We start from the raw sequence: 126,235 nt of genomic DNA, 5'->3' as shown, positions 1-126,235 counted from the left end.
AGATAGGTATGAATATTTCCATAATTACATATTAATACAATCAATATCTGAATAGAGATTTGTATCAAAATACATTTATCTAACAATATATTGACAAAAAATACATTTCTCTACAACGTAAATATTCGCGCATCAATGCACATGTGTCAATACTTTTCATATTACATATTAATACAATCAAGTGCCAAACAGAGTCATTTGTAAAAAAAAATGTTAAAATAATATACTTTACAACGTAACAATTCATACTTTAGTTATAAGTATGAATATTTTCCTCAATACCTCAATATGTTAAAGCACCAAATAAATTAATTGATTTAAGTTATTTTACAACATAACAATTCATATTTCAATGCGTAAGTATGAATATTTAAAATTTTGAGATATTAATATTTTTACTAAACCTATAGTGTGTTGGCGATTGTGTGGTGGTTACACATCTGCTTTTGCGCTTGTGGTCCCCGTAGCTATCGCTTTGAAAATTTGAAGTGACTTTTGCGATCCCTGCAAGTAGGTAGTGGTTCCCCAGGAAGTTAATGCCTAAGACACGTCTATGGATCTCTCATAAATATTACACAACATAAATATACACTTTATTGCGAAAGTATGAATACTTTATATTTTAGAGACAAATACTTCATCATAGATCTCGTCCAAAAGAAAAAATATACGTAGAAGACGTTCATGATTTTAGATTTGCAAAATTCCTCACAGATCGTTAGAATTATGGGCAAGATTAAACGAAGAAAAAAATTCACCTCTAAAACGTATAAAAAATTAGTGTGTGATAAAACAGAAAGTTGATATGTTCAAAAAAATTTAGAAATACTTGATATCTTAGGCATGAATATTTACTCTACGAGATATGAATACTTGTGCGACAGAGAACACGAAAGTATTTCATCATGATCTTATTTGAAAGAGAAAATTACATAGAAGACGTTAGTGGTTTTAGATTCATAAAATTTCTCACAGGTCGTCAAAAATATTAGCGAGATTAAATGGAGAAAAAGAACTCATCTCTAAAAATGTGTAAAAGATGTGTGATGAGAGAGATAAATAAAAAAATGATATGTTCATTTTTTGGCAATACTTGATATCTTAGGTATGAATACTTAATATATTATATATTCATACTTGTATGCATAAGTATCTATATTTTCGCATGTCTGTTCGCTTACAAAGGTATGCTACAAAGTCTCAGGTACAACAAGTTGTACCAGTTTAAACCTTGAATCTACTCTCGTCTAAGGTTGCAAGTGCACAACCCTATCCGTATAGCATAATAAGGTATCGATCCTCAGGGACGGTTTAATTCGATTCTAAATTTCTACAAATCCGAGTTAAGTACTAGAAGTGTGAAAGGTTTGGTTTGAATTCGTTTCAATTTCTCAATTTAATAACAAAAGATTGCAAAAGAAAGTAAATGTTTGTTTCAGTCAAGTTTAAAATGATGTTTCCAGGGTTTCAGATTTCATCCTCAGCTTTGCCTCTCTGGACCTTCACTCGACTCGCATCATCTCTGATGCGACCCGCATGGTCTCCCATGCGACTCGCATGGCCATCGAGTGAATGCAGCATTTCACCTGTTTCTGAGTTATTCGATTGTGCAAGGTTCTACTGACCCTACCCACGATTCCTGAGCCTCAACTCTCGTTTATTAGCACCAGTAACCTAGTAGGGAATTGCAATTTCACCTTCTTAGATCTACAACTTTCAACTCTCGTTTATTTGTATTCAATCTAAGTCAATTGATCGGTTTGCTAAAGGTATCCACTATCTCTCAATAAATGGAAATCTCACCTTTCGGTTCAATTGATCTATCTTTTCAGATTTCTAATCTACCTCAAGTGCTTGATTAAATTGCAAGAAAGATCTAGATCAAGATATTAGAAGAGATGAAAGATTCATTCAACAATAGTCAACAAAATGCAATCACACAATCTCAATCAAGCTTTAAAAGAAATATACACAATCAATTGATCACAAGAACAACTCAAATTCAAGTGAAATACACACAATCAAAGCTTTAGACTACATCAACCCTAGAAACAAAGAAGGATCTACTCAAACAACATCATAAAAGAAGAGAGAAGAGATAGGATCATGATAGAACCAATTGAAGCAATCTTGCAAGGATCTTCCCTCCTTTCTCTCTTTCTTGATCAACACTCCAATTCTTGAGGCTTTGAATCTTCAAATTTCGGAACTCCCCCTCTGGTGACCGAGGCGGGCTATTTATAGACTTTTCAAAACATTTGCTTCAATTCTGGGCCCTTATTGGGCCTTTGCTGTCTGCTCTGGAAGCTCGCGATGCGACCCGCATCACCACTGAAGCGACCCGCATCAGAGTGTGATGAATACGCCTCGCATGCAGTGGTGTTGCGACCTGCTGGTGCGGCTCTGAGTGGTTGATGCGCCTCGCGTCAATCCTGATGAGGGTCACATCAAGGTCTCTTAACTTCAGTAATTTGCTTGATTTCACCAATTTTCCTGCAAGATAAGAATGAAAGCACAGCAGTACCAATTCTACGCATAATCATTATAATAGATGTTATTTAATGGCTCAAGATTCATGTTTTGGTACCGAAATTGGTCAAAACAATAGGTCGGATATAGCAATATCAAATTCCCCCAAGCTGACCTTTTGCTTGTCCTCAAGCAAGGAGCATTCTTTGGTACCAGATTGGTTCTAAATGCAAGAATCGACATAAGTTGTTATTATCAGGAATTTCGTGAGTCATTTTGATAACAAGTTAGGCTTTCCTCGAACTACTTTGATTCACTCCACAAATCGTCCACTTAACTTCTTTTTCCAAGATGTTTTGTTAATTAGAAAGACTTAGAACTCAGATTTATCAATATTCATTCTTAAACTGAAGTTATACCCTAGTTTGTGGTGTACGGATCAAGTTCCCCCAAGCTTGGAGCAAGCTAGAGTCAGAAAGTTGCGGACGAAGTGTGTTGATATATGCAAAAGTATATTATTTCTATCGAGCTCAAAGGCATCCGAATGGATTGTGCCAGTACTCTTTTTTTTTAATGTTTAAATTGGGAGACGAGCTCAAAGGCGCCCCGAAGGACTTATTGCCAGTACTCTTATATTCTCCATCTTTCTTTTTTTTTATTTTTTATATTGCATATACCATGAATACACACAAACACTGGTATTCATTCATACCAATGAGTATCCCAATCTTTCTTTATTATTTTTAAATCCCGTTTTCTTGTTTTAAAAGGCATAATTCAGATTTCAAACGTTTCTCGATAAAATTTAAGATCTCATCTTTTCAATTTCACAAAACTATCTCATTCAAGTCGGTTAAGTGGTCAACCATGGGGTTAGACATAAGCAATTCAAGATCAGACTAGTTATTACCACAATAGTTCACAAAATTCCCGAATCAAACAAGTCATGCAAGAAAAGTAAACATGATCTAAAAGGGTAAACATGGTCTAAAAACGAAAAAGATAAAGGTGTAGTGTACCCCCCCCAAGCTTAGTCTGAGCATTGTCCTCAATGCTTCAAGACTGAAAGATAAAGTAAAAAGGGGAGTAAAGAAAGCGAACCTGATCAGTGGTGAGGAGGAGGATGATCTGGCCAATATCCATGGTCCTCATAAAAACGCCAGTCCTCCATGTGAATCTCAAGCCTCTCGAGTCGTGTATCATGAGCTGATAAATCCATCTGGATGCTGCTAAGAGTGTCACCCTGGTCAATCAGAGTGGACTGGATCTCCTGCTGAGTGGTACGGATAGAGATCTGAGTAGCCTGCATGTCCATGATAATGCGATACAGGTCTCCGATGGTAGGGTCAGATGGGTGAGATGGAACAGCTGTAGAAGTAGAGGCGTGAGCCTGGTGAGAGGGGACAGCTGTAGGAGTAGAGGTGAGGGGCTGGTGAGACGAGCTGGGGACATCAGTCATGACAACATCCTCGGAGGGATAAGAAGAAGGAAATGAAGCTATAGGGGATGAAGAAGGATGAAATGGAGCAATAGGAGAAGAAGGATGAAATGGAGCAATAGGAGAAGAAGCTCGCTCGAGTGGAGATGATGTATGGAATGAGGTATGAGGAGGTGGAGATGGGACTCTCTCAGGATGAGGTCCAGTGAAAAGCCAGGTACTCTCATCCTCAAAAGAGATCGGTGCTCGAAGAGGCAGCTGAAACTGAGCACCATGCTGCAGGCGCCAAAAGTAATGGTCACTGTGACCGGCTGGCCCGCGCACGATCTTGATAAAGGTCGCTGACTGGTAGGCTACGGCATCCATGTCAATCCGACATCTAGACTGGGTAAAACCCGCGGTCGAGACACCTAACCTGTCAGCGATGAGAGTGACGTAGGCTCCAATGTGGATGGAACCTCCTACCTTCTTGTTCTGCTGGATATCGACCCAGTGTCGAACCATGAAGAGCATCAGATCGGGCCGCTCTAACTCCACATCGCGTCGTAGCATGTGGTCCAGCAACTGGAGATCCTCCTCATTGGCCCTAGCCACCGTCTCGCCTCGTGCGAAGATGGTGTTGGCTAGGGCACGCTGAATACAGCGAAGAACAGGGTGTGGGATGGCGAGTCCTCTGTACTGGTTGCTCGTGGCTGTCTGCATACCAGTAATCAGGCGCTAGAAGTGATCTTTGTCAAAGCCCACGCGAAAGTCGAGAGAGTCAGTGGTGGGGTTCGGGGCAAACCCGAACCACTCGCGGAGCCTGGAGACACGCACGCGCCGAACCTCACTGCGCATCTGAAATTTGATGTAGGGCTGGTCAGAGTTATCATACCTGAGCTTGAGCGAGGAGAGGAACTCAAGTGTAAGCTCGTCGAAGCATGGTCGCTCAATCTCCCAGAATGCCGGCAGGAACCCTACTCGCTCAGTAAGGCGGTGGAAATCGTCAGAAACTCCGAAAGCGCGGAGTGCGTCAAAATCGGGACGGCGCGTGTTCGCGAACTTGCGCTGCTGCAAGAGCTCGAACCGCTCAAACATACCCCGACCCGTGAAAGAGAAGGGAGGGTCAGGGTAGTGCTCAGCACGAGGAGTGGTCTGAGCAGAGATGGCATCAGAATCCTCGGAGACATAGTCAACAGGTGTCCCTGCTGCATAATGAGAAGAGGGAGAAGGGTGATAGGAAGAATGAGGAGAAGAAGAGTGAGAAGGGTTACCCGTATTACCAGACGAACCCGAGCCTTGCTGAGACCAGTCAACCGACTCCGAAGACTCAGAAGGAGAAGGAGTGGGGTCTGGTATCCCCTGCTGGAGTCGAAGGTCCCTCTGACGGCGGAGCTCTGCTTGATGCCGCTCGTGGTTTCGCTTGGATCGGAGCTCTCTGCACATAGCTTGTTCTGGATCATCCATGATGCGGGTCGCTTAAGGGTTGAAGCGGGTCGCGTTGGGTGGAAGCGGGTCGCGTTGGGTGGAAGCGGGTCGCTTCGACCTGGATGCGGGTCGCACTGGGGGAGCTCGGGGCGCAGCAATGGCGGAAGGGCGAGCACCTCTTCTCTCTCTCTCGTTCTCTCTTTCTCTCCCGACCTCTCTCTCTGTCCCAATCTCTCTCTCGATCTCTTTCTCTCCCTCTCGCTGCTCTTTCTCTCGTTCTCTCTCTCAATCTCTCTCTCTCTCTCTCTGCTCGGTCTCTCTCTCTTTCGCTCGGTCTCTTGCTCTCTCTCGGTACAGTGAAGGAAGAAAGAAGAGGGGGAAAGGTAAGAAGGAGAAGTCGCGACGGTTGGGGTACGACCCTCATTAATTCTGTCGGTGGTTCGATGCGAGTCGCATCATGAGTCATGCGGGTCGCAGCATGGTGGATGCGGGTCGCACTGACACCTATGCGGGTCGCAGGACTCATGAAAACTAAACAACATAAACAGCCTAAATGCAGAATAACTAAAAACAAACATGCAAAAGAAATAAAAGTTATGAAAACAGTAAAAAGAATGTTTGGGCTGCCTCCCAAGAGCGCTTGTTTTAGGTCTCGAGCCTGACCGTCGTCCGCTAGGTTTCGGTTGAGATAGGATCGGAGAGATCATGAACAAATCGTCCCGGACGAGGGTGACTAGCAACGTAGTGCTTGAGACGTTGTCCATTGACTTTGAAGGTTCCACACGCGTCATTTCCGATCTCAACTGCACCAAATTGGTACACTTTTTTAACCTCAAACGGACCAGACCATCTAGACTTCAATTTCCCTGGAAAGAGTCGCAAACGAGAGTTAAAAAGAAGAACAAGATCGCCTTCCTGGAATTTGCGAGGAGTGATATGCTTGTCATGGAGAAGCTTCGTCTTTTCCTTATAGATCCTCGCATTCTCGTAAGAGTGTAAGCGTATCTCATCTAACTCGTGTAAGTCAAGAATGCGCTTCTCTCCAGCCTCCAGCATGTCCATGTTGATGGCCCTTGTAGCCCAGAACGCTTTGTGTTCAATTTCCACAGGAAGATGACATGGCTTGCCGTACACCAATTTGAAAGGGCTCATCCCAATCGGTGTTTTGAAAGCAGTTCGGTATGCCCACAATGCATCGCTCAGCTTCAGAGACCAATCTTTCCGTGTCCTTGCTACGGTCTTCTCCAGAATAGACTTGATTTCCCTGTTGGAGATTTCAGCTTGACCGTTGGACTGGGGGTGATATGAGGTGGTGACCTTGTGTGTCACCCCGTGTCGACTCAGGAGTTTGTCGAATTGGCGGTTGACGAAATGCTTGCCACCATCACTGATCACAGCGCGTGGAACTCCAAAGCGTGGAAAAATGATGTCAGTGAACATGCGTTTCACTGCATTTGAGTCAGCGTGTCGACATGGAATTGCTTCGACCCACTTGGACACGTAATCCACTGCAACCAAAATGTACTCATAACCGTGAGATGGTGGAAACGGTCCCATGAAATCAATCCCCCATACGTCGAAGAGCTCTACCTCTAGGATGGAATTGAGAGGCATCTCGTTGCGTTTGGAAATGTTCCCTGTCCTTTGGCACTTGTCACAAGCTGCAACTAAAGTCCGCGCGTCTCTGAAAAGAGTAGGCCAATAGAAACCAGATTGCAGGACCTTGGCAGCTGTCTTGGAGAATGAAGCATGACCTCCGTATGCTGACGAGTGGCAGTGCTCAAGGATAGAACGCGTCTCTTCATTTGGTACGCAACGCCTGAGTATACCATCAATTCCTACCTTAAAAAGAAAAGGCTCATCCCAAAAGTAGTGCCTTGAATCTGATTTGAGCTTCTTTCGTTGCTGGTACGTCATGGTGGCAGGGGTGATCTCAGAAGCTAAGAAGTTGGCAATGTCTGCATACCAAGGGTCTGATTGAAGGCTTGTGCGGGTCGAATGACCCTGGATGCTGGTCGCATTGATGGTGTTCAGTGCAGAGATGGACAAAAGTTGTTCGTCAGGGAAAGAATCGCTGATTGGTAGATGAGCAGAGCTTCCTCCATCCAAACGAAGTCTAGAGAGATGGTCTGCCACCGTGTTTTCGATGCCCTTCTTATCCCTGATTTCAAGATCAAATTCCTGCAGAAGAAGAATCCACCTGATCAATCGCGGTTTAGCATCCTGTTTGCTCAACAAATACCTGAGTGCGGCATGATCTGTGTAGACGATGATTTTGGATCCCACCAAATACGACCGAAACTTGTCGAGAGCGAAGACAATCGCCAGGAGTTCTTTCTCGGTGGTCGTGTAATTCATCTGAGCTGGGTCTAGCACTTTGCTGGCATAGTAAATCGCACATGGCTTCTTGTCTTTCCTCTGCCCTAGAACTGCTCCGACAGCGTAATCACTAGCATCACACATGATCTCGAAGGGGAGAGACCAGTCAGGTGGTTGCAAAATGGGCGCAGAGATAAGGGCTTCTTTCAATCTGCTGAAAGACTTGACACAATCGTCCGTGAAAACAAAGTCAGAATCCTTAACGAGTAGATTGGTCAAAGGTTTCGCGATTTTGGAAAAGTCCTTGATGAAGCGACGGTAGAATCCTGCGTGCCCGAGAAAGCTCCGTATGCCCTTGACATTTGTTGGAATCTCCAGTTTCTCGATCACCTCTATCTTCGCCTTATCCACCTCGATTCCCCTGGAGGTCACTACATGTCCCAGAACAATTCCAGTTTGGACCATGAAGTGGCATTTCTCCCAGTTTAAAATCAAATGGACCTCCTCGCATCTCTGGAGAATCTTGCAAAGATTCGTCAAACAAGACTCAAAACTTGAACCGTACACGGAGAAGTCGTCCATGAAAATCTCCACCTCGTGCTCAATGAAATCAGAAAAGATGGCCATCATTGCTCTCTGGAAGGTTGCAGGCGCATTGCACAGACCGAAAGGCATCCTACGGTACGCGTACGTACCATAGGGACAAGTGAAAGTGGTCTTTTCTTGGTCCTGTGGGTGAATGGGTATCTGGAAGAACCCGGAGTATCCGTCCAGATAACAAAAATATGAATGATTTGCAAGCCTTTCCAAGAGTTGATCAACAAATGGCAAAGAAAAGTGATCCTTGCGGGTGGCAGCATTGAGTTTTCTGTAATCAATACACATGCGATAACCGTTCACCACACGTGTTTGGATTAACTCGTTCTTCTCGTTCCTCACCACTGTTGTACCACCTTTCTTCGGCACCACATGGACAGGACTCACCCATTGGCTGTCGGAAATTGGGTAAATGATACCTGCGTCGAGAAGCTTGAAAATCTCTTTCTTCACCACCTCTCGAAGGTTTGGGTTGAGCCGTCTCTGGTGTTCAATTGAGGGTTTGTGATCGTCTTCGAGGAAAATTCTGTGCGAGCAAATGGATGGACTGATTCCCTTCAGATCATTGATGGAATACCCGATTGCCCCTTTGTGAAGCTTCAGTTTCTCCAAGAGTTTGGAGGTCTGATCAGGGTTCAACTCTGCGTTCACAATGACTGGAAAGGATCGATCTGAGCCTAAGAATTCATATCTGAGATTGGCTGGAAGAGGCTTAAGCTCAGGGACCTTTTCTTCTGTCTGCGTGTTGATGCGGGTCGCATCATCTCCCTGCGGCTCGCGTTGAGGTCCTTGCGGGTCGCATCCTGCTTCTTTTAGTTCAGCTGTTTTCACATCTGCTTCAAACATCTCTCCCAATCGAGCAGTTTCAACTTGTATCTCAGACAAGAAATCAGCGTGTGCTTGCATTCCCTCCTGAATTTGTTCAATGAAGTATCCTTCTGCCAAGTCCGTTAGACATTCTTCGGTCGCATCGATGCGGAAACAGGACTCGGCGGTGGACGGGTACTTCATTGCTCGGTCAATCTGGAATCGCACCTTCTCTCCTCCAAAGTTCAAGGTCAGCGTTCCTTGGAACACGTCAATGATTGCACCTGCGGTTCGAAGGAAAGGTCGTCCAAGAATGATCGGGACTTCCTTATCCTCTTCCATTTCCATGACTACAAAGTCAACAGGCACGTAGTACTTGCCGACCTGAACTGGCACATCTTCAATTATGCCAAGTGGAAGTCTTACTGAGGAGTCAGCCAGCTGAAGTGACATCCGAGTTGGTTTAAGCTCCCCCACTCCCAATTTCTCAAAGATCGTGCGAGGCATGAGGCTCACACTCGCTCCCAAATCACAAAGAGCTCTCTTGATTGTCGCTTTCCCTATAATGCAAGGAATAGAGAACTTACCCGGGTCATCCAGTTTGGGAGGAAGCTCGCTGTTCAAAATGGCACTGCACTGCTCCGTCAGTTTCACCGTTTCGGCCCCCCCCAAGCTTCGTTTGTTGGATAGAATATCCTTCAAAAACTTGGCGTAAGTGGGCATCTGGGTTAGGGCTTCGGTGAATGGAATTGTGATGTGCAATCCTTTGATAACCTCAACGAAGTTAGCGAACTGTGCATTCAATTTGGTCTCAGCCAATCTTCGAGGGAAGGGTACAGGTGGTCTGTACGGAGGTGGCTTCTCGGCTTTTCCTTTGTTCTGAGCCTCAGGCTTGTCTGATGCGGGTCGCGCGTCTGGGATGCGGGTCGCATCCAAAGTCTCTTCACTTGGCATTGCGGGTCGACTAGCTCCTTCATGAACAGGAGGGTCTTCAGAGCTGGATGCGGGTCGCATCAGATGAAGTTTGCTCTGTTGGGTTGACTGGTTCCTTGTACTGGGTTCCACTTCGCAAAGTAATTGCCTTCGCCTCTCCTCTGGGGTTTGGTTCTGGTTGTGCAGGTAGCTTCCCAGGTTGGGGTTGGCTCGAGGCGACTATGTGACTCAACTGCTCAAGCAATTTGTTCTGAGTGGCTATTTGAGTCGACATGGACTGCATTTGTTCCCACATAATTTGGTTCATTTTTCCTTGCTCGTGTGTGAAGTTGGTCGCATAGGGAGGCACATAAGGTTTGGAAGGACCAGCTTGAGATGCTCGGCTGTTCTGATTGGGGAATGAAGCGTTTTGGTAGAAGTTTCTGTTGTTGCTCCCTCCAGAAGAATTGTTCCAGTTGTTGCTAGATGAAGGGTTGTTGAAGGGTGGTCTGGGAGGATTGTGGAATGGTGCAGGATTGTTTTGATTCCTATTCCAATTTTGTTGTTCCATTGGATCCTTGGAATAGGATCGGTTGAAGGGAGGTTTTGAGAAGAAGGAAGGTTCGTTGTTGATGGAGTTGACCTGCTCGATCTCCTCATCAGCCTGCACCAATGGACATTGCTCGTAAGCGTGTCTCTCATCACCGCACATGACACATGCTTGCGGCTGCTGTTCGACTGCCTTCACGCTCAGCTTGTCCATCGCTCTCTGCATGGCGTCCATCTTGGCGGTGAGAGCCGTGATGTGATCCACCTCGTACTTGCCACCTCCTTGGCTACCACCTTGGCCTCCTCTTCGTCGTGAGTTGTCACGGCCGGACCACTGCTGGTTCTGCGCCATGCTGTCTATCAAGTTCATAGCCTCTAAAGGCTCCCTTGACATCAGCGCGCCTCCCGCAACAGCGTCGACGTAAGCACGAGTGCTCTCGTTCAAGCCGTCATAAAACGTTTGGATCAAGAGCCAGTTCGGTATACCATGGTGTGGACAAGAGTACTGCAGTTCTCTAAACCTTTCCCATGCCTCATTCAGGGGTTCATCAAAAATTTGACTAAAGCTGGTCAGGTCATGTCTTACCTTGGCAGTTCGTTTATGAGGGAAAAATCTGGTCAGAAACAGTTTGGATAATTCCCTCCAAGTCAGAACTGAGTCCCTAGGTAAAGATCCTAACCATTTCTTTGCCTTGTCCCTGAGAGTGAAAGGAAATAGAGCAAGCTTGGTGTAATCAGCATTCTCACCGTTAGTTTTGATGGTCGTGATGCACTCGAGGAATGTTTGGAGATGGGAGTGCGGGTCTTCGTGGTCGAGTCCATGGAAGGTGTTCTGTTGCACCATGTTGACTACCCCCGGATTGAAGTTCGGTTGTTGACCGGGAATCCTTGGTAGTCTGATCGCGCCTCGGACATCTCCGGCTCTTGGTACGTTGAACTCACGCAAGGTCCTTGGCATGAAGACATCCATGTCGTCGTCAGACTGATCGGTCAGATCTTCTCTTTCTCTGTTTCTGGCTTCTGCATCCCTGTCCTCCCTGCTCGGATGTTCTGACATTGTTTCTGTGACGCGAGTCGCTTTAGAAGTGATGCGGGTCGCGTCGAATGTGACTCGGGTCGCGTCAACTTCGATGCTGGTCGCGTCAGCTGATAACTGAGCAGGAACAGTGTCGTCAGGAGGAGTGTCGTCAAAAAGCGGTCCTCTGCTCCTCAGTTGGTAAGTCAACTTGTATTTACCTGCAGGAGGGGGAATGAAAGCCAGTTTTTAGTGATAAGGAAGTAAAGAAAAAGAAAAGATACAAATTAAAATCTAGATTAACTAAGAAAAGCAAAAATCTAGAAAGGAATTGATAGCCGTCCCCGGCAACGGCGCCAAAAACTTGTTCGCTTACAAAGGTATGCTACAAAGTCTCAGGTACAACAAGTTGTACCAGTTTAAACCTTGAATCTACTCTCGTCTAAGGTTGCAAGTGCACAACCCTATCCGTATAGCATAATAAGGTATCGATCCTCAGGGACGGTTTAATTCGATTCTAAATTTCTACAAATCCGAGTTAAGTACTAGAAGTGTGAAAGGTTTGGTTTGAATTCGTTTCAATTTCTCAATTCAATAACAAAAGATTGCAAAAGAAAGTAAATGTTTGTTTCAGTCAAGTTTAAAGGATGTTTCCAGGGTTTCATATTTCATCCTCAGCTTTGCCTCTCTGGACCTTCACTCGACTCGCATCATCTCTGATGCGACCCTAGTGATGCGACCCGCATGGTCTCCCATGCGACTCGCATGGCCATCGAGTGAATGCAGCATTTCACCTGTTTCTGAGTTATTCGATTGTGCAAGGTTCTACTGACCCTACCCACGATTCCTGAGCCTCAACTCTCGTTTATTAGCACCAGTAACCTAGTAGGGAATTGCAATTTCACCTTCGTAGATCTACAACTTTCAACTCTCGTTTATTTGTATTCAATCTAAGTCAATTGATCGGTTTGCTAAAGGTATCCACTATCTCTCAATAAATGAAAATCTCACCTTTCGGTTCAATTGATCTATCTTTTCAGATTTCTAATCTACCTCAAGTGCTTGATTAAATTGCAAGAAAGATCTAGATCAAGATATTAGAAGAGATGAAAGATTCATTCAACAATAGTCAACAAAATGCAATCACACAATCTCAATCAAGCTTTAAAAGAAAGATACACAATCAATTGATCACAAGAACAACTCAAATTCAAGTGAAATACACACAATCAAAGCTTTAGACTACATCAACCCTAGAAACAAAGAAGGATCTACTCAAACAACATCATAAAAGAAGAGAGAAGAGATAGGATCATGATAGAACCAATTGAAGCAATCTTGCAAGGATCTTCCCTCCTTTCTCTCTTTCTTGATCAACACTCCAATTCTTGAGGCTTTGAATCTTCAAATTTCGGAACTCCCCCTCTGGTGACCGAGGCGGGCTATTTATAGACTTTTCAAAACATTTGCTTCAATTCTGGGCCCTTATTGGGCCTTTGCTGTCTGCTCTGGAAGCTCGCGATGCGACCCGCATCACCACTGAAGCGACCCGCATCAGAGTGTGATGAATGCGCCTCGCATGCAGTGGTGCTGCGACCTGCTGGTGCGGCTCTGAGTGGTTGATGCGCCTCGCGTCAATCCTGATGAGGGTCGCATCAAGGTCTCTTAACTTCAGTAATTTGCTTGATTTCACCAATTTTCCTGCAAGATAAGAATGAAAGCACAGCAGTACCAATTCTACGCATAATCATTATAATAGATGTTATTTAATGGCTCAAGATTCATGTTTTGGTACCGAAATTGGTCAAAACAATAGGTCGGATATAGCAATATCAATGTCAGTTGTAAAAAATTTCAAATATTAGACGATCTCCCAAGAATTAGTGGTCCTCCCAGGTAATTAGCAATTAATTGCTTGAGGGAACATAATATGATATTGTTACAGAGGTACAACTAAGCTAAGCGCTTTTAAAATAATTTTATATGATTTGAACTATCTCTTATCTAATCACCTCCAATTAATTTTTCATAATGCTAAAATTCAAGATCCAAAACAAGAAATCTCACAGCCTGCTCATTAGACTAAGAGGCACGTTGTCCGTTTTTAGCACTCCCGTTTGATTAATCCCACACGAGCGCATTAAAATGATTAATAAGGAGATAGCCCTCTAAAAAAAGCAAAGGATGCAACATAGAAGGTACTTACCTGGACGGGCTCAATGAGCGATCAAGAAGACTCATGACCTGAATCTGGGGCTCACATTGCACTTTATGGGAGCTCTGGTCTACCATTTGCCCAAGTGGTACAGTGGACGTCGTAATTTGTTTTTGAGCATTCTTGCGGCCCCTGCCACTTCTTTAATTTAATAAAATATTATCATCGTATCATATAATAAGTGTTAACTTATACTGCGTTAAATGCCTTTCTGTGTAGGGTAGCGCTATTCTAAGGGTTTTTCAAATATTGAGAGCACAGTTATTTTTAATCATTATACCACATTTGCCTCTAATTAATGCTTTCTTTATTTTTTTCTTTGTTTTGAACTTATCATTCTTGTAAACTGTTTAATAAGATGAATATAGTAGCTAACTGATTTAGACCTCTTTTTAGGAAATAAAATAAATTGGTATTGACAAATTTTATCTTCTATGGCTTCCATTTTTATATATGGTGTAGAAATTAGAAAACCAATTTTGTGGATTAATTTTTTATTTCTTAAATATCACATGTATTACATTATGACCAATTTGAAAGATATTTCATAAAAAAATAACAATGTAATTATGTTTTATGACAATAATTAATTGAATTTCAAATTGACTCAAATATCAAAATGATTTTTCTTTTTCAAATTATCAAATGGATGTAGGCCTTAATTACTCTAATATATAAAAAAAAATCATTTTGGTTGTATCTTAACCTACAGAGGATTATGATTTATTTGATAATGGTATTTTATCTTTTAAAAAAAATGAAAGTTTAAAAATTGATTAATTATGTTACGTCATGAATGAATTATGCTGATAAAAAAAAATTATATGCATGAGATCGCAAATTGTTACATGTAGTTCTCTTGATAAGTATTTTATAATGTTGGAGTATAATAGAAGGAAAATGACACACGAAATATTTATTCATTGATTTTTTTTTATCCATGAGTGGATTTGTAGTCTACATATTATTGCAAAATTGTATTTCTAAATTCGAATATCATAAAAGAAAATAACTATGTGATATTTAAGAAATTAAAATTACATCTACAAATTTAGCATTCTAATTTGAATAATATTTGATATTTTTGAAAATATTTTATAATGCTAGTTAAGTATGTTCTTTATTTAATATAGATTCAGTTATTGATTTGATTCAACTTAATTTTCAATTTGTTAACATGATGCATTACAATTTGTTTGTTATGAAAAGTTTTGATCTACATTCAACACTATATGAATGTAAGCTTTAGAAGATAAAGTTTGTCCATACCAATTTATTTATTTCCCTTAAAAAAGACCTAAATCGAACAACTATTTCATTACTCTTATTAAATAATTTACAATAATGATTAAGTTTAGAACAAAGAAAAATAATAAAAATATTAATTAAGGGCAAATGTGGTACAATGGTAAAAAGTTTCATTGTGCTCTCAATATTTTAAAGAACAATTATATTACTCCCCTCCATTCCATCCCGCACCATCCGCCCACTCTCTCTCTCTCCAAATTAGTTTTTATCGCATTTCAATCTCATCCATATTTCTAATGATCTATGATGAATTTTGCGAATCTAAAACCACGAACGTCTTCTATATAATTTTCTCTTTCAAATGAGATTCATGATGACATACTTTCGGGCACGTTGTTACACATGTATTTATTCCTCATTGTGCAAGTATTTATAACTATACTTGCAAATATTTTTTATATATGACAGTTACTGACATATGAAAGTATTAATATCAAGTATTATAAGTATTTATACTGACATATGAAAGTATTAATATCATGTATTATAAGTATTTATACTGACATATGAAAGTATTACTATCAAGTATTATAAGTATTTATCCCTCATTGTGCAAGTATTTATAACTATACTTGCAAATATTTTTTACATATGACAGTTACTGACATATAAAAGTATTAATATCAAGTATTATAAGTATTTATACTTGTTGATAAGCCAAAATTATATATGTTGAAACCTAGGGTTGGGTATGAAAAATAAGCCGAGTTTTGATTAGATTAGGTTTAATTAGGTTAGAAATGTCCAAAAGTTCAAGTTACTGCCCTAGTTATGTTTGTTCTACAGGTAATCAAGTTTTTGGAGCTTAACGAAGCAAAACGGGCGAGTTAGCACGAAGAATGGAGCTTCTGCCACAGCCATTGCGGCACGGAAGAGACCCATTGCGGACCGCAACCAAGAAGCCAGAACCAAGAACTCCACAGACAATTTCAGCACATGCATTGCAGCCCGTAATGGGGTGGTTGCGTCCCGCAATGACCTTCAGAATTCTTCGCTGCAGATTGTTAACTTCCACCATGCATTGCGACCCGCAATTAGGTCGGTTCAGAGCCCGAATTTGTTATTTTTGGTTGGTTATTTCTGGGTTTTTGAGTGGGGTATAAATAGGAACCTGTAGAACATATGGAGTACGTTTTTAGAGAGTTAATTTCTGATTTTGAATAAGGAAGAGCAAGGAAAAGCTAGAAGAGAGAAGAAGGAAGAAGAGATCATCATTGATCAACCGGTTTTATTATTTTCTTTCCTTTGGAACTCTTTTATTCTTTTGATTTGATTTGTATCTTAGCCATGATTGGCTAAGGGATTTTCTAGGATTGATTAGGGCTGTACTTGAAACTTTTGTTATGATTTAGTTGGTTTTATTTTATATATTCTTGTTCTTTGTTATGATCTATTCTTTATTTTAATTGATTGTGAAGACTTAATCGAAATCACATGAAACCCTAGGATTTGGTATTTGCAATTGAGAAATTGAATATTAGGTCCAGACCATAAGGAATAGGGTATTTGATAGGTTAGGTACCGAGAGGTGATGCTTGTCTTATACGGGCTTTACCTAATAGTTTAGAAAATTGTGCCAAGTACCGAGAGGTGAAAGATAGTTTTCAAGATTAATTGGGACAGTAAGAACTTAATGACTTTAGATTAGAGTAGCCAAGTACTGAGAGGTGACGTTTATTCTAATTTAAATATGGTATTAATATAGAAATATCACTTTGTACCTACAACACCAAACTGTGCCTTCATAAACATAAGAACATAAATTTATAAATCAATTAGTCGTGACATTAGTGGATAGGAACCCTAAGAAACCCTAATTTCTCATACTTGATAAAAATCAGATTTTGCTTTAAAGACTTAGTTTAATTCAACTTAATCACAATCAAACCAACCTTTGAACAAACAAATTTCTTTTTACTTTCTTTTACTAAATTAAATTGTTATGTTAGATTTTGATATTCCAAGTTGTCCCTGTGGAGACGATCCCTAAGTACTACTTGACAAGGTTGTACACTTGCAGCCGAATTGAGTATCAACTAGGATTTATTACTTGTATTGTAATAATTCACATCACTTGTCACACCCCAGATTTTTACCATCCGGAGCGTGATTATATAAGCATCTTCACACTTTTCCTTGGCCCGTCAACCTACATCGCCAACAAAAAAGAAAACAAAATAACAAAACGGAGTCAGCTACAAAGCTCAGTAACCGGTTATTTAACGACGCACTTCTCTACAATTGGCTTAATTTAACAACTATTCAAATAGGCCGGATTAATCCACACAAATACACATCAAATTATGCACGCATATTTAACCAGCAATAACACGTCAGTCTAGGTTATCCATAAAATAAGTCACATCATATTCACACACGTGTAATCCCTGTCACAGGCGATTCCCACATTCTCATAACACAATTCCTTTAATCCGCCAATCCAATGGGAAATCCATCCAACATTGGAAGGCCGCCAACCCCACTGGGAAATTCATCCAACAATGAGAGGCTACAATCACATATCAAATTCCAACCTCAGACCCGCTATCCCGTTAAATATGTCATCATAATTCAATATGCAATACTAATATTCAAATCAACCATACAAAACGAAAACACAGTTATAGAGAAGTCCGGTTACCTGGTAGCGAGATATTCAGAATTTCATTCGGTTTGCAACAACAGTTTAGAATCGCTGCGACGTAGTCGAAGTTCGAATTAGAGAGTTCAAATCGGGCATTTAATAATTGATATCAAACATCAACAAAATATTTCTTCGATATATCTCTATTTATCAAAAATAGAGAGAGTCGGATCCAAACAGAAAAAGAAGAGAGAGCGAATTTATATGCATTTAATAAAATCATTTGAATTTGGTGATGTGAATCAGAATAGATGGGGGAGGGAGTTATGGCTGGGAATAATTAAAAGGGGATAGTTATGAATCAAAATGATCTATACGGCAGGGAGTTAATATATACCAATGGATTGGAAGGTCGGTTAGGGAGGGGGCGGGAATTTAGGGATCATGGGACGCGTTTCAATAATTTTTGTTCATAATTTGGAAATAAAGTATAAATAGAAACTAACTCTATCAAATTTATACTTTAGGAAATGAAGTAATTAAATCTAGAAACTTGTACGGGCAAATTCAAGCTTTAAGAATTAAAACATAAATGGTAATTTTATTATTTAATTTCTGCTTCTAACAAAAACTATAATCTTTATTATATTATGAAAATGTCTTGTAAATAAATAATAATTACTTAATTTTTTCATGATGTTACAATACTGACATATGAAAGTATTAATATCATGTATTATAAGTATGTTGGGGTTTCACGCGGTGCTAACCGGAAACCCGTTTTAGGCTTAAGGTGAGGAATGACCGTAGAACAAAAATTTCTACAGCCAACTTAAGCTCAGGATTAAACGGGGTATGTCAGGAAACTTTCCAATGCGGTCCACCTTCAGTATTCCTTTGGTATCAAAACCCAATTTAATCATTTTACAGATCTACTCCATGATTGATTTCTAAAACTTTAATCTACTTACAAATTAAATAGATTAATATAACATATTTATACCTTGTTTCCAAATCACAGTTGGAATGCAGACCGAGCGAGTAGAGCCTCACCAGGGAAGGAATCGACTCGGAGTATCACACGTGTGATACCTCTATCGGTTATCCACCAGGACTAACCGGAGAGCGGTTTATTTCTTCTGCCAGAAATATCGTAAATCGCAGAATTCTGCAAAAACACTATTCACGGGAAAAAGACGAAAACCCGTAAACACGAATTTTCGGTTGCTCAGTTTCATCAATATGCAAAACTGACATACCGCTAAATTCGGTAAAACACTATTCATCGATCCCGTAAATATACTCCACAACAACCCGCAAGATTATACGTCTACTACGTATAACTTTCTTTTCTCAACCGAAACACTATTTGGGAGAGAAACCGAGAAAGAGAGAAAATACCGATCCGTTTCGACACGAAACCGGTATGAGTGAATTAGTGAATTTTCTCTCTACCCCTCCACCCCTATTTATAGTGTTTAGGGTCGGTTGCAAAAGACCAAAATGCCCTCCAAGTTCGGCCTATTTACAAGGTATGTCATTGACACCTCATCCTTTTATATGTGAAATGACCAAAATACCCCTTCCACACCCTTCCACACTCTTCTCCATGTTTCTACACATGCAAGGTGGCATAGGTGTGAAATGACCATTTTGCCCTTGTGGATAGGATTGATGACATGTCATCTGGATAGGATCAATGACATGTCATGCGGATAAGGACGAATCTGAAAAGACCCGAATGCCCTCGGCCCGAACACAAATAATATTCGTATAATTATTCTGAACAATTATATATATATTTTTCTTGCGGTTTGTTATTTCGGTAATTTATACAACGTGTCTTGCACATTTATAAATTAACCGGTTAACTTTTATACAACGTGTCACACACGTTTATAAATTAACCAATGTTTTTGCTTGTTATTTTTACATAACATTTATAATTTAATTATAACACGTATAATTAATTATAACCATCTTACTATTGATCATAACCAATTTATAATCAATCACAATAAGATTCTCCGATTAACTCCTATATGGTGTGACCCAATAAGATATGTGTTATGTTGGTAAATAGAGTTAAAACTGTTTTAACTTCTATAATCATGGGTGGCATCTGGCAACACATCATGACCATCCAATTACACAGATGATGCTGTACTGTACAATATCACGATCCAGTAAACAATTTACTTGTGTCTGTTCTTCTGTCTCATAGCTATCAGATCAGTTTCAAGGTAGATGTGTGTCATCCTTGCTAACTGAATCTTTTCTTGATCTTGAGCAGATTATCAAATATAATTACTCTTGTAATTATACCGCTAGCAGATAATCTTACTCTATCAAGGGACAAATAGTATTCTTGGTAAACTATCACTTCCTCAGCTAAGCTATACATATGGAAAAGCTACCGTTATGACTGCTTTTTACGGACAGCGGTGGATAACAATCACACATACATATTTCTCAGTGGGAACGATAAATACCTCATACTGTAGAACGTGACACTGAATGAAAACATAAATGACACGAACACAATTCTATTTAATGTTTCATTCGAGGTCTGTCAAATACCATGTTCCTAGAACATGTATCTATGTGATTAAAATGACATCTCGTGTCAGGTGGTTTGTAAAACTTAACCATCTTTTAATCCACATACTAACCTTATCGCGGTAATTAGTGTTCCTGCTAATTACCTTGGTCAGTGACTTTTTAAGAGTATATATCATCTATATTATGGAGTTTCACAATTTCAGTCATGAACTCGAAATGATCCATAAATTCAATAATACTCAAGGCAACAAAATGATATATAAATAAACATTCAATTCATGAACAAAGCTTTATGATAATTTATCGTATTATTGACTTCTAGATTATTACAAACTAACAAAGTATTTATACTGACATATGAAAGTATTAATATCAAGTATTATAAGTATTATATGCAAAAAAATACTTTCAAGTATAGGTATAAATACTTGCACGATGAGGGATAAATACTCTGTAACGACTTGTCCGAAAGTATATCATCATGGATCTCATTTGAAAGAGAAAATTACGTAGAAAATGTTCGTGATTTTAGATTCGCAAAATTTCTCATAGATCGTGAGAAATGTGGACGAGATTGAAATGAGATAAAAAAACTCCACCTCTAAAAACGTGCATGGTCCCCCATGTGATTTAAGATTCCCCCCACCCTCCATGAAAAAAACGTGCATGGTCCCCTAAATACTTTCATGCTTAGGGATAAATACTTTCGTTCTTAGGAATAAATACTTCTGTACGTAAAGATTAATATCTTATGAAAAAAAAATGACAGCTGGAGTTTTTTGACATTTTGTGCGGGGTTAATTGCGAGGTGGGAGGTGCGGGGTTAATTATCAGCTTCCTATTTTAAAATGAGCCCTTAGAAGATAGAATAGCGCTAGTGCGCTTAGGGGTATTCATTGGGTCCGGTTTATTCGGTTTTGAACTGAATCAAATTAGTTTGGACTAAACGGTTCAATTTTTTCGGTTGAATGGTTCAGTTCGGTTCGGTTTGAAAATTTTCAAAACAAAAATAACCGAACCGATCAAACTTTTATATATTATGAATTTGGTCACGACCGTCACGGTTTATTTCTTAATATCCCGATTTATTTGTTAATTAATTGCTTTAAATACTTTGATTTATTTCTTATAATTTTAGTTTATTTCTTAATATATTTTGATTTATTATAAATCAATTGTTTTAAATAAAAATAATAATATATTTCGGTTTAAATCGAAAAAACTAAAATAAAATTTTAGTTCAATTCAATTCGATTCGGTTCGGTTATAATGTTAAATCAGTTTGATTTGATTCTATTTTTGAAACCGAATTATAACTTTCGGTTTGTCTAGAACGCCCCTAAGTGCGCTACCCTTCTATGCCCAAGGGCTTCTCATCAAAAAAAGTATATTGTATAAAAGTATCCATCCGAGCTTGCCTTTTCGGTCTAAAAAGCGAAAATTAAAATGAAACCGGAGGCGAAAACAGCACAGGCGCCATGGACGGCTCCGTTCTACACTATCGTAGGCGCCAACACAGAGGACCTCGCTTACCGCGCCTGCTCTCTCTGCGAGCGGGTCCTACCCAACCTCGGTGGGCCCTGCCCCCTCTGCTCTCGCCGCACTCCCTCCCCTCCTGTCAAGCTCCTCTACCGTCTCCTTCTCTCCATCGCCACCTTTGATCGGGTTTTGGTCGTGATCTCCTTCGACCGGGCCGCTCGGATCCTCCTTGGGTGCCCAGCGCACGAGTTCTTTCAATTCTGTTCAGCTCATCCCGGAGCTGCCCGCAAGGCCGGGCAGCTTCTAGAAGGGGAGATGTGCCGCATGATGCTTAAGGCTTCCAAGAAGGGCAATGCCGAGCACTTACGGGTCGTTTCAGTTGAGCCACTCCGGACCGGGTTTCAACCCATTATTCATTCTTTGAGGGAAATCTACAGTAATGGTGGGAACTCTTGAGGGTTTCGATTATGCCTTTTAGTTGTAGTGAGGACTGAAATTTGAATGACTTTAATTTGTTAGTGTAATGTTACTTGTAAGAAGTGAATAGTTGGGTTTTATTTTGTTAATGCTTGTTGTGTGGATTGGATTTTTCGCTCCTTATTTTTGCGTGGTAATTGTGATTGCATAAGAGGTGCACGGTATCTATTGTTGTTGATTAGTTGATAGCAACGTAATCTGATAGCCACTATTAGAGTTTAAAAAAATAAAAAAAAATTAAAAAAAACTTTGAGTTATAGCAACTTTAACATTGTTATGTGAGATTGCAAGAGATTGCATTGTAATTTGGGGCTGGATGTGACGAGCCTCCCTAGAGCCGGGTTAGGCTCTTCTCCGGTTCTACGGAATTCTCTGTAATGCCATAAGCAAATCTGAGGCCGTCTATTTCAGTTCTAACGGTTCAAATAAGATGCTGTTAGAAGTTTTGAGGTCGTTGCACTTATTGGAAATAAAGGAGATCCCAAGTTGAAACTAAACCTCAATTTTTACTCCAATAACAAGAATCGGACGGATCGGATCTAACTTCTCAGTCTCAGACCAAGGAACGGATCTAGAACTTTATACAAACCTGACTTGTTGCCATCTAGGTCGACCCTCATAATAAAAAAAGGGGGGAATTTCATGTATACCCCTCAAAAACTTCAATATTACGTATTTTGCCTTCTAAATTTTAAAATTACATAATTTTCCCCTCTAAACTTCAAAAACTCACATATTTATTCATTTTATTGTTCTTTATATTAAAAAATAATTCTAAATTTATAAAATAACTACTTTACCCTTCATTAAAAATATGAAATGCCCCATTAAACTCAAATTTGAAACTGAAGGGTTCCTATACTGTCCGATCCGCGCGCATTGCAATAAGATTATTGCGTGTTCGCTTCAAAATTCGCGCTAATCTAGTTCGTACGAATCTCAAAGCAATTTTGATCTGCATTCATCACATTAAAATCTGTGCACATTGCTTCAATATCCATGTGTGTTTGCTTCAAGATTCGTGTTGATATAGCGCCCACGGATCTTAAAGTAATTCGGACGGTAGAGTAACCTTCATATTCAAATTAAAGTCAAATGAGTGTATTATGCTTTTTAATAAAAGGATAAAATAGGTATTTTATAAATTTAGAATGTGTTTTAATATAAAATACAATAAAATGGGTAAATATGTGAGTTTTTGGAGTTTAGAGGAGAAAATATGTAATTTTAAAATTTAGAGGGGGAAATACGTAATATTAAAGTTTTTGAGGGTATACGTGAATCCCCCTAAAAAAAAAAAAGGAAAATCATATATCAACAAAACGGGCCTAAAATGTAAGACTGATACATGGAGCCCGTATTAAATTAAAGAAGCCCAGCCCAATAAGGTGGTTCCGCATTTGCCTCTCTCATTGTCTCCACTGGAGAGAGAGAGAGAGCGGGGGACCTGAGAGAGAGAACCAAACGATGGCGTCGTCACTGAATAGCATCCTGAAGGCGGCGGCGCTGAAGGGGGTGACAGAGGCACGTGCGGCTATATTCGGTCACGTGCTGAACCCCACGGGGCAGCGCTCGGTGCATAAGATCCTGCGCAAGAAGCTCATCGGCGATTACGTGGCGCAATGGTATCCGTACGATATCAAACACGATGATCCCCGCATTCTTCAACAAGAAGAGAGAGAGTATGCCTTTTTATTCCTCATCTCCTTTTTTTTTTAACTTAATAGGCTGGTCTTGCCTTTTGGTTGTTCTGGTCATGCCTGCCATGTGTTTGTAGTTATGCCTGTTTGGAGTTTGCACAAACACTCGTGTAAATTTTGGTTGCATTGTTGTTCCTAATTTCCTATGATGCCTTACTGTGATGTTTAGTTATAAGTAAACAACACTGCGAGTAATCCACGTGCAGTGACGTATCATATTATCTGTCCTATGAAATGGGAATAAGTACTAATTTTTTTTTCCCCATTTCTCATAAATTATATCTGGTATTGTTTTATGTAACTACACTGTAATATAATTAGAGTTTAGTTCACGGAAAGAAAGTAAACTTTCTTTTCTTTGAATAGAAATGTTCAGAATGTTAATTATATTGATAGATTTGGGGGCTTGAGGCAATTAGTATTATATAGAAATCTCAAGGTACCATTTCCCAAGTTGTGGTTGGTTATTTTATTTTGTTAATGGATGGTTGACTGAGGTTTAAGTGTCGTAAATTGAGACTTCAAAAGTAGCAGTTCAATCTACTTTTGAGCTAAATTTTATAGTTGCTTGATGATCGAGGCTTAAGTGACTGAACTTTATTTGGAGAAAGTGGTACACCTACATAATTTAGATTTTTTTTTCTGTTTGTGGACCAAGCAGTGTAAGTGCCAAGTCCATTTGAATCGGTATGTTCAGTACCAAAATGGTTTGATTTAGGATCAGGAGAAGTTATTTGCCATATCAAATGGTCCTTGTGTTGTGTTTTTTGGGTTTAAGTAACACATATAAGTCAATAACTAATGGTTGGAATTTCCTGAGTTCTAGTTTGCCCAAATGGTTGCATTGTTTCTATACTCTTGTCTCTCTCTCTCTTTTCTTTGGTCATAAGAATGCAATTCTTGAAGAATAAGAAAGAATAAAGACATGATGGTAAACAAAAAGAATAAAAGAGGAGGAAATAGAGTTCTCTGTTCCATTTCTTATGGGAGAAAAGGGGAGGGGATTGTTGGGAAGTGACAAGGGGTTCCTATATTACATGTACTACTTAAACTAACTTCTTTGTTGATCTTTTTCCTTTATAAAAAATATTTTTATCATAACATCTTTTAGAAATTAAGTGAAATTTAGGCAAAAATGTGTGTTAGGTAAGATGTTGAACAGATAAATATAGGCCAAATGTGTGTTAGTAAGGATTGGTTGTGTTTGTTTGTTTGGGGACACTTTGGAACCAACTTATTATTATTGATAGGTAAAAAAAAAAATTGAACAAGAAAAGGGTTGAGGAAGTAATATTTTTATTTGAATATAAAATTAGGTAAAAAAAATTAAAGATTTTCAAGCCCGGTCTAAAGTTTCTTTTATTTGATAGGCGACTATCTAAATTGGAAATGCGTAAGAGGCGTGGGAAGGGTCCGCCAAAGAAGGGTCAAGGAAGGCGTGCTGTCAAGCGCAACAAATAGATGCACCTTTTACCTCTTTTCATTGAGTTTAATAAAATTGGAGATTTTGTATTTGATTTTAGCAACATCATGTTTCTCCCAATATGAATTACTTATTCTAAAATTGACTGATCCTTTATCTATAAGGGCTAACACCTCATGGTTTAGTATGGTTACATTAGCCATACTATCTCCATTTCTACAGTTTTTCCGAGAGGTACTGCTGTACTGGAACAAATTTGATAGAGGTTTGTGAGCTAACGGGTATCAGCATTCCGTCTAACAACAGGTTCCTACATTCTTTTTGTCTCGCGGGTCAGTTGGGCCTGTCTGTCGGATCTGTTTTGTGACCTAACGGTCAGCCTTTCTTCATTTAATCTGACAATGGTGGTCCCATCATTCCCCTTACGTACGTAGTTGTGCAATTTGGTTACTCTTCATAATCTGATAAAGGCGGTCCCACCATTCCCCTTGTGTAATTTGTTGGCAATCATAATAAAACTCAACTGAATACTGCACAATTTATTCCAAAAGTTTATTTTTTATTTTTCCCCAACTAAATCTGGAAATAAATTAAAGTAGGATTAATTCACTGGCATTGTTTTATATTGTGTTGGTTTGTCTTCTGTATAGTCTTTTCCGTGGTGAGATTGTTCATGAGCTGAGTTTCAAGGGAAACACACAAATGTAGAAGAAAAAAGAATGAAAATAACCAAATTGCATTTCATACTATGCACTACCTGATGTAACTAGTTCATGCAAACTTAAAATAATCAAATCTAATGCCAACGAGAATAAACTAATTTATTGGCTGTGAATATAAATTTGTTTAAATCACTCTTTAAAATAAAGAAAGTGTATTTAGCATGGGGTTGTATATAGTTTTGACAAAATTTGAGCTGAATATAGATGTTTTTAAAAACAAGTACATACTATACTATAATATTTTATACAATTTCACTAAAATATTTACTAAAATAAAATGTAAGAGGTAATATCTGTTGTCCACAAGATTAGATGTTAGTATTTGACGTTTTCATTGATTTTCAAGTTATTTAGCACTTCAAAAGAGCCCAACGGACCAAGAGATAGTTTGCATATTTTTTTGGAACCGAATCTGCTGAAATTCCCTTTGGAATTTCAGGTCCCTGCAATTTCAAACTCTCCTTATCTCTCTCCTCTCTCTTCTTTCTCTCTCATCAAACAGTTAATGAGAGAAAAAAAGAGAGAGGAGAGATAGAGAGTTTGAAATTGCAGGGACCCTGAAATTTCCTTGGGAATTTCAGCTGATCTGAATAGTGATAATTATTGCCCAGGACCTAGACTGCATTGGAATTGCCCACTGACAGACATGCCTCACATCACCCCGAAATTTTTATTAATAGAAAATATAATAAAAAAATATCCAGATTAGGGGACGCTTTTCGTTTTTTTTCAGATATAAGGAAAACGTTTTTAAATATCGCGGCCACTGGCCGTTGTGGCTTATCACGGCCATACTTAGTGCCTTATTAATCGTTCTAACTACATTAACCATTCTAATTGAACCAGAGAAAAAACCGGAAAAAAAAACCTGTCCGTTATGGATAGAAACGGCCAGCGGAAAAAAAAAATTCTGAAAATGTTGTCCGTGATGGATAGCAACGGCCAGCGAAAAAACAACAAAAAAAGCTGTTCGTGATGGTTTGTAACGGGCAGGGGGCGGAAGAAAAAAAAAATAGCGGGCCGTGATAGATAGCACTGGCCTGTCGGCAGAACAGTTAAAGGTCTGGACGTAATTCTCTCTGAACGACAAAACAGTTCTCTGGACGTAATTTTTCATGACGTCCATACAGCATATAAATTACCATCAGCAGCTTGATATGTATCATAACTTCATAATCTTCTCTTAATCTCCACTGAATACATTATCTCCTCTGAAAAAAAAGAAAGAAACCCTCTTAGATATTTTTCAATTATGAAAAATAATTACTTTATTGTAGAAAGTGTTGTGGAGTTTTGCATCGTGAAATATATATATTAGATAATCATTCCCTCCGTTGCACCACCAACAGGTTAGTTTCAAATTTTTCTATGTCATTATTGTCATAGACTGAAACTAGATTTCTTGACGGTGCCTCGGGGGGGATGTTTATCTGTTTCACGTTACAAAGCACCCCCTCACTTTCTCAGGTTCTCATATTGTGAATTATAGCTTCAATCCATGTCGCATTATTGTCATCACCACACTAGCAACACTTTTTTGTATTATTATTTTGTTGTCATAAATGCTTAGTTTTTATAACTCTACGCATGCATGTGTATCCTTGAAAAAGATTAGCATCTCATAAATATATATATGCCTTGTACTCAACAAATAATTAAAAAAATGTGGTGGATGGATGACTGAGTTTTTCTTGTAATTATGCAAGAGCTGATATTTTTTTTTTAATTTCTCTCAAAAAATTAAATTATATTACAATAACTTATTTAACTAAAATTTTATTTTTTTGGATATGCTTTGTTTTAGTCCATATTCGTGAAACGAAACCCATTCTTTTTTGCTAATTAGATTATGATGTTGTTAAAACATTTTAACAGTTTGGAATTTTAAAGTAGACATTTTTAAAAAAATGGAGCATTATAAAAGATTGTTATTACATGGGTCAAGTTAGACCTAAAAAATAATATTTGTATAATACATGATAACATATCAGAAAAAAATAGCTAATTTAAATATGGTCAGGGATCAACTTATTAATGAAAGTGTGTTGACCTGATTAAATGTGATGGTATATAACAATTATGACCTGTGACAAGGCCTGTGATTTTTTTTTTTAAATGTCAAATGGATGTGCGCTGTAATTACTCTAATATTTTTTTTAAAAATTATTAATGCACCATAACCATTGTCTTGCTATTGATGATTATGATTTATTTGATAATGGTATATTAATATTATCTTTTCCAAAAAAAAAAAATAGGGAAAATATACTAGTTTCAATTTCAAGGATTTATTTTTATTAATTATGCATAGTAGTGGATTGTTCGGACGCAAAAAAAAAAAAAAAATTGGATGCATGAGGTCACAAATTGTTGTGTAGTGTTTTTTTTTTTTTTTTTATCTTTTTAAAGTTAGATGTACAATGGTATTTAACTAGTGATCGGCGTAAAGCGCAACACAAGTTTCGGTACGCTTGGGAGCGTACCTTTTAAACCTCGGTTACACCTTCCGATTAGGGTTGCAAGTGCACAACCCTATCGAGGAGTATAATCGGGTATCGATCCACATGGACGGTTTCTTTATCTAGAATTTTACTTAGCTTAGCTAAAGACTAGAAGTGAGAAAAAGGGGTTTTGGTGTTTAATTTTCCTAAGGAATCAACTCAAGCAATCACACAATGATATAGAATAGTAAATGTGCAAGAAAAGGTATAAACTGTGTTTTGATTTGGGATAAAAGGTGTTTCAAGGGTTTCAGACTTCATCTCTGATTTGCCTCTAGTGGTACGGCCCTTACCAAGTTGGTACGGCCAGGCCGCACCAACCTGGTATGACCAAGCCGTATGGGGTTTGGTACGGGTAGGCCGCACCACTCTTGTAAGGGCCGTACTGGTTTACCAGAACAGAGCTTACAAGTTCGAGTTGATGCATTTCTTGCTGGTACCTCGTATTAAACTCTTGATAAAGGTTCAATTGACCATACCTAAGGTTCCTAAACCTCAACTCTCGTTTGTTGGTTCAAGATCTAAGTTTTGGATTCAATTCTTCACCTTCTAGGGTTTCTAAACCTCAACTCTCGTGTTTTGGTCCAGATCCTCTAGTTGATTGATTGGAGATCTAAGGTAACCTCTAATCTGTCGATTAGAGGAGAATTCAACATTTCGGCTTCAATTCGATCAAGTCTACCTAAAGGGATTGGTTTGGTTGAAAGAAGGCAATGGTCACATGACCTTGTTAGGGTTGATCTACCACTATAGGCACACCACATGCAATCACAGCAACACAAAGCAATCAAGACAAGCAAATTCACAATCAAATCAATCACAAGAGTTCATACAAGATCCAAATCAAGAAAAGCAACACAAATCAAGAAAATCCATCTACAAACCCTAGAAACGAAAGTCTACTACTCACAAGTCATGGATCTGTCCAGATATACAAGAAAAGAGATAGAGAAAGTCATGAAAGAACTAGATTGAAGATCGGGAATGGAGAAGGTGTAGATCCGTCGATTCTCGCCTCTTCCTCTTCCTTGATCTTCTCTTCTTGCTCCTTTGCTCTCTTTCTCTCTTTCACTGAGCTCTCAATCTGGAATGAAGTGGAATCCCCGAAAATGGAGAGATCCCCCGCTATATATAGCCTCTGCCAAGATTTGAATTCTGTCAGGCGGCACCTATGTACGGCCCGTACCAATTTGGTACGGCCAGGCCGTACAAGGTGGGAAGAAGGCTGAAACGGCTAAGTTTGGTACAGGCCGTACCAAGTTTGGTAAGGGCCGTACCAAGGTGTCCAAAAACGCCATTTCTTCGTGTATTTTTCTCCAATCCTGCAGAAAACAAACAAACTCTCAGCAGTACCAAATTCTAAGAATATATCAATGAAATGCACATGGTTTTGACAATTTGGAACATGAATTTGGTATGAAATCAAGTCAAATATAGGCTAAATATGCGAGGTATCAACTAGTAAGAAATTTATAATGTTGAAATCCACTCGAAGAAAATGACACATAAAATATGTATTTATTTGCAAAGTTTGATCCATATGTTAGTATTTGTTCACTACATGTTATTGTAAAATTGCATTCTTAAATTAGAATTTTGTAAAAGGAAAGAACCAGGCTATTATCTTTATGCATTAGATATTTCCTAAAGTGTATTATGCATTTAAGTATAATTTAGTTTAAAACAACTAATCATGTTAATTTATTTATTATTGTGCAGGTTAGTTTATCAAAACAACTAATCATGCTCCTGCTAAGGATTCATTTCGGTGGTGAAGTATGACACGGTCGTAAAGGAGCGGCGTATAGTATTGCTCCGCGATTCTCATTGACGGCAACTGATGAATCTGGCTGGTATGATGTGATAGGTTGTTGGGGTTTTGCGCGGTGCTAACCAGAAACCATTTAGGCTTAAGGTGCGGAATGACCGTAGAACAAAAATTTCTACGGCCAACTTAAGCTCAGGATTAAACGGGGTATGTCAGGAAACTTTCCAAGGCGGTCCACCTTCAGTATTCATTTGGCATCAAAACCCAATTTAATCCTTTTACAGATCTACTCCATGATTGATTTCTAAAACTTTAATCTACTTACAAATTAAATAGATTAATATAACATATTTATACCTTGTTTCCAAATCACAGTTGGAATGCAGACCGAGCGAGTAGAGCCTCACCAGGGAAGGAATCGACTCGGAGTATCACACGTGTGATACCTCTATCGGTTATCCACCAGGACTAATCGGAGAGCGGTTTATTTCTTCTGCCAGAAATATCGTAAACCGCAGAATTCTGCAAAAACACTATTCACAGGGAAAAGACGAAAACCCGTAAACACGAATTTTCAGTTGCTCAGTTTCATCAATATGCAAAACTGACATACCGCTAAATTCGGTAAAACACTATTCATCGATCCCGTAAATATTCTCCACAACAACCAGCAAGATTATACGTCAACTACGTATAACTTTCTTTTCTCAACCGAAACACTATTTGGGAGAGAAACCGAGAAAGAGAGAAAATACCGATTCGATTCTGCACGAAACGATACAAGTGAATTAGTGAATTTCTCTCTACCCCTCCACCCCTATTTATAGGGTTTAGGGTCGGTTGCCAAAAGACTAAAATGCCCTCCAAGTTCGGCCTATTTACAAGGTATGCCATTGACACCTCATCCTTTTATATGTGAAATGACCAAAATACCCCTTCCACACCCTTCCACACTCTTCTCCATGCTTCTACACATGCAAGGTGGCATAGGTGTGAAATGACCATTTTGCCCTTGTGGATAGGATTGATGACATGTCATCTGGATAGGCTCAATGACATGTCATGCGGATAAGGACGAATCTGAAAAGACCCGAATGCCCTCGGCCCGAACACAAATAATATTCGTATAATTATTCTGAACAATTATATATATATTTTTCTTGCGGTTTGTTGTTTCGGTAATTTATACAACGTGTCCTGCACATTTATAAATTAACCGGTTAACTTTTATACAACGTGTCACACACGTTTATAAATTAACCAATGTTTTTGCTTGTTATTTTTACATAACATTTATAATTTAATTATAACACGTATAATTAATTATAACCATCTTACTATTGATCATAACCAATTTATAATCAATCACAATAAGATTCTCCGATTAACTCCTATATGGTGTGACCCAATAGGATCTGTGTTATGTTGGTAAATAGAGTTAAAACTGTTTTAACTTCTATAATCATGGGTGGCATCTGGCAACACATCATGACCATCCAATTACACAGATGATGTTGTACTGTACAATATCACGATCCAGTAAACAATTTACTTGTGTCTGTTCTTCTGTCTCATAGCTATCAGATTAGTTTCAAGGTAGATGTGTGTCATCCTTGCTAACTGAATCTTTTCTTGATCTTGAGCAGATTATCAAATATAATTACTCTTGTAATTATACTGCTAGCAGATAATCTTACTCTATCAAGGGGCCCAGTGATGCTATAGCTCGTATAGAGATACGAGGGACAAATAGTATTCTTGATAAACTATCACTTCCTCAGCTAAGCTATACATATGGAAAAGCTACCGTTATGACTGCTTTTTACGGACAGCGGTGGATAACAATCACACATACATATTTCTCAGTGGGAACGATAAATACCTCATACTGTAGAACGTGACACTGAATGAAAACATAAATGACACGAACACAATTCTATTTAATGTTTCATTCGGGGTCTGTCAAATACCATGTTTCTAGAACATGTATCTATGTGATTAAAATGACATCTCGTGTCAGGTGGTTTGTAAAACTTAACCATCTTTTAATCCACATACTAACCTTATCGCGGAAATTAGTGTTCCTGCTAATTACCTTGGTCAGTGACTTTTTAAGAGTATATATCATCTATATTATGGAGTTTCACAATTTCAGTCATGAACTCGAAATGATCCATAAATTCAATAATACTCAAGGCAACAAAATGATATATAAATAAACATTCAATTCATGAACAAAACTTTATGATAAATTATCGTATTATTGACTTCTATATTATTATAAACTAACATAGGTGACATTTATCGTCAACTTGGATATTCTGAGAGTGAGTACAAACTAAAAATACTTGCACGGGTTAAGGTGGGTACAACATCTCGACCTTATTATGAAATACTAGAAATCGTCTGCGACCAGACTTGGAGAGGTATCTATACCCAAAGTGTAAACACGAGTACCCAGTTTACTTATGTTGATTTATACGTTGAGTTGGTTCCAATTGTCGGTTCAATACAACCGCAGTTATTTATTGATAGTACGGTACCAGAGACACAACCACAAGCTGTATATACCCAATACAGTGTTCCACAAACGGGTCCCAGTCTATTCCAACCCTATCAAACACAACCAACACAGAGGGAAGACCTTTATCGTGACCCTTATCCCAATGTAAACGAGTTGTCATTGCCTGTTCAGGCAGATATGGGTCAGGCAGAATACAATAATGACAACAGTCCATGGGTTGAACCACCAAGGGTTGGTAATTCTTGTCCTGACGACGACGTGCCTCAAAGTGATGACGAAGATGACGCTGACTCGTGTGAGGATGATGCTAATTGGGAAAATAAAGCTGATTCAGAAGGGGATGTCCCGGTTGATACCCCGAGACAATCGCAAAAACCCCGTGTTCGGGCTCAACATTTTCCCATATCTGATCGTGGTATGAGTCACCCTGTGGCAAGTTTCAATGACACCTTAGCATTTCGAGAAGCAGATGTCAGCTACTTTGGTAGGACCAAACCCCTCTGTGATCCATTTGCTGTAGGTCAAGAGTACTCTTCGAAAGAGGCTCTAAAACATAAAATATATTCTTATCACATAAAAAACAATATTGAAATAAAAACTACTGGTAGCAATAGAATTATTACCTGATAGACTTGACTGGGTCCTGCACCGCCTTGCGTACCTATAAGAACTGGCGGGATCCACGTCATGGGATTCTCCGGTCCCTATTCCAATTATTTAAATATTTTAGTGAACAACAAAAGACAATTATCTGAAAAACTTACAATTACGAAATTATCACCTGATAGACCGGATTAGTTCCTGCGCCGGCTTGCGTTTCTGTAACGCATGGCGGGAAGCTGTACATGGGATTCTCCGGTTCCTATTCCAATAATTTTCTTATTTTACTATTCAACATTAGACAATTTTCTCATCTCAGGCCAAATACAAAATTAATACCTGATAGATGTCACTGGGTCCTGCATGACTTGTGTGCTGCCTCTCATGAGCAGTACCTTGCTGGTAACTCATATCCTCAAAAAACTCTGAGTAATCCGGGTTCCAAACATATTGTTCTAATCCCTATAAAAAAATTGAATATTTAATAAACATAATCAACACTGTCATGAAAAAGTTGGCAATTACCTGATAGACCTGGCTGGGACCTGCGTCTCCTTGTGCAACATGATCATGTGTTCCCTATCATAAAAATTGCATTAATATTTCAATAAACATAATTGGCATCATAATCAAGACTTTGTTAAAGCTACTGTAAAGTTTTCTATACTTACCAGATCGTACTGAGGTGGCTGGCTGGGACCTGCGTCTCCCTGTTCAACATGATCATGTGCTCCCTATCATAAAAATTACATTAATATTTCAATAAACATAATCGGCATCATAATCAAGACTTTGTTAAAGCTACTGTAAAGTTTTCTATACTTACCAAATCGTACTGAGGTGGCATGTTCGCGACTTGTGCGAGATAGTCCATCAACCCGTTCTCAGAGTTGATCCAATTTTGTTGATAGTTGGGATTATCATCTTGGGGAAAGGGTGGGATGGGTTCGATCAGGTGGAAAATCACCAACTTCAATGTCATCGGGATTCTCTGGAAGATTGGCCGCTCTCATCATGTTACGATATTTAGTTTCCATCCCATTATCTCGTAGAAGGCCACAACTTATTTTTAGCAAAAACTTTCCGATAGCCTTGTAAGTGTTTGAGGTTGATTTGCTCAGAGCTATACTAATGGCATTTAATTTTACCCCTCGTAGTCCCTATAACATTAAAAAACTTGTAACTTATCTGATAGAATAATTTCATAAAATAATTGTGTTTGTAATTAAATTTGAACTTACAACACGTGTTGATTTCGGGGCACTGGGAATGTACCCTACTGCGCCGTGCTCATCTCTATATTCGGGCATGGGATTATCAACACCCTGTATGAACCTTCTATTCAAGAAGATGTTAAACATACAATCCCTCTGAAACCAAGTTCGATAATAAAAAAGCTGGTCATCCGTCCATATCCCCGTTATTTCAGCCAAGTTGTCGGCAGGATTAGATGCCCTTTCTATGTAAAATTGGTGCTCATTGGCCCAATTTTTTCTGACCACACTGACATTGTGACTAATGTTATGTAACCGGCGTACCTCCATCTCGTTCCACAACGGTTCAGGAGGTGGGATGACCTGTGAATACCCAAACTGCCTCATCACTCGATTAGGATAATGATGTTCCACTATCCAAAAGTGTATTAGTGGCACACATGCAAGGCATACATCACTCTCCTCGTAAATTCGTAACGACAGTTTGGGTAGATTCTCTTGTAACTTATCTTTGTAAGGTTCTCATCTTACCATGTGATCTTCAAGATCTTGCAGTGTCGAACGAAAGTAGCCAACTCCAGCACGACCGTGAGCTTCCTTATAGTCATGATAATAACACCACTGTTCCCCGATTGCAGGACACCTATAATAAAAAAAATACATAATCTTAATACACATAATAAATGATAAATTAAACTATTGTAAAGTTTTTTGTACTTACTTTTCTAAATCCGGGTTGCCCCAATTTGGAGTCCATCCACCGAGGAAACGAGGACGTCCGTTCGGTAATCTCAACGGCATTACATAAGTTTCTATATAGTACTGCTAGAACAGCACCACCCCAGTTGTATTGAGTCGGTGAGTTGAGATTTTCAAGAAATTGCAGATACATGACAGGAACAGAATCTCCTGAACAAGTCGAGTATGTAGGCCCGAGTATACTGTTGTACTTGCTCTTCTGTAGGCTCACCCGGCTGTAAGTGTGGCATGACCTGAAATCGATTGCGTAATTCCTTCAGTTCTATAGAATATCCAAAAGTCGTGTGAACAACTTGTTCGTTCGGCCCCGTTCTCTTCTTCTTTTTAAGCAGCCGAGCTGCAAGCCCAACTCCAAGAAGCCGTTCCACTAATTCAGACGCTTGTACGTCTGCAAAACCAGTCATCGGAGCCCCTTTTATTGGTAATCCCCATAAACATGAAACATCTTGTAGTGTGACTGTCATCTCTCCCACTGGAAGATGGAACGTATGTGTCTCTGGTCTCCACCGCTCAATAAGGCCAGCGAGGAGGAATTTGTCAATATTTATTTCTTTCATTCTAGCAACTTGATACAAACCAAGCCTCTGCACGTATGGTTCACAGAGCTTGTGAAATGGAATCACAGCCCGATGGTGTCGAACATCCAACCCGTTATAAGTCTGTCATTGTTATACAATTTGATTAAAAACAATATCGTAATTCAAGCATTTATCTCATAGCAAAAGTTATATAAAATTTGAATTTTATATGATTCATCGAGTAACTTACAGGATCAGATAATAATGATATTTTATGCTATGCATGCGGCATCCATAACAGATTGCTAAAATTTTCTGCCATCCTGCATGAATAACATTTTAAATAATTTATATTCAAGTGTACATTTTTGAGGTACATAATACGATGAATTTTCTACATAATATTTGTTAAATTTTAATAAAACCTAAAATATAAATCTAGAACTAATTGAATAAAATTAAAACATAAAGTTAATGCAAGTTTGGTACAATTTGACAAAATTTAAACTAATTTGTAAATTTAAACTTAATCAGATACTAATTAAAATATTAAACCTAAATAGTGTGTGCTAATTTATGAAATTAAACTTAAATACAAAATTGATGCTTAATTACAAAATTAAATCTATTTGAGAAATTACTAATTTCTACAATCAAATTGGTTACAATTCCACCTAATTGGTTTCAATTTTACCTAATTAACAATATTTTTCAAAAAATTACTAATTGGTTGTAATTTCACCTAATTAAACTTAATAATTGTCTTCACAACTAATCAAATTAACAAATTATTGAGATATTACTAATTTAAGTAAAAAAAAAAAGAAACTCACTTGAGAAAGAGAGGGAAAAATGGAGGCAGAAGAGACCTGGCCGTTGCTTTCTATAACGTCCTGTGCACGTTGTTGATCTCTTTTCTCGGTTAGGACCACAGATTTTTTTTTTCTCTTTTGGTGCTGTCGGCAGAGACAGAGACAGAGAGAGCGAGTGAAAGGGGTAGCGAGAGAGAGCGAGAGAGGGGAATTAAGGGAACAGGCTATGGCCGTGATGGGCTATCACGGTCCGCTTTTTTTTTTTTTTTTCTTCCGCCCCCTGCCCGTTACAAACCATCACGGACAGCTATTTTTTATTTTTTTTGGCTGGCCGTTGCTATTTATCGCGGACAGCCTCTTTTTTTTTTTTTTTTTGGCTGGCCGTTGCTATCCATCGCGGACAGCAATTTTTATTTTTTTTTCCGCGCTGGCCGTTTCTATCCATAACGGACAGGGTTTCTTCTCTGGTTCAATTAGAATTGTTAATGTAGTTAAAACGGTTAATAAGGCACTAAGTATGGCCGTGATAAGCCACAACGGCCAGTGGCCGCGATATTTAAAAACGTTTTCCTTATATCTGAAAAAAAACGAAAAGCATCCCCTAATCTGGATATTTTTTTTATTATATTTTCTATTAATAAAAATTTCGGTCACATCACCTGTAATCGTCTAGCCTATCCTGTGTTAAGAGGGTTTTCTTAGTGAGAACCATGTAATTCAAAATTGTACATGGTTCACACTTAACATAAGTAGGATTAGTGCTCGAGGGCAAAGTGGTAAATGCTCATTGGTAGATGAGCTCAGGGCGAGCTGTCCTGAGCGAGCAAAATTATTATTATTTTAATTTATTTACAGAAAAATTGTTTACAAGAAGCTAGTCTTCAGGCTCAGCCATGCTGTCAACTAGTTCGATGCCTTCCCTGGTTGCCTCCCATAGAAGAGATTCTATTCCCAGTTTCTTTAGCTCATGAAGTCCCCTCTCAACTATATCATATTCACCAGTCAAAACACATAATTAAAGGAAAGAAAAGGAGTATATAATTATTAGGCAGGGTTAAAAATTGTTTTTAATGATTTCAGTTCATTTTTTATGGTTAGTTTTTTTATTTTTTATTTTCTGTTCTTTTGCTTGCTTTGTCTGGAATACATGAGATTTCTGCTTGGTCTTGGGTTATCTCTTATAAACTGCTCTTGATATTTGCCGGATAAATTCCACACCCTGAATTATTTATGATTTTGCTTTTAAAAATAGCATCAAACTCTTAAGAATTATAAGTCCAGCAAATATGACTTAATTGACCCTGATCTTTGAATTTCAACCAAATAGCAATTTACTTATTTATTTATCAAACTGGCAATCCAACACTTGATATCAAACTGGGTCTAATTTATTTCCATTTTTAGAAAGCACAAATTTATCCACTGTTATTAGAATAATCCTTTTCAATCATGCAAGTCTAACCTACAATCAAAAGTTGCACAGTAGGTACTGCTGTTATTCATAAGAAAAAAAAACGAAAATGAAATGTTGCATACCTTCTAAAACATCTTGGGAGCTAGGAGAGCGGTTATCTTGCTCGATCCAGAATTGCAGCCTCTCCTCTGCAATGTCTTCTTCTATTCCATGGTTCTTAGCTCTTCTCCAGTAGTATGCTAACCATGCCTATTGTTGAACTCATATTATTAAACTCCTGGTCTAATCAGGTTCCAGCCTTTTTTTTTTCATCAGTTGGGCTATGCAAAGATGTCTTAATTGAGGCTAAAATATGGAGCTTAGGCCAGAAAAATAAAATAGTAATGCGAACAAGACAATTTCAGCTAACCCTGTAGAGACTTGTACCAATAAGGATTGGGTCCACACATTGTAATTAAAAGAAAAGAAAAGAAACATTGTGCAGGTTAAAGTCAATCCCAGAGAAGTTAAAGTCATATATACCTGCTTGAACTGGACATCTTCTTTCTCTTCTTCACTCAGATCTAAGAATATCATAAAAGCAACATGTTAAAAATGTTGTTCCCTGCACACACTCACTCACACAGGCATAAGCATGTGCGCAAGTATGCCCACACACACACACACAAACACACTCGGAGAGATAGAGACAGAGAGACTGACTAAATACAAATCCAGGGCTTTGGCCTTCAGCTTGAAGCAACTCGTCTACAATAACCAAGCAGTTATTTATATCTTGAGAAGGCAATACTCATTACAAAAATGATCTTAAGATGAATCATGAAAACTATCTACATCAAGTTCAATGAAAGAAAATCTAAGAGACATAATTATAGTAGAGACCTGATAAGTTCTTGATATGAGAAAGCCGGTTTTGTGACAGAGCAATCAGAACAGCATCCTCGACCTGAAATAAAACATATGCAAGGCATAAATTGCAAAGTATACTATAAATCTTGAGCATGACCTAGAGATTACAATTACTTCAAAGTTTAATTGTCAAAGCAGTACTATTTACAAACTATTATTCTATGATGAACTTCAATAATGTCAATTGAGCCTCAAGTTGCTCTTAAGTTTTCAATTCTGCCTCATGTAAGTTTCGTATTTGCAATGAAGCCTTAATTATTCCCCGGAGAGAATTAACATTGGCCTTAAGCCGTTAATGATTCAATTTCCCTCAACCTGCCCTATATTTTCAACTTAATCATAGATATGACTTGTGAAATAGAGGAGGATTTTAGGCAAAGCTATGGATGTAGAAATACTGAGTTGGCCAAAAATTAGAAATATAAACAAAGGACCTTTAGTGAAGCTAATTCACGCATGCCTTTCTCAACCAAAATCATGTTCAGTAAGTTCTCTTCAGCGTCTTTATTATCATTCATATCTAATGTTTCCTTGTGCTTATCCACCTCAATGTCAACTCTATCTGCCAAATAAGTTCATTGTTACTTTTATCGCCTCAAAAAGAAAATTCACATATACGCTAACACAAAATGAAGAACAATGAAACCATTGCTAGAACTATTGTTTCCTAATTTAGTCGAAAGAATACCTCAGCTATTTTTCTATCTTTTTTTTGTTCAATCACGAGCTATTATTGTATCTCATAATCAAATAGGAAGAATAAAGCAGAGTTTGGGTGTTCACAGGGTATATGTTGTACTTGTTTCTCAAGGTATATGCAATTATTCGAAGTCTTGTATGGGTCCACACAAAGCCATTCCATGAGCTCATGGTACCAGCAGATGCCATTTTATGGAAATTTGTTAACAACCTGCTGAAGTGTCTTCTCTGGCCTTCTGTCCAGCAGATAGCATAGTTTCAAAAGGGTCAGAAACTACAGATGACCAGTATTCATACTTCTCCTCAGCTACATCAGCATATATTCCTGATATAATGCCATATTTTAGCTAGTATTAATATTCAGAATATCCCGCAGTAATGATATGGGCTGGGAGCCTCAGACAATGCACTGGTACCGAGTCTGACCTCAGCTAGACAAAAAATCAGGTAACTAAACAATAGAACATCAACATAAGAAAAGGAAATAAAAGAAAAACCTGCAAAACATAATGCCAAAACTAGGCATAGTGATTACACCAAGTATTGGAAAAATGGCGAAATGAAATGGTACACAAAATGGAGACAGACATATTTCAAGGAGAAAAAAATTGTCATGAGAAATGTGTTGGTTGTACCATATTGCTTGCACATCTTCCAATAACGAGCCAACCAGCATCTCTTGAGCATCACCTCGTCCTTCGAAGCATTTCTCACAAAGAATCAGAACTCAAAATAAGGTTTTAGAAAAATAGGTTTTCCAAAATTATGTACAGGTATTCCCTACAAATAGCGAATATTACCTCACATTACCCCATCATGGTCAGTCAAAATTTTGTTGGACGGATCTACAAAAAGTTCGGAAATACTAATTACACTGAGAGAACCATTCCACTGCGCCCCTAGTGAGAAACTGACATATTTCACTCTCCATCCAGAGTTTTTCCTATGTACTCATATAATTTAGTTATACTTTTGCTTAGACTTTTTGCATTTTAGGTAATCTAGTAGCTTTATTCAGTAGTATATTTCAACGGTTTATGCCAAGTACAATGCTGTGAATAAACACTGTATAACAACTGTGTTAAATTAAAGAACGAGTCGTATGCCTTGTTACAAAGCTGTCATTCAAAAAATACACTTGGTGTGCTTTCAATATATTAGCTCGGTTTGGCACACGATGAGCAGGTGTTAAATGTTACATTTGGACACCCTGCAAATTTGGAATATGCTGTATAGATCTTGAGAATTTCGTAACTTGTCAAGAATAGCAACAACACTCCCTCAATTTGGCATCGTTTAAAATAATATTTTGGTTACTTACAAGGAAATGGACATTTCTTGATGAAATAGAAGGATACAAACTGTGGGTCTTTAAATGCAGATATGGTCAGCATGTTTTCTTGATGAAATAGAAGGATACAAACTGTGGGTCTTTAGCTACTATAGTCTTTAAATTGTTTTGTTTCTTTGAACTTTTTGGAATGACTGTATGAATTTTTAGGTTTACCCAGGTATGCTTGACATTTTGAGGTTCAGCAGGGGCATAGATGAGATATCCACAAAAATTTTAATGGATGCTAACCATGCGTTGTTTTTCTAAGTCAACAGTGTGGACGCACCTTTTCTTCCTGACACAATATCATTCTTCTCGCCATTTTTCTAAGAGACCTGAGTTCAGATTTCATCACATTGCCCTTAGGAGCACAAGTATCTCCTTCATTGGCCTGGAAAATGAAATAATTTATTTTTATGTAGCTCTCTATATCCTGATGTCCAAGCATTTGTGACATGTTAAATTTTTCCCAGTGCAACCCAAAATATGTCAGACCTAACTAAGAATTTTTATGTGTCTTCCATGCTTTGCAACAGGGATCAAATTCTATTATTGCTTTAACACTCTGTGGCATTGAGATGGATAAATTTTCTGAGACATGCAGAGATTATGGTCTGGTATGGTCCATTAGCATGTTGAGCCTCCAAAGATAGGTGGAGAGATAATTTGGTGAAACGTCTAGACGTGTAGAGATGATAAACAGCTTTGACACGAGGTTTTTCCACATTCACATTTCATCGAAAACAAAAATTGGTCTTCTACCTTGGATATATCTTAGTTTATGCATGGAAGGTGTTTGAGTGATGCTAGTTGATAATATGTAACAAAAATAATAAGATAGCAAAAGAAGGAATTCACCAAAACATCATACCTCTCTCTGTCGAAGCATTGTTCCCTTTCTAATTAAATAAGAAAAAAGAAAGCAGAGTAAGAAACAGAAATTACAGTAGGTATGGAAAAAAAAACTTGTGCACATTACACATTAGATTTAGGCATACCTGCTCAGTGTATTGATTCCGTTGTATGTTCTATCGCCAAGAAAGGAAACCTGTTTATAGTATCATGCAAAGAAAGCAGGAAATAGTATATCAAGATCTGCAACTATTACATTTTCTAAGACAAAAGACAGTGCAATGTACAATAGGACATGAAATAAAGTTTGGTATTGATCTATTACCAAAAGCCCAGTAGAACTTGTGAGTTAAAGGTTGTTAATTATGTATCTGAGACTCTATTTGGAAGGGAGATAAAGCCACAAAAAAAAGTAGATCAGGCTCTGTGACTTTATCTTGCACCCTCAAGTAAATGGGCTTGCGTTTTGCCAACAGAGCCCATGCATCTTAGCTTTAAAAAAAAGTAGGATATATAGTACATTAATTATAAGTCTCTAATGATTTAAAACCAATAGAGTGCTTCTAAACCTCTTTTGTGCTTATCAATAACTTAGTATACTTGTTGCTAATGCTTCATGAAACCGATGTTTGACTTATGATGAGTCATACTTGCAATATTTTAGTCTAATACTGCATTTTATTGTTATATTTAGTATTTTATTAATTTTTTCACGTTTTATAACTGTGTCCAGAGCCGTAAAAAATTTGAAATTGCCGCACATCATTGTGTCCGTCTATGCGTCATGTCGGACACGCGTCCGTTCATGGCAGAAAATTTGTGGGGGGGGGGGGGGGGGGGGGCAATTAACCTTTTTCTCGAGTTGGTTAGCCTTTGATTCTGCCACCTCATACCTTTCCTCTGCTTCACGAAGCTGCATACAATAATAACAGTTGAGCAAGCGCAAAGGACCAGAAATTAAAGGTTTTCTTAAGAGTTAATAAATTTTCATAGTTTGTTATAACAACAATCAGCAAAAGTAAGCTATCAAACCTTTTGAAGAATGTTATCATTTTGTTCCTCAAGCACATCTATCTGATATACCACAAAGTACATTATCAATTTAGAAGCAATTTATAAAGTGACAAGAAAATTTAGTAGGTAGCAATAAGGGAATTTATTACCAAATTTAATGAGCATACACAGTAAGCCATCTTTGGGCATATAATTCTCAGAATAACATATCAAAATCAATGAAATTGGTACGAATACCAAAATGATGCCAGATTAGCTTCTAGCAGAAGTTTTTACCTCATCTTGAAGATCAGAGGAAGAAGACGGAGGCAACTCTTCTTTCACAACCAAGTTTCCCAAATCAAAAGACATACTGTGGATGCAAAAATAATTGGAACGATAAATGCGAGTCACAACAAGATACCAACCATCAACAAATGAGATGTAACGTAATCATTAACCCACTATAGGATCTACTTCAGCCATTAAATCTGAAGAGGGGTCAAAACTACAATTTGATCAAATTAGTAAAATTTTAATACTATCTCAAATGGCCATGGCTAAAAGCATGATTTATTTCAACCATCCCATTTAAGATTCACTTCAACTCAATTTCTGTTTCTTCATTTAACAGCGAGTGTGCAGAATATCACGCAACGAAGACTAAAATAGCAGTATCTAATCTGAAATCAAGTCAATTTCCTCTCAGTTGTGCCTTAGCCTGGTAACCAAGAAGAATAAAACCCAAATGCCCCTCATAATTTAATGAAACCAAATTGTTGATAAGTCACACACAAGTTTACATCTGAGCCAGAGCTAAGATCGCATTGTGCAATTTCAGAAAAAACCCCACAATCTTGTCCAATCCAGGTGTAGTTAGCCTAATTAATTAGCACATTGGAAAATGAATACCAGAAGTCAGTACCCTTTCTCTCTTCTAGATGTAGCTGGTAATGCCGGTAAATCAGAGGCCGAAGAGCTTGCAGCCGGTCTCAATGTTTGTCGAGTTGGTGGTAATGTACTAGGCCTTCCCCCGATAGCTGCTCGACCAGTTGTTGTAGATCGAATAGCACCAGTTTGTTCATTAAGGTAACGTCCCATCTAAATAAATAAGTAACATGTTAATTGAGTGGAAAAGGCTTGATAATAATATCTACATACCCTAGCAAAAGATTAGAAAAAAAAGGAAAACTTTTGGACCCAGTTAAATATTGGCAGATATACCGACCAATACCAAAACCTGATAATAGTTGAACAAGTTGTAATTCAGAGCTGGACACCAGTGCAAAATGCCTAATATTTATTTGAATCTTCACTAAAAGTTTCAATTACCGCAGGAGAGGGTGTCCGGTTGCGAGATGAAGGAAGGTCAATGGACTGAAGAGAAAACATTATAGATAGTCAAATGCTTTGAATTTACCATTTAACAATTAAAAGAAAAATGAAAAATAAAAGTATCAGTGTGTCATTATTTCAAAAGAAAAACTTATTATGACCAAGGCTTTATGCTCTTTGCCAAGACACCTGGCTTTTGGCTCTGTTTTTCAGCTTTAGTCAATTGCTCTCTCTGTTTGCTATTAATCTTTTGATGATGATTCCAGGAATGAATTAAGCATTGTTAAGGTACCAAATCAATCAGGATTTGATCTTGAATACAGAGTTTTTTTATAAAACCATGGCCATAATCAGTTCCTCCTCTTCAGAACACATTCTGTTTTTTCAGAGGCTTAAAACAGAAAGTTCACATGATTAAATAGTGAAGACAACTACACCAAAAGATCACGGATTGTACAGTACATCAAAACCTTGATCAAATTTCATCACTAACCGCTTGAGAAGGAGTGGGACGACGAGGTGTTGTTGACTCGAAGGACTACATCAAAACAGATCATAATTAACAAGGCATCTATACAAACAAAAATGCTATGTGAATACATATAAAAGAAGAAAAATCAATGAGGGGTGTTAACTGTCATCAGGGGTTGGATCCCCTCTGACTCACCAACCAATGGGTGTGTGCCACTTAACTACGAGTGCTAACTATAAGTTGAGTGTGAACCAGGTACAAGCAGGATGATGTTTTTGGTAGGAGTAAAACCCCACCAAACAAGATCATTCCACAATTAATACCCACCCCCAAACCCCTGCTTCACCAAATAAGCCTGCTATGTATGCATAACCCTGCTTGTTCTGTGCAAAATAAAAATAAAAATGAATGGATTGAGACAATCCATTATCACAAATTACCTTCATTTCAACCCCCCACCCATCCCTTCAGACATCAATCATGAAGCGTGGTTAGAGCATTTACTCAACAAGAAAGAAAAAGGACGCCATCAGGGCCTTTCGCATAAACAGGAAAGTATGCATTTCTGGATTACAAAAAGAACATTTGGGGAAAAAATAAATAAATAAATAAGATAAGATAAGACTTTTCTCACCGTCTGAGAAATAGAAGACCGAATGGAGTTTCGCCTAGGCGTGGAGGTATCGAAGGAATGGACCGAACTCAGATCATCATCTAAATCGTCTTCTTCTGCGCTACTATTCTCTGGACTTCCCGTGCTTGCCATTGCGCGAGCCAAGCGCTGTGCGGCCGCGCGTGCGGCTACGTTTTGACGCCGACGGGTCCCTCCGGGAAGAGAAGCGGAGTCGTTGCGCCTGTGTTGGGGATGAAGGGGCGATGACGTGGCTTGGTAGGAGTGTGGAGGAGAGGCGTCGGAAGACATGCTGCTCTGACGACTGTGCGTCTTCTCCATTTGTCGGATTGCAATGGAGAGCGAGGTAAATTGTTTTGATTTGGGATGGTTCTTGTTTTCTAGCTACCTGCTGCTTCTTTGCTTTTTTTGGCACAGAAAGAGAGAGACGCGAGAGGGGGAGGGAGACAGAGAAAGACACGGGAGGGGAAGAATTTTGAGTTTGTATCGCGCTGAAAATTCTTTGGATAGACCCATTCTATTCTACCAATTGGTTTCCTATTACTTGCTTATTTCTATTGGAAGTAAAAAATAGTAATGTCAATTTTTAATTTCTAGAATAGTCTGCAGGTAAACAACTGTTCTTATTATCTCTATTTCTCCATTCTTATATTTTATATTAATTCATTCTTATATTAATTATATAAATATTCTAATCTGCCAACATATTTGATTAAAAAATAAATTTTCAGATTAAATATCAATCATTCAATCAAACAGTCTATTCTTTTTTATTATATGCATCTTTTCGATGTTTTTGTACATATATAAATCTAAATTTATTTAGACGCGTACTGGTTACATGTAGATGTTGTGATTCTCCATTCTTTTTGAAAAGTTCATAAACCCTCCTCATTATTTGATTATCATATACTCAATTTCTTTTCATTTATAAAATGTCATTTAATAATACAAATTCACAGTAATAGTTACAATTTTTAATTCCGTTGTATGTTACTTAAAGATACAGATCCACACGTAATGGCAATAAGGAGTACAAATCCATAATAGTAAAATTATACAAATTTTCATGCAACAAAACTATAATAGATCAATAACAAATTACAAGATTTTATTGTCATAAAGTATCACAAAAAATCAACGTATGTATGAATTAGAAGTCAATTAACTTATTTTCTATAAAATACTGAATTTTGAACATATTTGTTCTCTTATATGTCCCTGTTTCAATCTATTTGAATATTATTTATGATTTATATATGAATACTGTTGAGTAACTTTTTCTTTTATTGATCTATATTTTTTTTATGAAAATATGTTATGTCTGTGAGAATTTATTTTGTTTTCTTATAATATATTTTTCGTTGCAACCATGAATATTTCCGGTATCTTAAAATTTATATGATTCGAATTAAAACTAATATATACACTCAAGTCTCAACCGTGGAATTAAAACTATAATATAAGCTGTCTTGTCAAAATACAAATGAAAAGTAAAAAATGTTGAAATACGTGCACACAAAAAGACTACTAGATTGAATTCAATATTAAGTTTCCATCATTACAGAAGTCAAATGAACAAATTAATATTTTTCCGTCTTAAAATCCTCACTTTTCTTTCCATAGCAAAAATATAAAAAACTAATAAATAAATTAAACCATGCTTATATTTTATTATGGACATGATAACTATTTTATTTTTGTTATAATTACTCCTAAATTACTCTAATCTTTCCCAAGCTCAAAATTACGCCAATTAAATGTTTTTATGTGCTTCTTTTTTTTTTACTGTATCAAAGTACGTTCTTCATAGCTTACTTTATCAAAAGATATAAAAACTAAAGGGATGGAATTTTGATAATATTTTTTTAAAACGATAAAATATATATGCATGTATAAAAATTTATTATTTTTTCATGCTCATAACGTACAAAATTGTATAGTATAAAATTTCGTACATCGAATTCAAACTTTTAGAAGTCAGTTATGAAAATTTAAAATGTTATTCTTTCTTACTGAATCATCTAGAAGGACTAGAAGTGATCGGTTTATCCAACCACTAATAGATATTCAACTTCTGTAACAAATGTAGATATTGTTAGATATGTGTTCTAAAAGTTATCTTATGTTGATCACTTTTATATGTTATGTTTATGAATTGGATGCTACATGCACTTTGTTCCATGAAATGTTTGTAAGAAGGTTAAATTTTTGAATTTATTGCCTTGCCGTGTCATGAAATCCTTCAGATATATAGAGCATCAAAACTCACTAATTTATGATAACCGAAATTAACATTTTTCACACATACTGTCGCAAACTGATGAGTTCATAAACACTAGCTAGCTAGAATTCCATGTTATGTACTTTAATGGTACCAACTTTATTGTTTATATTGGTACACTAGAATTAATATCAAATTTCCTATCGGTTGAAACAACAGTATTTGTGCATATACATATATAAAAATTCTGAAGTTTTAAGAAAAAAATAACTAAATATTCACAAATAGTTAGAAAATTGTTTAATTTCTCTATTCATTCGGGAAGATGCTAAAAATGAATAGTTCGCAAATTATTCACAAAAATTTGTTAATATATCGATATGATATTTTGTATATTTTTTTTAATTACTATATCGTTTGTAATTGGTATCATGTTGCAACACATATTGCATAAAAAAATTAAGACCATTAATTTGTTAAAACAACAAAAGAATAAATTATATGTTAAAACAACAAAAGCATTACAAATTCATATAGTTCTTGTAGAAACAAATTAACAAAAACAACAATATTCATTTTTGCTTCAATAAAAACATATTGGGATCAATACTGCTTTTTTTCTTGCGCGGCAAGATCAAAGTTAAAACCGACAAAGTATACATATCCATATGATTTTGAATAATTATATGAATCTCCACACTCTTGTCTCTTCTTTGTCTCCACAATAAGATTAGAGGAAAGTTGTACTATGGTTCTCCTTTTCTAGTTCTCAAACTCGTCCTGCATCAATTTTCATAGGTATAAATATTTGAAAGATAAGAAATTAATACTTACAAAATAAGATAACAATACTTGCATGTGTAACTTGATATGACCACCTTCTTTTCCAGTTTCTTAATGGTCCCCACATCAACCTATATCAAATGAAGTAGTGAGGATCCTGCATCCTCGCATCAACTTTCTCCAATCATCACTGCGTTAATATTTCTTTAACAAAAATAGTTGACTACATAGGTATAAATACTCTAGTGCATAGGTATGAATACTTGTAAAGTTGTAATACTTGATATTAATACTTTCAAATGTCAACCAGTGTCATATGTAGAAAATACTTGCAAGTATATGTATAAATATTTGCACAACAAGGTATAAATATTTTTGTGACGACGAGTCCGAAAGTACATCATCATGGATCCATTTGAAAGGGAAAATTACATAAAAGACGTTCGTGATTTTAGATTCACAAAATTTCTCATAGATAGTAAAAAATGTGAACAATATTGAATGAAGAAAAAAAACACACATCTAAAAACGTGTATGGTCTCCCATGTAGTTTGAGATTTTGTTGGAGAGACAATTATTTATATAAAAATTGTCCACTTTATAGGTATAAATACTTTCGTTTTTGAAGAATTAATACTTATGTGATGACGAGTCCGAAAGCACGTCATCACGGATCTCATTTGAAAGAGAAAATTGTATAAAAGACGTTCGTGGTTTTATATTCGTAAAATTCTTCATCGATCGTCAAAAATGTGGACGAGATTGAACGAAAAAAAAAATTCACTTCTAAAAACGTGTATGATCCCTCTTCTAGTTTGAGATATAGTTAGAAAGACAGTTACTTATATAAAAATTATTCACTTATAGGTATAAATATATTTCCGTACATATGTATTAATATTTTAGAAAAATAAAATAAATGCTGGAGTTTTTGTGATTCCCTTAAATTTATGGTAGTTATGATATAGAGATAATGGGAGGATAGAGCTGCATAAATAATTATCAGAATCCGAAATTAAAATATGAGTCAAAATAGACAATTCATTCAAACTAAACCATAGCAAGTCAAAATAGACAATTCATCAATACAAGTCAGAACTAATGCAAAATTAATATCTCGTACATCAAAACAATTAGCGACACAAAATAGCTACCCGACATAATTTAAAAAAAAATGCTACACAACCATAATATAGATGAGAAGGGTTCTAATGCTTCATGCTTTTTATATCTCATCATATCTCATATCTTATATTTTTATTTTCAAAATTTAAATTGTTGATCTGAATAGTTCAACATGATATCCAAACTAAATATGTTTGGGGATGAAATTTTATAATTTTTGGAATTTTTTTTACTATTTTTTATGATGGGTAAAAAATCACTGTTTTTTGAATGATCAAAAAAATAATAATTTTGTATCTATCTTAAAAAATAGTAAAAAATTTCAAAAATTCTAAAATTTCATTCCAGGCATATTTTAATATAAATATCATATTGAGCCGTTCATATCAACAATTTAGCCTTTAAAAATAAAGATATAAAATATGAGGTATAATAAGATATGAAAAATATGAGGTATTGGAACCCTCCTCAATATAGATATCCTAAATAAGGTGATTGTATATACATATACAATATACATATAGTAAAATAAGGATTTACACAATATTTTCAAAAGAAGAAAACAACAAAAGGTTAGAAAATATCAGTGCATAAAAAAGTATTGGTGTCTAAGTTCCGAAATTTTTATAAATACCCAAAATAATTAACAAATTATCGAATCTATCCCCTTTTTGGTGAAAATTCGAAAACTAGCCAATCCGGTTAACCAATAACCGGATTGGGCCCTTCTTTCCGGTGGCCCAACTCCCGGAATAATGAAAATAGATCCGGTTATTGGTTAACCGGAAATGTGTTTTTTTTTTTTAATTGAAACAATACTGGTTAATGGTGCACCGGTTTTGGCCTCTCTCTTTTTCTTTTTTTTTTAAAACAGAATTTTTTTTGTATTAAAATATTAGAAATATTGAATATATTTCTTTGAAAATAGATGGAATACAATATGATTTGATTTATTAGAAAGACTGCAATAAATAACCAGAATCAATATTTTTCAGACCGAATTTTTCATGGCTGTAAGAAAAATTAATATATTTATTTATGTGTTATTGGAAAAAAAATAAAAATACTTAGATTCTGAGTTATTGATCCCGATTCAAAAGTCACTTCTAGGTAATCCAGAAAATATTGTGAACTTTTTAAACTTATTTCAATTTTTAAGTCACCATTTTACATAACTTAAGCAATTGAGTCACCTTAAGAAAACTAAATAACAACTTTCTTAAATTTTCTTGTCAAACACCTTTTCTTTGGAAGAGCTTAAAATTTAAGTCCATCCAACTTAATGAACACCCCCTGTAAGTTTACTAATTCAATAATAACCATCTAAAAAAATCGAAATTCTGACTTTACCACCATTTTGGTGAAAATTCAAAAAACACCACGTGCGCAGACTATCTGCGCACTTTTTTTTTTTTATGTTATGTTTAGATTATACTTTTAAATTTAGTTTATTCATGTTCCGTTATGTTTGAAATTATATATTCACGTCATATTTGATGAATAAAATATAGACTCGAACTTAATTATAATTTGTACTAAAATATAGATCCGAATTATAGAACTAAAAATTAAAAGGAAACTGAGTCTGCGCACATGTTGAACTAGAAATTACTACAAATTGTACTACAACATAACTAACAAATATTTACCTAAAAAATACAACTTCAATTGAAAATTACTACAAATTGTACTACAATAGAACTTCACATATGAATATGATCACCTCTTGGACGATGAAACTGCAGAAAAAAAAAATATATATTGTTAGAATGTTGTTGAATTTGAAACATGTAATATTTAAAAACAATATACTTTATTAGGTATGGTTTCTAGCATCACTTCTCCTTTTCGTATTCCTTTCGAGTGTTGCTCTATTGGGCTCATGTCCCCTTTGTCTCCCTTCCAGTATGTACATCCATATTTGGATCCGATTGTGTCATCTCCTACCCATAATTGGGTACCGTAATAAGCACCGTTCGACCCTTGTAATACCTCACCACCAATATATATAAACATCAATTCCAATTATGGTTGGTTGAATTAATAGACAAACTTAACAATTACAAATTTAAATTTAAATTAAAAAACTATTAAATAATTTTAAAAAAGGACTAAGTTGAAAAAAGGAACTTGCAAGTTTTGCTCTTTGACTCAGAAGAAACGACTCTTTGGCTTGGTGCGCAGACTTAGTCCGCGCAAGCAGTGGTTTCTGAATTTTCACCAAAACAACGGTAAAATCACAATTTTGATTTTTTGAGATGGTAATTAAAAAAAAAAAATTCAGACTACATGCGCACTTCTTTTTTTTTTTTAACGAGAACTCCTTTGTATTTTTGGCAAACTAGCAATGATGTATGGTTTTCGACTATGATTTTTAATGATAACTTTTTTATGTTTTTGTTGGCAAACTGGATCCATACATTCAAATTTTATGACAATCGTACAAGGTGTACAGTGACATCAAATTGTGTTTGTAGTTTGTACAGATTTTAGTAATGGCCTCACAATGAATTGAAACATCGTCATGAAAAGCACGTTCGATTCTTTCACCAAATGTTTAGGCACGAGAATCCAGGTTCTAGCATTCTTGAATTGATTCAATATTTTACTTCTTTTTTTCCTATTACTATCAGTTGCTATCAGTTGCTAGACTAACATTAGTACTGCAGGATGCTTTCAGAGGTAAAAGAAAATAACAAAAGAGTAAAAGCTAAGAGAGGTAAAAGAAAATAACAAAAGCAGATGCTTTCAAGCGGTGCAAACAAAGTGCAAGCTCCCTGACATATGTTCTCAATCTGAACATAAGAAACATCTTACAGCTACCATATGACTGACTAATTAACACTAAAGAAAGCTTCTAGAGAGGATGGTATGGCAGGTATCCCAGTGAGTTCTTCACTTTTGCAACAATGTCACTGCACTGCCTCAGCAGGCCCACCAACTGTCCGGAGATGTCCACCTCCTCTTTCTTCCTCTCTTCAAATCCACCAAATGGCCCATTACGGGTTGATTGGACTGGGTCAAAGATGTCCTGTACAACTGGCTCGTGGGCCAGCTTCCATTCACCCATCCATTGGGCTGCACCTGGCCTTGCTGCTAGCAGAGGGGGCGGAGGGGGCAGGTTGCGCAAGTTAAAGGGAGGATGAGTTGGGTGCACAAGTGGGGGACGCAAAACAAGGGGAGGTGGTGGAGGCAAAACAGATGATTTGTTTGTGAGACTACCACCATCACTACCAACGGCCATAGATGGTGGCAGCTCAGGTCTGGTGGTTTTGGAGTTGGTACGATCTAACATGAATTTAACTCGGGGTCCATTACCAGTCCCAGCTGGAGCCCCAGTGTCTTCACCGGGCTTTTTCAGAATTGATTTGGGTGGCTGAGTAACCAAGGATGGCTTAGGCCGAGTCTCAACAGCCTCTGCTCCAATTCTGCTCCCAGGACGAACCGAAACAGGTTCAACCAGGGCCCGTGAATCAGTCCCGGCTTCCTGGCTTTGGGGAGGATCAAGCTCGCGAATATAGTACTGGACCTTTGCCTGACCAAAGATTTCGTTCGAGTTACAATAATTAAGCGCTGCTTTTGCATCGTCTTTGAACCTAAACGTAACCTTGCACATGTGTGAGTTCCAATAGACCCTTGTGTTAGACAGGTCGATCGGGCCAAATCGTGCGAGCTTGGCCTTGAGAGTCGCTATGGTTGGAAGTGCAGTTTTCAGAGGGAATTTCATCATCAAGGCAGTAGGAGATGGAACCTTTGGGACCGATGGTAGCTCTGGCTTCTGCACCTTAATTTCCTTCTTTTTCTCCTCTTCAATCACCTTTGAGGCATTTGCTAAGGCAGCCTTTTTCTCAGTTGTCAGTGACTTGATTTTATCCATCTTCTTCTGCTTTTTCACATTTAGTTCCTCTTGACGGTCTGATGGGCCTCGCTTCCGACCAATCACTGACGGGCTAGAAGCAGCAGCACTGGTGCCTGGGCTCAGGCTTGATTTGTCTGGCTTTTTCAGCCCTAGCTTCTTTACCAACGGCTTGGATGCCATGGCAGCTAAAACCCCCTTCTCTTTCTTCACTTTCAATTTCTCATCCTTGACAACATCAGATTTGCCAGATGCAGCCTGGTTAACCAGGCTCTTCTGATAAACAGCTGACCTAAAATTCAAAACCAAATGTTTCACAGGTGCAGCAGCATCACGTTCTTTCCCATAAAGAGGCTCAAGCGCCAGTTTCTGCAAGTCGCTGACTATCTGTATCGTGTTGAGATCCATGGAACTGAAAACAACAGGCTTCTTCTTCTTCTTCTTCCTTTTCTTCTCCAGGCTTCCCTCCCCTCCCTCAGATTTCGCATCAGGTACGGAACTACTCTGGCCTTCAACTTCAAGCTTCTTTCGCTTTTGCAATGCCTTCTTCTCCTTCACCGGCTTCTTTTCTTTCTCCTCCCCCTCTTCTTTCCTCTCTCTTTTCTGAAGCACATAGCTGTCGCTGGCCCCAACCACATCAGGCGGTTCAGCAACTGGATTGACAAGGAAGGAGGTGTCAGGTTGGTCAGGGATGGGGAGAGGATACTGGAGGTCAGGGAGAGAAGAGGGAGAGGTGTTGGGACCAGCATCGTCGCGACGCTTTAGGAGGTACTTATTGTCCTCGGTGGCGGCGGAGACGGAGAGATCGGCAGCGATGGCGGCGGTTTTCTTGGAAGGGGTGCTCTTGAAGCGAGGTTGGTGCTGGATCTGCGATAGCGGTTTGGGTTTGGGTTTTTGTTTGGATTTCGGGGTCTTAGCGGAGGGATTAGAGGAAGACGAAGACGCGGGTCGCTTTTTGTTCGATCCGCGAAGTGTTTCTGCTATTTTCAATTTACCGAGTAGGGGCACCGCTGAAAATTTGCCAAAGAGAGAAGGTCAGTAAAAACTAAAAATAAGTTTGGAAGAGACTTCGATCTCAAAGGAAAAAAGAGAGAATAGAAAAAAACTAGGGGCATGAATACAAAACAACAATAATAAATGCAGGGCTGAAAGAAAGAAAACTATAATAATATTCCATATGACGGTCAAGATCCGTTTTTACTACTGAATCTTTTACTAATTTTGGTTTGTCCATATTATTATACTGCGAGAAATGAACTCGAATTATTCACTTTCTTGTTTGTTTATTATATTTTCCACGGAAATGCAGGGATTAAAACTGGACTTACCCGACCAATAAACTAACTGACCCGAATAATCTATTATAAAGTTACAACCAAAATATATAGATTGGAAAGAACGAGCTTGAGTGGTTTTATTTAAAATCTCAATGCAAACCGACATATTTATATTTCTAGATATTCGGTTTGATAAAAAAAAAATTCAACATAGTATAATAAAAACATAATAAGAACAATTAAACAATACAAATATCAGATCATTATGGTATTCCCATTGTTAATTATAATTATTAATAATATAATTATAGTTATTAATACTACCATATTATCATAATTATTAATTATTCTTGTTGTTGTTATTATTATTATTATTATTATTATCATTATTATTAATGCTGCTTTACATAAGCTTCTCTTTTGAGAAATGAGAGAAAATATATGATGGAAGTTAGGACTCAAGTAGCTAACAGACAAAAAAAAAATGATTGGCACCCCACGCAAGATCACAAGTGTGACAGCACCCCACGCAAGATCACAAGTGTGACAGCTCTCGTCAGGAGCTTTGATCATTTTATTTTATTTTTTATTTTTTTGAAGAGAGTCAGGAGCTTTGGTTGGCTTTCTTTCATGTGCGCCGTAGAATTGAAAGCAAATTGGAATTGGATTTGGATTGGTCCCTGTGCCCCTCATTTTCCAACTATTGGGTTAATTAATTAATAAATCTAAACCACCCAATAACGGTTTTCGAGGTACCTTTACTCTTCAAAGTAGTAAAAAAAAAAAATGAAGGCATTGGACGGGCATGTGATATTTAACTAATCGAGTTTGTAATATTTGCGCCCCAATTCTAACCGAAAATAAAACATTTTATTAACTACATGTTAAGAAAAAAATGCCCAAAAAAATGCACGTTTCAAAAGTTGCTTTAGAATCTTTCTGACAATCGTTTCAATTTAATGGAAACCATTTGACTGTTGTTCCAAGGAATGATAAATTCAAAATTTGATTGCCTCTGAACTGATTAGCAGTACCAACTATTTTGAGAGTGCTGGGTCTCGCAAACATGGCTAAATGATTCCCTTGATTCCCTTGCACAGAAAAACATGGTATTTTGGACCTCGAGGAACTCTGTTTTGAAATAATTAGAACATGGAGCTTTGGACAAATAAGGTCACAACACACGGTTAACGCCCTCTGCATCATTTTCGCATGATCTATCGTCTTTTGCTCACAGCAAACTGACAAGATTCATACAGCTGAAACAATCCAGATGACCTTTGATTGTATATCTTCTCCTGCCTGCTCGTTTTGTGGATGACACGTGTCCATAAAGCATACAGGCCAAATTAAGAGCAGCAAGTTTGCTTTTGGACAGTTTTGCTCTACAACTTGCGAAACAAGAGGTGATTCTACAACATTCTAGGAAATTCCATAGGAGCCCCAAATAACAAATTCTACCCCAGGAAACCTTCCTAACGGACAACAAAAGATGAGTGCACAGACCTCAAGTTGGCCAATCGCACAAAAAGTTGGAAAGCCACCAGGTGCTTTAAGAGAACAGCTAGAATCATAGCCTTGTGTGATTATGAAGCTGTTAATGCAATATGTGAGCCAATTTTGAACCCATTTGTCTAATTAGCCTAATGGAAAAAGAATGCATGAGGAAGGAAATCAACAGAGGCCTCACAAGCTCAACCACACTGCACTTTCGCATATCTAATTCATACGGGTGTGTTTCAGCTGACTGGACAAGATCATGCTACCCCAAGGAGTTGATAAGATACTGACAGAAACTACACTAAAACTAAGAACAGAAACAGGCAACATGAAAGATGCTTGAACACAGGAACAATTCACCGCACCTGACCACATGAGATTGGAACTCGATTAAAGAAGTTAAACATAGTATTGTCTTGAAAAATCACAACGTCAATTCAAATATGTTGTCAATAAAGAAAGATTTAGTAAGTTGCCAAGGCTTATAATAAAACCTTTACAATTTCCAAAATTATATACTACTTTTAAGAACAGCTAGTCATGTTTCAACAGAAAACCTGAGTGCAACACAGGTTATAATAGTGGGCTAGCGGATGCCATGCTCATTGAAGTTAATAACGAGAAAAGCACCGAGAACTTGATTCGAAGAGAAGTTAATATTGGGGGCATTAGAATGGTTTAATAATAAAAAAATGAAATACAGCATAACTAGGTTTTCAAACAAAAAAAAAAAATTGATACAAAAGGACCTTAGGAGAGGAGTACTCCTAACCAGTTGAAGAATAGCCCCTCAATTGAAATAAAGTACAGACGACATTCAATTACTGAAGCTCATTTAGACAACTACTAAGATCCCTAGACAAGAAACAACAGAACTCCCAAGAAAGTTTTAGCTCCTTTGATAGTAAACTAAAAGCAATATCCAGGTAGCTAACATCTCTCCTTCAATGTGTCCAAACTTTAACTAAGACATGTTATTACCAAATGCAATTTGTTTATAGGTAGGTTCATTCATAAAATAAATTTTGTGCTCAATAACATAAAAAAATATCTAAATTGCATATCGCATAATCCATGCAAGAGCATTATATTATCATGAGAGGCTTCCGCATAAAGTTTTACTAATTATAGAATTTTATTAGGGTTATTTTACTTTTGTACATAAAATGTACCAACAACTATTAAAAATCCAACTTCCAGTATAGCCATATCTACTAGAGTAAGGTAACGGACAAAAAACAAAAGAATGAAGATTTGAGATACTGGAACCTAAGAAACACGAATGAAAAATAAAATTAGCAAAGAGGACAGGAGAACAAAAGGTTGTAGTTCGTTCTGCAATGAAGATAATCAGCAAAAAGATCATAAAAATCCAACAGCATAAAAGGGGAAACTACAAAAACAATATGTCAGTATATATTCAGTCAACAAGCTATGGTTTTTGGATTTATTTTCCATAATCTTTAGGCTTTATAGGCAGTTTAACCCGATTAAAGATGTAAAATTGCCATTGGCAGTTCTCATGGTTAAAAAATAGTATTTTTTAAAATAAAATCAGTATTGTGCACGGAAGAGATAATCTTGCTCATCTAACTACTCTTTCAAAGAATAAGACAACTGTTTAGGATTCGTTTAGGAATTGTATTTTTAAATCAAAATTAACATCCTATTTGAAGATCAAGGATTTCAATTTCAGCATCCATTACTGGTTTTCCAACACAAAGAAATCCCACAAAAATGTAACCCCAAATCAGCATTTACTCTTGCTGCTGCATAACAACTGAGATTGAAATCCTTGTTCAAGATGCAGTAGTAGCCAAACAAAATCAACAATTTCCCAGATGTACCAATGAAACTTTAATAATAACATACCTCATGCACAAAGTAGGTAGCCAAATATTAACTACAGCTATGAAAAATATATCAGTGTTTAACTTCCATATTTTAACAAGCATCGTCTTCATGTATCTACAAATAACCTGTTTTAACAAATTACTAAAGCACAGATTAATTTTAGTGTCAATACCTCGTTGCGTAAATCTTTCTCGCCTCTTCTCCAACTGTGCATCAGGCCCCGCACTCTTGTTACTCTTTGCGGGATCAACACCAAAGGCCTGTGCATAGGTATCATCTTTCTCTTCAAAAACAGCTCTTCTGTAACCCACCATCATTGCACGCATTTTCATAAAAGAAACCACAGTCTCCTTTCCATTAGACTCCTCCCCCTTAGACTCATCCTTAGAGTACGCAGCAGCCGCTTCAATAGGCCCCAGCGCTAAGTCAGCCACGAACAGAGCAGCCTTCGCTGGATCGAACAGCTTGCGGGCCTCCTCGATCTGACAGAGGGAGTAAATCCCACCCAGTTCATATCCCGGCACATCTACAAAAAAATAATTATCAACCCCTGTAGGGGCGAAATTTGACTCGTCACGACACTTGCACGTCACAGCAAGGGCCCCACGACGAGACGCCTCGTCAGAGGCCTCAGAGACCGCATTTAAGAAGGATTTGTGGGTCGCCTTATCAAACAGCTCAGCAAAATTGGGGGAGAAGGGCATCAACTCGGAGGGATCGAACCAGCCATAGCTGCTGTCGCCGAAGAAAGCGACGAGTAGAGAGTTGGCCTTACGACCTTCAGCAAGGCGGTTTTTGCGCACCGAGCTCCCGGCAAAGGATTCGTCTAAGATATGCCCCGGCCACCACGGGTGCGACTTGACTTTGCCCCAGACCATATCTCCGACTTGCAGCCCATTTTGTGGTCGATCCTCGTTCTCGCTGTCTTGCGTTGCTTCTTGGTCGAAAGAGGAGGCCATCGGAAGAAATGGATGGGATCTAGATCTGACAGGTGAAAATTAGGGTTTTTGCTTGGTGGAAGAAAAGAAAGAGGCAAGAGAGAGACCGACGAAGGGAGAAGGCTCTGGCGTAGTGGCGTCTGGGTAGAAATTCGAAACCCTAGGAAAGGAGAGGAGGAGAGGACTCAGAGGAGAGAGGGTGGCTGGCTGGGTGGATAAACTGATAAAGCACGATTTTCTCTTTTTCGTATTTTTGAAGAAACATTTTCTTCTTTTTTTTCTTTTTCTCGAGTAGAAAAATATATACAATATCAAAAAATAAATGGAGTAGATGAGATGAGATCCGCGACCCGGCCTGCTACCTGTTTGGGCCTTGATTTGTGATAAATTGATAATGGTCCATGTCGAGGAAGCTAGCGGCGTACCGCTGTTTGCTGTGCATAGGCCATAGGGAGAATTTCACATATACTATTTACAAAAATTTAAATTACGTAACTTTTTAATATTGTATTTATTCTTCTGAATTTTATAAATTCACAAATTTATTCAATTCATTATATTTTAAGAGAATTAATATCACCCGTCCCTTGACGTTGGAGGCCTAGCTTATCGAATAAGAAGTTTGAATATGTAAGAAAAATATTATCTTTGTTACTAAATTAAAAATTGATTCTCATCAGTACAATATATTCTAGGTGACAAATTTGTGATAAATTATTTATTTATCGTATGATGTTTTCAAGGATGGCGGGGATGTTAAACACAATGGCTGGGATTAAATTTTAACTGAGACTAAGAAAAACTTGTTCGGTAAAGTTGGATTAAGAAAAGGTGTTAGGAGGAGGCAACAAAAGGTGCCAAGAAGACTAAATCCAATAGCTTTAATGTTTTAAGATTTCAGACAAGGAGAGCTAAGGAGACTTAATCCGGACAAAAGGAGCAAAAGTTAATTTAGACTAAGGAGAAGTTGTTAGGTGGAATTAAGAGGCTAAGGAGTTTGAGGACCCTTAAGGATTCTTAAGTGGATCTTGTCAAACACTTTCACCGTAAGATTAGTTTAAGCAACATTATCGCCAGTTTGTTTGACTAAAAATTAATCCTTTTTTAAAGAATAATTATTTGAGTACCCTCACTACTCCACTACCCTCAAAATTCTTGCATCCCATTTTGATGGTACCGGAGTGAGATACCCAGATAATTATTCTTTATAAAAAGATCAAATTTTAGTCAGATAAATTGGCGACAATGCTGCTTAAACTAATCTTACAGTGAAAGTGTTGGCAAGATCCACTTAAGGATCCTTAAGGGTCCTCAAACTCCTTAGCCTCAAAATTCCCGCATCCCATTTAAAGAAATTATGTATTATGGTTCCTACTAATTATTATTCTAAAAAGATATTTATGGTCCTCACTAATTATTATTTTAAAGTCCCTGTAACACTCTTTTTTTATGATCTCCACTAATTATATGGTCCCCCTTTCTCAGTCTCCGTACTTGTCCCCACATCAACTTCCATAGATATAAATACTTGGAAGATAAGATATACTAGAGAAATAAGATATTAATACTTTGATGCGTAACTTGTTATGATTATCCCTTTTTCAGTCCCCCAATCGTCCCGCGTCAACCTTCCTCTAATGAAGTAGTAGGGACCCCATATCACCACATCAACCTTACCTGATCGTTCCCGTGACAACTTTCCTCTAACAAAAATAGTTTATCACATAGGTATAAATACTTCAGTGCAGAGATATAAATACTTGCAATACTTCATATTAATATTTTCAGACATCATCTAGTGTCATATGTAAAAAATATTTGCACGCCGAGGTATAAATACTTGTATGGCGATGAGCCCAAAAGTATATTATCTTCGATCTCATTTGAAATAGAAAATTGCGTAAAAGACATTCGTGATTTTAGATTCGAAAAATTCCTCATAAATCGTAAGAAATATAGACGAGATTGAACAAAGAAAAAAAATCCGCCTCTAAAAACGTGTATGACTCCCCAAGTAGTTTGAGTGGTCCCTCACAGATATTTATGGTGCGTATATGTTTCAGAGATTTAGTTGGGAGACAATTATTTACGTAAAAATTATTCACCTAATAGGTATAAATACTTCCATGCATAGGTATAAATACTTCATTGCGTATATGTGTTAATATTTTAGAAAAAGAATTATGTGCTGAAGTTTTTGCGGTCCCTCAAAATAATTATGACAGTTATGGTAGTTATAGTGCAGGTACTGTTATCAGCTTCCCTTTTTTAAATACGAAGACCAACATTGTATTATAATTTTTGATATGTTATGATAATATGTACAAGTATTTTCTTATTATATGTTCATGCTAGATTATAAATTTATTATCCATTCAGCGTCCAATATCCGTTCATTTTAATAAATGAATTAATTATTGATAAAAAATAATACTTAATGAAATAAAAAAAAACTACTAGCGAGTAATATAAATGTTGGATGAATACATGGATATGAAACACCTTTTTCTTATTCATACTTGTTGGGGAATACATTGGACGTAACATGCTCTTGCTTGGTGTTATTCATTAAAAAATTGCATATTTGCCATTTTTTCAAGGGGGAATTTCACGTATACCCCTCAAAAACTTCAAAATTACATATTTCTCCCTCTAAATTTTAAAATTACATATTTCACCCTCTAAACTTCAAAAACTCACATATTTACCCATTTTATTGTCTTTTCTATTAAAACACATTCTAAATTTTAAAAAATACCTATTTTACCCTTTTATTAAAAAACATAAAACACCCACCTGACTAGGGGTGCAAACGGATCGAATACGGATCGGATAGTGCTCAACCCATATCCGTATCCGTAATTTTTTTTCGGATACGGATACGGATCGGATAGTAATCTGATACAGATACGGATCGGATATTAAACGGATACAGATACGGATCGGATATTTTCGGATACGAATACAGATACGGATATAATTCGGATTTCTAATTCAAAATATATATCTAATTAACTTGTTAAGCTATTACAAAATATATATCTTATTAACGAACAATTATATTTTCACTATCCGATTGAGAAAATAGTTTTCTATGTAAACACGTATTTGAATAGTTTGTTAATGTAATAACAAAAATTCGTATTAAACTGTCATCAAAGGATAAAATAAGAAAATATGATTAAAAATATTAAAAGCTTCTAAAAAGCAAGTTCAAATAATATAAAATTTTCTAAAGCACTAACATGAAAGTCAAAGTATACCTGACATGGTACAATAGCGAAAATAAAAAAGCACTATCCATTATCCAATGAAGCTCCCTCGATTCTCTCAATTGAACAACCTTTTTCTATAACAGGCTTGTTGCTATGCGGATATCCGAAAGCTAAAACATAACTTAATATAAATTCCTACAGCTGATATACGGATATCCGAAAGTTGAAAAAAATCGGATACAGATAATTATCCGCATCCGCATCCGTATCCGCTTTCGAAATGAAAACCGAATCCGTATCCGCATAATTTATATCCGTATCCGCAACTATCCGTATCCGAATATCCGAATCCGCAAAAATTCGGATACGGATCCGGATACGGACGGATAATATCCGATCCGTTTGCACCCCTACACCTGACTCAAATTTGAATCTAAAGGTCCCTCTACCGTCTGAATTGCTTTGAGATCCGTGCGTGCTAGACCAGCATGAATCTTGAAGCGAACAAAAACTGAAATTGATGCAATGTACACAGATCTTAATGCGATGCACACAGATCAAAATTGCTTTGAGATTCGTGCGGGCTAGATTAGCACGAATCTTGAAGTGAACACGCAATAATCTTATTGCAATACGTGCGAATCGGACGGTAGAGAAACCCTTCAGATTCAAATTTGAGTTCAATGGGGCATTTTATACTTTTAATGAAGGGTAAAATAGGTATTTTATATATTTAGAATGAGTTTTAATATAAAAGACAATTAAATGAGTAAATATGTGAGTTTTTGAACTTTAGAGGAGGAAATATGTAATATCCAAATTTAGAGGGGGGAATACGTAATTTTGAAGTTTTTGAGGGGTATAATGAAATTCCCCCTTTTTTCAAAATAAATATTGTTGTATACCGAGAGTTCTATATGTAGTTTATTTGAAATTCTCTTAACTTCACTAAGCTTATTTCAAAATCATAAAATTAACCAAAGGGGTTGAGCATAGGGAAAACTTTAATTATTGGTTAATTAATTTAAGGATAATTTCATGTATACTTCTCAAAAACTTCAAAATTATGTATTTCTCGTTCTAAAGTTCATAATATAATAATTATCCTTCTAAATTTTAAAAACTCATAAATTTATCTAATTTATTTTATTTTATAGTAATACTTATTTTAAATTTATAATGATTTTATTTTATCTTTTATTAAAAAATGTGTAGTTTGTGTAAGAAAAATATTCAATCTTTTTATTGATCAATTTTTCATAATAATTAACAGTTCATATTCTTACTCGTGATGTGTACAAAAGCATATGCTTAAATACCACTGTATATGTGTCACAAGTAGAGAAATAAGTCATATACTCTTGAACACTAACTAATTAGAAGACTAAACATTATTCTTACGCTAACTACATATTTTTATTTTTTAATCAAGGATAAAATAAGAACTTCATAAATTAAAAAATGAGTTTTAATAGAAAAAACAATAAGTCTAAATGATGAGTATGGTATTATAAATTTTAGAGGGGGAATATGTAGTTTTGATGAAGTCTCCCGGAAACGTCCGCTCAATAATAAGATTCATGCGCAATAACTTTTACAAATCTTGATGCGTGTGACATCAACCGAATTTGGTAATTTGGTGATTCCCATCGAACAACACACAGAATGATCTTTAACCAACAGGTCTATTTTTAGACAAGTCTGATATTTTTTCCATAACAGATATTCATATACATGCATCCATCTTCAAAACTAGCTTTGAATCATGCATGTAACAACCGAGGCCTAAAAACAAGGCCTCGCAGCCCTCGCTTCTCCTCCTCATCACATGTGTTACTGTTACCGTTATAATTCCTACCATTTCTGCTATATATTTCGCTAAACTTGGCAAAAACAAGATAAGCTAGCTAGCTCCTGAGAAATTCCCCAGTTGTCGACTTCGATCGCATTGATCCTCTCCTCCCTACAACCTCAAACCCTGCGACCATCTTCTACACCCTCCTGAAACAAACATCAAACATCAATGGAGATCAAATCATTGGAGGTCACTATGATCTCAGCGAAAGACCTCAAGAAGGTGAACTTCTTCTCCAAAATGTCTGTATATGCAGTTGCAACAATCTCAGGAGCTGATCCTGCCGATATTCGCAGAACAGTACCTGATCGGGAAGGCGGACGGAGCCCCAATTGGGGAACCGTCATCCGCTTTGTAATCCGCTCGCTTGATCCCCGCCTAGCACTCCGCATTGTGCTCCGTTCAGAGGGCTTCCTTCGGGACCACGAGGTCGGTGAGGTTTCGATACCCGTTAATGAATTACTAGAATCAGGTGCCAGTGGTGAAGAGAAGCTCGTCAGTTATCAGGTGTGCCGCCCATCTGGCAGGCCGAAGGGTGTGCTAAATTTATCGTACAAAATCATCGAACCTAGTGGTTCTCCATCTATAACTGTTCCTGCACAAAATCCTGTTCAACATCATGTCAAGGGAGAAGTGCCGGTGACAGCGTACCCCGCTCCATATCCTCCGCCTTCAGGGCCATACGCGGGAGGGGCACCATATGGGGCTCTACCAGGCTATCAGCCATATCATCCCGCTTACCCGTACCCAGTAGCTGCACCAGCATATGGGTATGGTGCACAGCCGCCCCAGGTGGGGTACGGGTACGGTCCGGCACCGACACAGAAGAAGGGAAAATTTGGAGCAGGGCTTGGAATGGGTATTCTCGGAGGAGCACTTGGTGGGATGATGCTAGGAGATCTGATGACTGATACCTCAGCGTATGATGCTGGATATGATGCCGGGTTTGATGCCGGTGTTGGTTTCTAATTTGCAGCATTCATTATCTTATTATTGATTGGAAAGTTGAGGATGCCGGGTTTTTTTTTTGTACATTGTGTTAATAATTCGATTGTACGCATGCATTTGGGTATTTCTTCTTTTGAAATTTGTTTTTAACTGAGGCGAAGCTAATTATGTTACTTGTACATGATGATGATATATATATGTTCATAATATCTATATTGCTAATTGGCAAATAATTTATCTTTTATGAGGTGAAGATCTCTTTAAAATGGCAGAAATGAATAAACATAGTACAAATTAATAAACATAGTACGCAAATGTATCAAGCAATAAAACAAATTTTAAGTTCAGCACTTAATTATATATGCTTGATGGCAAATGTGGTGTTTGCACATGCGTACTATACAAAGCAGAAAAGGCTAAAAGCAGAGTCTTTAGTCCTCCTTTAAAATGTACCAGTTTAGTTGTGTTTGCACAACGATTTGGAAATGCTCGGGAGTGAGCTTGATTGAGCACATGCCAAACGGAGCGGAAAAATATCCCGTTTATAGTCGATATGTATTTAAAAATTTGATATAGATATTTGATATTTTAATATCTGTGCTTAAATATTTGTGTAAATATAGATACATATATAATTTTAAATTTTAATAATATGTTTAATATGCTTAATTAATATCCGTAATCAAATAGTAGATATATATTATATAGTTAAATAAATATTATAAACTTTGATATTATTTTAATAATATGTCACAATTCAAATACAAGTATAATATGCTATGTATATTTATTAATACATGTAAGACAATGGATTCTTTATATGCATTACTAATAACCACAGTGACAAATGAAAAATACGGGTTCAATTCAATTGGCATGGTCAAAAATTCGTAATTCGGGTATAATTCGGAAATGATTCGAGTATAATATGGGCTATCAAACTTTGCCAAGTGGAGATATTTAATGCTATGGATCGAAAGTTAATGCGTAAACCAAGTCCATACGAGTTATTATACTTTGTAAAACTCAAATCAAAACTTTGCAAAATCAAACGTTCCATCACAGAGGACAAGAGGGGACCCACCACGTGACCAGCCTCAACCACGCGGCCTTCTATAGTAAAGGATAGGGCTGTCAAAAAAGCTCGTGGCTCGCCTCTAGCTCACTCGCTAATAGCTCGCTCGATAGTGGACCGAGCTGTTAACGAGCCAGCTCGGCTCAGACTTGAGCCAGATGTCAGCTCAGACCGAGCCAGCTAAGGCCATAACCAGCTCGGCCCATTAGCTGATTTTTTTTGTTGATTTATATGTTGTATGAATTGGCTTGGTTGTTGCATGAATTTATAATATTTAGTGGGTTGTTGCATGAATTGACTTGGCTGTTGCATGTATTTATAATATTTAGTGGGCTTAGCTGTTGCATGTATGAATGTGTTTTCTTATTTTATATTTTTGAATTTGTATAATAGCAGCTCAATAAAGCCCAGTGAGCCAGCTCGTCAGCTCGTGAGCTAGCTCGGACTGGCTTGTCACAAGCTGAGCCAAGGCTTTTGGCTCGAGAGACCTAGGTCCAGCTCGCTCTGTCCAGGCTCGGACCAGAATTAACGAGCTGAGCCAAGGCTTAGCTCGTTTACAGCGCTAGTAAAGAAGATGTTTTTTTCTTTGACGAACGCGACAATTTTTGAGAAGAAACCGCGTATAAAACAGAAAATTCGTCAAATACGAGAATAATTCGCGAATTGATCGTTTAATAAGCGAATCGTCGTATTAAACGCGGATTGATTTGTTGGTGACTCCAAAACATAATAATAATATCTCCCAAGGAAAATTTGCCACAATCAAGCTACTGAACTTGCAATCAATCCATATCCATAATTAAATCCTCTCAACTTGACATTAACAGTTTAGTTTATATATAAAAATGAATGCATATGCTCGATCACAATATTCAATCGAATCACAATTCATAGAATTTCAAATGAAGCTCAACTGAGACATTTAGCTTGAATTCAAATTATCAGGTCTGGTAACACACAGATGATCCACCAACTTGTCACACAGGTGGCCACGCTAAACCCACACCTGCCGATACTCAGTACCCTCCACTGTCCCACATCTGATGTGTTTAAGCTTATACCATTCATTAAAATCTGATTCATAATCAGACAATATTTTGTATGCAATAAACTCATAATCCATAATTCTCAATACATTAAACAAAACTATCATTCCAGTCCCAAACTGAATATGACATCAATTAGACGTATCTTTATAGTCAACCCATAGTCACCATTGGAAAAATAAGCAGAATCAGAAACTGATTCCCCCTTTCAACAGGTATTGGGATTAGCGAGGGTCTTTCACCATATGCGCATAAGGATTGATCTGTAACCAAAGTCTAGTCTATAACCTCTAGACTTTGCAGAACTCAACATATTTATATAAACATAAATTGTGGTAATTCGACCATAATTCAGAATAGAAAAATCATACAAACGATAAGTCGTACAAAATAATAGGTCAATAATATCACATAAAATTCAATTATAATTTAATTAAACTATGCATATGATGCACACATTTCAAATAAATACAACGATCAGTTATTTAACATGAGAAATGAATAATAATTTAACATGGTACAACTACCAGCCGTACTGGTAATCGTACCAGCTTGGTGCTTGTATCAGATCTGGGTGTTTTCTCCCCTCACTTGCACTTCACATTTCTTCTCAAGCTCCAGCTTTTTGTCACTAGGCTTCTCCCATCGGGGCTGAGGTCAAAGGTTCAGGTAGTTTTTTTTTATATTCTTTTGATTTCTGACTATGTGGCTGAAGACCTTCTTCAGTTTGGTTGAAGCATGTTTGGCTTTAGGCTAGAGCAGCTGCTGCTGCTGTCCTCGCTGCGCCAAACCACTTCTCTCTCTCTTCTTCTTCTTCTTCTTTTTTTTTAAAATTCTTTTGTGGGTTTTCATTTGGCTGATTTTTTTTTTAGGAGAGGGATAGAGAAGATCAAAGGCTGAGTGTTGAGTGTTGACTAAGGATTCATGATTTCATTTGTGTTTTTTTTCTTCTTCTTATTAGTTGTTCACTCATTGATTTTGCTCTGAAATTTGAGCTAAGACTCTGAAGAAAAATATTTCATTAATTGATCATACTTTTACAATACACAATGCAATGTGCTTATATAGAGTACAAGGATCAAATAGCCGTTGGAATAAAGTAAAAGAAACGTTGGATTTTCAGTCTTTTTTGGAATTGGGTGTCTTCATTAAATTTCCATATCTGATTTTTGCTAAGTGCACCTAGAAATTGCATCTCCATTTGTGTGTTGGTTATTAATCTTCAACAGAGTCAGATCTGAGTTGTGGCGCAGTAAATTATTATGTCCACCTCTTCAGACGAATTAGCTTACTCCTACCTACGAACTGTCAAAGACATATATTCATTTCTGAATTTCTCTCTTCATTAGTCAATGGTTTAAGCCATAACTTAAGTAACAGGCTTCAAACAAATAAAAACAACTTAAACCACCTTAGCTTGAAGTAATTAACGGATTTAATCCTCCTTATGTAGCAACCAAACATGAACCTAGTAAAAAAGATCCAAACTGCCATGCCAAAAACAAAATAAATGTAGATAGTACATCTCTGTTTTTTTTTTTTTTTTTTTCTATCATTAGTAGCAACCGATACCTACTGTGTTTAATTTTAATATATTTATATTTTAAAAAAAAATGTCTAATATATCATCTTTTGTTGTTTCAGAGTCGCGTGCAATTTCACGTTACATCCTACGCAAATACAAGTCTGACCTTCTTCGAGAAGATGATTTCAAAGAAGCTGCATTGGTGGATGCATGGCTTGATGTTGAAAACAGCCAGTACAACGCACCTTGTTCTGCTATCATTTACAATGCCATTGTTAAGCCGATGCTTGGTAAAGTCGTCGACCAACAGGTTGTAGACACAAACTTAGAGAAGCTAAAGATGGTGCTTGACGTGTACGAGGCACGCTTGTCACAGTGTAAGTACTTGGCAGGAGATGTCATCAGTTTTGCTGATCTCAGTCATATATGTGCCGTGCACTTATTGCATCATGTTGACACAATACGGGTCTGTGTTCAACTCGATCGTACCCGCATGTTAAGGCATGGTGGGAGACTATCATGACCAGGCCATCTGTCAGAAAGGTGGTTGAAATAATGTCAGCTTAATTAGGAAGGGAATTATTGACCTATATATGGAAACTATATATGAAATGAATTGGACTTTGATTAATTAGGAAGTTAATCCTATCTACTTGACTTCCTGCACCTAAATAAAAGATTTCTAGTCAATAATTAGATAAGCTTAACTTCCTACTTTCTAGTCTATTTAATTTGGAGTCTTTCCAGGAAAGTTAATAATTAGTCAAGTGTGCGGTAATATAATATATAAGGACGCTGATAACAATCTCCGCAGCCTCCATCCTGCATTTATCCCCGCAGATACTGCCAAAAAAAACATGGGAGGACCGCTCAATCATTAATGAGCGTTTAAAAAACTGCGGGTATTTAACTTGAAGCATCAAAGCATTTAACTTGAATTTGTCGGGTATTAAACCCTATGCAATGGTCCCAACATATTTTAAGAAAAAAGAAGAAGCTTCAGGAATTAATTAGGTGGGGACAAGTTAATAATGGAGTGTAGTGTGCTATAAGCCTATAACTCAGAACACTGAATCTTACTCTTGTTTCTCTGCTTTAACACACTTGAGTCACAAACCCCCTAACTTAGACACAGAGAAATAAGAGAGAGATGGGGATGAACCGATGAAGGTTTTTGGACCACCGAAATTGACAAATGTGGCAAGAGTACTGGTGTGCCTGGAGGAGGTTGGGGCTGAATATGAGGTAGTTCCGATCGACTTCTTTGCTGGCCAGCACAAAAGTCCTGCGCATGTCGCCCGCCATGTAATTTCTTATGCTCAACTTATCTTGTTTATCAAATTTTGTATTTGAATGGAAACTATAGCCCTCTTTTTTGCAGAATACTATAAAGCCTAAAAATGGCGAGGAATATTGGCCTTTATTTGCTTTTTACTGGTAGAAAGTAATGAATTGGGGAGGATTTTTGGAGCGTTTTGAAATTTAAGAATGGTTCATTTCCTTCTCCGTAATATCATCTCATTGTGCTATTGCTTCTTTTCAGCCCTTCGGCCAAATTCCTGCTTTCCAAGATGATGATTTCACCATCTTTGGTGAGTTTTACCTTAATGATTAGGAAAGCTTTTTGCAAGAAATAAGAAATATTTCATAAATAAATTATTATTTGAAAATTTGTCAGCATTAACAGTTACAAATTACTTATTATTAGCAGATAACCCTGTAAGTCTGTAACCAAATTATGTAGTATGCATATTTGTTGGAAATACTTAGTGGTTCTCTACATGGGAGATTATATTTTGGGATACACTTAGCATAGTTGTTAGGTCATTTTGCAGATTTAAACCTGCCTTTATTTCCTTTCTTTTTCAAGTTAATTATGATGCTTACCAGAATTAGTTAAAAGGTCAAGTTCTCTTATTTCCATTTTTTAGGCTTAATTCTAGCAGCTATAAAAGCCAGCTTGATTTGTATAATTAAATTGAATAGGTATTTTGTACGTAGTAATCTGGGAACAATTATTCAATAATTCTCAAAACAATTCAATTCAATAAAAAATAATAATATCCATATCATTTTCTACCTCTAACATATCCAAACCTTATTCTACCAGAATCACGTGCAATCTCAAGGTACATCCTTAAAAAGTACAAATCAGACCTCCTACCAGAAGACGATCTTAAGAAAGCCACATTGGTGGATGTATGGCTAAATGTCGAATACGGCCAATACAACCAGCTTGCTTTCGTTATCATAAAAAATGTAATCGTCAATCCGATGCGTGGCGAAGCCATCGACCAACAGGCAGTAGACACAAGTGTAGAGAAGCTGAAGAAGATGCTTGAAGTGTATGATACGCGCTTGTCACAGTGCAAGTACTTGGCAGGAGATTTCATCAGCTTTGCTGATCTCAGCCATTTCTCATCTACATACTACCTCATGTTGACACATGGCTCTGTGTTCGACTCGTACCCGCATGTCAAGGCATGGTGGGAGGCTTTCATGGCCAGGCCATCTATCAAAAAGGTGGTTGAAATAATGTCAAATTAAGAAGGGAACTGTGGGCCTGTAGAATTAATTCTGAATGAATTAAACTTTGGTTTTTTGCTTTTGTTTTTTTCGGCTTTTTGGTGTGGTATTGGTCAGCAATTTAATGTGCTGCTATGCAGAGATTTAAATATGAATAAAGTTTATTTTGTTTTGCTAAACTTGAGATAAACTTCAAAATTCAGTAACTTTAAATCTTGTTTTGGAACCTTGCGGCAATGTTGATTATGAGTTATGACTAACCTCAGTATGAAACAAGAAACAATGTTGAAACTTAAAAGCTTGTATTTTCTTCGAAGAATTTGACAGAGGCTACAACAGATGAACAGAGACATCTAAAACAAAAACATCCCTTCTTTGGATTATTTACTAGGAATTCAATTAATAATTCTGTAAATGATATACGGACATCCCCATCTATCACCATTGACATTCATTAGACCCCAAATCACAGTGACTTTTGTCCTAACCATAGCCCATTAAAAGTACCTTTTTATTTTCACTATGACGTTTCAAAAGAAAATGTTATATTTATGAAGTATGCTTAATTGCTTATATTTGTAAAAATATATATATATATCCTAATCACATATCATAATGTTAAAATAAAAATAAAGATCATGAAGTATGTATTATTTTTAGGACGCTGATAGTTGTCCCCGCACATAACTTTCATAACTAACCTGAGGGGACCATCTCTGCACAATTTTCTTATATAATCTGTATTGTTTCCACACAATTTCTAAAGAATTAATATCTATGAACAAAAATATTTATACCTATGCACGGAATTATTTACCTATACATGAAAGTATTTTAACATAAATGGTTCTCCCGAACCAAATCTCTCAAATTGTCCCCACACCATAAATACTTGTGGGGGACCACTTAAACTAAATGTGTGTGTGTGGGGGGGGGGGGGGGGGGGGGGGGACCATACACGTTTCTAAAAATATCAATATTGTCATAACTATATCGCAATACTTAATATTTTTGTTTACATATGACACTGGATGACGTTTGAAAGTATTAATATCAAGTATTTAAAGTATTTTTATCTATGCAATGAAGTATTTATATATATATATATATAAATTGTACACTGTTTAATCTTCAAGCGTTTGACCATATCAAGTTACACATTAAATTATTAATATTTTATTTTACAAGTATTAATATCTTATTTTGTAAGTATTGATACTTATCCACTGAAGTATTTATACCTATAAGGTCAACTATATTTGTTATAGGAAAGTTGATGTGGAAATACGAGGTTCTCACTACTTTATTAGAGGAAGGTTGATGTGGGCACCATTAAGGGACTGGAAAAAGAACATCATATCAAGTTACATATGCAAGTATTAATATCTTACTTTACAAGTATTTATACCTATAAAAGCTGACGCGGGAACAAGTGCAAATAATCATATAATTAGTAAAGACCATAGTACAACATTCCTCTATTGCACTTATTTTTATTTATTATACTTCATTCGATCTGTACTACTTTTTGATCCACTTCTGCTACTAATAATGAAAAGTCGGTCAAATTTCTATTAGGAGATAGAATCCAGTGGGCTCCCTTGGCATGATAGTGTAGATTGTAGTTTAAATTATATTAGGAGATATGATGTGAATTATTACTACACAAGTAATAAATCCTAATTTACACTCAATTCGGTTGCAAGTGTGCAACCTTGTCAAGTAGTACTTAGGGATCGTCTCCACAGGGACAAGTCGGAATATGAAATCTAACATAACAATTTAATTTAGTAAAAGAAAGTAAAAAAAAGTTTGTGTTTGTTCAAAGGTTGGTTTGGTTTCGATTAAAATGAATTAAACTAAAGTCTTAAAGCAAAATCTGAGTTTTTATCAAGTTTGAGAAATTAGGGTTTCTTAGGGTTCTTATCCACTAGTGTTATGACTAATTGGTTTATTAAATTTGTTCTTTTAGTTATGAAGGCACAGTTGGGTGTTGTAGGTATAAAGGGATATCTCTATATTAATACCATCTTTAAATTAGAATAAACGTCACCTCTCGGTACTTGGCTACCCTAATCTAAAGTCATTAAGTTCTTACTGTCCCAATAAATCTAGAAAACTATCTTTCACCTCTCGGTACTTGGCACAATTTTCTAAACTATTAGGTGAAGCCCGTATAAGACAAGCGTCACCTCTCGGTACTTAGCCTATCAAATACTCTATTCCTTATGGTCTGGACCTAATATTCAATTTCTCAATTGCAAATACCAAATCCTAGGGTTTCATGTGATTTCGATTAAGTCCTCACAATCAATTAAAATAAAGAATAAATCATAACAAAGAACAAGAATATATAAAATAAAACCAACTAAATCATAACAAAAGTTTCAAGTACAACCCTAATCAACCCTAGAAAAGCCCTTAGCCAGCCATGGCTAAGATACAAATCAAATCAAAAGAATAAAAGAGTTCCAAAGGAAAGAAAATAATAAAACTGATTGATCAATGATGTCTTCTTCCTTCTTCTCTCTTCTAGCTTTTCCTTGCTCTTCCTTGTTTAATCCTAAAAATTCTGCCTAAAAAACCGTTCTCAATCTGTTCTACAAGTCCCCCTTTTATACCCCTAGCAAAACCTAAAAATAGCAAATTCGGGCTCTGAACCGACTTATTGCGGGCCGCAATGAGCGGAGGCAGTTAACATACTGCGCAGAAAAATCTAGAAAGGTTATTGTGGGCCGCAATGAGTTTTATTGCGGGCCGCAATAAGTGTGCTGGAATGAAAATGTTGTGCTGGAGAAGTTATTGCGGGCCGCAATAAAGGTCTTGGAAATGCTGTATTGAAGATGGTTCTGTCTGAGTTGGTTGCGGCCCGCAATAAATTAATTGCGGCCCGCAATAAATGTGAAATCTACTCCATCTTCGTGCTGTCTTGCTCCAGATCACCCGTCTTGCTCCGTTAAGCTCCAAGCACTTGATTATCTACAAAATAAACACAACTAGGGCAGTAACTTGAGCTTTTGGACATTTCTAACCTAATTAAACCTAATTCGAATCAAAACTTGGCTTAATTTACATAACAAACCCTAGGTTTCAATAGATACAATTTCAGCTTATCAAATTCCCCCAAGCTTGAACATTGCTTGTCCCAAGCAATATCTAAACTTGGACTATGATCTTGCCAAAATTTAAAAATCTCAACGTAAATTTTGTACAAATTTAAAGTGCAACCCTTGGCTAATCATGCTTCACCCCACAATTCAATTACTCTAACTTTTATTTCCCTAAAGGTTTAGAATTCGTAAACTTCGGATATCTAAATTTGTTACAAAAAATGCATTCTTATTTGCGAAAATTCTTTTAAAAATCCCCCAAGCTTGAATCAAACTTAGGTTAGAAAGTCGCGGACTTCGTGTGTTGATATATGCAAAATTTTATTTTTCTTTTGTTGACACTATAAATCTTTATCCTTAGAACAAAACCGGCTAGTTATAGGTAGCTAATCCATACCCAACCGTTTTAATTCAAAAGTGCATTCGCATGCTCTTGGTTCAACCCTTCCATGACACGAACCTACATGGTTAGTGCAAACCCGGTCACTTTATCGGGCAAACTAGCGGAGCAAAGTGTCTATGACTCATTGCTATAAGTACGTCATGTCGCCGTAACATAAGCAAACGAAGTCTTTCTTTTCTAAAAATTTTCAATTTTACACAATTTTTCAACATTTTTACAAAATATCATGAATACACATATCCTTAGGTATTAAATCATACCTATAGATATCCCGATCTTTCTAAATTCGTTTTTCCCAGACAAGTTGCATTTTCAAAAAAATAAATTTAAATCCCTAAATTTCTAATTTCTTAAACCTTTATTTCCACAAAGTTTTTCGCCAAAGTATGTGGTTATTTCAAATTATTCCAAGGGTATTACTAAAAACTCGTTAAAATTTCAAGGGTTTATTTTTGCCAAGTTTTAACACAAAAAAATAAACATGATTTTATACTTTATGCATTTTCAAACAATTAAGTCCAATTATGCAAGACTCTATTTTTCATAACCTAGTAAAACATCTTGACAAATTCGCAATTTCAAGCATTTAAGTTTAAAATCACAAATCCTATTCATGGTCAAGTAAAAATCAAGGTTATAAATCCTAAATTTTTTGAAAAACATGCATGCAAAGATACAATTTCTTCCCATCCCCCAAGCTTAAATTAAGCATTGTCCCCAATGCGTAAAAATAAACAAAAGTAAATAGGGAGAAACATGGACTACTCTATTGGCGGAAGGTGGTGGTGGTGCGCCTTAATGCTTCGATGGAGGATCGGGAGGACGGCCTCCCCATTGCTCCATTTCGTGTCGATTTCCTCGAGATTTGTCGGTATCAGATGATTCCACCGACTTCTTGGGTGCATCCTCCGAGGTTTCGGCAAAGTTAGGAAGGATCTCAGCGGTTGAAACCTGAAAAATTGGGCTCGAAATATGCTTTTTGTCAATCTGGGAAAGGTTATTGCGGGCCGCAATAAATTCTGGTTTCTGCCGCTCCTCTGACTGGTTATGCTGCGGACCGCAATAAATGTTATTGCGGGCCGCAGTAGGTTCTGCAGAACTCGTTTTGTTGGCCTTTTCACACTCCTGATCCATCCAATACTCAAAGGAACCCTTCTCCAAGTTGTTCATGAGCTCCTCATCTATCAGCCTGTCAAGAATCTCAACACTAAAAACACTTTGATCATTATATGGATATCTCATGGATCTTTTGATGTCAAAGGTTAATTTTTCTTCACCAATGTTCATTGTTATAATTCCATCATGAACATAAATCACAGCTTTTGCCGTATTGAGAAATGGTCGACCTAACAAGAGTGGCGTATGAGTGTCCTCATCCATGTCAACCACAACAAAATCTATTGGGACAAAGAATTTACCAATTTGAATTGGCAAATCCTCTACCACTCCTAGAGGTAACTTGACCGATTGGTCTGCCAATTGGAGAGATATTCTGGTTGGCTTAAGCTCTCCAACACCTAACCTATCATACACCGACTTTGGCATAAGACTTACGCTTGCCCCTAGATCACAGAGTGCACGTTTAAATGGGACATTTCCTATAGAACATGGTATGGAAAATTTACCCGGATCATCCAACTTTTTGGGCAATTCATTCATTACCATGGCACTACCGTTTGAGTCTAAGGATACCATTTGTACTTCCTCAAACTTACGCCTATTTGAGATAATGTCCTTGAAAAATTTGGTGTAAACCGGCATTTGGGTCATTACCTCAGTCAATGGTAGGTTTACATGCAATTGTTTCAACAATTCAAGGAATTTAGCAAATTGTCTGTCAGTTATCTCATTCTTAAGCCTACCAGGAAAAGGTGCGTATTTATGAGGAGGTATGTAGAGAGGTACATGTGCACTTACCTTTGGCGGCTCATCTTGATATGGTGTTGCTTGTTTGGCAGGGTCGCTTGGTGCAATTGGTGTAGCTTCCTTTGAGGCGGAATCCTCATGTGTGGAGATGTGCTCATCACTGCTTCGTGTCTCTTCACCCTGCGGCTGTACATAGTCATCCTTTGGCATAGGTGGATCCTCATATTGCATGCCGCTGCGAAGCACGTGCTTAACTGCCTTGACATCCCTGGGATTGTTCTCAGGTTTTGGTGGAAGGGTGCCCAGTTGGCGGGAGAATTGTGTAGCTTGTTGTGCAACTTGGTTTTCAAGCATTTTATTTTGGGTTGCCAACATGTCTACCTTTTTGGTCAATTCATCAAACTTTTGGTTTTGACTTGTCATGAATGCCTCCATCATCAATTCAAGATTGGATTTTGGTTGTGCATTATAACTATACCCTTGGTTACCATAACCTTGATTTGGTCTATTAAAGTTTGAGTTACCTTGGGTATTTTGGTCATTTTGTCTCCACGAAAAGTTTGGATGATTTCTCCAACCGGGGTTGTAAGTGTTGGAGTAAGGATTGTTATTTGGGTTGAAATTACCTTGGTTAATTGCATTGACTTCCTCATAACTAACCTCATTACTTACACCACAATTAATTGCTAGATGGTTGGTACTACCACAAATTGAACAAGAAAGAGGAGAAGAATTGTTTACCGAATTTACGCTCATTTAATCAATTTTGCGATTCAAGGCGGCAATTTCTGCAGCCAAGTTTTGGTTTGAATTCACCTCCTTCATTCCCCGCTGCATGATGATCGGTGTCTCCCTAGGGTTGTGCCATTGGCTTTGGTTGAGAGCCATGTCATCCACCAACTTGTATCCGTCCACAGCCCCTTTGTTCATGAGACTACCTCCAGCGGCTGCATCCAACATACCTTTGTCGTGTGGCATGAGGCTGTTGTAGAAGATTTGCAATAAATTCCAACCTTCTATACCATGATGTGGACAGCACCTCTACAGTTCTTGAAACCTCTCCCACGCCTCTCTCATGGTTTCATCTCCTTTCTGTCGGAAATTGTGGATTTGATGGCGCAAGGAGTTTGTTTTGGATGGTGGAAAGAACTTGTTGAGGAAAGCATTCGCCACCTTAGGCCAAGTATTCATGTTCTCGGGCCGTTGTCCCCTTATCCAACCTTTAGCCTTATCTGCAAGAGAAAAAATGAAAGCCATAACTTTCAGATCTTTAAGAGAAACAATTTGTACCTTAATTGTGCTGCAGATTTCTTCAAAATTGGCTAAGTGTTGCGTGGCATCTTCGTGAGGCAGACCGTGGAACAAGTTACGCTGCACCATGCTAACCCATGCAGGCGGAATTTGGTATTCTTCAGCATTGATAATAGGTGCCGTATAGCCAAGGTGGATTTCCTCAGCCCTAAGTGCCGTAAAGTCTCTCAAAGGGCGGTTGGCATCGGCTACTTCATTGTTTTCTCTTTCGAGAGCGGCTGCCCGCAGACGTTGAAGTTCATTGGCCATCCTATCCTTTTCCCTCTGAAGATTTTCAAATCGAATATCTTCATTTCCGATCGACATGTCTAACCGGCGTGGATTTAAGTGCAAGAAAGGTCCCCTTGTTGGGTGTTTGTTCCTTCTCTGGTAGAAGAGATGGGTTGACCCTCGCCTAGAAAACCACTCAACCAAATCTGTGACGTTTGGGGTTGGAGGTTCCTCTGCCAGATTTCAACCTAAAAAAAAAATTGAGAGAGAAAGAAAGCAAAAAGGAAATTAAACAATTACTAACTAAATTACTTAGGTCTGAAATAATATTCACCGTTGTCCTCGGCAACGGCGCCAAAAACTTGATGTGAATTATTACTACACAAGTAATAAATCCTAATTTACACTCAATTCGGTTGCAAGTGTACAACCTTGTCAAGTAGTACTTAGGGATCGTCTCCACAGGGACAAGTCGGAATATGAAATCTAACCTAACAATTTAATTTAGTAAAAAAAAGTTTGTGTTTGTTCAAAGGTTGGTTTGGTTTCGATTAAAATGAATTAAACTAAAGTCTTTAAACAAAATCTGAGTTTTTAACAAGTATGAGAAATTAGGATTTCTTAGGGTTCCTATCCACTAGTGTTGTGACTAATTGGTTTATTAAATTTGTTCTTTTAGTTATGAAGGCACAGTTGGGTGTTGTAAGTACAAAGAGATATCTCTATATTAATACCATCTTTAAATTAGAATAAACGTCACCTCTCGGTACTTGGCTACCCTAATCTAAAGTCATTAAGTTCTTACTGTCCCAATAAATCTAGAAAACTATCTTTCACCTCTCGGTACTTGGCACAATTTTCTAAACTATTAGGTGAAGCCCATATAAGACAAGCGTGACCTCTCGGTACTTAGCCTATCAAATACTTTATTCCTTATGGTCTGGACCTAATATTCAATTTCTCAATTGCAAATATCAAATCCTAGGGTTTCATGTGATTTCGATTAAGTCCTCACAATCAATTAAAATAAAGAATAAATCATAACAAAGAACAAGAATATATAAAATAAAACCAACTAAATCATAACAAAAGTTTCAAGTACAACCCTAATCAACCCTAGAAAAGCCCTTAGCCAGCCATGGCTAAGATACAAATCAAATCAAAAGAATAAAAGAGTTCCAAAGGAAAGAAAATAATAAAACCGATTGATCAATGATGTCTTCTTCCTTCTTCTCTCTTCTAGCTTTTCCTTGCTCTTCCTTGTTTAATCCTAAAAATTCTGCCTAAAAAACCATCCTCAATCTGTTCTACAAGTCCCCCTTTTATACCCCTAGCAAAACCTAAAAATAGCAAATTCGGGCTCTGAACCGACTTATTGCGGGCCGCAATGGATTTATTGCAGGCCGCAATGAGCAGAGGGAGTTAACAGACTACGCAGAAAAATCTGGAAAGGTTATTGCGGGCCGCAATGAGTTTTATTTCGGGCCGCAATGAGTTTTATTGCGGGCCGCAATAAGTGTGCTGGAATGAAAATGCTGTGCTGGAGAAGTTATTGCGGGCCGCAATAAGGTTATTGCGGACCGCAATAAAGGTCTTGGAAATGCTGTATTGAAGATGGTTCTGTCTGAGTTGGTTGCGGCCCGCAATAAATTAATTGCGGTCCGCAATAAATGTGAAATCTACTCCATCTTCGTGCTGTCTTGCTCCAGATCACCCGTCTTGCTCCGTTAAGCTCCAAGCACTTGATTACCTACAAAATAAACACAACTAGGGCAGTAACTTGAACTTTTGGACATTTCTAACCTAATTATACCTAATTCTAATCAAAACTTGGCTTAATTTACATAACAAACCCTAAGTTTCAATAGATACAATTTCAGCTTATCAAGATACTTAGTTTAAGTAGGGTCTTTGCGATACTTCAATTACGGAATAGTATAGAGAAATATACTTTATCTTTGGGTGAGAAGGATAATTACGTACCTAAATTACTTTAGTCTTAGTAGCCCAAAAGCAGATTGAAAAGATCGAAAAAACTTTCAAATCGCATAAACAAACACCCAGCACGCCCTGCGTGTAGTGACAGTACCGCATGCAGGGTAGTTGTGGGGCAATCTATGCCACATATGATAGTGGCAGTGCTGCATGCGACATAGAGATACGTCGAAACTTATATTTGCATAATTAGGAGGATAGTAAACCTGAACCCTAGAGACTCTTTATTTATTGTTTAATCTAACCAAGATATAATTCTTTGATTGCATTTATTGTCTCCACCTCAAACTTTAATATCTGAGCACCTAGACTAGTGAAAATTATTTATAATTTAATAAAGGGTAAATTTCGCTGGAGGTCACTAAACTTTGTTATTTGTCACGAATTGGTCACTCAACTTTGATTTGTCCCTTTTGAGTCACTCAACTTTGTTATTTGTTCCAATCAAGTCACTCAACGTTTTCCATCCAAATTTTTAACGGAATATGCTAATTCCGTTAGTTTTTTGGATGGAATATGCTAATTCCGTTAAAATTTTGGATGGAATGGGTATATTCCGTTAATTTTTGGACGGAATAGGAATATTCCGTTAAAAATTTGGATGGAAAACGTTGAGTGACTTGATTGGGACAAATAACAAAGTTGAGTGACTCAAAAGGGACAAATCAAAGTTGAGTGACCAATTCGTGACAAATAACAAAGTTTAGTGACCTCCAGCGAAATTTACCCTTTAATAAACTATCTATGTGGATCGACACCCCAATTATACTACGTGGTAGGATTATGCGCTTGCATGTTAAAATTAGAGTTAGGTATATTAATTTATACTAAAAATAGTAGTCACATTTTGGCTCATCACATATACATGCCTTTTCACTTTTAAAATTTGTCAATATTCTTTTCTATTTTTTATCTTTTTGGGACACCATATCATACACATGTATGCCTTTCCATTTTTAAAATTTATCTATATTATTTCCCATTTTAATTTTTTTTTCTTTTTCTATTTACTATGAATAAAAATTTTGGGTTCTAGAACAACTGGAGTATATATTATATTTGGGTATTTTGTTTGGACATATTATAATTTCTCCTTCTATCACTTGCGGATTGGCTTTCTCATTGACTGTGATGGCAATCCAATGAATAGTTCTTTAATGCATGCTAAATTACAGTTCAAAACAAAATAAATGGGAAGAAAGTAAATCAATCTGTCTGGCTTCTGCTGATCTGCTTACTGACTAATGAAAGAAAATTTGGATGACCACACCTTTGTATTTAACCCAATGATAAAATAAATTTAAGAATGATTCTTTTCTTTTCTGTAATATGATCTCATTGTGTTAATTTATTATTATTATTTTTTCAGCCTTTGGCCAAATTCCTGCTTTCCAATATGATGATTTCGTGATCTTTGGTGAGATTTACCTTTCTCAGTCATACTTTTGTAAGAACAACAAATGTTCCCAAGGTTCAGAGTAAAATATTCATCATTAGTGTTAAAAAAATAAAAGCAGTTTTTATTATCAGGCAACCCTATAATTAAATCATGTAGTATGTGTATACATTTTCTGACTAGATCTTAACATCCAAATCTTATTCTATCAGAATCTTGTGCAATTTCACGGTACATCCTTAAAAAGTACAAATCAGACCTGCTACCAGAAGACGGTCTTAAGAAAGCCACATTGGCTGCATGCAGTAATAAAAGTGATTTGTAAAAACCTAATCGAAAGTACACCAATTTTGCCTAGTTTACAAGACCACTAATCCAAAGCTGCAACACTGCTGTACTCCTTGGTTTGGCAGCAATTTGCTTTAGCACAAGAAAGCAAAACACTTGCACTCAAAATGCATTGAAAAGGCATATTCTAGCTGCATAATACTTGTTACTTCAACAGCCCAACCAATAAAAAAGACCACATGATTTGAAATTAAGAAAAAAATACTAAAGGTGTTAGATAGACAGCTCTCATATATTTTTGTTGTCAGCAAGAGAAAATAAAGATTTCCTCAGAATAGCGTATATTGCCAACAAAATTGGCTGTAATCACTGAGCTGCAAAACATAATTGAATATGGACCAACACTACTTTAGTAACAAAAAGTATACAAAGGATACCAGAAATTAGAAACACAAACAATTTCGACTTCTGATAAAAATGTCAAAAAGACAAACCTTATTAGAACCAAAAATACTGAGATAAATAGACAGCTCTCATATTTCTTGTTGTCAGCCAGAGAATGATTTTTTTTCTTCAGAATAGCGTATATTGCCAACAAATTTGGCTGTAATCACTGAGCTGGAAAACATAATCTAATATCGACCAAGATCACTTAATGACAAAATAAAGATATACATCCAAGGATACTCAAGATTAGAAACAATGTCACTATTGGTAAAATATATTAGAATTTAGAACCAACAGTGAACAATATCATGGATGTGCCATCCAGAGAATTAGTCCCAAGTAAAATATCACTATTGGTAAAATATACAAGTTCCGCAGAACTAGATCAACGATAAAACAATTCCAAATTTGCCAAGGCAAAGATAGCACCTAGTATCAAAATATTATTAGGACCACATCTAATTAATTAGGTAACTGGAAAAAAAAGCAGAAGAAATCACATGAAATACAATATTTTCCTATGCTAAAGAAATTTTACACACAAAATAAAGCAATTCTCGCAACTCCCAAGAACACAAGGTTATTTTGGAACTCACTCGAGGCTTATACAGTTATCCCAAAATAACATTACAAGGAACACCCAGTACCAGAAACTCATATACCGAAATCACAAAATTGCTAAATATTAGAACGAGGAAAAACATGGAATGTTCTCTCACACCAAGCCAATTTATAAAACAAAGGTGCAAAACGTCAAGTATCCAGACACATTTGCGTTATCCACACCATTGATTCGTGCAGGTGCAAAGGATGACATGTAAAGAACTAATGCAGTCAGAAGACTAATTCTTAGATAAATACCCGTAAATTCCCACATATCATGATTTTTCCAACATGTGCTTATAAAATATATATATAAACTCATCTATCATGAAGAAATTCTCAAATGTTCCGAAATGAATCTAGGTCCCGGAGAGGTCAAATGAATGAAAAAATTATTCTAATTCTCTCTAAATTTTGGTTGATTTCCATTCAAAATCTACGTTTTACTAGAATGCACGGCGTAAAGATACCAAAAACTGAGAGAAAAGATGGTCTATGGCAAGGGAATAACCGTCGTTGAGCTCTAGAAAGATGGACCCTCGTTCCGACCCAACCAGCGTCAGATTTCTTCGACACATGTTGAACCGCTCGGAGGATCAAGGCTCTCCTACAGCTCCGCCGCCACCATTTCCGTTCATCTATATCTGTATTGTTGGTGATTAGGGTTTTTAAGGGGAGACTGAGGCGGCTGCATAAGAGAAAGAAGTGTGATTCCATGTATATATATGAAAGCAAAGCTGTTCCAATAACGGTGTGGTCCAGTGCAGGATGGCTGAGATTGCGAGTCAAACCATAGACAGTTCAGATTTATATGCCTCAATTAATCTAATAATAAAGAGGATTGAAATGTAGTAATTTTTCTTTTGTCCCCTTTACTACTTTTTATTTACAACTTCAAATTTAAAACTTAAATATCAAAATAAAACTATTAAATTTTTCTTTTTTGATAAAGTGGGTGTAGCCCACCAATTTCATTAAGAAACCATAATGTCAAATGCGAAGAGCTCCAACTAGCTAGAGCTCAAAGCATGTATACAAAGTACTGATAGCTGAACAAAAGAACGACAATAGCAAACTACAAAAGAGCAAACTGCAAAGCAAACATGACAGCAAAATAAATGTTGGTCTAAACTACAAAAGGATGCAAGTAGTCAGCATATCTTCAAAAACTGTCTTCATCCTTGCACAGTCAAGCTATGTAGTCGGGATTATACCAAGCATATGGATTGAAACGTTGACTATTGGGGTGGGTGCCCCTGGTAGCTCTTCTCTCGCCACTTCTTCCTCTAGGGAAGTGGCTTCTTCCTCGGAATGAGGTAGAAGGTCCTGAGAGCAGAGATCATTAGTATTCATCGGTAAAATAAGAGATAAGTGTAAAAGAGATCCTGTATTAGAATTAGTACACCAAAATTTGACAAGTGAGATAATTTTAGATCCTACCGATTGCAAAGAGGGTAGAGAAGAGCCTTGGAAACAGATTTTATTCCGTTCAAGCCATAGGATCCAAAGTACTGCACCTCTAACAAATTCAACTAAAGGAATGTGTTTTAAAGGTATACATGCATTAATAAACCATATGTCATCCATAGTAGTGCCTGTAAAGGTGAAGTTATTATGTGATCCGATCCATTGCCAAATAGAATTGGCAAAAGTACACTGTACAAACAAATGGTCTGTAGATTCAAATTTACCACAAAAAGGGCAAGCATGATCCCCTTGCCATCCTCTCTTGATGAGATTACCTTTAGTGAGGATTTTATTTCTTTTCAACAAGTACAAGAAAATTTTGATTTTGAGGGGCATTTTAGACAACCAAATTGTTTTAAAAGTAATATTTGTAATGCCTCCAAACTCTAGCCATCGATAAAAAGAATGCACGGTGAATTTACCCACCGATGACCAGCTCCAGTAAAGTGTATCAGGGGTAGAAGGATTGGGGACAAAGTTTTGTATTTGAATGTGCAGGTGATGCCACTCATAGTATAAAGTACCAGTAAGTTGTCTTGTGAAAAGTAGTTGCCATGAAGAGTTTACATAGGCCTCAATAACCAAGAGATCAGGGTCTGTAGTGTGTAAAAAGAGGTTAGGAAAGAGAGAGGAGAGAGGTTGGTCAGAGCACCAACGGTCTTTCCAAAAAAGAATGGTTGAACCATTCCCCAAGTGTCTAGTAAGACCTAATTCAACAGCATTTGTATGTCTCAGAATACCAGACCAGAAAGGGGAACATGTAGACGAGAACCCTAATAGACCATATTTATGCAGAATTATAGTTTTCCACATACCAGAGATTTGGTGGTTCTTGAATCTGACCCACCATTTGACTAATAAAGCCTGATTTAAGCGTTTAAGATCAAAACTATTAAATATTATTTATATCATTCTTTGTATGTACATGTAAAAGATCATTACATTTCAATTTTATTTTAATTAATATTAAAAGTTTGAATAAATATATCAGATAAATTATAAATATTAATTTTACAATTTATTAATTTATTAATTCATATAAAACCTAAACCGAAAAGTAATCATTTTTCATGTACATATAGATAAAATAATATTGATCCGTTTAACAGTTTTATTTCGCACATCAAAATTATAAAACATTTGTTATTAGAAAATTAAAAATATGATGAGATGTTTGATTATTTTGACCAGATAATAAATCTGAGCCATCTGATAGAGGACAGAATAGGAGATTCTTATCAAAGGGGTGAGTTCATAGGAAATTTTTATTTGTATAAATTATTAAAATCACACGTACAGAAACAAAAAAAAAAGTGTCTTGTTTCCAACATATATAGAAAGATTTGACTCGATGGGTCCGATTCAAATATATAAATTGAATTCAATGGTCCAGATCCATCAATATATTTTATTTAAAAAAAACAGACATTGATAGGAAAATCTAGAATATAAATGCCACAGAAAATCAAGATAGAAATGGATCGACCTCAGTGATGAAGATCCAATTCTAAACTGATTACATGCGACAGCTACGGATTCTTCTTTTCTACGTAATTTAAGTGTATATATATATATATATATATATATATATATATATATATAGAGAGAGAGAGAGAGAGAGAGAGAGAGATGGGCTATGGTGCATTGCAATGCATAGGCCATGGTGTGCATTGGACCATAAATCACTGATTCAAAGTCCAAATGACCGATCCAAACCGTTCATCTTGTTCTCCATATTAATATGTGCTTGGAGACCAAATTTTATATTTTTTGGAATTTTTTTACTATTTATTAAGCCACTTTGAAAATCGCTGATCCAACAGTGACTGTTTGGAACAGTAAAATCAGAAGCCACCGTTGGATCAACGATTTTCAAAGTGGCTTAATAAATAGTAAAAAATTTCCAAAAAATATAAAATTTGGTCTCTAAGCACATATTAATATGGAGAACAAGATGAACGGTTTGGATCGGTCATTTGGACTTTGAATCGGTAATTTATGGTCCAATGCACACCATGTCCTATGCATTGCAATGCACCATAGCCCATCTCATATATATATATAGATATATATATAGAGTTAGGCTGGGGTGCTATGGATAGCATAGTGGCCTCCCGTGCTACGGCTCAATATTCAAGTTTTCAAAATCCAAACGGTCGATCCGAACCGTTCATCTTATTCTCCATATTAATATCTGCTTGGACACCAAATTTTATAATTTTCTGAATTTTTTTACTATTTATTAAGCCACTTTGAAAATCGCTAATCCAACGGTTTTACTGTTTTGTGCAGCCACCGTTGGATCAACAATTTTGTAAAATACTTAATAAATAGTAAAAAAATTCAGAAAAATGTAAAATTTGGTCTCGAAGCAGATATTAATATGGAGAATAAGATGAACGGTTCAGATCGACCGTTTGGATTTTGAGAACTCGAATATTGAGCCGTAGCATAGAGGCCTCTATGCTATCCATAGCACCCCAGCCTAACTCTATATATATATATATATATATATGTATATATATATATATATATATATGTATGTATATATATATATATATGTATGTAATTACATATATGTATGTACATGTATACATATATGTACGTACATAGATACATATATACATATATGTATGTACATATATATATATATATATAGGAACCTGCTACGGTACTACGCGTAGCATAGAGGCTCTTCGTGCAACGGCTCAATATTCGACATCGATCCAAACCGTTCAACATGATCTCCATATGAATATGTACTTGCAAATCAAATTTTACATTTTTTTTAGAAATTTTTTTACTATTTTTTTAAAATGTAAAATTTGGTCTGCAAGTACATATTCATATGGAGATCATGTTGAACGGTTCTGATTGACCGTTAGATTGAGCTGTTGCACGGAGGCCCTCTATGCTACAGGTAACATATTAGCATTTTCCTCATCATATATATATATATATAGAGAGAGAGAGAGAGATTAATGTGCATTCGAATGTATATGAGCCGAAATACATACGGTCCAAATTTGACTTTTGAAAATCTAAACAGTCGATCCGAACCATTCATATTGTTCTCCATATTAATATGTGTTTGGAGACCAAATTTTATATTTTTCTGAATTTTTTTACTATTTATTAAGTATTTTACAGAATTGTTGATCCAACGGTGGCTGCTGATTTTACTGTTTTGTTAAGCCACCGTTAGATCAACAATTTTATAAAATACTTAATAAATAATAAAAAAATTCTGGAGGATACGAATTTCTTCGAGACAGGAGTCTGTAGATTACAGCGCACTAGAGATCAGTCTAAAACAAACCAGGAGGCGTCCGATTTGCATCAACATTCTCATAAATAACCTTAGACTTGTGCAGATCAAATACGTACGAATTTGTAAATCGGACGGATTTGAACTGAGATCGGACCAAATTTGATCCCGCCCATTGGACTGAATTCACATCCTCTCCAATACCTGATTAAGGAATCTTTTAAAATTACTAGATCTGAACCGTTCTTTTTAACTTGACACGAATCTCAAAATCCAAAAATACTGCTCTCTATCCGAATATCAAACCGGTTGAAAACCGTAAAGTAAGGGTGATTCTCTGTAATACGGATTCCATTGGACCGCCCTCACTACGACATCGTCTGCTCGCGGATTATATTAACTCTAACCTGGGTTACCTCAAAATTGCAATAATGCACTACAAAGACAAAGTACAAACCAGCGAGGACCACGAGCATCCTTAATATAATGTTTTTTAATTATTTTTTTATGCCAAAATTTACTGTTCTTATGGTATAGTGCATTCCTAGTCTAGGGGTAAAAATGGTGGCGGGTTGCATTGAACTTTCTTTGGTGGTTGCTTGGAGTTGGTGGTTCCCATATGTGACCCGTTACACAAGAGAGAGGCACAGAGTAAGAATCAACGAGCAAACGAGCAATCATTTCTCTCTTCCCCGACGGAAAGAAAATCCCAAATGTCCAGTTGTCCACCACGTCACCGACTCGTTTCCTTTCCACACAAAAGTCGGAAGAAATAGCAAAACAATTACCATTTCTGTAATGATCCAAATAGATCCAAACTCTTCTTATCTGCTCTCGAGTTGAACTTCTCAGGTCAAAGACCCAGCTTTCTTCTTCTTCTTCTTCTTCGCAAATCATGCTTTCGAATTTTGTGAAGGCGGTTAGCTCTGATTATATATCGATTGTCTCGATCAATATCTGTGTGGCGCTTTTGTGCGCTTGCATCGTGATCGGGCATTTGTTGGAGGAGTACCGATGGATGAACGAATCTATTACAGCTCTTCTTATTGTAAGCTTTATTTGCTCTTTTACATAATTCATTTTGAAGAAACGAGAAAAGAAATAGTCAACAGCACCAGTGTTACTGAGTGTATGATGGAACGTAGACTGTAATTGAATTTACCGACCACTTGCTGGTAACGGACATGCTAAGTAAAGCTCACATTGTAATCCGCATTCCAAGAGGACTAATTTATCTAAATTTGTAGTAGGTTGGTTCTTGCCTACTTGGAATAAAACGAGTTAGGAAGGAATATAGAGTATCTGGGTCCTATCTTCTCTTTCTAGAAATAGGCTGATTCTATCGGAGATTAAGAAGAAGAATTTGGCAAGAAATTATTAATTCATTTCTAAGTCTTTGGCCGAGACTATAAAATAGGATTTGTAAGGCATAATGCCTCTTTTAACTGTCAGTCCATCACAGGAGAATATTCTATACATTAGCATTACTTGTAAATGACAAGTTACGGTTCATATAGAAAAAAAAAGCTGTACAGCATAAGCAGATAGACAATGGTTTACTATGCACTAAATTATCTTCCCAGAAAAAGGAAAATTGAAGGCAAACTTTAAGCTCTTTGGGGTTAAATGGGACTTCATTGCAGGGATTATGCACAGGAGTGGTAATATTGTTGACAACACAAGGGAAGAGCTCGCGTATTCTTGTTTTTAGTGAGGATTTATTCTTCATTTACTTGCTACCTCCAATCATATTCAATGCAGGGTAAGCTTTATTTAAGGTACTTTTAGTTTTAGTTAAATTATATAAAGAAATGCAGTAGCAGAATCTGATTCTGTAAAGATTAGGCTAGGAAGCAGTACCCAGTGTGCGTGTGTGTTTTGAACAGTTTAATTTGATCTGAAATCGTAGGATGAAGATCACAAAATTCTTTCTGAGTATATAAATTTTCTTTTTTCAGGTTCCAAGTGAAAAAGAAACAATTTTTTCGTAACTTCACCACAATCATGCTCTTTGGTGCAGTTGGGACGATGATATCTTTTGTGATAATCTCTTTTGGTATGTCTGTTTCCTTTCCTTTTGTGGCGAAAACACAAATTCATAAAAGCTGAAAAGAACAATATGTAAGAATTGGTGTGTGCCAGGAATTGAACATAGAACTTCCTATATTCAAATTCTAGATATTTGTGTAGAATGTTATAAGACTATAATTCTAGTGATTTGGGAAGTCCCTGTGTTGCTGATTTCAGTTGGGTTTCATTTCTAGCCTATCCCAACTTGTTTGTAAATAAAGGCTTTGAAGAAGAATTGTTTCATTAGAACACAAAAGAAGCTAACAGTTTCTCCTGACCTTGTTTTCAGGTGCTATGGCATTCTTTAAGAAGCTTAACATTGGAGATTTTGAAATCTCAGATTATCTTTGTAAGCCTTCCTATTATTTTTTTTAGGTTGTTTCTGTATAACTTAATTTCAGTTCATCACTAGGAATTTATGCTAGCATGCATGGTCAACCCAATTATGCAAATTGAGTCCCATAGCCTGGTTAGGTCTCCAATTAGTCTCATGCAACCACATATCAATTAATCTTTGATGCTTCTTAATTAACCCGAAAGGTAGCTTCAGTACTTGCAATTTCACATTTACTCAAATCACAAGGGAAAAAATGTTTGAAGGAATGTACTTGGTGAAATTAGTTGCCAAACTTTTAAGTGCCAATATGGTTGGTAGATACCTACAAATCTCAGACCATACTGAAATGCATGAGCTTAATTTTAAGCTCTTCTGACTATTTGAAAATTTGAATGTTTTGTCAAACTCTTATTTACCAGCTATTGGGGCAATCTTCGCAGCTACAGATTCAGTTTGCACTCTTCAGGTTTCTATATTTACACCCTTTTTGCTTGAATAACAAAACTATAATCACGAACATTGGATCCGGTCCAAATGGTTCGAAGTTGGAAGTTAGGAAATTGAGTACTATTTCGGTTACGTATTACCTAAATTGTTGTTGGTACTGGTTGTGTACTGTTTGCCGGCTTTTGTTGGCCCCTGTTTGCTATTCAAGTTACTTATTTGCGAGCTCAATGATTGTTACATTAATATTTGTTAACTCTGTGGTTTTTTAGGAAAATGAATTGTATTTCTTTCTTTGTTCTCATACAAGCCTATATAGGCGTTACATCTTTCATTCAAGTCCCTAAACTATTCTATAATCCTTTTTATCAAAAGGACCCTACAAAACCCAAAATACCGAAAACATACATAAATCTCAACAAACTCAAAAGAGCACCGAAAAAGGTTGAACTTTTGGTCCATACGTTGTAGCCAGTTGATCCAAACCTTCTCTCACTTTGCTTTTTCCATTTTAACTTTTCGTTGTTGCTTAATTGATGCTTACTTCATGCCAGATTATTAAATTACCAACACTATAGCAATGAGGTATAATATCGACATTGGCCAGCCAAAATTTTATAACTTCTTTCTGTTGGTATGTTTATCGTATTAGGATAGTTTTGAGGACCTATCGGTGAATAGGTCATTATGAAATAGTTTAGGGGGTTGTTTGTAAGAGTGCTTTGTAAGGCTTATATAAGCCCAATGATTAATCAATAAAATTAAGCTTGTTTTGGCTCAAAACTAGTCTTTCTAAATTTTTAAAGCTTCTGTGCAGAATACTTTGGCAACTTAATAGGGCACCAATTGAAGCTCACTTTTTTCTCTTGTTTCTAATGGTCTAATCATTAGGTTCTTAATCAAGACGAGACACCTTTGCTGTATAGTGTGGTCTTTGGTGAAGGTGTTGTTAATGATGCTACATCAGTTGTTCTTTTTAATGCGATTCAGGATTTTGACCTGGCACATTTTGATGGTGTCACTGTCTTACAATTCATCGGCAATTTCATCTATCTCTTCTCAGCCAGCACCATTCTCGGTGTTGTTGTAAGTATCCTAATGACATGCAGGATTGCTTCGGATTAGCCAGTCTTAACAAATAATAGGCCAGTTCCAATCTGACCAGTCCACCTGTTGGTTGTCAGCTGGTTGGCCTGCAAATTGTTAAGTAGGTTATTGGATAAGGATTATGATTGTAATGGTCAATGCTGGTACCAGTAGACAGTCCCTGAACTAAGCTGGTTCGGTGCTGGCAAGATCTAATTTCTTTTCATTTTCCGTTTCTTTCTTTTACATAGTTTGGTGTTTAATTGAGCCTTTAGGCTGGAACCAAGGTGTCACTGAGGTTTACCATGTAACCCCATCCAAAGCAACAGCGAAAACCCTACGTAGCATCTTATTTGGTACTAATATTTATAATTAGCCATTGAAGGATGCTACCACACCAATTGTGTACCAATTGATAAGCTGATAAAGGAATGTTTTTTTCTTTATTTTACTTTTTATACAGAACAGGTTAAACTGGTTTCTGTTTTGGCAACTATTTACCTTTTTGTTGACTTCACCATAGTTGCTCACAGTTGCAATTCTCTCTTTTCCAGGCTGGGTTGCTTAGTGCATATATTATAAAGAACCTGTATTTTGGAAGGTCTGTAAGATGACTTTATATGTCTGTATTAAGAACTCATAAAATGGGTTACTACTACGTATATAACTTCACTGGAAGTCGGAAGTTCGATTTACATTTTTCTTTCTCGTAAACATTGGATAAAGTACAAGCTTTTGGTACGGTCTTGGTTAAGAATGCAATAGCTCTTGGATTGTTCTGAGCATTTAAATACATAACTGGTGTAAATTTAGTCTAATTTTGGTTATATTGAGGATATTTGGAATCTCATTGCATTATCTAGAGATCAAGGTGACTAGGAGTAAATAGATGCTAAATAACACGACTGAAGAAACCATTTCAATATTAATGTTCTGTAGTCTGTTACTGATAAGTTTTAGATTGAGCTATAGTTGGAAACTTGACCAATATAAGGAGCTTTTAATTCAAAACTCCTACTTCGTTGTTACAAAGTTGCTCTAAGAGCTTAAACAGATTGCCAATGATAGCTCATATCTTTTTGATGATACATATTACACGAGCGTTTTTAACTGAAGTTTTATTCTTTTTGAATAGGCATTCAACTGATAGAGAAGTTGCTCTTATGATGCTTATGGCATACCTTTCTTATATGCTGGCTGAGGTGAGTTAATTTCATCTTGTAATTTACTAATTTTAAACTGCCCGCATGTTTCTAATTTCCACTTCCCTTTCTTTTATATCTCTGTTGGTAATAGGATGGGGGTGGGGGTTGCTTGTTTGGTTCAATCCGTACATACATTTTAGCTTTAACCATCAAGTGAACTCATGGGTGCAATTTGTACACCAAAAACTTGATAAATGCCTTTGTTCTTCCTAACATTGTTTACATGTTTCATTCAGTTGCTAGATTTGAGTGGCATTCTCACCGTGTTCTTTTGTGGAATAGTGATGTCCCATTATACATGGCATAATGTCACCGAGAGTTCTAGGATTACTACAAAGTAAGTTATCACCTCCCTCTCCTCCCAAACATTTTTTTTTTTTTTTAACCTCTCTTTTCTTATTTTTCAGGCACACCTTTGCAACACTATCGTTTATTTCTGAGATTTTCCTATTCCTTTATGTCGGCATGGATGCTTTAGACATTGAAAAGTGGAGATTAGCAAGCAGCAGGTAAATCTTCTTTTAACCCAATATAACCCTGGAATTTTAGTGCCATATGGCCAGAACTCTGGTACTGGTATGAACTTGTATGAACTATCCAGCAAGTATTTTGATTGGTTTGACCCCTTTTTGGCAATTTTCAGGTTTCTTTCATTTAGCTAAAGCTGGGTGGGGTTGACGTTTAGCTAATATGGTATTGCACAATTTTTTAGGCTACTTGTAGCTAGCTTCCTCAACTGAGGAACTGGTGCAGTACCATACATTCAAGTCCTGTACCTTTGTGGCACCAATATATATTACATTTGATGACTTGTATCTTGTTTGCTGCTATTCAATGTTTTTCTAATTGTAAAGGGAAGCTCAACTCTTCATAAAGTCATTTACTTTCTATCACTGTGACACCAAATTCTGTTCTCTCCATGCATGAGTAAACAATTTATTTTATTATTAATTATTGGTCTACTATTTAATTGAGAGTTGATTTTTTTTCTTATTTTTATACGCAGTCCTGGCAAATCAATTGCATTGAGCTCAATCATATTAGGCTTGGTAATGGTTGCAAGAGCTGCATTTATCCTCCCTCTATCTTTCGTTTCCAACCTCAGCAAAAAAAATGCACACGAGAAACTCACCTTGAAGAAACAAGTACGTGAATTTTCTCTCTTTCGTGGTTATCTGCATACTGCATCTTACATAAGAAATGTTGTGGCAATTAAACCCAAATTGAGTGAACCTGAATGTTATTTAGTTGCAAATTTTGCAATTAATCATCAACTTCAAAGCTCGTTTTAATCTAAGTTTTCCTTTATTTCATCCCATGGTTCCTTTTGCTCAAACTATGTTCTAGTATGATTGTGTCTAAATTTTGTGTTGGTAAAGCCGCATGATGAAGATCTTGATAACAGGTTTTAATTTGGTGGGCTGGTCTTATGAGAGGAGCAGTATCAATTGCACTTGCCTACAACAAGGTTATTTCTAATTATATGTTGTGAAGGCTTTGGCATTTGGGTGTGGTTATTTTGAATGTTTGGCATTCTTAACAGAGAAAAATGCAAGTAAAAGAATGTTCTCTTCTTGAGATGTAGAAATCTACAATTTAATTGATTGATAGCCCTTACATTAGTATTATTTATTTTTGAGTGAGGCTATGGTACTAAGCACAAACACAGATTAGTCCATATTATGAATCAATATCTCAGTTTTCAATGATCAAACAGTGGATTTGAACCGTTCAACATGATCTCCATATGAAAATGTACTTGTAGATAAAATTTGACATTTTTTACAATTTTTTTAGATAGGTAGAAACTCACTTGATCTAGAAATTCTAGACCATTCAAAAGAAGTGATTTTCTACCTATCTAAAAAAATAATAACAAATTTGTAAAAAATGTAAAATTTAATCTGCAAGTACATTTTCATATGGCGATCATGTTGAACGGTTCATATTGACTATTTGAACTTTAAAAACGAAGATATTAATCTATAGTTCAGACCAATCCGCGCTATGCATAGTACCGTAACCTCACTCTTTATTTTTATTTTTTTTTGTTAAGAGGGAGGGTCAAGGGGTGTTTCATTTGTACAATTGGGTGTCAGAGCTGTTGATTTAAATGAAACATGATCCTAAATGTGCTATTTGCTATTTGGTAAACTGATATGTTGGTATACCAAACCCTGCAGTTTACCACATCTGGACATACACAGCTATCAACCAATGCGATCATGATCACAAGTACTATCATTGTTGTCCTTTTCAGCACTGTGGTGAGAATCCTGTTTCCTGTTATTTGGTCTAGCATAGCTTTACTGGTTGCTACAGTACATATCTCGACTAATATTGTGGGCACTTACCTATGTAATGGTTAATACTGGTAAAGTACTCCTTGCAGCAGGTTTCACATTGATTCCAGTTTTGACTAAAACTGCACAAGCAGTAATAACCTTGTTATATATGTGACCCAAACCAGACCCAATTAAAGCCTCAAAAGCACTTCTTGGTTTTGAAAGTGGTCTGAAATAGATATAGTTAAGCCTTTGAGTGACTCTGTATTTAACCAATACATGCCTTGTATCAATTTTGATTATCTTCCTTCTTGGGTACTCTCAGATGCAGAGCTAAAAATGTCGTGGACTATACTCTAAAAAAAATAAAACTAAAATTTGTTAACAGGGTAATGAAATCATTACCTTTACCATAAGGACTAGAAAACTGATTATCAACCACGTAAGCCCAATTTTAGTTCCTTGGTTATTACACATTTTGCTGTGTTAAACCAATTTTAGTGCTTAATTTGTGAGAGGGTCCTTTTGGTAAGTGGAAATTTGATGTGGATCACAGAAAACTGAAATGGTCTCATGATCAAACAATATAAGAACTACCTTTATACACATTCCTACGAAGATATATTGAGGAAGGAGGGGTAATTTATCTGTTTAAAGAAAATGAGGAAAAGGTTATGGTAAACAAGATACGCTCTTATGAAACCTGTTCTCTTAATCTTAAAATTTGAAGGTTTTTGGATTGCTGACGAAGCCTCTTGTCTGTTTACTACTTCCCCCAAGATACCATGATCCAACTGGGAGCATGATCTCTGACATCTCAACCACCTCTTTCACTGACCCACTTTTGACAAGCGAGATAGAAATAGGCGGTAACAGCTCCAACATACCAAGGCCTCCTAATCTACGAATGCTCTTCAGTCAGCCGACACGTTCGGTGCACCGATACTGGCGCAAGTTTGACGACAGTTTCATGCGGCCCATGTTTGGAGGTCGTGGGTTCGCTCCTTTTGTGCCAGGTTCTCCGACTGAACGTAGTGTTCCTGAGCCTGGGTTAATGCCTGAGTAAGAGTGAGGTTAAACCTGAAAGTAAAAGTTCATTTCAGGTAAAGAAAACATTTTGTGTGCCTCTAGAAATGCTCAACATGAAATAATATCTATGGCCTTTTTAACACGAGGAGCATCATCTATATGCTTTATGTCCCAATTTCAGTAAAAAGGAGACCCAACTACTACTTTCTCCCTCATTATGTTGAAGAAAGAACAAACACTGTAGCGTGGACATTTGTTTTTGAAGAAAGTGGGACTGCAAGGGTGTAGGAGATGGTTTCATGTTTGGTTGGCTTATATGATATTTCTCGTTTGTGGCGGTTGGGTCAACTTTTCCGTAGAAGTTATTCTTTGGCTGTTCTTAGAAGTTAAAATTTTTGGCTTGTCACGCATTTGCACAGCATTAGTCATTTTTTCCATTGTTTTTTTTTCCATTGTTTTAAACTAGTGTGTAAAGTATTCTTTTCTTTATTACGCAATTGTTTATATTAATGTTTGAGAAATATGTAAATAGCCGACGTTGTCAAGAGTTCATTGGTACTTGTATATTGTATTTACATTACGGTTCGTAAATAATACGTCTTTTCTGTATCTACTACACACTGATCTTAAGATCATTTTCACCAAGTTTGTAATAACCAGTGTTTATTATTGTTACTTGTATGCAAGTGCCACTTTGACAAAATACATTTGGGCTTTAATGTGTGATGTTAATTTTCAATTCCCAGAAAAAAAAACTTGCCCAAAATGTTGCAGTTTTGAAGTAGCTGTGTAAAACATTTACAGGATGGTTTTCGCTTTAAATGTCTTCAGAGCGCCAATTTTATTCTCCGTCACAAGTTGTCAGATCCTAGATCTGACGAGGCTTAGAACTACGTGAATTGAACACGACCATTATTGAAATTAAAAGGAAAATGGAATACACGGCACAAGGCCGAAACAAAGCTAGAACACTCAAAATACTTGATAATAGTCTAATCTAACTGGTTATGCTCACTGCCTATTTATAGGCGAAACTTCTAAAAGAATAAAATATAAAATCTAATGAATGGGTCTTGTTATTCACTGTCAGATTGACACATCAACTCAGACCCGACCCGTTTATTCTCAACAGACTAAACTAAGTCCTAACTAACTCAATGCTGAGAAAGAGGAGGTAGCACAATTGGTTAGAAAAATGTCCTAGAGTTGTTATACTCAAAGGTCGAGAGTTCGATTCCCCCTCACGAACCTTGGTAGCTACTATCAAGTTTTCAAAAAAACTAACTCAATGCTGTCTACGTGTCCTTCCAATGAGGCCCCACGCATCAGCGTCATATCCCTTTTAATGTTGTTGCCCGAGACGCTGCCCCTCTTGCCCGCTCTTCCCTTCTCTTCGCAACATCCTCCCGGGTCAAAGACGACCCGTTGAGCCCTAGTTCCACGCCAGGGACGTGACACAACTCACACAAGTAGTACATCTGTATTGTAAAATTGGAGTCTCTTTATTTGAAAATCAGAATTTCCAAGAACTATCCGTTTCAAGATCCAAGTTGCTGTTTCTCCTAATACCGAGGAGATGCCAGATGTGACGTGGCATTGGACCCATCCGTGAAGTGTACTTGGAAAGAAGGGACGAGAAAAAAAGAAAAAAAAAAGAGGTGTAGCTTATAGTTGCATCAGGGCACTATTCATGTTGTATTCAGAGTGAATTTTAGTTGTCCCAAGTACAATAGCACATAATACATAAACAATAGAGGGAAGAAAACAAACGTTTACTAACATTTTGCTTTTAAAGTTATCAAAGAAAGAGAGAGAACATTTGATAAAACAGAATCGTAATTTGACATTTACATTTTTATAATATATATAATATATAATGGCGGACTTTGAATGACATTCTCTAGCTGCTTTGTGAACCAACTCTACATTGCTATAATTTTAAATTTTGAAATATTGAAGAGTTGAAGGGGCGTGGGCTAAATTGGGGAAAAATTGACAGACCCAATCCTCTTTCAACTCATTGCAAAGTAAGATAACTAACTTAATAAATACTGGCATAAAAATAAACACACATCATCCTCTTCATCCATTCCAAATTCTAATGGGGAGGGAGAGTGCATGGGTAATTTTTCGAAGGGGATGCAACTGACTTTTCAAGGAACTCTCTTTGTCGTTCATCAGCAAAACAAAGAAGAGAGTCGATGCAAACTTCCTGTGCTGATGGAGGCGGTTTTGGCTTGAAGTCCAACAACTCAGAGTATTCCACCAAGAGGTGAAACATGTAGTCATAGACCCGGTCCATGCTGATATCTCGCATAAGCTCCTGACCCCGCCTCCCAATTTCTTGTGCCTGTTTTGATCAAGGGCATAATGAAGGATAGTAATTTCAGCAGGTAACTTTTCTGACATGGTGCACTGGCATCTTCCAACAAGTGTGAAATAAAGACTCATTTTACCAGATCAGTTTTCAATTTACCCAATTTAGCCTCCACCTAATATAAAAAAGAAGGCAAGAAAATACAACATGTAATACTACAAGAACAAAAGACAGTCAAACAGGTGCCAGTACCATACTGAAATGCAGGTATATATCTTCATACCTGTACCAGACCTAGCTGACATGGTGCTAAATTCCAGAATCATCAATCCTTGAGTTTAAAGGAAACAAGCCAATTAAGAGGTTTTGGTGTCTACATAATGAGATTGGGTTATGGTGTAAAGGCACTAAAACTTAAAATTGATATTCTTCTGCATCAGTAAAATTGGTATGATGATACTTAATACAAGCATCTCTATAGATTATTTTACCCCATATGAGTTGACATTTCCCCATTCAACGGCTTCTTTTATTGATTGGCACAAGTCGGTCGATCTTATCGGCCAAAAGTTCTCTTTAGGAATGAGGCCTCTGCTGAAGAAATCTTCGTATTGCGGATCTATAATTAATGTTTCAGAACCACATGCTAGAATATACTTTAGGCTAACAGACCATGCAAATCCCTCAGCATATATTTTGTACCTGAAATACAAAATAAAATAAAATTATATACTAACAGTAATGCAAGATGGGGTATTGGCTATTATCCTCCAGCAATGGTATGGGTTAGGCCAAACTATCAGTTCTTTTCTTTTCTCTTCGTTTGCATTTCTACAATCAGGGGTTAGTACAGGATGGTATTCCAAAAGGCTTATCTGCAGAATTCAAGCTTAATTCAGGCTTATTCAGGACTATTTTGAAAAAAAATACAAATTTTGGGGACATGATAGGATAACATGCTCAAAAGAATCCAGCTGAAATGTGACAGGTGGTGGTTTACATGGCTTGGTATCAAGACATACCAGCTGGTAACCGCTAAGTCTAAAATCTTGTACTTGTTTTTTTCTTTTTTTTTCTAAAGAATGGAAGGACTTGAGATATAGCTAACCTATAGTTACACTGGCTTGAGAGCTTTGAACTTTGATAACCAACAGTGGACTCTTTTATCCAATCCTGAACAAATAAAAGAAATGTAATGAAAACAAAATACTACGTAGTTAGAATAAAGTAGAGCTATTGTCTTTTGAAAATATATGTCTTTTATCCAACAATTTCAATTGCTTAATGGAGCCCTTTCTTGCCATTGGGGACCAGGTATTCTATGAGCCAGATCACAGTTGTGTATAAGCATCACAATTTTGTACCTACTGAGATTATCAGATTATAATTTCTGTTTAATATGAACAAAGGTAGAAGTTTTGGTACTTGATGGAAAATTTGCGCTTGCCATTTCTCAGTATCATTACAACTCATTAAAGCCATCCTCAGAGGAGAACCGACATCAGGATTTCCCTTCCAATATGCAAATTTAACCCTGTCTTTCCACTTAATTGCATCGGAGCCTTTCTCGATGCTTTTAAACTCCACTTCCCATGGTTGTACGTTCACCTCTGGCCTACACAAGTACTTTAAGAATAATTAATTTGACTGCTTCATCAATTTGAGGCCAAGTCACCTTTGCATGGTTTGCCAACTTCAATGTAATAAGCTAAAATTATGCAATGATGATGAACGCCATGTTTTTTTTTTCTTTTGGATAAAATACAGCAACTTCTCAAGATTTGATTTGTACCGTAAAATAAAAAAGGTTATCCCTAGTTTATCTCCCTTCATTTAGAATTTCTTGTGTCATACTCCGTTTGAATAAAAAAGTATAGAAACTTGAAGTGCAAAAAGGACACAGCTTCAATAAGTTTGAAACCAGTCACTATATTCTCATGAACAACAACCCAGTCCCTTTTTTTTTAAGACACTTCGAAATATTCCTTGCTGCTAGATAACAGTTGATACATTAAGTTAAGAGTATATGAAAATGATAAAAAGGTCTGAAATTAAGAAAGTTGAAGTAATTTCCAAATATCAAAACAAAAAGACCAGTGAAAAAACCAAGTTTGAATGCTTACCAGCCCCAGAAGGACCAATCAGGAAATGGGATATCCAAATGCTCCTTAGTAGTGCAATACCGAAATACAGGTGGTGGGATTGGTGCACCATGCCCAGTATACAATGTCCTGTTTACCACTGGGCGGTCCATGCAATCAAAGACCATATCGACATCTGGTACCAGTCCAGGATACCTCTGTACCAGTTGCAACAAACCCCAAATAGTAAACAGCATTCGGCTCTGCACACATGCATAAAGCAAATCCACATAGACCTTGTTATCTTTTATCACCACTCGAAAGGCTCCATGTTGACGTACCGCATTTTCTATCAGGGGAAGCGATATGCCAGTCTGGCTCCAAGGTGCAAGGTCTCGGTATATAGAGGAAAAGAAAGAGGGGCATTCGCTAGGTAACGGATTTGCAGAGAAGGTATGTGAAGGTTTTATCAACAGGGGAGATGTAAACTTTGGGCAGGAGTTAAAATAGGAGCATTGGAATAGAGTGAAAGCGGTAGGTTTGTCAGTCCGAGTGAAGAAAGGGTGCCATGGTGTTGGATCTAGATTGTGACCAACTACGGTTTTGGTGTTAGACAATACATCATTCAGTGTCTGCAGGGATTTCAAAGCTTGGTATTAGAAATGGGACCAAGAATTTCAAGTTTGTTAGATGTCCACCAGTAGTGATATTAACTGGTAACTGATGCACTGACAGATGGATTGTACTTACCCCAAATTTAATGCCAATTAGTGTTACTTTTGGTGCAATTGTGCCCCCAATTTAACCCAAAATTGAATATGATCCTAATTTCAACCATCTAATGTATAAATAAGCCTCAATTTACCTAATTATCCAGTTCAACACCCCTTGTGGTGGAACTGGCAACCTTACTTGTCAGGCTAATTTGTATCATCGCTTTTCTGAAACAGGCTGGTTGTTAACGCTTTATGCGCATAATATCACTTTGTACCAACATTGACCAACATCTTAGCAGAAAGGTAAAGCCTTTTCAATTTACAAAAAACATAGGTACTTCCTTGAAATTTTTCCTATATTGAAAACATAGTAATATCTTCTAAAAGGAGAATTCTGTTGACACGATTAAACTCTGACAAAAAGTTGCTGATCAAATCCATATACTCGCTGTTTTGCATGTAAGTACGAATAAATATAAGAAGGATCGATAAGATAGGCAGTTGGACTACCGAATAAGCAGAGAAGAGCAGGAGAAGCACAGAGAAGCTGACAATGGATATGAAGAAGGAGCTCATTTTGAATGCAAGTGAAAACCTGAACTGGGGTTTATGCCCCATATCTTGTGCAAATGCTAATGGCGAGAGCGAGCGAGAGAAAGAAAGAGGGGAAAGAGAGAGAGAGAGAGAGAGAGCGATACCTTGCTGAGGCAAAGAAATACACTAATGGAGAAGCCAAGGATTAAAATAGCTTAGATGGAACGCGCCGGATTCGCTGAGGCAAAATACGGAATAGCCAACTGGTGTGCAATTTCCCTGACAAACGATCCCAAGATTATCTAAAACAAAATATTTCATGTTGTGTGATTGTAGAGTTTAAATGTATCTCCGCACACGAGAGTACGAGACAATGAAGAAACTTTTTCATGCGAATAACAGGAACCTGTTAATATTCAGACAAATATCAACGGTTGAGATCACAATAATAGGTTCATGTTATTCCATTGGAATAACAGCAGATTTATTTCCGAATTAATGCACCAAGAGTCGAAGACCAATCAAACAAAAATTAAGTTGATGCTAAAACATTCTTGGATGATGATCTCATCATGCGGATCACGATCTTAATTGACTAATCTGAATGTTATTAATTAGACAATCGTACGTGCAAACATGATTATCATTCTCTCCTAAAATACTTGTTATTTGATCGACAAACCAGCCACGTAGCTAGGACTAGGAGCATTATTTAATAAATAAACTTTCAAAGGTCGATAATATATTTTGTTTTTATTCTTTTAAAATAGGAAGGCTTAATTTTGAAAATAAATGAAAGCACATGCAGCAGAAATGTGAAAAAAAAAAAAAAGAAGATGATGACCATCGCAATCATCAAGCGAAGCCATCGATCTGTGCATTATTTTAGAATCTGGAAATAATTTTACAAATAATCTGCAATAAAACCAGAGAAGCCCAGACCAGATGATTTTTCATTCCTTTTCAATCAGAAATTTTGGAATATTTTGCAACATGTACATAGGGGTGGCAACGAGCTGTTAAAGAGCGAGCTAGGTCACACTCGTATTCGACTTGTTGGTGTATCAAGCTGAGTGAGCGAGTTTGGATTTTAGATCTCGAGCTAAAACTATTGCTCAAGACCGACTCGTGGCTTGTCTGAGCAAGCCGAGCAAGCTTGTTACTAGTTTGACAGATTTATAAATTTGTATATTTTCTTTCCTACTATGTCTTAAATTTTTATAACACATTTTATCAATTATGGCTAAAACAAAATAATATTTATATGACTAATTACTGAGAAATACTCTTAATTCAATTGTAATTAAGTAAATCAACTACTATAAATTAAATTTATAGCTAAATTCATACATACAAATATATCAAAATAAATTCATACAAACATATTCATAGAATAAATTTATGCATACCAAATAAAAAAAATTCATACAAATTAACTTAATTGCTTATAATTAATTTACACATATTCCATACAAAATTACCAATCAACTTAAATACAGTCCAAAGTGCAATTGCCATAATGTTAATATCCCCAATCTGAAGTGAACGGATCCGATTAAACTATGTATATTAAATAGCTCGTTAATGACCGAGCTAGCTTGTGCCGAGCCAGGCGAAACTCAAACTCATTAATTCTGGCTCGAGTATGTAGCGAGTGAGCTAATTTTAACTCGATTCACTAACGAACGAGCTGTTACCGATTGAGTCACGGGCGAATACCAAGCGAGCCACGAGCTTTTTTGCGAGTCCTACATGTACATGACGTCTTTCAAATCTTTAATGTTTTTTTAATCATCTATTAGATATTTCTAAACTCAAGATAACTTCTATCTGGGAAGCGTCTAATTGTCCACCGACTTTTGTCCACTATTTGTCTACAGATTTGACTTACGCGAATACTATAAAACTACTTTTACATGCTGTATAATTATACAATATATTACATAAAATATATTAGTTAATCACAAATATCCAACAAATATTTGTAGTGGTTCCATGATAGTTAGAAACAGTTGGCAACTTCACAACAGGACAAAAAAAATGTACTTTCAAACTGTACTTTCCGAAATTGCAGTTATAGGAAGTTATTGACAGTTAGTGTTAGTTATTAGCAGTTATTTTGAGAAAAAAAAACATGATAAAAATGCAAAATTAAATTTTTCGATTAATTTTTTTATTTTTTTTCTCGATTTAATGAACACACAAATAAATCATCAAAATAATGAATATTGTAAAATTGATCACTTTAACTATAAAATTACAGACATGCAAAATTCACAGATGAAAACAATAAAATATAATGTTGAAAAGTATCAATTTTCAATACTGTAAAAATATCAAGTTAAATTATAAAAACAAAACGTAAAAACTATAAATTTCCAAAAATGTAAAATTAGAAGATAAAATTTAAAAAATATCAATTTTTAATATTGTAAAATTGTCAACTTAAACTGTGAAAACAAAGCGTACAGATCTAGCGCTTTACCATTCACCAAATTAGCCTCTCATTCTTATTTTTAAAAGGAACTCTGGGATAGAGATTGATTAAGCGAGGACTCTGAGGTAGAGATTGAATCAATTGAAGTAATCTCTTGCTCTATTATTGATAATTAAGTCGATCAATATCAGAAGCCGTGTCACAAAGCGAGGCGGAGCTGCTCCCACGAGGCCCGCTAGGTGCCTCTTGTAGCGACGGAGGCGATCAGGAGGAAGGTGTGGTGGTGTCGCCTTTGTTGTAGCAAGAGGAGTTTGAGCTCGGATCTGACAAAAAAAGTTTCATTTTGGTGAAGGGAGAAGATGGATATCATTTTTTTTTTTCGTTTTAGTATTCGTGAAGAGAGATATCAAAAAGTTTGAGAGGTGAGAGAGAACGTGGAAATTTTAAATACAGTAGTTTGGAAGCGGACAATTAAAGACAGTTGAAGTGGATAAGGTTATGGACAAACCGTGGATAAATGTCTGTGAACCATAACATTTTCTCTTATTTTAATAATCAAGTTAATAACAGAGAGGCTTACTTCTGTTATGGATCATTCACAAACTGCTTTTATATATATAGGATGGATTAATCTCTAATCAGTAATAACATTGTATACATGAGGTGCTACATCAAATTAGAATTCACAAAATTAAAGGTATTTTATTTAAATTAAGTTTTGAAAAATCATTTGATCGTGTTAATTAATTAGGATTTTTTATAGGGAGGTCTTGTTAGGTATAGGATTTGATAATAAATTTGTTCGTTGGATTTGGGATATTTTTAATGGTAGTAGAGCTTGCATTAATCTAAATGGGGATCTAGGTGATATCTAATTAGCTGTACGTAAAAGGAGATTTAAGGCAGGGAAATTCTCTATTCCCCTTCTTGTTTGATCTGGTGACCAATGGCCTCAATAAGATTTAAGAAAAAAAATGGAATGGATACTGTACATTAAGGGTTTAGGTAAACTTTATGTTTTAGAAAGTGTACTCTATCTGCACTTTGTGAAGAATACACTCTTGTTCTTAAAAACTCATGGTGTTCCAGGGTTTCTTTCTCTTTTGAGTAAGAAATAGGAGTCAAGCTCCTATTTTATTAACCGCAATTGGTTACAATCATTTAAAGGGTTTTGAGAAGGAACCCTAGTGCGGATTTACAGATGGATGAAAAAAACAAAAATAAAGAAAACAAACAAGAAAAAAGAAAAAAGAGTAAAGAAAGCGAAAAATAACAAAGTACAACAAATGAAAAGGTTAATTTATTCTTGCATATAATTCTTCAATCTTCAATCTTCATTCTTCATTATTCAGAAAGTGCCACTGAGATCTAACTTCTTCAACTAAATCGTTGACTGTTTTATATTGCTCTCTAAACAATCGAGCACACCGTTCTCTCCAAAGGATGAATTGCGAAATGAGAATCAATGCTCTGCCTTCTTTCGGTATTGACCTGTTTACCAATTTTGCTATGATATCATTTCCAGAAGTCAAGAAGCCGCGGTGATTTGGCAACAACCTGGTCTCCACCAATTGATAAACTTCCCTTGAAACCATGCACTCGTTAAAGATGTGAGTTGTTGTTTCAATATTCGCACGACACAAGTAACATATACTCACCAAACTAAAACCTCTTTTGTTTAGATTTTCAGTCGTCAAGATCCTATTTAATAGAACCAACCATCCAAAGATTCTGAAACGTGGTGGGGCTTTGAGCTTCCAAATTAGTGGAAGAACCGATTTGATCCTAGGACCATTTTTCAGTGCAAGTTCCAGGGTTTCTTTCTCAGAAACCCAACCACTGTAACTGATAATGGTTAATGAAAAGAAGGGCTAGATCCTCCCAAAAGAAAAAAAAAATGATGATGTTTCTATGGTTGAAGCCTTAAAATGGATACTGCTAAGATTTGAGAATTTTCAGGTCTAAAAATTAGTTTTGTAAATTGTGTTATTATTCCTTAAAATGATGATGTTTCTATTGGTGCTATATGGATATAGCGCTATTTTTTTGTTCGTTCCGCTATGACGCGATAAACACTATTAAAACCTTTGGAAAAAATTAATAAAAAGCTGCATGGTTGGAAAATCTAACTTCTTTCTATAGGAGGTAGGGTCACCTAATTACTTAATTACATGCTTTCACTCATATAATTGTACTGACTAGGATTGTATACGATGCTCAAGAAAGTTAGATAGAGAATTGATAAACTTAGAGAAAAAAAAATTGTGGTTTGGTAGTGCCTCAATAAAAAAGAAATATGCTCTAGTTTCATGGTCCACAACATGCAAAAGTAGATAATTGTTTATGTGTTGTTGACTTAGATTTTATGAATCTCTCTTTTGGTAAAATGGTGGTGTAGATTCAATAATTAATAATGCTGTTTCAGTTTGGAATAAGTTAATTTCATCTTATAAATCTCTTTTCAGTACTTCTAAATTAGCTGCTTTTTGGGAAGATATATATATTCTTGGAATTGAAGATGTGCTGGCAATGGCATCAATAAAAAGGTGGGTAATGGTTATTCCACTTATTTTCGGCCTGACAGATGATGTGGCCCATGAGCACTCAAAACTCAAAAGTATCTATCCTGATTTATTTCTTATTGTTGATAATCTTAATATTTTAGTTGCCAAGATCTTAATTTTCAAATGATAATACACCACATAACTTTTAATAGACAACTAACAGGGATACGTAGATCTGAAGGGATACATTAATTTATTAAATCAATTTCAATTCTTTTCTTTGGACTTCTCCAAACATGATATGATCTCCTCGATCGATATGGACAATTAATGATAATTTTACAGTACACTCATTGTATACTTGGTTGCACTTTTCGAAGAGATGCAGGTGCACTTAGGTGCAAAGGTAATTTCATTTGCTTCTTTTTGATGTAAAATAGTAGAGGCGAACTTTCTTTTTTAACTTTCTCTGATGATGCCTTGTGATGTTGAGGATCTTCCCTTTCAGGTTTTAAACATGAACATGAGAACAAGACCTGGAGGAATTAAAGTGAGACCTGACGAATTTATTTTGCATTAGTTTGTGCTTAAAAAAAGAATGTACATGCTTAGAATCTGCTATTGTTTTGGTTGTTTGTTTGTGCAATTGATTACTTATCTGATCTAAACTATTTGTTTTAGCTTAGCTTTAGATAGTTTTTAGTACTGGATGGTTGGTATCAGTATTTGTAATGGACTATTTTTAGTTTCAATGAAAAGTTGAAAACTGTTGGACTTGTTTCACTTTCCTCAAAAAAAAAAAAAAAAAAAAAAATCTGAGAAATGCACACAATGATACATTACCAAAAAGATTCTCTGCAACCTTTCCCTTAGTAGTTAGTAGTTCTTATTAATGTTATTCCCACCAAAAGGGCAATATTACCTTAAACAACTTTAATTTCTTAGAAAGCATACTGTATCTTGTATATCATTAACATGTACTCATCAGTCAGCATCACCCGCGAAAGATTTGTGAGATCAGCAATGAAATCAAAACAAGCATCTTTCAGTTGCTTACAGTATCGCTGCTCTGCGATAGTTAATATAGAAATAACATTGTCAAAGGTGATGTCAGATGTTAATTTGTCTATGCAATATGTCCTCAGGCCATCTATTTGGTACCGATCTGCTGCGACAAACAATGCAGTGTGAGAAGTTTCGACACCAACCCAATTTGGTATAGAATCAGTATAAATGAAATGAAGGAGAGCCTGAAAAGTTGCAGCTTTCATATCTGTTATAGTTACGCATTTTAACTGTGCTTCTGCCATTGCGCCAAAGAACTCTGCCTCGAAAACAGGTGATCGTGCCGCAAGGATCAGCTTGTGAGCCGGGAGTTTTTCCCGTTCAACTTTGAAAGTTACATCCGCCGTTTCTTTCTTCTTCATTAGTTTGCCTATATGTTCTGGCAAATTGGATAAGCCCCTTCTCTGCACTTGCTTGCTTGATTTGCCTGTTACGACAATACTGATGGAGGCAACGATGGTTAAACTGTCGTCTTGTATATAGTTCTTCTCAAGATCAACTATTTTTATGAACCGCTGGTGACCGTGCAAAGGAGTTTTTGAAGAAAAAAAACTTGTCATAGATTTTGAATCTTCTAATGACAATTCACCGTCTTTATCCAGTACACCTAACTCGTATTTTACTGCAACAGAATTGAAGGATTCGTGAACAAGGTGTACATACAGAGACATATAGTTACCCTTGTTAGTGTAATAGGTTCCCCGAGGATAACAAAGAACAGTGCGCGCAGTCGTAGCCCCCGATAGAAAATATAGGAGAAGTGATACAGTTGCCAATGCTAAACTCTTTTGCTTGGGAGTAGCAGATTCTGAGATTGTATGATGCTTTTTGGACGGCCATGGAATCAGATACCATCTTCAGTCCGATCGATTATTGTTTTCTATTTAGGGAAATATTGTATGAAGTAAAGTGAATCAATAGGTTGAAAATATTTAGTATATATAACATCAGGGTGCAATTCTGAGGCATTAAATTTTACAGGATGGATGAAAATATTGAATCATTGTTGATGAATTTATAATTAATTAACTACCGTGCACGAAGAGGTGCGTTGGAAACTTCAGTGAGCAATAAATCAAATTTACAAAAATTATTAAATGCAATTTATCTCTTTTATAACTATTCGCATTGCCTACGTGGATCAACTTGGCTATTTCAGTACAGTTTATGAAGGCAAGAAACTAACTAATATTTGATTCAAATTATAATTTAATGCATGTATTGCTAACATTTTATTTATATAAACGATGAGAAAATTATAAAGATACATCGATCGTCAACAAAATGTTTGATCGAAGCTGGAATGGAATTTTAAAATAAAGCTAGAGCTGATCGACGTAATTTTTTTTTTCCAAACTAACCCTTAATGTGTAAGGTTTCAAGAGTTTCAGGATGTAGTTGCAGTTTTAAAAAAATTTAGCTTAGAGGAGGATTCAAATATATGCCTCTATTTTTTATGTCTCCATTATGTTTCTATTTTAAAAAAAAAATTAATAACATAAATTTTAAAATATATATGTCAAAATAAAATCATTAGATATGATTTATATTAAAGAGGAGTTTACTGTTTTTATTAGAGGAGAGTTGAGGTCAGGGGACGGGCGGATCTACTCTTATTTAGTGGATCAATTGATTCTTATTTATTTTTAAAATTTTATATATTCATACATAATTTTTTACATAATTTAGAGTAAAATAATATTATGAGTAATATAAATTTGATTCTATGTTTATATATATAAAACATTTATTTTCCCTTTATTTAGTTGACTCTTATGGTGTGTTTGAAAACCTTGCTTCGTCCCTATTATATTATCAACGTTAGATTTTAACTTATAGAATTATGATTCGGTTAAAACTTTAAGAGTTTTATTTAATTTTTTAATGTCAAACCAAAAAAATTAATAGTTAAAGGGTCAAAAATAAAAATAAAAATATATATCAACGTAGTCTTGAATCAATTTTGGCCGAACCAAACAATATGCATATATAGTTATATACTATAAAAGTTTATTTTAATATAATTATGATTCAGTAAAATGACTTAAATATATATTCAGCTAATCTAAATATTTTTTACTTGAATATTGACTTGCAACTACTGATGACGGCCATTTTTATTAATATCCCTAAAACAAATCAAAATTTTAAAAATAACCCTGCTCACAATTTTTTTTAAAAAATGCCCTGACCGCCTGGGCCCAGGGCGGCCCAAAATACCCAGTGAGGCGCCAGGCCCTGGGGCGCCCCATAAGGCAAGTGAGGCGCCAGCCCCCAGGGCGTCCCATGGTGTTTTTTTTTTATATAGATCTTAGTATTTTGATTTGAAGAATTTTGTGAAAAAAAACGGATTAATCTAGACCGCACATCTTAATGGGTAATTTGACTAATCTGGACCGTCGGTTAAAGGATTTTCATGCAATTGACTTCTCTGAAAATAATGCAGCCCATGTTCAACCTAAATACCAGGAATTTAAAATTCATAAAATCCAAATACATTACTAAATAATACAGTACCGTCGAGTCCATAGAATAAGGTAACATAAAATTCATACAGCAACAACCAGTTCAAATACTACAACAACATACAATTGGGGTCTAAGCCTTACGAGATGAGGAGCTTGCTCCCTTTTTTTCCTCAGCCCGACGGACGCACGCAGGACACTCCCACGTAGTGAGACGAGCGTCATTCAGCAGATCTGCATGCGGGTCCATGCAATTGGGATGAACAGCTTTGCCACATTTATAACAGAAGAACATATCCACCATATCTCCCTTCAGCTCACATAAGCAGTACTGTCCCCATCCAGGTGGAGGGACCCTGTCCACCCAGCCTTCCATCAGCATTTTTCTAATTAATGGATCAAGAGTGCTCAGAAATTCTTCATTATTTTTGGGTGAAAACAATCTTTCCAAATTCCTCATCGCGTAGGCTTCAGCCGTCCAAAAATTATTAATGAGTGCTTTTTTTTGCTTCGCGTTCGGTTTCAGTTCTTCCTCTATTTTTCCAACTTTGGGTGCCATTATAACTAGGGTTTCAAGTGACATCAATTGATTAGGAAGGCTAATTATGTGCGTAATTAAATACTAACTGTACAGTAATCAACCACTAATTAGAAAATAATTAGAAAATATTTTAAAAATAATTAAAAGAAATATTTAAAAAATAATTACAAAAAATATTTACAAAATAATTAAAAAAATATTTAAATTACCTGTAGCTGTAGTCGCCCAGAAAATCGCCCGAAATCGCCTTGAGCGCTTTCTCCCTTCTCTCTGCCTTTGAGGTGGGAGGTAGACTGATGTTGGAGTGAGAAGAGAGAGAGAAAAAACGAATAAATAGGCATCCCTAGTGGACCGCCCGTGGCCCAGGAGGTCAGGACCCTAGCAAACCGCCCCTGTCACAGGCGGTCTGTTGGGAGTGTGGGTCGCAAATAGTGAAGAAATTGTAATTACTTGAATATAATTTCTTAGTTTGAATGTAATTACTTGAAGTATACTGTTAAGCTTTTAATTATATTGTTGAACTTTAATTGTATTGTTGAACTTTAATTGTATTGTTAAACTGTGTTATAATAAAGAAATGTAAAGTGCAAACAACATAATACCAACATGAACATAAAATAAAAAAACGTAATGTCAACATAATACAGCAGTCCCATAGTCAAAATACTACAGTCAGAAATATATCACAATAAACAAAAACTTTACAATCATCATCTTCGTCTCCTTCTGGATAGAGACAACCTAGGAGCCGTTACGCCCTTGCCATGCCTGTGCGGCTGCACGCGCCTCTACGGACTCACATCTCGTAATGCATCCTCTCCCAAATCCTCCTCATCGTCTCCCATATCCTCATCCTCATCCTCGTCCCCCGTATACATGTGCTGCGTACCTGTCCTGGCTGCCCATGGATCAAATCCAGCAGCTGACTCTGCATTGGCGGGCTGTGTACGCAGCTCCCATGGATCTTGCTCCCAGCTTGCAGGATACGTGGAAGGAGGCGGTGCGCCAAATAATGCAGAGACAAAGCCATATGCAGTCTGAGATGAACTCCCACCAGCCTCAAAGTCATGCTCCATCTCCACTCCATATCGTGGTTTGTGGGAGCCATACGCCTCTGCATCTGTATCTGCCGGGTCCAGCTCATTTATGCTAAATATGGGATCGGCATTCCAACGAGGTGCTCCATCCTAGATTAAAATAATGTTAGTTTTGCTACATACAAAGAACTCTGCAACAAATAATGGTATGACTGGCCGGTTTATGGGCAGATGTGATCACGACCAATGCTGAAGCAGAAGAAGTGGTCCAAAAAGCTGTTTATTCTTGACCTGAAAATTTAACTTAAAATTAAAACTGGGTGCTTCTTATCCAACCTTCAATAACAACGTATATTAATACAGACTTACCAGACAAGCATGACAGAGGCCTCTGTATAAGTGGGTGAGGACAGCTCCACCCCAGTTCCATCTCGATTCTTTCTCCAGGTCCCTCAGTAGGGAGAGATACATCATCGGAACCGCGTCACCGCTGGAATCCTCGAACATGACAGCACCGCACAAATCCAGCACATATGCTCTAGTATACCTGCAATATAAAATAATCAATGTAAATAATTGAGACTGTTGAGCAACTACTAAGTTAATTTAAAGAGTGTAATAGTACCTCCTGACCGCCTCAATGTCATCAGTATCAACATCTATCTGATTCTGGAAGAAGTGAGACCGGAGTGCCTTTAGAGAAATGCAGTACCCGGAATAACGAAACTCCTCCTCCTCCCCCTTCTTCTTCTTATATTTCTTCTACAGAGTCTTCGGATCACACCCTAACAACTCCGGTATCATCCTCTGCAGCTCTGGATGGTCTGAGATGCCACCTATGGGGTCGCCATCGATACGTAAACCCCATAAGGCGCTCACATCACCAAGGGTGACTGTCATCTCCCCGATCGGGAGATGAAATGTATCTCTCCGCTAGACCGTGCATCAGAGACACATCGATCTAACTCTGCGGCATGGTGGCAAGCTGGTACAACCCGAGGTTGAAGATGTATCGCTGCATTTCTCTATGTGGAACGAATGGAATCTCAGACCTGCGGTGCCTCACCGTAAGCATGACATCATCCTGTATTTATTATCAATTTGTCGTACTTAAATCGTGCCATTTTTGTAGTAACTCAACAGAATGTCATTTTTTTTAAGTATAAAAATCACGTACCTCAAGAGATGCCAATGAGACGCGGTGCTTAACATGATGGGTCCATAGAAGAGGACTAAATGTGTCAGGATCATGCACACCATATGGAAAATCGGCCTGAGACGACGGATCCGCTCCAGTAGGATCCTCAAAACCCCTGCCAGTCGTATCATCATACGACGACGAGCCCTCTCCAGTCGGATCCACCGAGGACGTGCCAGCTCCACTCGGATCCACAACATCTGCACCCTCTGTAGGCTCAGCTCGTACTCCCCACCGTCTAACTCTAGGCATACTACATTTGCCAAAAAATATTAATCAAAACATACAATTTATATAAATTTTTTTTAATAAGAATTGCATGTATATAATCCCAAAATAATTGTATGTAAATAAATTGCATGTATATGATGTTCATGCATATACAATTAATTTTGTTGCATGCATATGCATTTGCATGTATATACAATTAATTTACACTTTGCATGTAAGTAAATTGCATGCATATGCATTTTTTTTTTTTACAAAAATTAATTTTGTTGAAAATAAATAAACTTTAAAAAAAATGCATTTACAATTCTGGGTTTATTTTTTGGGTGTATATGCAATTTATTTATAAAATTAATTTTGCATGTACATGCATTTTTTTTTGTAAACAAATAAACTTTACAAAAAACAAAATTAATTTTAAAATATTTGCAGACCTAAATTTTAAAATTAAAAAAAATGAGATATACATGCAATTTACTTACAATAAAAAAAAAATATATATATATATATATCATTTTTAAACAAATATTGATATACATCAAAATAATTAGTTTTACTTCAAATCTTTTATATTCATATATACATGTTTTTTATGAACTATCACAAAAATAATTTTCAAAAAATAAATATGCATATTTTTAAATCATAAACCCAACAACTAAATTCTTAAACAGTTCAACCATTTGAACCATAAATTCTAACCCTAAATTGAACCGTAAACCCTAAATTTTTAAGTAATTCACAATTTACAAACATAAACCCTAAATTTAATTATAAACCCTAAATTTTAAAAAAATTCACAATTCACAACTATAAACCATATGACATTCAAGCAATTTTACCATAAATCATAATCCTAAATTCAAGCAATTGAACCAATTCAACCAATTCAAGCAATCAAGCAATTCAACCATCTAATTCAAGCATCTAATCGAACCAATTCGACCAATTCAAGCATCCAATAGAACCAATTTGAGCATCCAATCGAACCAATTCGACCAAACGAACCAATTCGACCAACCGAACCAATTCATGTCATTGCCACAATTCAAGCATCCAATCGAACCAATTCGATCAATTCAATCAATTCAACTAATTACTCACGGTTAATCCTAAACATTGAATCGAACCAAACCGAATCACATTACACCATTTAATCACATTAACCCAAACCCTAAATCCTAATCGAATCAAAAAAAGAGAACTCACTTGTTCGATCGAGAGAGAAGCGAATCGAGGCGCGAGGCAGTGACGAGCATGGTGCGAGGCAGCGAGGGGTCGGCCGGCAGGGCTTCCTTCTTCTCTTTTCCTCTTTTTTTTCGGGTTTTTTCACGTGGAATGAAGGCAGAGAGGAGGGGGAAGAAGGGAGCTCACGGGTTAAAAACCTGGGCAGTGGGGCGCCAGTCCCTGTGGCGCCTCACTTGTGGTATGGTGTGGCGCCTCACTTGTGGTATGGGCCGACGTGGCGCCTCACAGGGTATTTTGGGCCGCCCTAGGCCCAGGCGGTCAGGGCATTTTAAAAAAAAAATTGGGACCAGGGGCATTTTTAAAATTTTGATTTTTTTAGGGATATTAATAAAAATGGCCGCTATAACAAGTGGGAATAATCATAATCTTACATAAGCACCTAGTATCAGATAGAGTTGAGTCAGGCAGTCTGAATTGGATGCCAAACATGATTATTGTGATTATGATAGATAAAGACTTAAGAGCATATATATAACAAACGGAACCATACAATACCCAATCAGCTGTTGAATATGTACTATTTGTCCCAGTTGCATCCAGAAAGAAAAGGGATCGCTGTCATGTCAATCCATCTTAGTTAATGCATCCTACAGTTGTAGAACAGATGAAAGAACTGTTTATCGATTTGGCTTCAGGCTGCAATCGTTCCTGTCACTGTTTAAATCGACACCTGTTATAAACAAATTACTATTACAGCTATTTGTTGAAGTCAAGACAAATATTGGGCCCGGCCCATATTGTTTTCACGGAAAACATTTCTCAACGGAAATTAAAAGCAAACGGAGAGAGACAGATAGCTAAGTCAAAAGGCTGAATAGAAGTGTTTTTTCTTCTTGCTCTTTTTAAGATTTTCTCTCTTGTAATAATTTACCGTATACATTTGATAATCTCGTAGATTAGCGTATGAGATTGTAAGAAAGTGTGAGAGAGAATGTTATTAGAGTTGAATCTGAAGATTTTGGGATCTGGGGCGAAAGAAAATTTGGGACTATTTATATATACAATTTTTTTATGAGATCGGTTAATACATTTCCATAAGTATGGTTTGGGTCGATTATTTCAACTTTTAAAATGCAAAAATAACTTATAAGCATATGGTGTTGAAGTACTTATGGAAGCGATTAGGGGTGTTCAGTGGTTAGGTTCGGTTCAACCGAAACAAACTAGGCAAACCAAAGTTATAATTTGGTTTCAAAAATAAAACCGAACCGAACCGATTTAGCATTGAAACCAAACCAAGCCGAACTATAGTTTTATTTCGGTTTCTTTGATTCAAACCGAAATATATATATTTTTATTTATTTAAAGCAATTAATTTATAATAAATCGAAGTATATTAAGAAATAAACTGGGGTATTAAGAAATAAAAATAAAACAAAGTATTTAAAGCAATTGATTAAGAAATAAACCGGAACAATTTGGACCAAATTCATAATATATAAAAATTCAGTCGGTTTGGTTATTTCGGTTTTGAAAATTTTCAAACCGAATCAAACCGAAGTTATAATTCGGTTTTGAAAAGCAAACCGAACTGAACCATTAAATAGAGAAAAAACGAACTACTTAGTCCAAACTAATTCAGTTTGGTTCAAAATCGACTAAACCAAACTCAATGAACACCCCTAGAAGCAATTAGTCGGTATGATTTTTTTTTATTGATATACCAATTACCTATTTATAGAAAAATTTGAACCTTTATATATACAAAATTTGAGCTGTAATATTTTATTTATTTTTAATATATACAAATTATTTTTTATGTATATACAAACTATTTTTTTTAGGCCCCTTGAATTTTAGGGTCTGGGGCGGTCGCCCTGGCTACACAACACCAGGGTCGGCCATGAGTGTTATTGACTTGACTATCTCTTTGTATTTGTAAAGTCTTTTTGATATAGTGAAGTTGTATCGTGTGCTTTTTTAATTTTTTTTCAAAAGAATTTTCACTTAAAATCTTGTATCTCTCTTTTATTTTCTTATTCTTGTATCTCTCTTTTATTTTCTTATTCTTGATTGCTTGTTTGTGTTTGTTTCTTGTTTTACTTTCATATTTCTTCATTTAGTCGGATATTGATGCTTGTAGCTAGTTCGACGAAATCACTTCTTGAGTGCTTCTGCATCTGAACCCCAACACTATTCGGATCACCTTTCCATACTAAATTTGATTTAAATTGTATTCTTCGTCCATACATTCTGATATTAATTAAAGACATTTCTCACAATGTTATCTCCACAATCCACATCAAAATTCTAAGATAAATCAATTTGTGCTATATCTGTTATATTAAATATAAACAACTAGATTACATTACCTTTGCCTAAAAAAGGAAAGAACACAAATATTTCGTATGCAAATCTCAGCACAAATTGCTACCTTATTACAATTATTTTTCGTATGTAGATCAAGACTAACCCTATTTTATTAAATTGCATGATCCTGATTTGTACTGTTCTTTGAGACGGGGAGCTCTTGACCATTGATTTCCTCCCCTGTGCTCGGTGTTTTCTCCAAATTATCTCTTTGTTTTCCCCACAAAACACTGTAAAGACCTCCAACCATTAACAGCCCTCCTAAAACACTGCAAGAGAAAGGTGCACAGGTAATCAATGCAAATTTAGACCCAAGAATTAATAAGATACTACACACTAAAAATAAAATAAACAAACAGTATTACTAACATGAAACAACAGAATATTGAATCAAAAGAGGTGCACAATATCAAAGAAATTGCACCATGGCAAAAGTCACATGCTACTTCAGGAGCAAATAATGCATGCACTTCATATCTTCGTGCTAGTATATATATATGTAGTCGACAATTAGGAATTGTGAAGTAATAAAATAACATAATCTATACCTTCCTAACTTGATCATTTCGCCAAGAAAGAAAGAGGAGCAAGCAAGAGTAACTAGGAAAGACAATGGTTGCCAAATTGCAGTGAAGACAGGCCCTTTCTTCTCTAAGCACCATAATTGCAAGTAAAAAGCTAAACCAGAAACAATTATTCCCTGCAATTTTTCATTATTCTTGTTAGTAGTACAATATATAGAAGCATGCAACTTTACAAACAGGGTAAATTGGATGATATCCTAATTCGATAATGTATAATGTATAATGCGTCTGCATTTCAGGAATGAATTCCTAACAGCCAAACATTTTTGTCTTTGAAAGAGTATGCCATCTTTCACTTAATATACTCTTTGAGATATAGCAACTTAATTATGATTCATCCTATTTTCTCATTTGTAATTTTATTTATTCAAAAAACTAATTCATACAAGATGGCACAAAAATATATATATATGTAACTATACATATATTGTTATTTTGTTCTACTCTCATAAAGGGATCACCGGTATGGAAACAAATTAATACTGTGGATGAAACATAAGAATCATCAAAGATTCATACAAACCCCTACAATGTATAAATTTCCACTGGCTGCAAACGAGATTGGGTCTTGACAAAATTTTAGGAAAATAGAAGAAGTTAGTATTTCCATTGTTCACAATTAGTTTCTTTCTAATGATCATCTGAGGTTTTGCACAATAATTATTATGGAAATATTCCCAAAGAAAACAATAGAAATTTGAAAATATGTAGTCTTATTCTTTTGGAGAGTACCGAGTAAAGCACTGCAAGGAGAGAATCATCTATATGCAACTTCCATTTGTTGAAGTCTCTCTCAGCAATCAAAGCAACAAAAAATGATTGCATCGCGCCAAAAAATGTGCACAGTGTACTAAGCAGGAGCTTTGAGGGATATTCCTTCAAAACAGGTCCCTGTATATTTATGTAACTCAGTTTAGAGATGAACAATAGCAATAGTTATAACAACTATATATATATACAGCTAAATAAGGGTCATAATACAGAGATCCAACCCAAAACCAAACAATATTGGACAACTTGCAGTTCTGTGTTTTTTTTAAAGGATACAGGTTCACAATAATTTTCCAGTTTTTTTGTGTGGCATGTTTGTATGATATGTAACAACGATTCCAAACCCATCTCTCAAGGGTTAAAGTAATGTAATTATCATAACACGTCATAATATATTTATTATTACTTGATGGTCATTATTAGGATTATCTGTTACTTGAAAACAAAAAATGGTTATCTTAACTTACTAGGACAATTCTTTTGACGTATATACCCTGTAAAACAAAGAATTGTATTATCCAATTCCAACACAAAGATGGGTATATATCAAATATCCTCCATTTCACCTTAATTTCCAATTAAATTTGAAAAAAAAAAATCCAATCAGAAAGGTGTTTGGGTATTTAATGCAGAGAACGTAGGATATTCTTTACGGTGTTGGCACGTGTGTGTAATATTTTTCACTTACGGTATGCAATATATACAATTGATGTTTTATTGTAAAATTAATTATTCCTCTCTATTACCTGCAATATGACCCAGGAAGGCCAAGCAATTGTGAAAATAATCAAGATGAAAGTGCCAATGATCCACTCCAGTTTCGAGTGCGGTCCTTGTTTATTTTTGCTTCCATTTAGAAATGGCTGGTGATGGCTTACAAATTTTAAATTAGGTCCCTCATAAAAGGCCAGTATGAGAACTCCTGCTAGACAAAACACTATTCCCAGAATTTTCGCAATCCCTCTTATTTTCTTTAGTGTTACACTTTCCAATCTGTGAATTTTAGAACAAAATAAAAGAAAGAAAATTTATATCGACAGCATATTTTAAGCAACAAAAGATATAGTTAGAGCATAATATGAGTTGTAGATTTTAGGCGTTAAGTTCTAAAATAGAGCCATATTATAGTGGAGGCACAAAAATTGATCGAGCCCTTCCTCTCGCATCCTTGGAAATTTAGGTTTCAAGCTAAGTACCAGAAACTTAAGAAATTAGGACTTCAAGCGGGTTCACTTAATTTGAAATAGCACAAAAATTGGGATTAGAATGCAAAACATTGACAATTCCAAAAATTACTTCTTATATGTAAAATTGTAAAATCCCAACCTAGCTCCTCTGTGATAGTTAAGGCAAAGAAAATATATATGATAATGGAATCAAAGCTCTTTCAGTTGATTCCAAAATAATTAATTCGACCTCTTTAGGATGATAAACAATTATTTTATTACTTATTTTAAGGGTTATAAAAAATAACCCTTGGGTTTGATTAGGGAATGGATTGATGGCTGTTTGATTGTAGCTAGTAGGGATGCATTGTATGTTTGTTTTTCTTGTTATAAATGGAATGCAAACACAGCTAACCAATTTAAAAGGCTACTTATTATTCAAAAGCAAAATGTTTGTTTTTCTTGGACTTCATGCATCTGCAAAAATGCAATATATATATATTTTTTTGTTCAAGCAAGTACTGAAAAATCTGACAAATAACTGAACAAGTAGCAACTAAACAAAATAATATAATTACCGTAGTAATACAGCTAAAGTAAAAGTAACCACTGGAATTGCATTTGAGATGGCAGATGTAACAGTAGATGAGGTGAACTTAACACCAATTGCAAATATGTTCAGAATAAGTGTGACCCTGAAATTTTGATACATCAAGGTATATATTAACAAATTAACTGAAAGAATTTAAACACACTTAATTAACAGGAATATTGGATTGTGATGCATGCATATATAATTATATATATATACCCAAACAACGTAAGAAAGAAGATCTTGGCGGTTATTTTCCACGACAGCTGTGGTGCATTTTTCCTGTTCAGAATTTTGTTAGTAAAGAAAGAAACAGTGAAATGTTAAAGTAATTATTGCTCACAGCCCAATTAATTTTTCTAAGTAATAAAGGACTTAATTTCTTAAGAAATTATAACATATATACCTCCCAAAAACCAAGGCAAGCGGAACTAAGGCCAAGGTGCCAAAACATAATCTATAAAATGCGAAAATTGTTGTAGGCATCCCTCCATTTAAAGCATCTTTACAAAGAATGTTGTTTCCACCGTATATTAACTGGCACAAAACCACAACTATGTACACTTTGATCTCTTCCATCTTAATTAGCAGAACTTCACACCAAAGAACAATCTAGCTACTTTGCTGGCTAGCTTATATATATTATAATTAATAACAAAAGCAACGCTAGCTTTTTTAAAGTGGAGGGGAGGTATCTCTCTTTTTAACCCTAACTTGGAAATGCTCGACTTGATGACAGGGAGATATATACAAGTGTAAATTAACTTCTCCCTGATTGGGAATTGCGACAAGGCGGTATTGGTGTTGTTCTATTTGTATGAGAAACACACAAGGTGACGCTTTTGCAAAATATTCCCATTACTTTACCTATTTTTGACAACATGTAACAGTCTTAGTATTGGACTTAGTATATATATATTAATACAAACTAAATTCTGTTTTAAAATAAAAAAACAGAGAGAGAGCACCGAGAAAATACTTTAAATACGTCCACAAATTAAAATTTTGTTGTGCATGGTATATTAAAGTTTTTTTTGTACATGATTTATATTAAGAGATCAAAAATTTAAAGGTTCATTAATATCATTTCTACTTCTTCTTCGTCGTTGACTTTCTTGTTGTTTATTTTCAAGCATCAATTATTAATTAAGAGACTGAACGGAACGCATTGTGATGCGACCACAAACAAAAGATGAAAATTCTATTCTCAAAAAGTTAAAGGGCTAGATGGTATATTTCCCCTCAAATATCCTACGTACGTGCCAGGTGTTTCTAAACTTTTCACGCGTGGCAAGTTAATGCTGTTGAATTTGGATTGCGTGACGCAGTAGTCTGCTTCACAGTCAGTAACGGGTTCAAACTTCAAACCCGCGCTGCTTTCATCTGAGCCGTTCATTTTGATCCAACTTCTAAAGTTTACATAACCCGAAATTTTTATTAATATCCAAAAAAAATTCAAAATTTTCAAATCTATACCTCATTTGCAAAATTTTCGAAATCTATTCAAACCGAAAAATAATTTTCCATATTTAGGCATCCTCTTTCCGTGAAATAAATTTATTAAAAAGATTGCGACAAATAATCCGGATGAACATTTTTCAGGTCGGATTTTCTGTGGCTGTAAGAAAAATTCAAATATTTATTTGTCTGTTATTGAGAAAAAAATATTTTGGATCTGAGTTATTGAACACTTTTGAACTGAGATCAATAACTCAGATCTAAAATATTTTTAATTTTTTTCAGTAACACACAAAAAAATATTTTAATTTCTCTTACAACTACAAAAAATCCACCCTGAAAAATATTGATCCAAATTATTTGTCGCGGTATTTTTAATAAATTCAATTATATAGTATACGGTCTATTTTCAGAGAAATATAAAAATATTTCTAATATTTCAATACAAAAAATAAATAAATCATAATATTTTCTGTTTAATTAAAAGTAAAACAGAAAATCTTATAAATTATTTTTTTGGAAAGAGGATGTCCAAACCCGAAAAATTATTTTCAGGATCTAGTGGTTGGATCCAAAAAATAATTTTTCGATTTGAGCAATTTCAATTTTTTTTGTAAAATCTGTGCAGATTTGTAAATTTTGAATTTTTTATATTAATAAATATTTCGGTTGTTATCCAGTCAATAGAGGATTTCAAATTCCCTTCCTTGTTGAAACTTTTCCAGCCATTTTTATTAATATCCTTAAAAAAAAAGGAAAATTTTAAAAATGTCCATGTGTGTCATTTTTTTTTATTTCTGCCCCGACCGCCTGGGCTTCGGGCGGCCCAAAAAATTCAGTGGAGCGCCCCAGGGACAGGCGGCCCACATGACAAGTGAGGCGCCCCAGGGACGGGCGGCCCACATGTTAAGTGAGGCGCCCCAGGGACGGGCGGCTCACTACCCAGCTTGTTGTATTTTTTTTTTTTAATTTCTTTTTAATTATTTTCAATTAGCCATTTAACTGTACCCGTTATTATGTAATACTCATAAAATTAATTTTTAAATGTAGTTTGTTAAAAAGAAAAGATGTTAGTTTTTTAAATGGGAGTGTGGGTCGCAAATAAAAAGTACGGTTTGTTAAAAGCGCAACAATACACTTCAAGTCATTATATTGAAACTAAGAAATTATATTGAAACCATAGTTTTTATTTGCAACCCACACTTCCAGCAGACCGCCTGTGACAGGGGCGGTCCACTGCGGATACCTACAGTAAATGTACAGTGCGCTACAGTACGTGCAACAGTTACAGTAAATTCACTACAGTAAATTTGCAACAGTAATGACTAATTATTATATGACATAATTACGGCTACAGTAAATGTACAGTGCGCTACAGTGCATTGTAGTAAATTAGCTACAGTCAATTTGGAACAGTAACTACTAATTATCATAATTAAAAAAAAAAAAAACCTATTTAGCTGGAGAGAAGTTTCAAATCGCAGAGGGAAGAAGTTGACAAGAGCGAGAAAACAGGAAAAAAAAAGGTTAAATAAGTTGGCTTATGGGCCGCCCGTCCATGAGGCGCCTCATTTGGCATGTGGGCCGCCCGTCCCTGGGGCGCCTCACTTGTCATGTGGGCCGCATGTAGTGGGGGCGCTCCACTTAGTATTTTGGGCTGCCTGAAGCTCAGGCGGTCAAGGCAGAAATAAAAAAAAATGACACACAAGGTTATTTTTAAAATTAATTTTTTTTTAAATACAGAGATTTAAATCGTCATTTTTATTAAAGCCCAGGCGGTCAGGCCGGAACTTTTCTCAATACAGAGATTTAAATCGTCTACGTCGGGATTTGAGGAGTAGAAATAGGGTGCTCTTAAGTTAATTAATTTTTTTGGCGAACTAATACTAAAATCCATTAAATCCGTCGATGCATCTACGTGTGAAAATTTTAAACATTCAAATTAATTTAGTATAAAGTCAAGTGGTCAAAGTTATAGTGTTAATAAACTAATTTTAATGCATCCATTTTTTGAATATTTTTTTACTACTTGACTCTATGCAAAATTAATTTTAAAATTAAAAATTTTTACATGTAGATGCATCACTCGTAAAGTATGTAGATTTGAACAGTTCAGATTCGTCGTTTAAGACCGATTCGATGGATTTTAGATTTGAATTCATCAAGAAACTTGATGAACTTAAGAACACCCTAGTTCTACTCTTGAAATAGAATAGAATTAATAAAATCCTGCCGGTACAATAAACCTTAGTACATGTGATGTGACGATGTGAACCATAGTAAAGAAACCGAATCGTCTGCCCCCAGAGTCTCTGCGGGTGGGATCGGGGTGGGACCGGTTACTGTTTAGGGTTTAACTATTGTTACTGTTTTTAAATGGGGTCCCACCCGCAGAGACTCTCTGGGGGAAGGAATTTCCTGCCCCCCGGGAGGCAGACGATTCGGTCTCCCATAGTAAAATGTCTAGCCAAAAAACCTTAGTACATGGTTTGATAAATTAAATGTCCGTCAATAACCTAGTACTTTACATTTTTACTTTTTACACACCTAACCAACATTTATTAACACAGTATTTTTGCAATTGCCAACCATTTAAATATGGTGTGTATATATACTAGACAGTGTAAGAATTTTGACAATAAGTTCAAATAAAACTAAAAATTATAAAGTAAATTTGTAGGTATGTAATTGGACATAAAGATAGCTTTATCAAATGTCATGTAATTGAAGTAATATTTTATAATGCATTAACGACAATTAATTTCATGCGGTTGAAATTTAAATCACGGTGTGCGGTTAAATATATATCAAATCTTATTATATTTTGTAGTTGTACACATGATGTAATAATAATATATATCATATCACGTCTATAATGTTCAACTTTATGTAAGTTTTATTTTTAAATTATTAAAATTGTCAAAATAAATAATTGTTAAGTGATCCTCCGCATTAATTGAATCCACTTCAAGACATATTTATCAAATGTGGTTAATTAATTGATAAAGGTAAAAGTAAACTGTTAATTTTAATTAAATTGTGATAATTTATCAAATAATGTTCAAAGTAGATGTAGATCATATTGAGGTGTGCAGTGTGCATGCTAGCTCTATCAAATTAAAATAGCTAGAATGATGAAAAGTGCATATATATTTTTAAGAAATTTAAACAACATGGCCAAACATGTATATTACCCATAAATTAATTGTTTTCTGTTAATTGAAAACGCAAGAAAACAATTATTTAATTTGATGCATTACAGTCACAGTGCATTGGTGCACATTCACAGTGCATTGTACATTCACAGTGCATTGTACATGCATTAGATTAGATTGTTTGCGAATCTAATTTCTTTTATTCATGCATTACAGTCTACAGAGCACCTTTTATTCTCTTTACTTTACTAAAGATGAAAGTGGGAACATTTCCAAATTAACTACTGATATGAGCAAAGGCACAAATTTTAAGCACCTATGTATGTATGTATAAGATGTTAAAAATAAATGGTGCATATATAATACCTTTTGAGGTAGAGCAATTGAGCAAAGAGAAGAAGAATAAGCAAACTTCTTTTTATCGTCAACTTTTAATATTCTTTTACATAACAACAGAATATTGCTTCTTTTAATTATAATCTTAAACATCAGAAGAAAACTGTACCTCAAAAAGCCAGGTGAAATTAAGTTGTATCTCCCATGTAAAAAGCAAATTCGAAGGTGCTCTTTGTATAATTCTCTATAGGGACTGACTTGAAATTCGTACCAAATTAAAGGAACGATCCTAGGCCGTCCGTTTGTAATTTGCTTGAGTCAGTTACCTTACCTGGGTGCATGGTCCGAATTCCGTGGTCAACTACATCGTCCAGAAGTAGAACCCGACAAAAAAAAAGAAAAAAGAAATTAGACACGGTAGTCTAACTCTAACACGTCTCCCGTCGAATTAACATCCTCTCAGATATCTCATATTTTGCGTGACCTTTTGGAAAATCTCAACCGTTATACGCTATGCACGAATCTCAAAGCAGAAATAATACTGCCCAGGCTGCTCCCTTTCTTTAATTTCCTTCCCGTCCGCTCTCTTTCTTCTTTCTTTCTTCTTTCTTTCATCTCGCGCGCCTCGGTCATTTCGTTGAAACTTATCAGAAAGCATTGACGCGCGTCCTTTACCTGAGAAGCGAGAGAATACAATCTCCACGCCGCTCCTCTGATTTGGCATCAGTTCGATACTTCCATCTGATAATAAAAAGCGATGCTATTGGTGTTGAGGACAGAGACACGAGAAAGACTGATTGGAACTGAAGTGAAAAGCGAGAGTATTATGGATTGAAATTTGACATTGGGAGGAGGCAGTATGAAAATCACAGCTCAAAGATTGACATTTTTGTTTTGAGTGGTCGACAGTGGAGAGAAGGTACACTTCGTGATTCTGTTGGAGACTTGGAACTCCAAAAATTTTCGAAAAGAAATTGGAATTTGAGTGTTGGCGCTTCCATCCGTGCGAATAAGAACTAATTAATAGCGGACGAGAAGGTCATCAAGGGTGTTCGGATGTCTTGAAATTTGTCAGGAATGAGATTCACCGTTTAATTTACGGAAATCCATAGATGTAGATATGTACGAAAATGTATTGAATTGAATATTCCGTTGTATCATAAAATTAATTGTGAAAAATTTTATTTTTATTTTTAAAATACATAATATTATATAATTAGTCCTATTAATAAAAATAATTATTAGAATTAAATAGCGTTGATTAAAACAACATAACAATATTTATTCATTATTATTTCACAAAATAAAAATATTTATTTTTTAATAATTACATAAATTGTATATTTAATGACATGGATGAAAAAATGAAACGTATGTAATAAGTTATAATTTTTTTTTTATAAATGAAGAAATACTTTATTATCGAAACTAATTTTCTGAATAATAACTAATAGTTAGCATACAATAATATTTGGAAAAACAAATAATAATAGAAAATTATTATGATTTTTTATAATGATATTAAAATAATGACAAAAATCATTATTATTTTTTATAACGGAAAAGTATTATATTATAAAAATAAATTAATTAAATAAGAAGATATAA

General features: G+C 36.2%; 10 protein-coding genes, 3 non-coding genes and 1 pseudogene across 21 annotated transcripts; 7 read left to right on the top strand and 7 right to left on the bottom strand.

The window, feature by feature from the left end:
* The first annotated feature begins 13,711 nt into the window (after positions 1-13,711).
* On the top strand, positions 13,712-13,858 carry LOC144563752 (U1 spliceosomal RNA; annotated as a pseudogene).
* A 7,753-nt stretch (positions 13,859-21,611) lies between these two features.
* Positions 21,612-22,235, top strand: LOC144563365 (replication factor-A carboxy-terminal domain protein). Its single transcript, XM_078312831.1, has one exon. The coding sequence runs from the start codon at positions 21,629-21,631 to the stop codon at positions 22,115-22,117; it is 489 nt and encodes a 162-aa protein (XP_078168957.1). The 5' UTR covers positions 21,612-21,628; the 3' UTR covers positions 22,118-22,235.
* A 1,293-nt stretch (positions 22,236-23,528) lies between these two features.
* LOC144563427 (37S ribosomal protein S27) lies at positions 23,529-25,415 on the top strand. The gene is made up of 2 exons (XM_078312902.1): positions 23,529-23,820; positions 25,209-25,415. The coding sequence occupies exons 1-2, from the start codon at positions 23,606-23,608 to the stop codon at positions 25,297-25,299; spliced, it is 306 nt and encodes a 101-aa protein (XP_078169028.1). The 5' UTR covers positions 23,529-23,605; the 3' UTR covers positions 25,300-25,415.
* Positions 25,416-26,570: 1,155 nt separating this feature from the next.
* On the bottom strand, positions 26,571-45,793 carry LOC144563079 (coiled-coil domain-containing protein SCD2-like). 8 transcript variants are annotated; one of them, XM_078312452.1, is made up of 20 exons: positions 45,321-45,788; positions 44,708-44,752; positions 44,212-44,256; positions 43,805-43,980; positions 43,177-43,252; positions 42,919-42,960; positions 42,737-42,799; positions 42,033-42,082; positions 41,906-41,933; positions 41,321-41,425; positions 40,337-40,397; positions 39,913-40,026; positions 39,437-39,564; positions 38,976-39,039; positions 38,796-38,840; positions 38,616-38,656; positions 38,216-38,342; positions 37,548-37,663; positions 37,340-37,358; positions 26,571-26,644 (listed from the first exon to the last, which is right to left on the bottom strand). In XM_078312452.1, the coding sequence occupies exons 1-18, from the start codon at positions 45,636-45,638 to the stop codon at positions 37,554-37,556; spliced, it is 1,638 nt and encodes a 545-aa protein (XP_078168578.1). In that variant the 5' UTR covers positions 45,639-45,788; the 3' UTR covers positions 26,571-26,644; positions 37,340-37,358; positions 37,548-37,553. The 8 variants fall into 8 exon arrangements, with proteins under 8 accessions (XP_078168578.1, XP_078168579.1, XP_078168581.1 ...); XM_078312458.1 differs by lacking the exon at positions 26,571-26,644 and having other exon boundaries at positions 37,271-37,663; positions 44,685-44,752; positions 45,321-45,786; XM_078312454.1 differs by lacking the exons at positions 26,571-26,644; positions 37,340-37,358; positions 37,548-37,663 and adding an exon at positions 37,679-37,898 and having other exon boundaries at positions 45,321-45,791.
* A 6,376-nt stretch (positions 45,794-52,169) lies between these two features.
* On the bottom strand, positions 52,170-59,119 carry LOC144563076 (PWWP domain-containing protein 1-like). The gene is made up of 2 exons (XM_078312448.1): positions 58,109-59,119; positions 52,170-54,315 (listed from the first exon to the last, which is right to left on the bottom strand). The coding sequence occupies exons 1-2, from the start codon at positions 58,893-58,895 to the stop codon at positions 52,307-52,309; spliced, it is 2,796 nt and encodes a 931-aa protein (XP_078168574.1). The 5' UTR covers positions 58,896-59,119; the 3' UTR covers positions 52,170-52,306.
* Positions 59,120-64,004: 4,885 nt separating this feature from the next.
* On the top strand, positions 64,005-65,045 carry LOC144563379 (protein SRC2 homolog). The gene has a single exon (XM_078312849.1). It carries the CDS (start codon positions 64,113-64,115, stop codon positions 64,911-64,913), a length of 801 nt encoding a protein of 266 aa, XP_078168975.1. The 5' UTR covers positions 64,005-64,112; the 3' UTR covers positions 64,914-65,045.
* Positions 65,046-69,556: 4,511 nt separating this feature from the next.
* On the top strand, positions 69,557-71,266 carry LOC144563082 (putative glutathione S-transferase GSTF1). The gene is made up of 3 exons (XM_078312464.1): positions 69,557-69,843; positions 70,082-70,130; positions 70,649-71,266. The coding sequence occupies exons 1-3, from the start codon at positions 69,703-69,705 to the stop codon at positions 71,083-71,085; spliced, it is 627 nt and encodes a 208-aa protein (XP_078168590.1). The 5' UTR covers positions 69,557-69,702; the 3' UTR covers positions 71,086-71,266.
* Positions 71,267-77,461: 6,195 nt separating this feature from the next.
* Positions 77,462-77,572, top strand: LOC144563739 (small nucleolar RNA R71). Its single transcript, XR_013514408.1, has one exon. It is a non-coding gene; the product is annotated as a small nucleolar RNA R71 (small nucleolar RNA).
* A 4,354-nt stretch (positions 77,573-81,926) lies between these two features.
* On the bottom strand, positions 81,927-82,019 carry LOC144563742 (small nucleolar RNA U54). The gene has a single exon (XR_013514410.1). It is a non-coding gene; the product is annotated as a small nucleolar RNA U54 (small nucleolar RNA).
* A 152-nt stretch (positions 82,020-82,171) lies between these two features.
* LOC144563743 (small nucleolar RNA U54) lies at positions 82,172-82,263 on the bottom strand. Its single transcript, XR_013514411.1, has one exon. It is a non-coding gene; the product is annotated as a small nucleolar RNA U54 (small nucleolar RNA).
* A 5,837-nt stretch (positions 82,264-88,100) lies between these two features.
* Positions 88,101-96,500, top strand: LOC144563080 (sodium/hydrogen exchanger 1-like). 2 transcript variants are annotated; one of them, XM_078312461.1, is made up of 15 exons: positions 88,101-88,476; positions 89,072-89,190; positions 89,387-89,484; positions 89,788-89,847; positions 90,255-90,301; positions 91,171-91,365; positions 91,920-91,966; positions 92,501-92,567; positions 92,807-92,907; positions 92,978-93,079; positions 93,577-93,715; positions 93,976-94,038; positions 94,754-94,837; positions 95,586-95,958; positions 96,066-96,500. In XM_078312461.1, the coding sequence occupies exons 1-14, from the start codon at positions 88,324-88,326 to the stop codon at positions 95,919-95,921; spliced, it is 1,611 nt and encodes a 536-aa protein (XP_078168587.1). In that variant the 5' UTR covers positions 88,101-88,323; the 3' UTR covers positions 95,922-95,958; positions 96,066-96,500. The 2 variants fall into 2 exon arrangements, with proteins under 2 accessions (XP_078168587.1, XP_078168586.1); XM_078312460.1 differs by having other exon boundaries at positions 95,586-96,500.
* A 1,247-nt stretch (positions 96,501-97,747) lies between these two features.
* Positions 97,748-101,721, bottom strand: LOC144563395 (O-glucosyltransferase rumi-like protein (DUF821)). The gene is made up of 6 exons (XM_078312863.1): positions 101,509-101,721; positions 100,325-100,914; positions 99,627-99,816; positions 99,310-99,374; positions 98,693-98,903; positions 97,748-98,234 (listed from the first exon to the last, which is right to left on the bottom strand). The coding sequence occupies exons 1-6, from the start codon at positions 101,614-101,616 to the stop codon at positions 97,983-97,985; spliced, it is 1,416 nt and encodes a 471-aa protein (XP_078168989.1). The 5' UTR covers positions 101,617-101,721; the 3' UTR covers positions 97,748-97,982.
* A 5,693-nt stretch (positions 101,722-107,414) lies between these two features.
* On the bottom strand, positions 107,415-108,209 carry LOC144562984 (BTB/POZ and MATH domain-containing protein 2-like). Its single transcript, XM_078312356.1, has one exon. It carries the CDS (start codon positions 108,207-108,209, stop codon positions 107,415-107,417), a length of 795 nt encoding a protein of 264 aa, XP_078168482.1.
* Positions 108,210-116,677: 8,468 nt separating this feature from the next.
* On the bottom strand, positions 116,678-120,257 carry LOC144562983 (WAT1-related protein At5g64700-like). Its single transcript, XM_078312355.1, has 7 exons — positions 120,085-120,257; positions 119,898-119,960; positions 119,665-119,781; positions 118,667-118,913; positions 117,882-118,040; positions 117,114-117,265; positions 116,678-116,834 (listed from the first exon to the last, which is right to left on the bottom strand). The coding sequence occupies exons 1-7, from the start codon at positions 120,255-120,257 to the stop codon at positions 116,678-116,680; spliced, it is 1,068 nt and encodes a 355-aa protein (XP_078168481.1).
* Between the last annotated feature and the right edge of the window lie 5,978 nt (positions 120,258-126,235).

Source organism: Carex rostrata, chromosome 12 (genome assembly GCF_964058835.1).
Source record: "Carex rostrata chromosome 12, lpCarRost1.2, whole genome shotgun sequence".
NCBI lineage: Eukaryota > Viridiplantae > Streptophyta > Magnoliopsida > Poales > Cyperaceae > Carex > Carex rostrata.
This window is presented reverse-complemented; position numbering and strand designations above follow the sequence as displayed.

Excerpts from the sequence above, each read along its gene's own strand:
- LOC144563080 (XM_078312461.1), top strand. The coding sequence starts at position 88,324 with ATGCTTTCGAATTTTGTGAAGGCGGTTAGCTCTGATTATATATCGATT. Across the intron at positions 91,366-91,919 it reads GCACCATTCTCGGTGTTGTT|GCTGGGTTGCTTAGTGCATA; the intron begins GTAAGTATCCTA and ends TCTCTTTTCCAG. Across the intron at positions 92,908-92,977 it reads AGTTCTAGGATTACTACAAA|GCACACCTTTGCAACACTAT; the intron begins GTAAGTTATCAC and ends CTTATTTTTCAG.
- LOC144563082 (XM_078312464.1), top strand. The coding sequence starts at position 69,703 with ATGAAGGTTTTTGGACCACCGAAATTGACAAATGTGGCAAGAGTACTG. Across the intron at positions 69,844-70,081 it reads CTGCGCATGTCGCCCGCCAT|CCCTTCGGCCAAATTCCTGC; the intron begins GTAATTTCTTAT and ends GCTTCTTTTCAG. Across the intron at positions 70,131-70,648 it reads TGATGATTTCACCATCTTTG|AATCACGTGCAATCTCAAGG; the intron begins GTGAGTTTTACC and ends TTATTCTACCAG.
- LOC144563076 (XM_078312448.1), bottom strand. The coding sequence starts at position 58,895 with ATGGCCTCCTCTTTCGACCAAGAAGCAACGCAAGACAGCGAGAACGAG. Across the intron at positions 54,316-58,108 it reads AGAAAGATTTACGCAACGAG|CGGTGCCCCTACTCGGTAAA; the intron begins GTATTGACACTA and ends GCAAATTTTCAG.
- LOC144562984 (XM_078312356.1), bottom strand. The coding sequence starts at position 108,209 with ATGTCTCTGTATGTACACCTTGTTCACGAATCCTTCAATTCTGTTGCA.
- LOC144562983 (XM_078312355.1), bottom strand. The coding sequence starts at position 120,257 with ATGGAAGAGATCAAAGTGTACATAGTTGTGGTTTTGTGCCAGTTAATA. Across the intron at positions 119,961-120,084 it reads CTTGCCTTGGTTTTTGGGAG|GAAAAATGCACCACAGCTGT; the intron begins GTATATATGTTA and ends AATTCTGAACAG. Across the intron at positions 118,914-119,664 it reads ACTTTAGCTGTATTACTACG|ATTGGAAAGTGTAACACTAA; the intron begins GTAATTATATTA and ends TAAAATTCACAG.
- LOC144563365 (XM_078312831.1), top strand. The coding sequence starts at position 21,629 with ATGAAACCGGAGGCGAAAACAGCACAGGCGCCATGGACGGCTCCGTTC.
- LOC144563079 (XM_078312452.1), bottom strand. The coding sequence starts at position 45,638 with ATGGAGAAGACGCACAGTCGTCAGAGCAGCATGTCTTCCGACGCCTCT. Across the intron at positions 39,040-39,436 it reads GTGAATTAGCTTCACTAAAG|GTCGAGGATGCTGTTCTGAT; the intron begins GTCCTTTGTTTA and ends GTTTTATTTCAG. Across the intron at positions 37,664-38,215 it reads CTCCCAAGATGTTTTAGAAG|TTGAGAGGGGACTTCATGAG; the intron begins GTATGCAACATT and ends AATATGATATAG.
- LOC144563427 (XM_078312902.1), top strand. The coding sequence starts at position 23,606 with ATGGCGTCGTCACTGAATAGCATCCTGAAGGCGGCGGCGCTGAAGGGG. Across the intron at positions 23,821-25,208 it reads CTTCAACAAGAAGAGAGAGA|GCGACTATCTAAATTGGAAA; the intron begins GTATGCCTTTTT and ends TTTATTTGATAG.
- LOC144563395 (XM_078312863.1), bottom strand. The coding sequence starts at position 101,616 with ATGGGGCATAAACCCCAGTTCAGGTTTTCACTTGCATTCAAAATGAGC. Across the intron at positions 100,915-101,508 it reads TGCTCTTCTCTGCTTATTCG|ACACTGAATGATGTATTGTC; the intron begins GTAGTCCAACTG and ends AAATCCCTGCAG. Across the intron at positions 98,235-98,692 it reads GAAATGTCAACTCATATGGG|GCACAAGAAATTGGGAGGCG; the intron begins GTAAAATAATCT and ends TGATCAAAACAG.
- LOC144563379 (XM_078312849.1), top strand. The coding sequence starts at position 64,113 with ATGGAGATCAAATCATTGGAGGTCACTATGATCTCAGCGAAAGACCTC.